The sequence below is a fragment of the Aptenodytes patagonicus genome, chromosome Z (genome assembly GCF_965638725.1).
Source record: "Aptenodytes patagonicus chromosome Z, bAptPat1.pri.cur, whole genome shotgun sequence".
In the NCBI taxonomy this organism is placed as follows: Eukaryota; Metazoa; Chordata; class Aves; order Sphenisciformes; family Spheniscidae; genus Aptenodytes; species Aptenodytes patagonicus.
This window is the reverse complement of record NC_134982.1, coordinates 56,133,287-56,265,304: the sequence shown is the minus strand read 5'-3', so window position 1 is coordinate 56,265,304 and position 132,018 is coordinate 56,133,287. Positions and strand designations below refer to the sequence as shown.

Below are 132,018 nucleotides of genomic sequence, written 5' to 3'. Positions count from 1 at the left end.
CCTTCAGTGCGGCTCGCAGTTGCTGCAAAAAAAAACCACCCCAAAAGCCTTTTCCAGCCCCGGGGCTTTCCTCTGCAGCTCGACTTCAAAAAGCGAAAGAGCACAGATGTCTTTGGAGTAACCCCATCTGACCGTTCAAAACTGATTTTTCATTTTTATTTTTTTCACAGTTCACTGGAAGTTCTCTTGCATCGTCAGACTTCTGAGCACGCAGTCACATTGTTAGGATTTCTCTAACCAGGAACTCTGCAAGTTGTCCTTTTTAATAAAAACGGGGTTTCCCCATCAGAAGCCGCACTTTAGAAAATACCCCCAAACCTCATGGGCCCAGTTACAGGAGTTAGCTACACAAGTAGCTGACAGACTGAAGAAAGAAGGATGTTAGTTTCTGTAGTTTCAGCCTATTTGCGTTTTGGTCAGTAGCAGTTGAAAGCTTTATTTTTTTTTAACCCACCAAAATTGAGGATAGGTTTTCTGTAGCAATCTGGAGCAAGGACCAGGACTCGCTAAACACTTTATGTTTGCTCCTTCCCCTGCACTGGAAAACAAAGCTGCGTGTTAGGTGGAAGGCAAGTTGTTCCAGATGCTTTGCTGTTATGAAAGGCTGTGGACAGTCCTGGTGGTAGAAGTGCATCACCGTGAAGTCACTGACATAAGTGCACCACACCTGGGCATGGCAGCATCTCTGCAGCTGAGGATAAAGCGTAGTCCTGCCTTGTTCCCCATCGCTCTCCCGTCTCACGACCAGAGCCACGCTCCCTGCCAGCACAGGGCAACCTCAGCCTTTCAGTTCTCCAGCACCAACAAAAAAAACCAAAAAACATTTCTGGCAGGATCAAGGTAAGTCCAGGCATAAAGCATGAGGCACCCTGGCCTGGAGCTTTCCCTGTTTGGCAGTAAGACAAGGGTGGCAGCACCATCCCTGGGCTCTTCCAGCTCGTCTGGAGGCTCCATCCAGCAGCATCTCCCCATGCTCCTCCCAATAGGGCTGCATCACGCAGAGCTCCTCCTAACCCAAACCCCCTCTTTCTCACCACCTCCAGCTCTGTACTTACCCGAGCAGTGCCTCCTGCTTTCCACCCATGCCACCCTGCAGGAGACTGCACTGCCTCTGTCGTCTGGGTGCCTCAGGCCTGGTGTACCCTGTATCTGAGAAGGCATCCCGCTCTTTCCCTACAACTTCCCCTCTCCCCATCCCAAGCCTCCTGCCGGCTCCCCAGCACCACAAGCTGTGCTTACCCGCGTATCCCAGGAGCAGCACAGGACCTGTCTCCTGCCCTGCTCAGCAGCCCTCCAATCCAGTCATTTTTGTCCTCTGTGAACAGTCGGATGAAAACCTGGCTTTCCATCCCCTGAAATGGCTGGCACAGGTCCCAAAGAGGTCCCTGTGTGGGCCCACAGGCACCGTGTGGGTACAGGTCCGTGTGCCTCTGCCCCATGTGCCAGCGCTAAGCCCAGCACCCACAGGAGCAGCACGTCCCTGTGATGCAGCCCCGTGCCCATCCATCCATGGTCAACACACACCATGGACCACAGTGCCCCAGCAGGGCAGGGCGATGTGCTGGAGGGCTTCACCCCTCTCCCCCCGCCAGGGCTGCGATGCCAAGCACGTTTTGGCCCTGGCAGGGTTTTGTCCCATCTGTTTCAGGCACCTCTGAGGCCCCAGGAGCCGGTGCAGGGCACAGGCTGCAGACTCCCCATCTGTGCCACATCTGAGCTGGCTAATGCAGTGGAAAACCAGCGCCTGGGTCTCTGAAGAAGTGATGTGCTCTGCCTCCCTCCTCCCCGGCAGGGCTGAGGTAATGCCGCTGCGGGCCAGGAGGCAGCTGGGAGCAAAAGCCATGTTTGAGGGGAGGGCTGCTGCTGCCCCTTGCAAGGCAGCTGCCCATCGCCCCAGCCCCAGGCACCTAGGTGGCAGCTGCAACCGTTGCACTCCAATTTGGTTTTTTTCCCCTATTTGTGTTCAGTTGAGAAGAATTTGACTTTTTCTCTCTGATCCAGGCATCTGGCCTGTCACCCAGACATTTAGGCTGCCGGGAATGTGCTCTGTGCCATAGGACTGAGAGAGGAGAGCATTTGCTAGCCTGGGGGAGGATGATCCTGCAAGCCTCTGCCACGCTGGCATCTAGCTGTTGGTTTGCTTCACTGCAAAGGAGGGTGATGGGGTTTGGCACCACCCGTCCTGAGATTTGCGCAAGGGAAGGCAGCATTTCTTGCACCATCGATCATCACTTTCTGCATGAGGGACATACTAAATCCCAAAACTACCGTGAACAGGCAATCAGCAGAGAAATGGGGTGGTTTTAGTGCATTTATGAAGGAAATCTGTATTTTTTGTCCAAAGGCTTGATTAAGTTTCCAGTTAGTTATATCAAAAAAATGACTGCAGCAAAAGCTGACACAAAAACTGGCGGCTTGCTAAGTAGTTATGAGGGCTTGTCACATCTACAGAGCACTCTGAATTGCTTAAGAATTTAAGTTCGAGCATACGGCATGTATTTTGGCACAGCCCAACCTAGAATAAAAAAAAAAAAAAGACAGAGGCAGGCACCCACCAGTCAACCTCTGTGAAGATGGCAGTCAACTCCGCAGGAACGTCCAGCCTGGTTCAGTGGCTAAACTGCTGCAAACCCTCTGGCCAAGGGCAGTGATGGGGAGCAGGGAGCCAACACCAGGCAGGCGACCCAGCTGTGGCCTGGGCGCTGGGCTGAGGTTCAGCAAGGGCGAACAGGGCACAGGAAACCGGAGGCGACATCAGAAGTTGCTGGCCACAGCAGATATCAGTGTGAAAGCACCACGAGGGACGGCTGGATCTCACAGCTTGCTTAAGGGGGAGTTGTGGGAGAAGTGGCCAAACTGCACAGGCAGTTGCTGGGGGTATTTTGGGGAGCAGAGCCTTGCAAGGCCAGTGGTGCTCCGGTAATCCTATCAATCAGCTGAGGTTGCCTTGGTAACAGCATTGAAAATACGAAGTTTGGCTATGCCATGTAGCAAAACTGGGACCCGAGGCAAAAAAGTAACTATGGTGGATTGCTTGTTTGCAAGGAGTCTTGGGTGGAAAACGGGAGGTCAAGGAAGAGGAAAATGGGTGAGTTATACAGTGCAAAGGGGATGCCGAGGTGTGCCCATCAAGCAGCCCCACACTTGATCACCAGAGTGGGAGCAGGGCAGCAAACCAAACCCATTTTTCTGACCATACCACATGGATCAAACCTGCCTCTGGTCACAACATGGGACCACAGGGTAGCGGTCATGCTGCCAGCAGTGCAGCACCTGGGTGGATGCATGGATTGAGAATCACGACATTGCTGTGTCAGTGCCTGTTCCAGGCAGCTGGCACCAGCCTCTTCCCACCACGTCCTAAGACAAACATTAATCGTCTGGGTCAAAAATTCACAGCTGAAAACACCTTCTCTCACTACCCCACCCTCTCAGAAAAAAAAAAAAGAGGAGTGTATCGCAATCAGTGGTCCGTAAAGAATAACCAATGCATAAACTCTGTAATCTTTTGCCTATAAAGGTGCTCTCTTGCTCATTATCCTTCTCTTGCAGGGAGATGAGAGGAGTACAGGAAACTCAATTCCAATTTATTCCTCCTCATTCAAAAGGCAGAAAACCATGTGTAAGCCATCATCCAGGTACTCGCCAGAAAACAGCTCAGGACATTGCATTTCAAATCAAATAGAGATCTCTCTTTCCATGAGGGAGAAGGCGGCTAGCAATAAAAAAAAATAGATTATAATAATAAAAAAACCAACCAGCAATACCATTATCTGCAGATGCAAAGACTGAGTTAATCATTTATTGGATTTTCCTCTGTGTGTCTGGATTTTTCTGGACACAGCTAGCAAAACTTTTTTTTTTCTTGTTTTACTCAGAAAACAGACAGTCACCATCACAACCCTTTCTTTCTGAATTAAGGGTGGAAAAGTAGCTGCAAGAGCACAAGGGGAACAGAACTCCAAATCCAAGCAGATTTGGAGATAAGGTGCAGCCTAGAAACAACTGGGTGTGTGTAAAGACGGTAATCTTTCTATTATTTCTTAAGAAGAGTCAGAAGAGCACTAATAAATCATTATAGTAATGCCCAGGGTAACAGCCACGGCAGGGAATGGGTTAATGCACGCACGGGCTAGTTAGCTGGCATTGCTGTGAGGAGGGGTATGCTGCCAGCTGTGCCAGCATCATCGTTCTTCACATGGCTCTTTCCTTGCAGGTTGTCAGGCTGGGTTGGCCTCCCACCCAAAGCTCCTGCAAACTTCCCTCTTAGGAGTTAACTGACTTTTGTCTTGCTCCTTCCCCCATTGACAATTCTCGAGAGTCTTGCCATGCCCAGGACTCCAGGAAACATAATTTTTCCAGACCCTCCATCTCTTGTCTCCAGACATTTCACTTCACGCCCTCCTCCATCTGACATGTTCCTTGGGAGGAAAGGAAATGACCAACATTCCCTGCCTGGGGACCCCTGTAACTGGCCAAAATTAGAGCATTTGATGGGAAATCTCAGAGGCTTGTTATTCTACCTATCAGACTTTGGGGATCTCCAATTTGACATTTCTCTCTAAAAAACAGGGACTTCACAGCACAGGTACCTCCCCTGCTGGGCGAGTCTTTAGAAATCCCCTTATTAGCCCAAGCCAAACTGAAGGACACAGAAAACCCTGCTTTGGCACATTCAGGGTTACCTCCTAGTCTCTGCTGTCACCTCCTCTCTTAATCTTAACCTTTGCCCTTCCCTATCTCTAGCAAATCTCTCTTTTTGGCCTTCTCTTTAGCAAAGGGCTGCAGGGTCCTGAAATCAGCCTATCTGCAGTGGGTCTGTACCTTCTGAGCAGGCCACCAGTGACAGCCAAGAGCACCATCCCCTGCCCAGCAAACAGCCACAGCTCCTGGGAGTTTGTGCAGGACTGATGAGCCCACAGCAGGGACAGGTCATTAAATCTTTTCCTTGCCAACTCCCTCCAAAAGTGGCAGTCCCTTGTAGCATTCATGGTGTCACCTAGGGGCCCTACTAAAAGCTCTCCAGAGTGAAGAACCCAAGGAAGAGTCTCAGCCAGGTTGAGGTTGGCCATGTTCCTCCCAAGCACCTCCAAAAGTGATGGAGAAATAGTTAGTTACCCCTGGGCTGCCAAGTCCTACTGAGTTCTGCTCCTGCTGCTCCCCAGCACTAAGGATGCAACCCAGCCATCCTTCCGGGGGGGAAAGCCATCCATCCTGCTTCTGACAGGGAAGCAAGAGGCCAGGCCTAGGAGTCCAGGATGCTCCAGCAATGGGAACGCCAGCAGTGGAGGCAGGGAAGAGCAAATTTCAGCCACTTCCCAGGAGCTCAGTGTTGTTTCTGTGGCTCAGTCTGTGCTACTGAGAGATGTTTCTAGGGATCAAATCACCAAGACTGCTTCCCTTCCCCCAACTTGCCATATAAAGGGTAAAGGAGAGAATTACAGTTTGGTTTATTTGCAGTTTCATCCATATGGCAAGGGGGTATTTGGCCTTTGGGAGGATATGAGGGAAGGGGCTTCTTCACTGCCTTCTAGCACAGAGCATGTGTCGCACCAGCATCATCAGCCCCACAAGTCAAGCCCCACAAGTCAATCTGACATGCACAGCTCCTCAGCTCTGTCCCAGAGGATACAGTGCCTAGCAGAAAAGCAAAGGAAGAACATAAGGAAAGAGAGACTTTCCTCTCTCAGACTGAAGCACACAGCCATATGTTCATGAAGTCAACAGTGCTTTGTTGAATCAGATTAATCAATCAAATGTCATCTCAAAATAAGTCTGTAAAACCTCTGCCTAAGCGTGGTTACTCTTAGGGGTCCTTCTCTCAGAACCACATCTGCCCTAGACTCAGTGATTCCTCTGCTGTCCCTGCCTTGCGCCTGGGTATGGTAACTAGATGGATTCACTAGAAAAGTAGCCCATCTAGACTAACACCCACAAGAAGAAAGAGTGTTTTGCATGAACATCAGCAGAGGTGTTCAAAAGTGCACTCAAACACACAGGTGAGGGGAGCACACTGTGTTTGAGCAGAACAGAAATGCTCCAGGTGGTCCTTTCCCCTCCTGAATAACATATGTGATTCTACAGAATGGTATCCGTTCTAGGGAAACCTTAGCCAGTCTCACATAAATCATTCTGGTCTTGACCTCCAAAAGGAGATGCCAAATACTGCAACTGTACAGTATGCTATGATCAAGGGAAGCATACATTTCAAGCCAAGATACTGTGGCGTTGTGGTTTTGGCTTCCTTAGACACTGGCATCCTCCTGTAAAGTCCCACTGTACAGTTTTCCCCTTTTCACGTGTGTCTTCTTTCTCCTGCTACAGATGGTTCAGACTGGACTGAGACTGCACACCAGATACCAAGCGCGTGAGAGGTGAGGGGAAGGGAACATTTATTCAATGGCCTTTTTTTTTTTGGTAGGGTAAATAGCAGCTTTTTACAGCACTACCAGTGTCTGGAAAACCTGAGTCAGAGGAGGACTGCTGCAGCTACAACTATGACTGCACTGACATGCGACAAGCAGCCTTCAGAGTCAAGCAAATGTAAGGCACATCACCCCACTGTCCTCCCCAAAATGAGATCATTATGGCCTGCAACTCTGACATTCGTACAGCAGCCACTGCCCGAAATGCTGCAGCCAAAGAGGGAATCAACACCGCCGAGAAGAAAAGTAGCAACAAGATCTGCTTCCTCTGCTTAAACAAAGCTGCAACGGGTGTGGACAACAAACAGCTGGAAATGGCCGGGCACATCCATATCCCTCCCCAGCTCTCCCCAGGCAGTGAGCACGCATCAGTCACAAATGATGGGTGGAAGGTTAAATGGTGACAATTAAGCACATTTCACTGGGACAGAGAAAGCCCAGCCAACGTGAACAGATTGATACTGACTTTGGTCAGAAGTGGAAGGTCTTTGCAGGCAGGTCTCTTGGCAGATTTTCTAATCAAAGGAAGACACCGTTCATTCCCACAGCAGAAAACAGGAGGCAAAGCCGAAAAAGACTTGAGCCGGAAGTCTTGTGTGTCTGGCTGGAGCATGACAGCAGAGACAGCCACTCTCCTGGTGCAGCAGCATGGTAAGAGCTGCGTTTTGTAGTGCGGAGGGCTGTATTGCCAGGCATGGTGGGGTATGGCATTTTCTCCTTCTGTAGCTGGTTTCCTGGGGCAGCCTGCCACACAAGGTGGCTGCACAGCCTCCTGGGCTAACACCATCCTTGAAGGGTCATCTGAAGAGATGGAAAGCCCTAGGAGAGCAAGAGCCCCAAGGTGCCTGGGAGGACGGAGCGAGAAGGGAGGCATAGCTTTGCATCAGGTTTCAGGGAGTGTATGCCTGGCGTTACCCACTGAAGCTGTGGGTAGAAAACAGGCTACCAGGGGAAGACTCCTGTCCTCTCTTCTCATGTAAAGCTCCTACAGTTTCCTGCTCCTCTCCAAAGCAGGACCCCAGGCCTCCTTTCAAGCTCTCCCTCTCTCTCTCTCTCTCTCTTCCCTCTCTGAATGTCAACCTCAGCATGCATCCCCTAAATTTCTCCCCCACTTCCTCACAACCAGCCCCACCTCGTGCTCCTCAGAGCCCTGGCTTCCTACTGCACTCAAACCCAGATCCCAACACAGGAGCTCTCAATTCCCTTACCCTCCTGCTATATGCCGCTGCTGCCCCCTCAGGGAAGGGTCCCAGCACCACTGCTGTACATCCCAAGTCTCATGCTCCCTACCTCCCCAGCAATCATTTATCTTCTTATTATTGCTCTTTCCCCAGCTAATTGTTCATTCCCACCCTGTCCCTGGCCAGAGACCAACCCTCCATCGGTGAGATGGGCACACAGACTTGACATTCAACATTACTTGAAGCAGCAGGAAAGCTGTAGGAAGTTCCCACCCATCCCACTCTCAATCCTGCCCACCATCGGGAAGTTGTGCCAAATGCCACATCTAGCCAGGCCCACCCTGTGCAGACAGAATGCTCTAGCCAAGAAACATCATTTTCCATTTGAGCTTTTCTTTTACATTTTTTCCCCAAATGAATTGCTGCTATTGCCTTTGCTTCCCCAACCCTTTACCTCAGCCTTACTTTTCCATCAGCAACTGGATAAAACAGCTCCTGCCTGCTCCTGTGCTATAGCCCTCAGCATTAGTTTTCACCATTTCCATACATCTTCCTCTGCACCCCAGATAATTGTACTAAAAGCCAGGCTAGCCGGCTATACAGCATCTATCTTTTCTTCCCCTTACTTCCAGGAAATCCTCACCAGGAATGCAGAAGGCATGAAATAGACAATACAATACTCTAGCATGGAGATCCAATCTCCCACAAAGCAGGTTTTATCTGAACAGCTGAGGGCATTGGTGGGTATTGCCTGTCATTTTCCACTCCCTATCACTCACCATCTCCATGTGGATCCAGTGTCTACAGGTGAAACAGATGTGCTGCTCCTGACTCCCTCAAATCCAAAAATCCTTCTTTATTCTATTTCCAAAAGCTTGATTTTTTTTCCTTCAGCATCATACTGACTTTTTACAACTCCATCAAACCAGCTTTACAACTCCACAGCTATCTCAAGATCAAATCCAAGTCCAAATTCAGCCCAAGGGAAAAAGCCGCTCACTCTCACAAGTATGTGTTCCAATCCTCCACAATTCTTTTCCATTTATATTTTTAAATTAGGATGCTAGATTTTTGATAGCTAGTGCAGAAGCAACATGCTATTTTCTTCCCTTTCCTTGATGTCAGAAAGACTCGTCTTCTGGCTTGAAGAGCTTGCTGGATTCCTGTTTTCTGAGAGAAGCAGAAGATGAAGAGGTATGTATGGTGATGAAGTGATAACTATCTGAGACAGTTGTGGGAGATGGGAACTTGGTTCAAAGCCTGCTGGAGTCAGTGGAAAATTACCACTGACTCCTTTGGCCTTTGGAGTCTTCCTTGGTTCTAAAAGCTTTAGGTTCTTCCCAAACTTTGGATTTCCAATGGCTGTCTTAAAAGTAAGTTTTTAGTCTGGTTCTGATCCTGCTGAGCACATGCAACCTTAACTGCTTTGAGCAGTAGTGGCAGTCAGTCAGCTGTGCTCAGGATAAGGCTGTTGTGCAAGTGTTTTCAAGTGCAGGACAAACAATTCTTAATTATAGTTTTTCATACTGACAGACTTCTCTGAAGTCCAGGGTGCACACTCATGAATTAATCCTCCTACATCACCTGTCAAAAAGGCAAACCCTAGCAATCTGACTTCTCAGATGAAACAACCGAGGTAGAGAAGTTAAATGACACGATCAAACCACAGATGCAAGTGAGTATTACAGTCAATATGAAAAGGCTGCTCTTTGCATGGCAATAAACCAGATGTCTTTCAGCTTGGCGCCTCTCAGTCCCTACTAAACACATGGTTCAGTCCCACTGAAGGTAGTCACATACATGAAATTAGACAGGCATACAACTGCTTTATAAAACTGGGACCCAAATATCTCAGATTCACATTCACATTTTTAGACACTGGTCAAGCGCAGTGCTGAAGCATGAGTTCAAGTGCATTTACCATATCCGAAGTGGCCACAAAATAGCCAGCCAGCCCAGCTGTCTCAGGAGTGAGCTTTGCTGAACTGAGCCCTCAAGGAGGGCCTGAATTTCCCTGGGTTGCCTGAGCTTGAGATGTTGGAACTGGGTGGGAAAAGAAGGGAATGATATTCTGAGGTACTCAGGTTTGTCCCTCCTTCCTCCTGCTTGAATGGGGAACACCTTTCAATCAGTGACCTCAGATTAATAAATATGACTCACATCTTGGATTTGAGTTTGAGGGGATTATCTGAGTTCGATGGGAGATTTTTACCTCTTTTTGCAAGTCAGTATTTGTCAGTGTGTTAGCAGGTCCCTTGATACCAACAGAAGATCACTGTTTTCTGTAGGTAAGATATAAAGGGCCAGCTTTTCCAAAGAATTCCTCATACAGCAGTTCTTTAGGCACACCTATGGGAGGCAGACGGATTTGCACTGGAGGTTAGCAAGAGAACAATGGAAAACCCTTCTACTTCCCATAATGGGAATGTGATTATTGCTAAAATAACTTGTTTAAATAATGGACTTGCTTAAATAATGGCTTTGATCTCCAAAGAAAACAAATACTGCAGGCTTATGATGACACAAACCCACCATATCATCTGGTGGCATGACAGGAATCCTTTTTGCATTTCCTGCATCCTCCCTGCATTTCCCGCAGGGAATGCATTTTTGGAATGCAACGTGAACATTGCAAAGGCAATCTTCGTGTCAAGGCTATGGGCCTCAAGCCATACAGCTGCACTTGATGCAGCCTGAGGGTTTGAAAATTCCTCACCAAGGGTCTCTTCTGTATATAAAACATTCAAACACATGAAAAGAAGCATTGTGCTATGTGCACTGAGGTAACCTGGCAAAAAGAGATTACCAAAGATCCTTTCTTTTTTCTCTTTAGAAAGCCATGTTTTAATTTAATAAGGCCAGATCTCTGAGATCTAAGGGATACTTCACAAGAATTGGCAGGGGTTGGGCATAGAATCCAGCCATTTACTTTGGCCAACGTGTGTGGCTGGAGATCTGGTAGAGGAAGGTAGCAGAAGTGAACAGGTCAACATCATCTGTCTTAAAGGCCACCACAAGCATGGGTTTTCCTATAGATCAGAGCCCATAGAAGGTGTGGGAGATGGTAGTATGCACACCACATAGCCTGTTGTCTATGACTAATGAATCTTAAGCCACCAAGATCTTCTCTAAAAATGGCAAGACAAGCCACCAGTCAAAAACTCCCTGCATGGACAGGAATCATCCTTAGGGGATGCACTATGTAATTCAAATGATACTGCAGTGACAGACTGGACAACTATGGGGAAAACTCATATCCTTGGAGTGGACTGGAGAATGAAAGTCATCCTGAAGATGAACACAGTGGAATGCTTTCAAAGACCAGAGCATATTGCAGTAAATAAGGTACAGTACAGACCACCCAAAACTATTAATATAACTACTGTTTACCCTGTGGGAGAGACCAAAATGTGCAGAATGCTTTCTAAGCATTGCTCCTTACCCACAAAGTTCCCAGTTCAATCCAAGTGATTTTTTTTAAAAGCCGATATTTTGCTATGAATCACATGACAAGGAGGCTAACAAAGGTGTCCCGGAAGGCAATACTTTCTACTGAGATTCTGCTGTTCCCCCCTTGCCATATCCTTCAACCCATCACCTTAGCTTCTCCCTCTATTCCCAAAAGAAGGCACCATCACAGATGGGGACCAACCCCAGTCCTGCTGAACTCAGTCCCGTCCTTCAGCCACAAAGGTGTCTTCATCTCCTGTGCCCACAGTCTGCTGAAGCAGTACTGAGAGCAGTGCTGAACATTGGATCAATGAGGATTCAATTGGACCAGCCTGGGCAGGAATTTTATATTCAGTGTGTCTCCCCAGAGAGTCTGCTGGATTTGGCCCCCTGGTTTTTGAGGTGCATGCTCTCTCTTGAGTGCCTGACTTGACCAACTCACAGGCAGCAACAATTTGATTAAACAGTGCTTGTTTTAGCCTGGTTTTCTAAGAAAACAAGAGCTTACGGGGTTATGCTGTTATCTGTTTGTTCATCTGTCTGCTTCCCGTAATATCTTTTGAACCAGTTAGCTAATTTCAAACAAAAGTAGGACAGAGGTCTCAGGGAAAATTAGGTTAATGGAAATCAGCACTTTATTAATGCTTGTTCTGAGGGAAAGATGGGGAGAAGCACATCCCTTCGGGCAGCAGTCAGCATTGGCAAGTGGTCCACTTGTCTAGGCACTTTTTTTGCCTGCCAGAGGTATCCACCAGGACACAAGTGGGAGATGGGAAATACTGATAGGAGTGTATGAGGTAGGGCCAAAAGAGTGAATCCATAGGAACAGAGACTTAACAAAACACTGCACTTTTTGTTACCATTGGTAGAAGTTCCTTGTGATTCATATGCCCTGCTAGCAGGCAAACAAGGCCATAGTTTTCTTGGTCATTCAACACCAACAACACAGCTGGTCCCTTTGAAATTCTGCCAGCTCTAACTAGAGGACTCCTTCATTTTCTTTGCTGGCAGAGGGAAGAGCTCCTGGTTACCAAAGGGCAACTCTTTAGGTAAATACCCAGGTTGCTGCCTCAACATCACAGACAGAGAAGGAATTATGAAAAAAACAGCTGAACCAAGTTATGGCATGGCGTTCACTGTTGTCCACCCTTTCCTGAGTCTGTGTCAATCCCAGCAAGAACTTTTTCGTGGCATATAGGGGGCAGAGCTGCATTGCAGTGTTTAATCCTGAGGCATCCCTGGTTGTTTCGGTAGTCACTCAAAATGTAGAAGGCTCTTGTGGGCTTTCAGTGACAAAGGACTGGCTCTTGGCAGTTGCTTGTTATCGACATCCTGCAAAAGTCTCCAGGTATAAATACGAGTTACTTTCTCTCAGAAATTGACATTATCTTACACAAGATGTCTGGGGGGAACCCAGAAAGTCAGGTAGGCAAAAATGTCTCAACCTTCTTCAACCAGGAAACAAAAGGCTACAAGCCATCTAGCATTTTAGAACTTGATGGCTATTAGGCGGGATGGTGATGCATGAGTACCTTGCTCAGCATTTGGTCAAAGTGTTACCATTTTACAAAATGGTATTTTTACTGGTTTTGCCCCCAACATGTCAAATAATCCCTCAGAGCAGAGGGCAGAGATCTGCCACATCCCTGCTGGCTGCGGACTGAGGGGTTTCTTTAAATTGTTTTCCCATTGCCCTTTCACACTGCATGGACCCTGCATGTCTCATGGACCGTTACTTTGTGGTTCATATTCCACAGGCTAAAAATGCTAATCTAGCCCATACCAGCTGTGTGAATGCAAGAACACCATTTTAACCATCCCTATTATTTCCAGGCCTGGATATCCTACTTTCTCCCAGGCAATCCTTTCAAGTGTGTCGCTATCTTAACAAGTGGAAAACATCTAATCTGAATTTCCTTTCCTGTAATTTCAGCCTGCTGCTTTTATCTTATCCACCGTGGACAGAGAGAACAGATTACTCCTTTCTCTCCTGAAGCACTCTTGTAATTACATGAGAAAGGATCACATGACCCCCGAGTCACCTCTTCTCTAAATTAAAACAACCCTGGCTTTTGTTCAGCCTTCCTTGTAAGTCCTGCTGCCTGTGTAACTTTTTTGTACTGAGATAGGCCTACCTGCCAGATAAAGCAAAAAATGCAACAGTCTATCTTCTCATTAGAGCTGAGCAGTAATTACTGCAGCTACCTGTCACCAAGTGTGAAGAAAATGTTCCGGGCTTATAGACCATACATTTTTGGGACCCGGAGCTAGGAATACCTAGATTCAAACCCAAGTTCTGCTGCTGCCAGTCTGTCTGGTCCTAGGCAAATTGAATCCCAGTTCACAGCACCTTCACTTGACAGACAGGTCTAGAAATATCAATTTACTTAACTCAGCATAGCATGACCAAGGTAATATAAAGTTGGAGATTGGTGCAGATGTTGTAAAGTCTGGTGGAAGAGCTCACTGTTATGACAGACTTCCATGTGGATAAGTGTTGCCTCTTAGAAGTTATTTTAAAAATTGTGTTCTGAAATACTACAGGTGTCTTTAAAAACCAAAGTTCTTCGAGAGTGACTACATCAAACTGCTGGGATATCAGTAGCTTCCAAGTAAATGTGGGGAAGTGCAGGACTTCAGAATACCAGGAATCCCATGGGTAAGTATTGATATTTGAAGCCCTCCAAGTGAATGATTAAACCGATCTGCCTAACATTGCTGTGACTCACAGGTTTCCTAGAATCAAACTGTCTGAGCCTGCTGGGAGGATTCTCTCTATAGCAGGTGTATTCCTCCTCCCTAGAAGATGATTATGAGTATCAGAATGCTTTCTGGTTCATGCTGGTCTTTTTATTTTTGTATCACTGCAGGAGAGATCCACAGAGAATCACTCAAACGCTTACTGATCAGACTTCCTTCAGACTGGAACTTTCTACACAATCACCTTCCTTTAGTTGTACTGGCCAAGAGGCTCTGTATCAAAGCTTCATAAGAGTTTTATAGGCTTCCTAACTTAAAAAGAGAAGGATTTGGTTTGTTCTGGTTTTAATACATTAAATTGTAAGAGAGAGCTCTCTGCAATAACAATCAGAGAGAGCACCGTTTCAGAGCATTTTCTGAAATAGTGCAGGCATAATAAAAGACACCAACATTACTTGTTTTTACTCTTTATTGAAAGAATAAGTCCCACATGGGTAGATGTAAGCAAGCAAAAAGAAGCCTGTATTTTTTTTTAGAAGGGAGTGGACACTGATGTAAGTTACAATCTCCAGGTGAGCCAATCCCACTTGCAAACATTCTTCACATTGCACGTCCACTCAATTCATATCTGTCTACCTGCAGTTTATTCAGGCACTACAGTTGCTCTTGTGTGGTAGCAGGAGTGCTGAGGTGTACCTCATAGCTCTTTCTGCCTAGTACCACTCTTGGCATTGCTTTGAGGAGCACAGTGGCAGAACTTGTCTGTTCTGCTCCCAGCCTCCATCTTCTTAGCCTATCGGTTTATTTAACTGAGTTATACCCTGCTCAGCACGTTCAACCTGTGTTAACCATAGCTCATTCACAGGTAGATGAAGTAGTCCAGCCTTCAGCTGTGTTCATTGCACCAGGATTCAGATTGGAAGGACAGAGATGGTGATGACAACATGCCGGACAGATGCGGAGGTAGCTGACAAGTACTGCTGCAAATTTCCCTTGTGTGATTAGCACAGACCTGCAGCTCATTACCCTAAAGAGCAGCAGTGCCTCCTGAATTTTGGCAAGAGACTTTGTATAACAGGGGAACTTCTCATCTTGCAGTACCAAGAAAAGCAAGTTTTCTAGGGCTTGAGGGAAGAGCAACTAGGGCAGAAACAGAGGCCTATTATCAGTACTCATTTCAATGCAACTCCAGGCAAAGGAAGCCTTGAAAGAAGTTATTTACAGAGACTGGAAGAGGGAACAATTTTTCCAGGCAAGTGGGACAAGACTGTTTTTCTACAGGAAAAAGATGTTTATCTAAGCAATGCATCAATAATTAGGAGAGGTAAGTTACTGGAGTTGATAACTCAGCCTTGCTTAGAAATCTCACTCATTATTTTGGGCTTTTCATTGATGAAATATCCTCCAGGACTTAATCCCAAACTCAAGAGTTGAATTAGGGCAGAGGAGCTTGCTCACAATAAAAGAGCAACAAGACTTGCTGCCTCTAACCCCAAGGATGCCAAGCACAGCCATCACGGAGTTTCTTTCATTTACACAGCCATTGGGACTTTTGCTGCAGGCTGTGTGGGTCAATGTCATAAGTAGTATTACTGGTATTACAGTGGGTCACAGATAAAGAGATAAAGAACAAAATACCTAGAAATCACATGCTTACTATGTGCCAGCATTGATGGTTGTCCACCCAGGTTAACCAGGCCCACAGTAAATCAGCAACACTCTCCTTCCACATCGAGCATTGCAGGGGTCGGGCTCGGCAGGGCAGCACAGGGAAAAGGGGATAGCTGGTCAGTCAAGGCTTCTCACTGGCACAAGCACAGCAACAAGACAACGTGAGGGGATGCACTCGTCTGAGAGTGGCCTGCTTGCATTCATCTTGGATCCAAGATGGGAGAGGGTAAAAGAAATCACCCAAGAAAGAAAGTGGTCCCTATCAGCCTCCCCCCCTCTCTTATGCCTGCCCAGGACCATGTCTTTTCTCTACCTCTGGGCTGGGCCTGGCATGGGACTGCAAGGTAAGAAGGTGCTTTCCCCAGGTAGCTGTCTTGTGTTGGACTCCATCTTCATCCATAAAAATCTGATGCAATGGGTACTTTTCCTTGTCTCCTCCACCACGTAAGGCCTCAGACAGGTTAGGAGGCACAGTATTGTTCCATCCTCAGCTGAAATCATCCTGGATTTCTCCAAGTTAAACATGTCCAGGTCTGTGTGTAGAAGACCAAGTAGAAGACCCAGAAAATACCCGCCCAAGGAATGGTGGGGTGGCCCTGAATGATCTCTGCCACCTGGCTTTACCTGCTTTCATACTAGAGAAGTTAGAGCCTGCCTTAAAGCAATACTTAGCTCCCATCTTTTACTCACTTCTCTGCAAGCAAACCTGGGTTCAGAACATAAGTGTAACCTTGGCTAAATCCTGGCGAAAATCTCACTCTGCACCTCCAAAAAAGAGCTTATTGTATACAGAAAAAAGAAGCAAGTAAGAGAAGGCTGTAGAGAATTTTAACTTAGGCAAGAGGATCTGGGTATTTTATCAGCATCCTTTCAGGTACTAATTTTATTGGGGAAAATGTTAATTGAGCTAGTTAGTACCTGTGAAGTGAAAAGTCAACCCAGCTAGGTCGTCCTTGTGTAAACCTTCATCTGCATACTCATGTTGTCTTCTTTCCATGCTCTTTGTTGCACAGACCTCCCAGTTCTCAGCTGCATCATGCTTAAAATACCCACAGTGGCAGAAGCTACCTTATGTCACCCCGTCTGTGAAAACATGCAAGCAGAGTATTCATTTTTTGCCTAATTAACTAAAAAGGGATTAACTAAAAGGAACATTTCACTCTCAAATTTAAAAAATATCATTCACAAAGCCCACATAGATATTCTGAGAGGAACAACTGCAATTACAGTGGCCAAGTAATAAGCACAAGCAATTAACACAGTCTTTTAATACTTTAAATATAATATTTATGGCCTGTTGATAGGAAAGATTTATTTTTTTTAAATCAGAGGTTTGGAATAAAACCGTTTTACTGTACAAAAATGATTGGATGATTTCAGTGTGTGTGTTACCTTTAACATGTCCCTTCTTCTGGAATCATTAAACCATTACAGATTTCCCGGGGGGGGGGGGGGGGGGAGGAAAAATCCATTCACCAAACTTCTAAGAAACATGTCTTCTAAAAAAGAACAGGGAACACATCCGAATGTTTTCTTTTGAACTTAATTCAGACAGACGTAGTGGCCTGTTACCCAGTTTGTGCTACTTGCAAGATGACTGGAGAATGTTTGATAGAGTAAAATTTATCTCCTCCTAGTGTTGATATAAACAATGACACAAGGCATCACGACATCAAACATCAGGCCCAAATGTTTTTAAAAATCAAGCAGTACGAAGCAGCTCTCTAATTCCCTTCCAGATAGCCATAAGCGCCTGCTCTGCCCTTTATCTTCTTGCTGTGCAGCTCTGAAAGGCTACGGTCTCTCAGCGAGGCCGAGACAGCTGATGGACTGCACCCTGGTGCGGTCAGGGGCTGTGTCAAATGTCAGCGCATATTCGGGTGCGGAGTGGATAAATCTGGAGTGGATATCACAGACCTGCTTCCCAGAGAAATAAAGCACTATGTTGCTCTCCCACTGCCTTCTCCAGCAAAGCAAAAACATGAAACCGACTTTCTTGATGCTCATTCACTGCCTGGTAGGGCATCTGAACATGCCTCTGGTTCAAGCATGTCCTCAGGCCCTGGGTAAAAAGAGCACTAACGTGACTCTTACCACTGGTAAGCACAGAGGTGGCACTGGTTCTTGTAGGTATTCTCATCAGTGCCACACAATAACTATTTATATACAATACAGATTGTTTTCATGAGATGAGGAATGCATGCTAGCTGGGAAAAACAGGGAAGAAAATACCACGTTTGATAAGCTGTTATTCAGATTTTCATATGGAACAGCTGAGAGAATGGAAACCAGAGGATATTTACATGTTCTGGCCTACTGGGAACATACCAAGAGGCTGCATTACATTCAGGAATGTTGCCTTGTGTGCAAACCAGGAAACCACTTGTTGCTTGCTCACACAGCAGCAGAACTAGAGAGAGGAAGGGCAGCACTCAGCATGAGAGATTTGTGAAAATGTAACAGTGGAAACCCCGTGTATTACACTTACTTACACTAAACAAGCTCGTTGCACACCTTTCTCAAGCCTACCAATGGCACTGCACTATGTAAGGGAAACCCTACTGACATTGAAAATTACAATTACAAAGAGTTACACCCTCCTGTGCTTTTGAAAATTGCCTTTCTGAGGAAGGAATTTAAGCTGAAGGATTTACGGAGAAATAGAAGGAAATTTCCTTGTTTTATCCTTCATGCAAAAGGAAACTGAAAGCTGTGATTCACAAATGGGAACATTCCCCCTAGCAAAGGAGCAGGTACTGTGCTTTCTCATTTTCCAAAACTCTGAGTCACTTTCTCTGTGTTTAAGCGAACATCACAAATGAAGTTTAAGCTGCTCTTGAAAGCATTAAGTCTTTTGATACAGATGGCTACCTTTCTTTCATTATCACCATCTCTACTTAGAGTACAAAGGAAATTAAAAAATCCCATCCAGTGCTTGCCCACATTCACAAGTCACATACAGATCAGATTAAAAGTGTTTCCTGTTCCATGGGAAAATGAAAATGGATGAAAAAGTTGCATGCAGGGAGTACAACACAAATGCACTAATGCACACAAATCGCCTTCTTGCATTTTGCCTCCATGGAGCTTTGGTTTCCACCAGTAACAAAAGTTTTTAATATACCATTTCAACTCAGGCAGCTCTGGCAGTCACAGCTACATAAACTGAAAATTTCATTTGATTCATCAATTCAGTACCAAAATTTAAACTTCCCATCAAAAAGCATTTGTAACAGATACTATCCACTATTATTTCTTCTACAAGATCAACACTGTCATTCCCAGATGTCCAACACCATCTGTGAGCTGTGAAATTTATGTCCATGAAGCACAGCTCCTGTTTACCATTCTGTGTATTGGTAGACAGACCTGCGAGTGGCAGGCAAGAGTTGGAGATACAATCCTCTCACTTCACCACTGGCTCTGCCACATCCATGTGGAAAGAAGAATATACCCCAGGACTTCTAGAAGAACGTGAATGAGAAAATACCAGGGGGTATGGTGAATTAAAGTTCCAGGCAAAAATGCAGAGCTGAAAGAACAGCCTTCTCAACCAATTTTATCTTAGCCACTTCCTTAGCTGCGCTCATAAGCAGTTTTCTCAAATTTACTTGCTGTATAAAATCGTTTGCTGAATTGTTTCAGGGAATCATTTCAGGCCTTCACTGAGTTCCAGTGCAGTTTGTTGTACATTTTAACTCAGCACTCTGTTGAACTGTTTTGCTCAAATATGAAAATCATGTTCACCTTTGTATTCCCTGACTACACAAAAGAAATAAAAAAATCAAAGCTTCTTGACTATTCAGGTTAGCAAGAACAAAACCTGGTTTTTATGACTACTCAGTTTGAATCAGGGCTTTTGTGATCATTCCTGATGAGAAAGCAAACACATGAAAAGTTCAAACAATAAAAGCTTTTTAAAATGTGAAGGAATATTCCAGCACAACATGGCTATGAACAACATTTCTTCATCCATATAATAAGATAAACAAAGGAGATCCTTAAATATTTCGGAGTTTGCCATCTCATTCCCTGCCTTCAGGTGAAATACAATTTGTTCCTAAGTGAAAAAAAAAACGCGTTAAACCAATCTTAAACCGGCAATAACTGCATCGGTAATCACACTTCATGTGTGCTTCTGCTGTAGAAACTAAGAGAATTTTTCATGACATATTGCAAAAACACTTTACCATGTACCATGCTTGGTTCTTCTGATATTAAAAATGTAACCAAGAATACCACTTGCAAATGAACGTGTAACATATATGCAGTGCAGATGCTTCATTCTTTCCACACCACTCTTTTAATGTGTTTGTTGGAACTACTTATTCTATCTCATTTTAATTTAAACAATCTTTCTTCCTGGGCTTGTCTTTAACAAGGAGAAAAATTGTACATAATTGTGAGAAAAATCATGAAAGCTCCACATGCACGAATCCATCATTTCTTTCTTCACCTTAATTCCATGTGGAGCCCCCCAAAATGAATTACTTGGGGTGGAGGAAGGGATGCGCTGCCCCTATTAAGAGGAATCATGAAAGAGATTGCCTTGTTAATTTAGGTAGTCTTCCATAAACCACCCTTTGCTAGGAGCTGATTTGTCTCCCACAGGTAAAACACTGGATGCACTGACACCAGTAGGAATTTTACATTTGTTTTGGCCAGTATTTAATTCCACAAAGGTATACAGTCTCAGCCACCACAACATCCCACCCCTAGGTAACCGTGTGGTAGTATGAACTATGCAGTTGGGCATACAGCTGTGATGGGGTGACAGTGCTTGGCACTGGCACAAAGCTTGGATTTACCCAGAAGAATGCTACAGAAAAAAGCCACAGGTCTTTCTCCCGGAGGAGGACTGCGACTGGAGGACTTGTATCCATACAATTCGAAGTTTGATCCTGCAAATGCTGGAGGGCGGGTGATTTACCGAATGATTTGCCCCAGGGCATCCTGTGGGGGACAAAGAGTCCCAGGCCCCCCCAAGCAATCGGGATACTTCTTTATTGTATTCAGGCACTCCGGCAGAGACAGCGATATCATATTTCAGGCACTGAAGCCTGGTAACTTGAACGATCATTTCTTCTCAGCCGTGTGCTCATCCTCCATCCGTCCGTCCGTCCGTCCATCCATCCCACTCCAGCGGAATAAAAAACACGAATTAAACACCCTTCGCCGCGGTTCAGTTTGCTCCTGACCCACGCAGCGGGGCGGGCTGCAGAGGCCGCCCCCACGGCCGCCCCAGCGGCGTTCCGCCCGCCCAACGGCTACTCAACCGCCCAACGGCCGCCCCGACGAGGGAGGGTCCGCCGCCCCGCCCCGCCCAAGGGCTGTCCGTTCGCCCGCCCTCCCACGGAACCGACGGCGGACGGCTGCGCTTGCCTTCCGCCCGGCCGGTCGCTCGCCATGCTGCCCCTGCGGGCGCTCCGCCGGCCCCTCGCCGACGCCGCCCGCCTGGCCCGGGCCCCGGCCCGCCCTCAGGTAACGGCCGGGACGCTGCCGGGGGAGCCGAGCGCGGCGGCGGCAGGGAGGGGGCTGCTGGTGCGAGCCGCGGGGTCGGGGGCGGTGAGAGGGCGGGGTTTGGGTGAGCGGGGGCGTGGTTTGGGTGAGCGGGTTTTGGTGCCTGGGTGGGCGTAGGGGCGAGGTTTAGGTCGACGGGGGGCGTGGTTTGGGCCAGCGGGGGGCGGGGTTTGGGCCCGGCGGTCCCGCCCGTGGCTCTTGCCCCCGGAGCTGGGCGGGCGCTGCCCGCCAGGGCGGGGGCTGTCGTTGTCGCGACATCCTCTTTAAGGGGCCTGTGTGCAAGCATGGGCGCGCCTCGTGCTGAGTGTCGGCCCCGGGTCTTCTCCAGAATCGTGTGACATGTTCTTTGGATGGGAGAGGTGGTCCAGCAGCGCTGCGGTACTTGCTTGAGTGGCAGGAAACATCTAGGCTCGTCTTTTCCTGCAGAAATTCGGCATTGGATGGGTCACTGACAGCCGACTGCTGTCATGATTGCTCACCATAAGTGTAGGATTACCGTTCGTTCAGGATCCTGTGGGGATTTAGAGACTAAATGCTAAAAGAAGCTGTGACACATGACAACCAAAACTAGGTGTGTGATACTCCAACGAGTCATTAGGAAACAAGACCTTTGGCCTTGGCCATCTGTATTTTGTGGCTAGAGCCACAAAATAAAAAAATGAAAAAAGTGGTGCGCTTGCCTGCTGATGCTCGTGACGTAAGTCATGTCCAAAATCCATCCTGCAGCCACCACCTCTGTGCAAATACGGGCTACGGCCAAAGATTTGGTTTGGCCTTAGTTTTTCTAGTTTTATTTGAGAGGTCAATAGCATGTTCCAGGTTCTAGTTGCAAAAGTAAGCGTATTCTGGGACTTCCAAAGGGTTTTATGTTATATGAATAGAAAACCTGTTCTTGACCAGCCTTTGGGAAGCAGCCAGTGAAGGGCAAGGATACAGACTTCAGCAGTCTTGTGCTGGACGGAATCAGTCTTTTCCCAAGCGTTGGTATCTTTTTATTTCTTTTGCCAACAGTATGTAATTTGCTAATACTGATGTAAGATTGTAATTAGAAAACAGACTGCAGTAGCGTGAGTTGGTCGGGTAAAGGCAATGCAGGCAGATGTTGATGTTGCCTCTGCTTTAGTGGCATCAGCAGCCTCACCTTTGAATAATGTGTTTAGCCAACTCTCTTTTTATTGCTTTGACTTTTTGCATCCTGCTGCTGGCTTCCTGAGGAAGGGGTATGAGAAAAGGAAAACCCTGCTTTGTTATGGGCTAATAATTAAACAATTGAGTGCGACAAATAAAAGACACATCACGGTCTGTTGCACTGCCAAAAGGAGTTGCAAGGAGAAAAAAAAGTCATAAGATACTTTTGTAGTGGAGCTCACAAAGTACTCCCTCTCCAAGCCCCCGGTGAAAAAAATCGCATCTATAGCGTCTCACTTAAAAAAAGTCTAGAAATTAGAAGATAATTTTCTGGCTTGCAAATTAGTTTTAGTTATTTTTCTTAACATTTTCTCTCAGGTACTCGCATCCCTTGCTACGGGGCCCAGACAAAATAATGGCATTTTCTACGAAATTCGCACATATGATATTAAGCCATCGAAGATGAAGGAGTTTATAGAAGTGGTCAACAAGTACTTTCACCTTCGCACAGGCCACTCGGAGTTGGTGGGATTCTGGTCTGCGGAGCTGGGAGCGATGAATAAAGTTGTCCACGTTTGGAAGTATGGTACGCTCAGCATCCCTTTGCGCTGCTCTGCTCTCTCTGTGCTCCCTGTCTCCTAGGCAAGAAGGCGAGGAGAATGCTTACCCGGCTTTTATTTTTTGCTCTTACTGTAACAAAGTGTCCGAAAAAAATTTGTTCCTGTGCTGATTACTGAAAAGAACACTGCAGAGCCTGTCAGGACAATTTTGACATGTTTGCATGAGAGAATTACAACTGTTCTTAAACAGCAATCTCTGCTAAGAACAGGTATAATAGAGGAGTTGCGGCAGAGTGCTTTGTTCATGGTAAATATTTTTAATTTAGGGCCAATTCCTGAACAACAAATGTCTTCAGAATTTCAAAATGGGTGGAAAAAAGGTTGAGACCTCCTTAATAACATAATACATTTAAGTGCAGACAATCTATATGCAGCCTGCGTATGTTTATATGCATGTATAATTGTTCTCAAATTTTAGTTCAGGGTAACAGTCGCTCCCCTAAGAAAAATGAGCACACAGTCTGCATGCTTAAACTCCTTCTGCAGCTGGACTGTGCTGAAGTGGGAAGCCACTCTACTAGCCCCAACTTCCCAAGTGCAAGAAGCGTTTCATTGCTGCTTCAGCCTTGGTACAACAGGCTTCTGTGCAGTATAATCAACTTCTTATGTTGTTGGAGTCGGTGCTGACCTGGAAGGTGCTGGTGAGCCAAGAAAAGCTACAATTATGCGAGAAACTAGGTGTGCTGGCTGTGCTCTTTGTGGAGCCCAAGGGAAGTTGATACTTGGGTTATGGAGAGGTGGGAATGCACAGAGGTATCATTTCTTTGTATACCTGCTGCAGTCCAGGGTATATTTGTATGCTGAGACAGAGAATTTTGTTTCTGAAGTCCTCAGTCTGCTCGTTGAAATCCAGCATGTTCACAGTACCTGTTTAGAACAGAGTCACCCCTTTTGTCCTGGCGAGGTGAAAGGACCAGCCATCTGTCGACGGGAATATTATGAGTTTATGTGCCTCTGTGGTTAATAAATTGTCCTGCTTCTCAGAACTCTTTAGCCTTGTTCTTTCTCTAAAAAAAAAACCAACCCATTTTTAATAACCTGTGAGAAATACTTAAAATGGAAAACTAAGGAAAAAAACTTACCATTTTTATTTGTTTCCTAATGGTGTTCACATGTGTAAGGTACAACATCCTTTCTCCTTGATTCATCAGACCCCTACTTATATCTTTTTAGTAGTTAAAGATAATTGGTATATTTTTCTCTTGGTCTGAAGATACTGATATTTCTCAAGGTTCTTCCCATTCTCAGATGCTGGATTTTTCTCTTGTATTATTGAAAGCGGTCTGCATAAACATACTGCTTAAGATGCCACTGCAGCCTAACCACTTGAAATTCAGACACTCTTAATTCAGTGGATTTGTTTTTAATTAAAAAAAAAGAAGAAAAGGTTTAGATTTTGGGCATTTAATAACTTTTTATGTAGCTGAATAAAAAGCCATTACTTCTACACTTGTAATTTTAATGTAATTTTATATAAGCCAAAACTCATGTTTTTCTTAATTTTCTCTTGGTAGGCTAATATTCCTTTGAATTTTCTTTTCCACTTCACTTCCTTATTCACTGTGCTTTCTCCGAATCTCCTTATCCTTGGTAACTGTTGCCACAACGAGTAGTCCCTGCAGATGCCGTATATGAATCTTTCTTAACAGTAACATCGCTTAATGTATTTTAACTTTTTAATAAACTTTCTTGGAAAATTTTGTTTGGCTTGAAACCATTTAAATCTGAGAGCTAAAGCAAAGATTTTTGCAGAATTTAAATTTATGCTTCAAGCTAATACACTGTTTAAAAATATCAATTTCAAACTTACATAAATGTAGCTTGCCTCCTTGTAATTATACATTTTGATTGAGTCTGATGTGACATTAAGAGCATTTTTTCATAGGGTTTTTTTTTTTCTTCCTTTCTTACAGATAATTTTGCTCACAGAACAGCAGTCCGGCATGCACTAGCCAATGACAAAGACTGGCAGGGAAAATTCATCTCCCCAGCTCTCCCCTTGATAGAAAAGCAGCACAATGAGGTTGCTTACCTGGTGCCCTGGTGTCAACTTGGGAAGCCTCCAAAAGAAGGGGGTGAGCTTATCATCTTCTCTTTTGCCGATTAAAGTTACTGATGCTGACGGACTAACAAAAAATGGCTTAAAGTTTAAACCAGGTATTACGTGGTTTTATAACCCTTTATGTAGCAAGTGCAAGTACATACACCCATGTGAAAAAGGTGACATAATGCAGATGAGGGACAAAGTTTTTAAGAAGGATTTTACACTAACATCAGTAACTGACTAGAGCCCTGATCGTTAAGGTTGTAAAGAGGTGTGTGAATTGCTTAAATGAACATGGCAAGCTGTAGCAGTGGTCGGAGCAGTCATCCCGGACTTGCTTTGTCCATCTGTCAGTGAGAGGGCATTTCCTGGAGGCACTAAAGGTAATGATTGTTCTCTTTCACAAGGTTTTTCTCTTTTATCAATTTGCTTTGATGTTACTGCTTCTTTTGCATAATAGTTTTAAGAAAAAACAAAAATAATTCCTACTTTTTAAAGTTACATGCAAGTCAAGCATACTTTGTAACAATCATAGATTAGGTGTAGACATCCTGTCCCCATGTATTCTAACTCTCTCTGTAGCAAATATGGTATTAATAGTATTGACTGTTCCCCAATTTATGAACATTTGCAGACTTTTTTGCATGGAGTGATGTCAAACAGGCCTTGCTTGAGCCTTCAGCAGTAATCTTTGTTTTTTATTTCCCTGTGATTCTGAATTTTATGCTGTTACAATTGAATTTGAAAGCAGTCCAGTTTTTCTCTTAAAACTGGAGAGCTGACTTTTCAAACACTTTGTTCCCATTGTAGTTTATCTCCAGCCCATTGCTGGAGAATGAGACCAGACATACATTGCCATATGGCAAGTGTCTAGCTTTCTTTTAAAGTGTCAGCGATTGTGATCTAGAGTAACTACCTGAATGGAAAGGAGATGGATAACGCGTCTTGTAGCAGGACTGGAGTTTTTCAGCAAATCATGCCATTTGTCTACAAACAAGGGAGATATCGTTTGGCAGAGCAGAGATGCTAAGCTAGTCCCGGTCTGTTGGTTATGCCTTCAGATCTTGCTGTGACCAATTGCCAGGAGTGAAAGGGGTTTATAAAGTCATAAACCGCTTTGATGCCAGAAAACATCACCAGTCTTAGAAAAGACCACCTTGCATTGTTCAATCAGCCATCCAAATCCTGCAAACATGTATGAGTTGTGATTTCTGCAAAGTAGTCTGAATCTCCCCAGATTTCCAGGCAACACTGAAAAATTGCTAAGTTGGGCTTTGCATGCAGCCTTCTGTTCCTCAGGGTCCCAGTACTTACATTTGCACTTGAACTAGCTCCAGTTAGTGAGCTGCTTGCGTGTGCTCTTGTGAGCCCCTGGCTGCTGTGAGATGTTGTGCACACTGGGATGAAGGGGCAGTTTCATGTCCTGCCGACCCCACATGGCAGGGAATTGCAGTACTGGTTTCACAATAAATACATCGTGGCCATGACTCACTGTTTGAGAACCGGCATATTAATCTGTATTTCCTTCCTTGAGGTCATCTTTGTCTTTTCTTCCAGGAGTATATGAATGGGTTACTTTCCAGATGAAGCCTGGTGGGCCAGTGTTGTGGGGCGAAGCGTTTCGTGCTGCAATCAATGCTCACATCAACACAGGCTACACCAAGCTGATTGGTGTTTTCCACACAGAGTATGGATTACTTAACACAGGTACTACTCTATTTCTGAGACAGACTTTGGCATGGGAAGGGGCGGAGGGAGAGGGGCAAGCCCTTGTCCTGGATCAGGATTGGACAGCTTGATGAAAGTGTTGGTGTGGATCACCAAAGTCCTGTAAACAGTCCTTGAGCCCAGCTTTGTTTATTGGGTTATAGGCTTAAGCCAGGTGCTGCTGTCTTAAAAGACACTCAGACCTGATGTTAAAGAGTCAAACCTTTTAAAGGCTCAGCAAAGGATCATCCCACCACTGACTTGCCTGGAGAATTGTTTCTGCTAACTGCAAGGCATCTAACAGGTGAAGACAGACTGCTAGAACTTACAGTACATGTTGTATTGCAGCATAACAGTACTCACCTGACTTTATTTGTACTTTCTCAGTCCACGTGATCTGGTGGAACGAGAGCCCAGATCATCGGGCAGCAGGAAGGCACAGTGCCCATGAAGATGCCAGAGTGGTAGCAGCTGGTAAGAGATGATGAATCCAGAGAACTCACTAGTGTTACCTGCATGCATGCTGAGAAAAGTATTATTTCTCATTGGATTACTGTCTTAATTAAATATGTATTTAATTTCAGTGCGGGACAGTGTCAGATTCTTGGAGTCCCAGCAAAATATGCTCCTGCTCCCTCTGCAATGCTCACCGCTGAAGTAACCTTCTTCTAAATGATGTAACTGATGGCAGAAAGGACAAGATGGAAGTGCTGTCAGCAAGTGCCATCATATGGATCGTCATACCCTGTTCTTCAGTGTACAATAAATAGATGCAAAAGGCTGATTGCTAGCAATGTAAATCAGTAAAATTTTGCACCCTGATAGCAATTGATAAACAGAAGTTTATGTTTTTACATCCCCAGGAAAAAGAACTCAAGCCGTATCACTTATGACATGAACCTGTTGTGGTTTAACCCAGCAGGCAGCTAAACACCACACAGCCGTTCGCTCACTCCCCCCTCCCCAGTGGGATGGGGGAGAGAATTGGAGCAGGGGGCAGGGGGTGATGGAAAGTAAAATTCATGGGTTGAGAGAAAGACAGTTTAATAGGACAGAAAAGGAAGGGAAAATAATCATCATGATAAAAGAATATACAAAGCAAGTGATGCACAGTGCAATTGCTCACCACCCGCCAACTGATGCCCAGCCAGTCCCCAAGCAGCAGTCACCGCCCCTCAGCCAACTCCCCCCAGTTTATGTACTGAACATGACATCACATGGTGTGGAATATCCCTTTGGCCAGTTTGGGTCAGCTGTCCCAGCTGTGCCCCCTCCCAGCTTCTTGTGCACCTCCAGCCTTCTCAGTCAGTAGAGCATGGGAAGCTGAAAAGTCCTTGACTAGTGTAAGCACTGCCTAGCAACAACTAAAACATCGGTGCGTTATCAACTTTGTTCTCATCTTAAATCCAAAACACAGCACTGTACCAGCTACTGGGAAGAAAATTAACTCTATCCCAGCTGAGACCAGGACAAACCACACTTCACCTATCTTTTATTTTAGCCACTCAGTTCTTAATGCTTTTATGCATAGCTAGATCACTTATCACACCTAGTAAGTGCTCTTTTCCAATGTTACAGCTGAGGGCTGGTATCACTTTCACAACGTACTTTGGTGACTCTTGTAATTATCACATCATGGCTATTGCATACTGGTTTAAGAATTGCCCCTAGGAGGTGCTGCAGTGAAGCTGGTCAGGTAGTGGGTGCCAATAAACTCTGCCACAAGAAGAGCATTTATTCACTATCTTGTTATAGTTCACTTCAGCCCTTTCCTTTTTTGTTCAGTAAACACTTCCTCAGACTTGTGGATTACACACATAATGCTTTGCCTTAGGTATTTTAGTATTTGTTTAGGGTGCCAAAATTGGATTAGCCCTTGTTCAACTGTGTAGTCAAACTCAGCTGATCTACACATGCTTACATTCTTTGAAATACTTTTTGCCAGACTGCTAAGAGCCAGATAAATTTGGGTAAAGCATTTATTTTTAGGGTTTACAGCTCAAGCTCTTACTCTTTTTAAACTTAAATGATAAGCCCCATTCTCTAAGTACCACATTAGGCAGGTCCTGCATTTTGATCAACAACAGTCTTGATAATAGTTGCTTTAGAGCCAGTAAGCTAGAGTGAATAGCAGCAGGGCAGAGAGCACATGGGCCGAGAAGTCAAACTTGGGTTTAGTGTACAGTGGTGCAGAGCACCCTCTTCTGCAATTTAAAGGTCACTAACTGGCAGAGCACCTGGGAGGCTTTTCCACACGTTAATCACTGACCTCCAATGAGCAACTGATTTCACATTTCTACTGCTTCTTTGTGCAGTCTGCCTAGTGATGACTATTGCTTCTGTAAAGTGCATTAAGATCTCATGGAAAGCACTAAGAAAACAGCTGTAGGCAATTATGCTTACATCCAAGGTGCTGGATCCAATGGGATCCAGATGCTGTAGTAAGGGAGTATAACAGGTCCCAGCTCCTATACCCAAATCTTCATACTCTTCTCCCTCCAAGAGAGCAGTCTTCAGCATTCTCAGGGTGGAACAAACACTACTTCAAAGACCACTGTCTTGTATTTTACAAATCAACTATTTAAGGTATAAATGGCTGATAAACCATCACTACCAAGTTGATTCAGAATGTTGCCTTATGGCAGTTAACGCAAAGGAGGACTTTTTTTTTAAATAACAAAAACATGGGCTGAAAAATGGGACAGGGAATTAATAGGACTTTTTTTTTCCACGAATGCAAAAATTAAGTTTTATTCCAGTAAACAATAAAACAAGAGAGGTATACTAAAAACAGTATAATTTTTTTTAGTAGAACTATTTCCCTTGTCACCAGCCTTGAGAATAAATACTACTCAGGATGTTAGAGGTGTGCTTTATTCCAAAGTTTGTTGTTTTCTGACAAGAGGTTGATAAATCAAGCACATTACCCAAAGCACCAGCTGGACACTAGATTAAAACAGAAAACCCAGGAAATTTTAACTGGCTTTTCATGTCAGGATGAATTTTCCTGATGAGTGTAACTTCAAGAGTTGGCTGGATTCTGGAACTTAACTGGTTGACAGTGGGACTACAGGCAGTAGAAGGCAAAATTTTAAAATCAGTTTTCCTTTGAGCATCAGACCATTATTCTGCTTTCATTTGTAGACTGCTGTTCAAAATCAACCTAGTATTAACTTGAGTGATCTTCCTTTAATTTGATATTAGCTAAGGATTAGCTAAGTTTAGGGTATTTCAGATTCTTTGTACTCAAACGTAACATTTTGCTTTGCCAGTGAAAACAGGTATAGGGTAGATTTAGCAAAGAGGAAGAACAATTGTCAGTAGTTGCAACTTACCACGTCTCTGTAATGGAAATATTCAGAGGCAGATACCTGGCTTGGGATTTAAACATCCAGGTAAGTTTGTTATGCTCTGCAGCTGGATTTGACAGTTACACCAATCACTTTTCTCAGGATTTGCTGGAGACCTTTTTATTTACTAAATTTAGAAGCTTAAAGTAGCACTTGCCTTTCAAATCTTGTGCCACCTCACTTAACCTGAAAATAGTATGTACCCACCGCTAATTTGTAGAGATACTGGAACTTGCTTGTACATTATGCATCAAAGTGCACAACAAAACAAAACTGGGCAAAAGAAGAGCTGCTAACAGCACTCCTCAAAAGAACATATGCAAAAATGACACTTTGAAGACCAATGGCGCCACAACAGCTTTATTTTTTACTTAATACAAGGCAATTAGAGTGCCTTTTAATACTTCACATAACAGTTATTAGCAAATACAAATATATATACTTTTTTTTTTTGCTTTTAATGAAAATGTCCATTTAAGGATTTAACTTAGAAATTTCAGTTGTGAAATCTCTCTAGATTTTTGCAAAGTTAACAGATATTCCAGTGCAAAAATAGATCCCATTACAGATAGCATAAAGTGCTTGGAATGAAGGACCAACTATAATTCAGGAGGGAAGGATAAGCACAAAGTGGTGGTTTAACCATGGGGAAAATACAACAACTCCTTACTGAAATACAAATATACTACAAAGAGGGATGCAACATGTCAATAGTAATAAAGTTTAAGTTAACACCTCAGTGCAGCTTCATTATCAAGAGTGGTTCATATACTGTACGTGACTCTAGAGTGATTTTTCCCCAACACACACTTAAGAGTAAATTAGTGGCTGTCTGAACTTACTCCATGACAAATCTTCACGTGAGAGTTGTATTATGCTGTCTGTTTAGTACAAACAAGACAGATCAGAGCTGTGAAACAGTTTCAGTTAACATCCACATTTACTGTAACATGTTGTCACAGGTAGCAGACTCTGTATGAGCATGACAGTCACAGGGCAATAGGAATCAAGAATCTCTTTTTGGCGGGCTAAGGAAAGAGGACTATGATGTGACTGTTGTTTCCTACTAAATTAATCATTTACGTGAGCAGTTACAAAGAGCAAACCACAGCCCTTTCAGGACCAAATCTGAATCCTCCTAGAACTCGTTCTAGCTCTACACGCACTAGTTTGGTGCAGTGCAAAACTTAAGCCCTTCACTTCGGTGACTTAATGCTGATTTGTAATAGTGATTTTTAGCAGTGGTAAGCCTTCAATACATGCTACTTGTTTCAATGATACCATAACATACCTGCAGCCTGTTAGAGAGAAGTCAATGGCTGTAGCTCACCTGTTTAGTAATTTTTCTGCAGCTGGAAGTCTGGTGTATTCATCACCCTGTAACTCATCCCCATAGGGTGACGATGCCATAAAGATAATAACAAAGCATGTTTTTAAGTGAGGTATACCAATCCCCATTACACTCCTTTCTTAATCCCCTTAGCAATGTATTATACAGATTAAAAAAAAAAAAAAGGTATGAAAAAGGCACTTTAGCAGAGCATGTAGTAAGCTCTTACTTTATCCCAAGGCAGGACACAGCAGGGACTGGGAACTTGTGCTAAATATTTAACTGTTTTTGTATTAAAAATGCTGAATTGGTCATTGTTACCAAGTATACCTGGAAATATGTAATCAACCTTCTTGAGGCTCATGCCAGTCTCTTCACTGTTTGTTGGGCTGCTATGGGCATTCACAGAAGAAAATGGTCCGTGATTGATTCATGGCGGAGTAGCATCAAGAACTAGTGCAGAACCCGTACCAGTATTTAAGGCGGAGGCATGACATACAGGAACAGCCCAGGAACTGCACTTGGGTTCAAACCACATTACTGAACCTATTTCTGAGTGTAAAAGCAAGACAGAGGGGCCCATAAGTGTATTAATGAGAGCATATTCTCCCATGACTGTTGTAGGATGTGAACAAGAATTGGTTGTTCTTGCCATGTAATATCCCCTCTAATATTATCCTGGCTTTGTAAAACTTTAAAAATTGACTGACGTAACTGTAACACTACTATTTTGAACTACCTTGTTCTTGAAGGGGATTTTTACTGAAGCAGTTTGTCACATGTATAATAAGGGTGTATTCTCCAGTTAGGGATCACCTAATGACTGAAACTACACTGCACAACAGAAGCAGAAACTTACACATTAATCTAATGTTATACCAGTTTCCAAACGGGAAAATTTTAGGTGAACAACTTGCACTAATTGCAGATAGCAGCTGATTGCTAGAGTCTGGAACTTGGTCAGATCATGAATGTAGCTATTGCTGAATGGACAGAATAAGAGCATAGCATTGCAAGCATAATGTAAAGAAATACTGTGGCTACAAAGATCAACTGAAAGCACTTTCAATCCCTAATTATGCTACCTACCTATTTAAAGTCATAAATAATACTGTTAAAAAAAAATCTACATCTCATTTCTAGTTTTATCTGGCAAAGCCAGAAATGGCAACATGCTTGTGCTAAGCAATAACTTCAGATGATGGGTACCTTTCTGGTGCAAAGCAGGGGTTAAAGAGCAGATATTACATATCTGAGTGACATCTCATGATTTAGAATTTGCTCTTGGCATTAGCAGCTTGTACAACTACTGAGTTTGCTGCTGTGGTCCAAACCCTAGGTTTGCTTCTCACCCACTTCCCCCTACTAGGTGTTCATGCAGCTGCTGCAGTACCTCAAAGGAGCAGGAGAGTACTTAGCTACACAAAAACCTAGTCAGAATAGGTTATTGGTTTTGATGCTGGTGGGACAATCCTGTGCATTTGCAGGGTTCACAGTTCTGCATATCACCACTTACTGATGGAGATGTATGGATATGACTGCCTGTCTCTTGCCATCCCATCTGCACAGTACTGCTTTGTAGCCCCAGATTTGTCACCAACTGACCTACACCAGTCTAGGAAAAGTAGCTGGTCAGGTAAGTTTTCACAACCTATGGCTACAACACTGGTGGTGACTTTTCTTGCCACTGTCTTGGTGCATTCATTGCCAGCAATGGATGTAGCACCAGGAAATTCCCACTCCTGACATGATTGTTTTAAAGACTAAAACACGCATGTCTAAAATATCTATAAATAACCACTGGCCATGATTCCTCAATGAACTATTTTTGCAGCCCTAGTAAAAACATACTGTACAGGACAAGTTACAGTATGGTTGAAAACCCACAGCATCTGGTGGGTGCTTTACCACAGCTTCAGAGTTATACTGTAATGAGCTAAGTTCAAGTCTTTCACTTGAGAACAGTACAAGACGACTCCACGAGGCACTGCCCCTGTAAAGGAATTTTGTTTTCATTGCATTGAATTGCATTGCATTGAATGGTTATCAGTACAGTGTCCAGTTTCTCTTCCTCTAGCTTCTTCTTTGGGAGTATCCTATCCCAGGAAAAGGAAGTTCGCATTCTGCTCATCATTTCTTTGCTGAAATGGGCTCACACACAACTTTCTTTTACCTTCTCATCTTGCAGGAAGGAATTAAGGATTGCAATGTCTACCACAGTCTGGTTTTTGTGCAATGACAGGTCCTTAGTGTGGTCGTCGTCGCTTTGGTCCTTAGCAAAATTTACAAATACCTGCAAGAAAAAAGGCCACGTCACACATCACCCTGGATTTTCATTAATTCAGGGCATTTCATACACTGGGCTTCCCGAACTAGTCCTGGGATTCAGTACTCTACTTTGCTGAAATGCCCTTAAAAGATAGGTCCAGTAAATTGGTGGACTTATTCCTACCTCTGCATGAAGCAGCTTTTGGCAGACAGGCTACTAAAAACTTACTTGGTCAAGTGTGGTCTGAGAAACGGAGTAGTCTTCTATGTGGAGTCTCTTTTTGTTCTGGGAGAGAATACTGAATATTCTGGCCAGGGAGGATGGTGAAGAGGGAAGCTGGTACTGCAGCATATTCCGATGCTTTTCCTTCAGGACACTTCCAGGGAAGGCATGCCCAAAGAACTCCTCAACAGGCTTCAGGTCTGGGTTTGCCCCTGCAATTCTCACCACTATGGTGTAACCATCTCCAAACCTATAAACAAGAGGGCCAGCACAGGAGTTGAGTGCCTTTGAAACAGAAGTGCAGCTTAAAATCCAGCAGCATTTCCCATAGCCAGAATAGCAATGGGAATGCTGCATGAGGAATTAAGTCTGACTGTATCTCCCTAAAAATGCAGACAACTCTGTGGTGTAAGTGAAAAGAAAATAGCTACCTGTTCTTTAGATGCTGGACGCTGCCCAGACACCTGAATCGCCCATTGACCATTATTGCCATTCGCGTGCACAGGGCTTCACACTCTTCCATGCTGCAGGCAGAAGTAACTTCATTAGCACTGCAAGGAGCAGCGAAGGGCAAAGCAGCCAAGCAAAGTTTAACATCCAGCCCTGGTAGATGCAAAAGCCAGGGTATGATACAACTGGGCTGCTACTTGCCTGTGAGATGTGAGCACCACTGATCTCCCCTCTTTGATGACACTCAGAGCGCAGTTCCACAAGAAACGACGTGCTTTGGGATCCATCCCTGTTGTTGGCTCATCCTGCAAAACATACAAAAAACAGGTTATGCTGTTACGTTCTACTCACAAATACCTCATCTCTGAAGTGACCTGTCCATTCTGATTACGCATACTGGAAAAGCTGAAAATAAACAAGTTTGACTCATTTTCCAAAATGAGAAAATAATTTATGCTCCAAATTTTAAATTAGCAAACATCTTTTTCAGCACTGGGAAGTACTGCTTATTTTGCAATTATAACATGTTGAAATATCCAGTTCTAAAACAAGCTAAAGTCACTTAGCTTGTTTAAATAGAGCACTAGACTACTTTCTCCTGCACTATGAACTTTAGTAATCCTAAGGTTTGGCCTCAATTTTAATGTAAAGAATCCTAAAATATTTATTTCCGATTTTCATTGAATTATTAAAAACACAGGACTGATTCTCCTGCACAGTAGGATTTGCTTGTATCCAGCAGGAAGGCTGTTATTTTTTTTTGTAGGTATAGAAATCTTTGCAGCAGTACTAAGGTGGTGAAGATGCTACAGAGCTGGCAGTTTGGCATCATGTTCGAGACCCCCCACTTTCCCAGGGATTTTTCAGAAACAGAAGTCTGAAGGCACATTATAGCTTGCACCTACATTTAAATAGGGAATCTTTATTTCTGTGTGCTCTTTGCTCATGTTTAAGTGACTAATGATGTATTTAAACATTAGTTGGCCATGAAATATCTAGTCTTCATTTGAACCTGATTTTTCTGTTTTCCAAGGAAAATGTTAATGAGCAAAGGTTGCAGACTCACCAGGAACACCACAGGTGGCCCTCCAATGAGGGCAATGGCTGTAGAGAGCTTGCGCCTGTTCCCTCCGCTGTAATTCCCAGCATATTTTTCACCATATTTCACAAGGCCCAGTTTCCGAATTGCCCACTCGCCAACCTACAAGAGACAGCAAACCACCATCTTGAATCAAGCACAGCAACATCTACACAATGAGATTTTCCTTATGAGCTTTGGCTTTAAAAACATTTTTGAGAAGGGCCACTCATCTGAGATCTAATGGGGCACGGATATGGGTTTTGAAACACCCTGTTCACCTCTAGATCAGGATATATGCAATCCTGCCCCTGGGAGGCCAGAAAAATAAATGGCTGCAGCTTACTGGCCAGTGAGCATGAGTTCAAGATCAGTTGAGCCATGATAACCATCAGTGTAGCGCTCTTCGCAGCACCGGCTTTAGCTAGCTTTCCAATTGCTGTGGGCTTGCAGCAGGGACATGGTCGCTACTGACACACAGCAATCCCACTGTGGTGCACCTTAGCCCTTCAGACAGATGGGGAGGATCTGGTTTGTTTTTCAGGAGTGTTACTACTGGTGCCACTAGACAGGCGTTGTTGCCCTGGGGACTAAAAAGCATTACGGGGAAAAGATTCAGCTACTACTTGGATGATACCCAAAACTGGGTCCCTTTTTATACAGGGCTGGTAGGAACATCACACAGAGGAACTCGCCAGCAACCTTCGAAGGAGCTTGCCATTCTCACCCATCATCACTACTCTCAAAGAGAGATTCAAGCTGCCTGGACATACCCTAGGCACCAGATCTGGCCCTATCCAAAGCACTGGGTACAGGTGTCATCTTCCTACCTACAGCAGTTCCTGTTCTGCAGCACTCAGGACGCATATAGTGAAAACTGCTCTTAACTCAAGGAAACAGCACTAAGAAGGCACTGTATGGTACTGGTCACTGCCATTAATTTCCTAAAGACTGTTAGCATAACCCCATGTCTGAATGCTGAAATAGCAGCACTTTAATGATGCAGTGTGATCAACTGGGAAGATGTAACAGCTAGCGTGAGGCTTCTTGTTAAGCTGTAGAGTGCTTGCTCCCTGGGACTCTGAAGAATTAACTCTTGCCAGGAGGTGAGGTTCTGCATGACCTGCAGCTCCACAGCCCTTAAACTCTTAAAGGAAAAAAGTCATTCAGTGGAGAAGTGCATCCACTATGAGAATGCAGGGCCCAAAGTGTACCCATTTAGTACACTTTTCTAGGCAGCACTGAAAAACCACAGCAACTCTGGTTTGCCCTGGAAGAAAACAGGGGCAGATTTCACTATACAGTATCTTCACATCATGGCATCGCTTGTGTTGCGGGGAGGGTGCATGCAAGCAGGAACCGTTGGTCACTGGGGTGGGTCCTATGGTGTTTCGTTTACCTTGCAGACTTCTTTCTCTGGAACACCTCTCAGGAGTGCAAAGAACTCCAAGTGCTCTCGGCCTGTCAGCAGTTCATTAACAGCATCAAACTGTGGGCAGTAGCCCATGTTCTGATGAACTTCTTGGATGTTGGACAAGATACTGTAAAAGAAAAAACCCTTTGTTAGGATTTCACAAGTACATGCTGCTATTTTAGGTGTTAAAAGGAGGGAAGTGAAACAGTGGGTTTGGAATCACTGAACTAACAAAAATACAGGATCCTAGAAGTCCATCTTGGCCAAATTCTTTTTTCTCTCTCCCCCATCCCCCCCTTCTTTTTTTAAATATGACATTTCAACATGAGAGGGCAGGTATTCAGAAGTGACTACCAGTCTAAATCCATCTTCCTAAGCTGCTGAAGTACTTTACCAGACTTGGCAAAGGGCTGCAACAGATGCCAGGAGTTGAAAAAGGAAAAAGTGGGGCAGAGTTTAGATTTGCTGGAAGTGGAACAAAGGCTGTGAAAGCTGGAGGAGAAAGCAGCAAAGGACCTGCTTTGACACAAAGCAGAGGAAAGATGCATGGTCTTTCACCTGTTTCCTTTGAGGAAAGCTTCTCCTCCTGTCACATCTGTATCACCAGTTAGCATCTTAAAAGTGGATGACTTGCCAGCACCATTTACTCCCAGGAGTCCAAAGCACTGGGGACACAAAAGAGCAGATGAGTACAGTGTGTTTGAGAACAGGATTCAGCTGCATCATTTTCAGCACTGACAAGATGGGAGGGAGCAAATTGACCCTCAGGACAGCTGGAGGGAGTCTTCAGTGCATCTTCAGAAAAAAACTTCTGAACTTTCATTTTAAGTATAAATCTTTAGGCTGGGAAAATGAATGAACTGTGGTGTCACCTTGGTGCAGTGCCACCACAGTGTATCTGTGCCAAACTTTGGAGGGTACCAGAGTTTGGCTTCTGGTCCCAGACACTGAGAGTTCAGTATCTTTTTCAAAGGCAAAGAGAGACATAATCAGAAACTGCTTCAACTTCCAAGCAATTTCCTTCGATGTAATTTGAACATCATCTGTTTCTGATCTTACCCTACTCTTTGCTGTCTATTGTTCTTAAATACTACAGTAATAGCAAAGCAATGAATTTGACAGATAAGCTTACCTCTCCAGGGGGGATTCCAACACAGATCCTATCAACCGCTGGCTTTCGCTTCATTCTGTAAATCTGAAACCAGAAGAAAAAGAATGAGAAGGACAATGTCAAAGAGAACTATAGTTAGAACTATAATTACACATATTCAACATCCCAAACACGCTCTGGTTTTGATCCTACTAAGCTCCTCTGAATGAGGCTTCTGGTGAACTGCATGGTGTTGTGCCAACAAGTCTTAGGAATGCAGAACTTTTCTGTCACCTTGGTTAGCTCCTTGATTTCCAAGATATCACTTTGTCCTCCTCCACTAATTATCCTTTGTCTTTCTCTGGTTACATCCTCATCTTCATCATTCACAGGAGGCAGCTTGGCGTAGACAGGCCTGGAGAGAGCAACATGATAAAGCCTTAGCAGAAGATGACAGGGCCTCCATAATTAATATTCTCCCCAATTCACGGCGGACACCAATGAAAACTTTACCTGCCTGCAGTGGTGAAGTGGAGCAGACAACCTACCTGGGTTTGATGAAGAACCTGTACTGGATGAGCACTGTGATGAGGAAGAAGACAACGCCCTCTACTGCCATGGCAAAGAGGTTCCTTCCCACCAGGTCCCATGACAGAGGGGACACAAAACGATTTTCTCCTGCCAAAATGAGATGAAGAGCACAGTCACCTTTCCAGAGCGATGGGAGCAGGCTAGCATTTCTTCCTGCAGAGCTCACCAAGTTGAGCACCGGGGCAACTGGAGAGCAGCCAGCAGGAGGAGGGAAGGGAGAGACCACACAAGGGGCCAGCTGTAGCTGTACGCACATTTCTTAGTGTGGTAAAGCTGGGACCCGGGCCCAGAAAATTCAGTCTGCCAAAGAAGAGCTAGCCCACCTTCCTGAAAGGTTAGTGAAGCACAGAGAGACTGTGACTCAGGTCTGGCATCTGCATCCCAGAAAAAAAAAAAACAAACAAAAAAAACCAGCTTTCCAGAATCTCAGCCACTACTTACACTTGGCCTAATGATCCTCTCCATACAGCTGGCTTTATACATTTTTATTTAATGCCCCTGATAACTCAAAACTCTGGGGATCTATCTGCCAGGCCTCCTTCAGTCCTTGTAACAACCTAAAGAGGGCAGCTGGGGAGTCTTGCCAGCTTTGATCAAATCTGTGCTGCAAATCACATGCTTTCAGTTCCTGAAAGGTCACGGGAGCAAAGGGTGCTCATCCAGAGCAGACTTGAGCTTTCCCGGTTCAGTTCAGGCCACTGTCCCTGTGATACGCAATTTCACTTACCAAACCTCTCCAGAGCATCAGCCATGGCCTGGTTTTTCACCATGTCAATGAGTCCCCGCCCCAGGCAGAAGTGGGGGAAGATGAGGAAGACAGACTTCAGGATGTCATTGATGTTGTTCAGCTTCTGTTAAGACAAAATCAAGTGCCAGTGAGCCATCTGAGCGGAAAACAGCCACATGTGCCAAGTGTGGCCCATGTTGCGATTGACCCCTCCCTCTCCCAACACTGCAACCCCACAAAAATTCAAGGATTAGAAATGCTCTCCCAAGAGCAAGTGCCATGGCTTCTCTGGACAGTCAGTGTTGTTGCATTGCTCAAGATGCTATTAATACAAACGAACTGCACCAAAGGAGAGATTCCTCCAAATGCTCACAGTCTAAAAGGCAGTGTCTGCAAATGATAACATGCCAAAAGGCTACAGGTTGAGGAGACAGTAAAGTTGTGCTTGCACAGACTGGTTATCTCAGAGGCTGTGGGTAGCCCCTCCCTATCCCACATTGGAGGCTCTAATCCTTTTCCTTTGTTGTCTTCCATTTGGCTTAGCCCACGGGTTGGACTGACAGCAGCCTGAGGAGAGGTTCTTGTTCTGTCAGGCACTTATCTTCAAGCATGTACATGGTTTTACTGGGCTAGAACAGACCTTGTACAAAAGGGACCATCATCAAGGACTGCCTCCTTATGCCCACAAGTAGTGGTACAATCAACAGGTAATTCCCACAGGGTCTCCTCAACCTCCTCCCACAAGGAACACTTCACACCAGTGTGGGTCAAACGGGGCCTGCCAAGACATCTTGTGTTGCATACAGGCATGAGAGGAACTTGCACCTTCCCCAGTAGGTATCTGGCTTTGGAAAAACTGAAGTGAGGTGTATAAATTTCCAATACAGTTAGGGAGGTACCTACCACAGAAGGCAAGACTGAGGACAACTAAATGCTTGAGTGCTTGAAATGGCCCATAGTAGACAGAAACTGCCCCACATGAAGAACATACAGGAAATTCCATTTGAACATAAGAAAATATTTTTTTTTTACCCTAAGGGTGATGCAGAACTGGAAGAGGTTGCCCAGAGAGACTGTGGAATCTCCATCCCTGGAAATGTTCAAAACCTGATGGCTCTGAGCAACCTGCTCTAGCTGACGCTGCTCAGAGGTTGGACTAGACAATCTCAGGAGGTCCCTTCCCACCTGAACTATTCAGTGAACATTGCTGAAGTGGGCTTTAACCCATTTCCATCAGAACCTGTGTTTAAACCGCTGCAGTAGCTAATGGGACCAGGCTGGAGGCTAGCCTTTCTGGAAAACTGGTTGCTAAAGCCAACATGGCACCAGCATGGAACTAGATCGTAGCAGCACAAGACAGTGAGGAGCTTCTGGGGAAACATACGTTGTTGGTGAAGAGCTCCAGGACAAAGGTGGCCACACTACCATTGATGCCAATGAAGAGGTTCACGCTGGTCAGCACAACATATGCTGTGCTGGGGATTTTGAACACGAAGGAGGCTGGATACATGAGAGGGGTGATGGACCACCTGGCAAGAGGAAAGGCAGCAACATCAGGTAAGCACCTTCTGAGTCTAAGAGCTTTCCCAGTCATCCTTCTGATGAGAAATCCCTTACCCATAGAGAAACAGAAGGAGAGCCAGCACAGGCAAGTTGGAGGAGGATACATAGGACTTCTGCTGGAAGCAGATGAAGATGATGATGACTAGTGTGGCTGGAACAATGTAGTTGCACTAGAAGATGAAAAATATGGGTTTAGATTTGTTTCCATTTTGACAAAAAAAAAAAAAGAAAGGTGTCTTTCTGCTCTGAACCAATGGTTTTCAACATTCTTCAGTGTTCCCAAAGCTGTTTCCAATGGGAGACACTTAGGAGTGTCACATGTGTGAACTACAATGTAGTACACATGAATTTATATTTCTTGGTCCCTCTAGAAGTAGTCAATAGGCTCTCAGAGGTTCTGGACACCACAGGTTGAAAAAACCTGCTTTGAACAGAGCAGAACAAGGGGCTACACAAGCAAACATTTTGGGGCAGGTATTTTAAAGTGACATAATAAATGCTAGTGATTGAGCTTATGGTTGCCTTCCCATCCTCTGTTCAGCGTTCCTTGTCCCACTGAGGTGAACCACCGCCCCAAGAGAGTGAACACAGAAGTCATAGGCACAGTTGTTATTCACTGAATTAATGTGGTGCCCACTGGCCCCAACTGCACTTTGCACTTCAGTGCAACGGACACCCTGCAAACACAGAATGGAGGACAGTTTAGCACAGTCACAAGCTCTTACCATATCCCAGACAAAGTTGGCCAGCCAGTAGATCACAGGCTTCACACCACTGATGAACTGCAAGTGTTTAGACTTGCTGACACGTTCCTGGATAAGGAAGACCACAAAGCTGGCAGGAACAAAGGACATGGCAAAGATCACACAGATGGAGACTAGGACATCCACAGAGGTGGTCATCCTGGACAAAAAGAAAAAAGAAGAAAGCAAAGTGTTTGTATGCTGGTGCTGGCTCCTTCGAGATGAAATGAGGCAGGTCATGCAGGACAGTGCAGAAACCTTTTCTCCTTCTGCTGTCCTTGTTTTGCAGGGTAAAGGATGACCACATCAGGCTGTCTTATATGCACAGTTTTTCTCCAGCCATATAACAAAGGGTACATACACAGCCTGTTGGCATCTCAAGGACAGCACCACAACCTGGAGATTGGTTGGTAACTTCAGCACAATAGACTGTTTTCTGCCTTCCTTATCACCACCACTTTGTTTCCCACTTAATGCATTTCATGTGGTTGTTGGGGGTTTGCCTTTTTTTTGCATTGTTTTAAAGTTCAGAGATATCTGACTGTCATCTGCCACTGCTCTAAGATCTGAAGGATGTATCTGCAGACAGCCTATGAGTCCCGACTCTGGTTGTGGTAGTAGTGGACTAGTCAGTGCCTCAGTGAAGTAAGCCCTGTGCATTACTGTGTGGCCCCCAGGTTAAGACAGTGGGCAAAACTGAAGAGAATCTATTAATGGTTCCTAGTCAAATGGTGGCACCTTGAGACAAAAGAATGACCATATTCATGGCGAGCTGCCTTTCTGGATATGGCCGAGAGGAATTTCCCAAGCGGCAGAAGGTCTGAAGATTACACTGGTTCTTAGAAACTGCAGCTTCCACAGACTCAGAGACATAGAAAGCTTGCACAGCAGTGCTGTTCAACAGCAAGTGCTCAACAGCACGTGTTGCCCAGACCACAGAAAATAAGGCCAGCATGTTAGAGCCTAAATGCCACAGGCCACCAAGTGTCCACCAATGAGGCTAACACCTCCCACGTTGCACATTTCCAGTCATCAGCAGCTGATGAGCCCAAACCCATCCGCGTTCACGTCAGGACTTACAGGGCCACTTCAGAGAGCTGCTGCTTGGTGAGGTTGAGTGGGTGATTGAAGGCAGTGATCCCATAAGCACTAGGGTTTTTACCCTGCTGCAGGTTGGCCCGAAGGATGGCATTGTTGACCACATTCAGGAAGGAGGCGATGGCATGCCAGCCCTTGTTGTTGAACCACACCTGCAAGAGATCACATCAGCATCAGAAAGGCACCAGGTACCTCAGCTACCCAATAGGCTCCTGAGCCCTGCAGAACATCTCTTCCTCTATTGAGGGCATATTATTTCTTTCCACATCCTTCCAGCTAGTTTGCTCAGGGACAGAACATACAGTTTGATCAATAACCACAAAAGGCTGCTGGAAGCTAGCACTGATCCAGCACTGAACTCCTTCTGGACCTTAGGCCTAGACTCCAAGGGAGAAACAGATTTTGGGGAAACCAACACAAGAATACAAGCTGCATTTGCTCCACTAGCAAATACCGAGAGCTCTGGTCTGCACAGCTGTCCAAGACAAACTGCTGGGACTTTGCTAACTAAAAATAACTCCAGCTTACCAGAACTTCAAATAGCAGGCACAGCAGTGAGGATTGGTTAATTTACCTTCACATTGTTCTTTGTATCCAGGCCTTTCATGAAACTTGACAAGCTGTTGAGAAATCGATCTCCAGAACTCCCCTGCAAACAGCAAAGATACAGTTACTTCCCCTCTGAGAATACCTTTATTCATGTCATGGGGTCTAGTGGGGGTCACAGTATGTTTTTCACAGCTCTGACAGTTTTCTTTCCATTCTGCAACCTGTATCCGCCAAGTCGGAGGTGGTAAGAAGGCTGAGAAACTCCAGCTTTCCTTCCCCCCTTCCTTTCTGCAGTCCCACCGGTAAGAGAGGTCAGCCTTAGGCCTACTTTTTTCCCAGCAGTCAGTATTGCCAGGGTTGCAGGCAACCTTCGGACACATTGCAGCCCACAGGCAGTCTAAGAAGAAAGCAGTGGCCCAAATTCTCTTCTGAGCCAAGGCAGACTCAGCACAGGAGGGCTCAACTGAGGTTTTGAAGGAGATAGCAACCGCTTGTTAATTCCCTGAGACAGCCTGCCGTCCTGCCACAAAATACTCAGAGGTGTCGGTAATCCCCACTGGCTTGCAACTGGTGTTGGGCAGAACCCACATCAGCAACGTGGGCTGCGTAAGCCTCAGCTGAGTGTGTCCCCAGGCCTTCTGCTGCTCCCAGACACCAGCCTGGGAGACCCCAGCTCAGAGGCAATGGGGAGAAGACACTGGACACCGCTAACATCACATGCTCCTCATTTTATGGCTTCCAAGTCATCTCCCAAGTAACAGGACTCTGACATTAGTGAATCCTGGGTTTATGGGGGACAGCTGCTCACCTGTGCTAGCTCCAAGATTTCCTTCACCTGTTTAATGGCATCAGTGACTTCATGGCTTGGAGGAAGCATGAGGGAACTGCTGGCTCCCAAGGAAAAGCCACCATACCTGAAAGTTCAGACAGAAAGTGATGCTAAGACCTGACTACTCACTGGCCTCCAGAAAATACCACTCCTCCTCCCTCCCCAGATGTCCCCTCTTCCTGCACTATATCCAAAGCAAGTGTCTCCCCTCTTATATGAAGGGATGACTTTGATCTTCCTACACTGCTGCTTAGCCATGATGTCTCCAACTCCTTGTTTCTGGGGTTAAATACCCATCTTATGACTGCTCAGTGTGCTGTTCCATTTAACAAATGCAGCTATCCTCTGCTGCCAGTGCAGACAAAGCAGGACATCTCCCTGCTTCCCTTGCTTGGAAGAACAGCACCTCCCAGGATGGAGTATCAGTAGGCTGGTCCTGCAAATATTTGCAAGCCAATACTGCTCTCTGCGTAAGGCAGGCATGCTTTCTAGTGATGTGCTCTGAGGTTGTCCCAGTTTATCCTTAAACATGCTCCCTCAACATCTGGCAGTTAAGAGTCATATAAAAAAACCTGCAAAGCGGGGTGGGTCTGTCCTGCTTAATACAGTGCTCAAGGGTTAGTGGACACATAGAAGCTAGAGAAAAGGCAGTAACTCACCTGAACTCATTCACCCAGATCTTATTCTTTAAGCTGTAGAAACAGAAAAGAAAGCTGATGTATAAAACGTGGAACAAGAGGAGAGATAGACCTATCAGTGCTGCAGGCACAGGGCCAGGGAAAAGAGCGCAACAGCCTCTCACATCTGGCATACATCCCACCACTCCTCTTCAGTGTAATCCCTAGGGTTGGTGCCCAGACTTACCCCGTTACTCTGCCTACAAGGCTCAGGACACCCCCCTCAGAGCTGCCACAGCATCACTAATAAAGCAGAAACACCACTTGAGCTGCGGATCAGGACAGCTGAGTGGGCCTGCCCCACTGCTGAAGAGTTTGGATTGCCCAGGTCTATTTGCCTGATCTGTGCAGCATCCCCCATAGAGCAAGCAGCATTTGGTGGGGAGGGAAGGGAGAGGGTGTGTTCAACAGCTACCTTTTCCCAATGATCTGTGCGTAGGTCTTCACTAGGTAGTCCGATACATTGCGGCCTGTCAGATTCTGGAGGATGTCAGCAGTGTCTTGCTCACGCTGGCGTCACCAGGGAAAACACAAACGCCCATCAGAAAACAGAGATGCAGAGTCAAACAAACTGTGTGCAGTGCTGTATGCAAGAATCACACCCAGCCACTTTGCTCTCCAGGAGCATCCCTCATTGCAGCACCACTGAGCTCCATCGTACCTGTGGGGGTGGCAGCCCGCCTGCACCAGGGGGGCACACAGGCAGCATCTTCTTGATCTTCTCGTTGCTGCACTCGCAAGATGGAGAAGGGTTCTCCATGCTCCAGTTGCCTTTCAAGAAGATGTCCAGGACTGAGTCTGGGACTGAAGTGGTGGTCCATTCCCTCTGCCCCATGGTGCAAGGAGTGTCTCTGTGTCAGGAAAGAGGCAAGGCGAATGCAGTTTTGAAAACAACTATGATGGCCTTTGCTTACAAGCCATTTAAATAACAGACACCACAGTCCCCAGAAGAGGCAGGCTGTTTTTCAAAGGAGCCTGACCTCACTGAGACAAACAGCTCAGTGCAACTGACCAGGCTCTGCAGCTTCTAACAGATCCCAGCGCCAAAGAGACTGAGGCTGACCAACACCGAGTAGTGCCGGACACTCCCCTCTTCTCATTCACTTTGCAGCACGTGAGTGCTTTATTTCAGTCAGTCCCAGCACGCACAGTGCCCAGAGTTTAAGGAGTGTCTGGACAATGCTCTTAGTCATATGGTTTAGTTTTAAGCAGTCCTGCAAGGAGCAGGGAGTTGGACTCAATGATCCTTATGGGTCTCTTCCAACTTGAGATACTCTATAATTCTAAGATCACGGCAGACAGTCATTTCTTGGATGACATTTCTGCTTTTGGGGCACCAGAATACTGCTCTTGCCCAAGGCAGCATCAGTGGGCAGCCTCCTCGCTGTACCCCATAGGTGGAGTAACCCAGCTCCTGTGTCTGTTTCGCAGGATACAGCTTACTTTCCACCACCAGCCAGCACATAGGGCCCCTTCCCCTGCTCCCCATCATACTGTGAACATGAGCTGCAGTTCTTCCAGGCTAGAGACATGCCATCCCAGACTCTGTATACCCCTTCTGCACTCACGGTCTGGACCTTCAGTGGTTTGCCCAAGGTCATGCAGCAAGTCAGTGGCAGAGCTAGAAAACACCACCAGTGCTGTCTGGCTCTCCACTTCCTGCTGGTGTTTGTGCGGGTGCTAACCTAGGTTTCTAGTGCAGCTAGAAACAGACGATTGTGGAATGGGAATAGCTACAGTCAACAACATACAGCAACATGACTATGTCCTTTTCCATATTCAGGACCAAACAGTAAATTGAGGGAGAGACTACTGTCTCCTTTCCATCTCTGTCAGTAAGGACTTGCACTCAAACCTCACTCCCTCACCACACTGAGGGCCAGTAACTTTCTAAAAGGTCCTGAGCAGAAAAACTGAATCTAATTGCAACTCTTCTGCCTTAAATCCTGCTCTGGCCATGCATGATTATCGTTCCCTAAAGCCGGCTAAATCTACTGGGTGACCAGAAGCCGGGGCTGGGCTTCCTCTTCCCAGCATTCCCCCCCCATCTACTTACGGGATGGAGTGTCCCTGCATACAGCGTGTCCCAAAACCAGGCTTATTGAGAAGGGCGTCCAAAAGCCTCTGAGTGCCTGCATCTTCTGGCGCATCATTGCTATGGGTACAGCAGAGAAACACTATCAGATCAGAGGGATAACAGGCACACAGTAAAAGCTGCAGCAGAACAAGGCTGAGAGCACAGTGAAGGAGCTCAGGAAAAGGATATGGGTGGAGATTTCCCTTTGAAGAATGCTTGGCCTAGGAGCACACACACTCCTGGTCTTTGTGCATAGTATTACTAGAGTCATAGCACCATTCAGAAATGGATATGGCCTTGCCAGTAGTTAAGAGTTGGCATTTAAAGGTCTAAAAAGAAAATACCAGAACTCTATCAAAATGTGCTTCTGAGCTAAACAAATTTAAACAACCTGGTAAGGAACTCAGTAACTCCCATTTGCAGAGAACACCACAAATGTAGGATTTAGCACCATTTCTAGGCCACAAGAAACGTACCTAATAAAAGTGTACTGCTCATCATACATCCAGGGCTGTAATTCCAGGCTGGGATACTTCCCAAAGGGAGGAACGATCAGGCTGAACATGAGAGCAATGCACACAAAGACAGCTGGCAGCACAACCTGAAATTGCAAGGAAAGAGCACGCCCTTTTTAAACCAAATGTTCCCAGAGGCATCAGAAGCTACATGTGAGTCACTTAATGGATCAAAACTTTTTCAAAGTTTCCCAGGAAGGTCTCTGCTATTTACACCAAGGCATTGCTAGACACCAATACAAGACCTATCCTGGCATTCAATCAGGGCACCCACTTGGGATGCAGAGGATTCAGCCTCCAAATGCTGCTCTCAAGGCCAAATTTGGATTTGAATCTCAGCTGCATCCTTGCTGTGCAAGAATACTGTAACCATGTAGTTATCATGTAACTCCTTTCACTTGCACAGGCTCCCTTTTCCTCAGATGTGCAGTGAAGACCAGTTTTGGTTATCTGTATTCCCTTGAGGTTTTCTGCCCACCTTCAGCTCCGAATACTGCATGGTCCAGAGCTGTCCCTGCTGAGGGACCCTGCACATGTTGGGTGCTCTCACCTGAGCAAAGAAGCCCTTCCGGCTTCTCTTGGCAATAAGCAGCCTCTTCCACAACAGAGCCATGAACTGCTGCTGGGTGAGCTTCCAGCCCTTCATCTGGTAGGATCCTTTCCCATCCATGCCACTGAGAAGGTCTGTCTCTCTGGATTCTGTTAGCAAGAAGAAATGACCCTCATTCAAAAGCTCACAGAGATGTTCTCTGGGCCCTTCTGTGCTGAAGTTCACCCTGAGACACAGGGTGACAGCTGCAGCAGCTACTCTCACTCATCCAAAAAAAAAAAAAAGAGAGCGGTGAGCAGAGATAGCAATAGAAATTCATATGAATGCATTTTCACCCTTATCTCTGAGCCTTGATGGGAGGACTGAGCAGGCTGTGGATAGTGCACTGCCCACTATTCCTAAAGGCAAATAAACCACCGCTCTTTTGGCGGTCTCAGCCTTACGATCTGCAGTATTTATAATACGAAAGAGTGTCCACAAGAAGAAAACAGGTTTGAGCCCCAGCAATACCTGGATCCATGTCTGAATCATTAGGATCAAATGCATCATCTTCTGTAAATGGACGAAGGCAGCTCTGTCTGTCTCCAAATACGCGCCTGTTCCTTCTGGCTGGCAATGTCCCATCTGAAAATAATGCAGTTATGATTATCTGAACTGCTTCAGTTAATCTCCAATTATCCCAAGAAAAACCAAAGCAATATCATCTTCATTTTACATGTCTTCTACTTGCAAACTGAGGAGCTGATCTGGAGTGACTCCAGTGCAGGTAAAAGTAAAACCAAGACAGTCACGTTGCAAGGGTCACATGTCTTATGCACCATTTTTTGTGTACTGTCCTAGAAGCTTCTTCCAGTGCACTGGACACTTTTTTTCATTTAGCCATGGAAACTGCAGGCTGCTCTCACTGTAAGAAAGTTCTCACTTAATATGCACATGATTCCAAGTGCAATTTACTAGCACTAGTTTATCAGGAAATGCTGGCACACAAAAAAGCACTTAGTGCAGTGAGCTGCTCTCAGAAAGTCATTTGGTCCCTACTGTGGTCTGACCCTGTCAAGAGTTTTTCCTGTTCCTGGGAGTAGACAATAGTGTCAGTCAAGTAATTCACAATACACTCAAGCACTAGAAACTCTCCACTATTACAAAACAAACATGCTACCACAGAGTCAATAGAAGTTAACAGTATATAAAAGCATGCATTAAGTATACTAAGAACAGCTATTTTAGGTCATTAAAAATCTTATCATAGCAGAGTTCCAGTTCAGTCAGAAACAGGGCCTGTCACACCTTGGCACGTGTCACTGTATAGCTGGACATGCTGCCATACACAAAGGTCATCCACCTGCCCAAGACTGGTGAGACCAGGAATGCTCCTCATTTGAGATAGCTCCCCAGGGAATAAAGGGTCTAGTGGGTAAGTCCTGCATCGAGATTTTACTCCTGAAATATCTAGGCTTGGTCAGCCTTGTGCTTAAACAGCACAAGTACCATAAGAAAGGCTACCACCCCCTGAAGCCCACTTCAACACTGTAGGAGACAACTACACCCACCTGAGGTTTCTGCATCCACACCGCTATCATCAGCCACTTTCAGGAAGATCTGAAAAGCAATGATAAGTGTCAGTGAAAATTAGAAGGGGAGCGATAACACAGGGACTGCTTCAGGAGATGCCATGAGAAAGCACAAGACTGATAGATGCAGCATGAAAACAGAGGATACAGGGTTTATCCCCTGTGCGATGGAGACATGGACTTTGTGGCTTCTCACCAGCTTCCAGGAGCCAGCCTGTAACCACATACCAACTGTTCTCCCCTTCCAATGTCAGTTCTCAGTGCATCTCAAACACAAGCTCTTTCCTATGTCTCAGATAAAGACCTAGTTACTAAATTTCGGGAATCCCATCTTCCTCCTAGTCTGACAGTGCTCACACTCCTGTTCATATTTGAATTGGCACCTTTGTGGAGCTTGTCCCATGGACTCTCCTAAACCAGAAAAAAAACATTTTCGAATTGCAGATAGCAGCCAAGTCCTTCAGAGCTATGCCTAGATGGCAACTTCAATAAGTAACAACACCACAGTTTCAGTTTCTCTTGTCATTATTAAAAAAAAAAAAAAAAGACATTTCACATAAACGGGATAAAATGCATGATGCTTCTGTGATAAAAAGAAAGGGAGATTTGTTAGTTGGAAAACAGCCACAAGGAAACATCCCTAAAAACATCCCTGACAAGGGCATACATCCAAGTGGCTTCTGTAAAGTACGGTCTCCAGTACTGAAATGTATGTTTTCAGTTAAATGCAGCACAAAGCATCCCTAAAAATACCTCAAAGATGTTTACACGTCATTAGAAGCCAAATTGGGGGCCAACCTTCACATGACATCTCAGCGAAGTGTAACTGAGTACAAAGGACCTGTCTATGCTTGCCTGTACTACATTTCAGTTTTTAATGCACGCTTCTATGAGCACACACTTAAACAGGGCAGAAGACAATCAGTTTTCGAGAGGAATGCAAAGCTGCCAGTTCCACAATAAATGTTTACAGGAAGAGACAAGACTCCATCTTGTTCTTATTTCAGCCATGATTTATTTTGCCTAGTTTAAGTCAAAAGAGAATCTTCAGCTCACTCACCTCCTCCAGGGTGGTTTCAGAGATCCCGTAGCTGGAAATGCCAAGATCAGAGAGACGGTCATCAATTTCATGGAACAGCTCCACGAAAGCTCCCTCTTTAGCAGCCTTGTACGGCAAGACATAGGTTAATTCATGGCCGATGTCCTCCACCAGCCTGGCCTCAGGAACATGTTTTGTAATGAGATTTGAAATTGCAGAGACATCTAGAAGAACCAAAAGGTAAAGATGGTGTTCATCTTGTTAGTGCTCATTATGTGGAAAGAAGAGCTCAGTCTGAAAAACCTTGCCGAAGGAAAGGAGGGAAAATGGGACATCTCTGGAAAGCAGCTCATTTCCATGGAAAATCTGGTTTCCTTTTACATTTAATACAAGCTTGGATGAAAGCCTGGACCCAAGCCTAGCTATTCTTTTTATTTGCAGTATTTGGTACAGTTTCTACATGCTACTGGCAGCCCTGCAAGTCATTGATGTGCAGTTCACCAGCAAATGTTACATATTGCTAACAGGCCTAGCAACTATATAATCTTTGGTTATTAAACCTCAGGACAGCTTGAACCCAAAATGGCTCAATAAAGAAAAATGTTCCAATATTTACGGATTTAAAAATACCATCTCTGAATTTAATAATTGTCCCAAGACTGTAGCTACACAGGGGCACAAGGTTAAGGCAGTTATCCAAGGTCAAAGATAGAGCAATGTCAGCACTGGGACCGAATCTTACATTCTTTTCCAAGCCTCACCTATTGTCAGTGTGTCACTTTCATGGTCACTGCCAAGGCCAGCGTCAGAGCTGCTCTGGGAGACACTGTCATCCTGGCCACAGAAGAGAAGACAACCATTATTTCCTGCTGTTTAATCAAAAAGGGGCCCACCAGTCCCCTTACACTCTAGGTAACTCCAACCAGATGCTGCAACATGCTGGATACTCCACAGAGGAGTCAGAAAGTAACGGTGATATACCACTGCAAAAGGCTGAAATACAACTAAGAGGTGACAGTTACAGAAGTGAGTGCTACAAAAGTGTGCACTTCATCTATTCTGTATCTCTCCAATCAGCTTTGGAGCACTGGCATTGAAAGAAACTATAATGGAGATGTACGTCCCATGCAACATTTAACCAGACATGATCTGGCATAGTACCTATAAAAAGCAAGTAACGCTTCTTTTAAAGAGTAAGGGATTTCTCTTTCAGACATTCTACCATGTAGAATCTTAGCTGCTGCTTCCCATAAGCCTAAGATTTCATGAAGGAAGAATGAATATAAGCAGGAAGGGTCAGCTGTACCTTTTTCAGATAGGACACTGTGCTGCTGCTGTTTCGGCAGGAGCTCAGAGAGGAATCCACATCCTTCTTGACCAGGGTCAAATAATAGCCTGTTCCCAGCTGGTTCTTCAGGAAGAGAGAAGAACCAACACAGCAGAGCTTGCCATGAGAAATTATGGCAATCCGGTCCCCCAGAATGTCTGCCTCATCCATGTGATGCGTGGAGAGAATGATAGTGCGGCCTGGAAAAAAGCAAGGGAAGACACTGCTGGTAAGTCAACCATACCCATGTTCCCAAGCCAAAGCCACAATCATCTGGGTCTTGCCATGAAGTTGTATGCCACAAGTCCAGGCTCCTTTGAATGAGGCTAGCAGTATGGAAGAGGTTCACAACTGCTGTCATGGGTTTATTCTCCCCACTCTCTGTAGGCTGTTGTCATGCTCAAAGGCAGGTTAATTTCATGTCAGCAAGGTTGGTTGCACAGAGCAGAACAGGACAATGCTGCACACCAAGGGTGAACTTCCGACTTTTAACTGCCCTCACAACCCAGTGAGGAACTTTGTTCATGAGCTCTGACATGAACAGGATGAGAAAGGAGGACAGATGAGAGATCACAACATCCTTGTCCTGCATGCTCTTTGTTCTTTCCTCAGTGCAGGCAACAATAGATTTGGAAAGACACATTGCTATTTTGGGAACAGTCATGAATCAGATTAATTTTCTTTTGCTTTCTACGACACATTCATTAGGAGTAGAGAAAAAGACCACATACCTTGCCGATACTTCAGGAGCAATTCCCATATCCCTCTGCGAGAATAAGGATCCACCCCAGCTGTAGGCTCATCCAGAATGACAACCTTGGAGCCACCAACAAAGGCTAAGGCAACCGAGAGCTTCCTCTGCATGCCACCTGACAGGCACAAGAATAAAGAGGTGTTCAGGCTGAGGCAGAGATGAGGGGAACAGCAATAGGTGCAGCACAGTGGATAACAAGATCTCCAAGAGAAAGCAGAATTGCATACTGCAAAGACCAAGCACTGCTACTGTTTCAGGCCTTCAGTGTCCCATCACCTTCAGAACAGGGGATAATTCATCTGGATGGTCTTCCTTCAGTGGAGTCCAACTCTCCTCCTACTGCAAGGAAACCACACCTTGCAAGCCCCTCCATAAGTGAATCATACTATCGCAGCATCGGCAGTAGCAAGTCGCCAGCTTAGAGGCCTAACCATATTTGAGGATCTGGAGCACCGGTCTCCAGAGCTTGAGCTGCAGAAATATGTCCCCAAGAGACACCCCTCCTGTGGAAGTGTGCCAGAGGCAGCAGAAAGGAATTATGTTACACTCTTCCATACTAAAGCCAACCTGTGGCCATCTGCTCTCCCTTCCCAAGGTCAAATGTGCAGTCTGTGCTGATAGTTGAATCAGAAACAAACGAGTCTCGGTCCCTCAACTACCTTGTACAGACTGGTACAGGAATCCTGTTGTTCCTGAACAAAGCGGAAGGACACTCCAGGATGCCAACTGAAGGAGCAGAAGTCAGCATAAGAAATGCGCGTACAGTTCACAAACAGCAAGGGACTTGGAGATTATGGTCTGAGCCACTCCCACCTAAACCCATAAAACCCAAACATCTTAGCAAGCATTTGGAGAACACATATCACACATAGCTGGACTATGTTGTGACGGAAACAAGTACAAAATACTCAGAGAAAGTGAGTGACTTGTTATGGCCATTAGATAGTATAAGATAGTGTAAGATTGTTAAGTTTACTAAGATACACTGATTAGGTACTTAATAACTAACTGATTTCCTTAAGCGCTTAATTGTGTGGTAGTCTATATTTAATTGGAGGATCCAACCAAGGTCCATGATGCAGCCTCTGTGAAACTCAAGAGAGTTTTTCTGGGGCTGAGGAAGCAGCTGAGAAATGTAAAAGCAGCTGAACCTACCAGAGAGTTTGCTTGTCCTAGATTTCAGTTTGTGAGGCAAACCAACATCCATTGCCATCTGCTCCATCTCTTCTTTCACCTTCTTTTCCGGCAGCCCTTTGAGCCGAGCATAGAACCAGATGTGCTCCTCCACAGTCAGCCTAGGGAACAGGAACAGGCTCAGGGCACAGCTGAGAGCACCATGCTGGGATTCATCACCTGCATTAGCATTACAGCAAGCATGTCTGTTTGCTTGGGAAAACATTTTTTAAGGCTGAGGTTTCAGGAAGGAGCTACAGACTGAGTGTGCTCAGCTTGGGCCTGATTTCAGGGTGTGGCTATTCAGCACCAATGTAAATAATCCTCCTTTAAGGTTGCTTGACAGAGTACCCCAAACATTCCCAATCACTAGGCACTGGGGAAACATTTGGCCTAGTTAAGTTTAACGGAGTAGATTTCTTTAAAGAGAGGTGAAAGATGAAAGCGTAGGCTATTGCTGATAATTCACAGGCACGTACAAACACGCTAATAAACAGAAAGTCCTTGTACCAATCTCGCACCACCCCGCTGTCTCACACCATGCACACAGATAAAGATAGGACTGTCTGAGCTGAAAGCACACTACTGTCTCCTAAAGAACACAAACGTGTTTTGGATAACACCAGCTCTGCATCTCACAGATGCTACTCACAAGTCAAACAGCACATTGTGTTGCGGACAGACACCCAGGTTCTGCCTGATGGTGCTGAGCTCAGAGCGGATATCTTTGCCCAGGATGAAGGCTGTACCCGAGGTTGGGGGGAACAACCCAGTCAAGATGGACCTGAAGGACAAACACAACACATAAGCAAGTTCCACCACTAGGAAATAGCTGCTGCACATGCCAGAATGGATGAATGAAGAGTGGGTGGAAGCCCTGGGGAACTCCCACATGAGGAAAGTAGTCTGAGAAACATCTCACTAATGGATTAAAAAAAAAAAATAAAAAATCAGCTCCAACGGTTTTAACAGTGATCAAAGCACACCCACACGACTCTGCTTGAAGGAAATATTTTTTCCTCTAAAAGCTTCTTGTCCTTTCAGTCCCAACTCGTTTCCTTACGTTGGTAAGTCAGAATCACAAATGGCGTTACTAAAAAATGCTGCCAGCAGATTGTTTCGGCACAGCCTCAACCTGATCTACCTTCAGTTTCAGTCCCCTGTATCTGTACATCTTCTGAGGCAGCTGCACAACTAGGGTAAATCAGCTCCACTGATTTCAGTGGAGCACCCTAGTCTGCACCCGCTTGCACACTGCAGTTGTACAGCTACCTCTACCATATTGATAGGAACCACAGTATTCAGAGTCACTTCTCCCACTGTCTTAAAGCATTGTTTTGTTCTTACATGGTAGTGGTTTTCCCTGCTCCATTATGTCCCAGAAAGGAGGTGATTTGTCCTTCATAAAAGTTCAGCGTGAGACCATCTACAGCAACTTTCTTGCCATCACGATAAACCTTGACCAGGTTCTGGATGGAAACACCAAGGCTCAGATGCATAGGCTCTTCCTCCTTGCAGACTGGAAGAAAACAGAGCAAAGTAGAGAGAGATATGACAGGTTTTAACAGCAACTGTGTGGGAGTTCTAACAAACATCACATTCCCCCAAGTCTGTGGAGATCCAAGGAGAAATGAGCTATATGAAGAACAGACCACATTTCTTCCTCAGGGACAGAAACCTTCCACAGAAGTTGTCCTTCAGCTCTTATCTCTCTATTGGGCTCATCTGGGAGTTGGAGATCTCCAGTGTCACCAGGGTCGGCAAAAATGGGAGAAATTCTCAACTCCATGAGACTGGAGCACGACCTGTACTCAAGCGGGCAAAGTGCCTTGGGTTTATCTGGATACACCCACTTGATCAGCATACCCAAACTGTGATAACAAAGGGATGACCAATTTCACCTTAGCCATGCCAATCCTGCTGTTCTTGGACTCTCCTTTCAAATAGGCAGACCATAACACTTCACTGCAGAAAGGCTCTGCGTCCAATACTTACCTTCTGAAGGCCCCTTCTGGTCAGGATGAGGGTGCTGCCTGTCCTGTGGTTCCTCACCAAACCAATAGGACTTTGTGAAAGGAAAGTACCAGGGCCTGGGAATCCCGTACTGGCCTAAAGAGAAAAAGCACTACATGAGCCTGACTGCATCTGTCCCTTTTCTTGTATCAGCTTTCAGGACAAGAAGGGAAGTACTCCACCCCCAGTAAGCCTCTACGTTAGGCAGGACTAAGAAGAGATCTTTCGTGATGAAGACACTGCCAGACTTTGGGAGTAAGAGATATCTCTTTCCCCAAACTTCACTTTAGGGTTAAAAGCCCTGTGCTGGAAGGTGCTAAGCAGCCACATGTGGTGCTGATACTCTCAACTTCTCCCCTGCAGCAGGGTCTGTGGACTTAGCAGTTCAGAGAAGGGAACAGCTGAAGTGCAGCAAAGCTTCTGGGACTAGCTCAGCCATCACCACAATGGGGCACAGCCTCTGTGCTGGGCAACAGTCACTGCTATCAGCAGCAACCACCTTACTGTCATGCTGGTCTGTGGTTTTCCTCCATGACCTTTCTGCAGCTCTGCTTAAAAATGGGCCCAGTTTGCACCTTGGCAAACATGAAAGGATCCATTTAGAAGTGTGAAGACATGATCCTCCCTCAGAAGCAGACCTCACCTGGGAAGACGGACTCAATGTACCAGGTCATGACTCCATATAGGAAGGTGTCGAACAACATCATGACGGCAGATGTGGTGATGCTAAAGCCATCTTCTTCCAATGGGCTCTCAAAGAAGTTGTCCCACTGAACACCAACTCCCTGCTCCTCAAACAGTGCAAAGTACTCACAACCAAAGCCAAAGGCTACTGGAGACAGCAGGCTCTGCAAATGGGAGGCATGAACACGCATTCAGTTTTTCACAACTACTCTCCAACTGGGCAGCTCAGCTCTAGCGCAAGGCTAAGGGACACGGTCCAGAAACCTTATAGGAAAAGTCAAAGGTCCAAGGAGCATGACCTATTTGCAGAGAGGGAGTGGCAGACTCAGTCTTAGTTCCAACAAGCAAGCAAGGCCTGAAGTCTCTGCTGGACCACCACCCAAAATGGTTTGGTTCCCTATTTTCTTTCCCTTGCCCTTTGGACTTTATGTGAGGGAAGAGATCACTAACAGCCACCCTCTCCAGACAGGTATGAAATGCTGTGCAGAGGAGAAGCAGCTGGTTCCTTCAGTCTGCATATCTGGTGGTACAGCATCACAGTGTACAGAGATCAAGGCAGCTTAGCCTGGCTGAATTACTTCTACTACCAAAGCCAACAAAACCCTCCCAGCAGCTCCTAGCAGGTTCAGTCAACCTCTCCACCGAGCCCAGCCCTGATAGCCTCTTACATTGGAAAATTATCCTCCCATTGCCACCTCCCCCCCTTGTTATCAGTGTCCAGCTAGAGAGCTGCTGAGTGCCAGCAGCTGGCACTGGTGGAGGCCCAGTACCCAGGACAGTTTCCTCAAGACTCACCGCAAAGATCTTGAGTGAGAAGCTGACATAGTCCTGCCAGGCAACACACAGCACATAAGGCAGGTACAACGTGAAATAGACAATGCCCCCACAGGCAGCTGCCAGGTTGGCCCTGGAGAACACGGTGCTGATGAGGAAGCACTGGAGGATGGTCACAACACCGAAGATTGAGAGGAAAACAAACACCACACTAGGGTCGCTGTAAGGCAGCAGATTCCCCATCTGGCAGGAAAACAACAGATGCATCAGTATTTGAAAGGGTTATCCAAGGTGGCTCTAGTACAAGTAGGTCTGCAGAGCTGCTGCTCAGGGGAGGCTGGGCTTGCTGCAATTTGCACAACAGCCTTCCCAGAAGTGGTGCAGTATCAGAGGCACCTTTTCAAGAGCACTGAACCTACTACAGCCCCTCCCGCTGTTTTCAGCCGCTCAGCCCTGTTTTGTTCCAAAACCCTGTTCCCAAAGAGTTGCTGGTCAACCCACACTCACTAATTCCTCCCCAGTGTGCCAGTGCAGAGCACTGTTTAGCAGGCTCTCAAGGCTCTAGATTCTGCTGCCACAGACCAAAGCAGTCAACTCACCTTAAGGATCAGCACCAGCAGGCCTGCACTCATCAGGAGAGGGATGAGGCTGCTAATGAACCAGCTTAGCCAAAGGATGCCGTTGTCAAGTCCCATAATCCTCATCGTCTCCTTCAGCCGGGCTTCCTTCTCATACACAATGCCCTTAATTATCACAGCCACTGAGTAGATCCAGGCTAGAGTCATGAAGAGAGGCATGGAGCGGCTCATGACACGCAGAAATCTGAGAGAAGGAAGGAAAGGAGCCAGGAGAACAGAGTGAGAAACATCAGTGCAACTTCAGGTACCACCCAAGGGCTAGCAGAGCATGGTGATGGCTAAGGCTTCACTGCACAAAGCAGTCCATGTGCAAAGCATGACACAAGATCAGTGTCTCACCATGAGGTGAGGCTGATGGGTCTAGAGCACATCACCAGACCAGAGTGGGAGCTGGAGTTGCAACTGTCGCCCAGTGGAAGAGCAGGTGCAAAGACCTGCCTTTCCTGGGGACTGCTCTCAACTGTCCTCTTTCCACTCTCCTGTGCCTACGTCTCTGTTTTTTCCCAGTGCTATTTTTGCCTGTATTGGGTTTGGGGATATGGGCACACCTCAAGAATACACTCAAGAATACAGGACATACGAAAGTCCTGTACAGACAGTCCTCCTCCTGGGAAGGACTCTGCAAGTCATTACATATTCTAAATTCTCCATGCAGGTGTCCTAATTCCAGGGATTAGGAACACTAAGGAGATTGCTCCCACACTGATAGCGGGGACATAAACCATGCCTGAGGAGTGTTAAAAGCCCATGCCTCCCGAGCCACAAGCCTCCTGGGAGCTTTCGGAACAGGCTGCATACATACATGTCATCCACGTAACACGGATAGGGCATCTGCTGCACATAAACTCCTGTCTTCTTCTCTGTGCCTGTCTGCACCCTGATGATGGCCTGCTCCACCACATCCTGCAGGTAGGCAAAGCCTCCCCAAACATAGCGCATGTCCTCAAAGGGATCAGCACGGGGACCAGGATCCCAGTACCTGTACCGAGTGTACAAAACCTTTCCGTTAGAAATCCTCATCACTGCATCCCGCATAAGAAATTGTTCATAAGGCAGCACGTCAGGACTCACCCATCCTTGATCTTGTTGGTCCTTTCCACATTATCAATGTCCATGCGTATCTTGTATTTCACATGTTGAGGGAGCTCTATGCTGTTAGGAGCTATTTCAGTGAAGACTATGCCAGCCCAGAACCTCCTTTCATCCAGAAGCTCCAACGACTTGTTTATAAGTCGGACTTCTGTGGCCACAGGCTCCAGTTTGTCCAAGTTGACACACTAGACAGGGACAGATTTGGAAGCATTTATAGGTTAAGTTACCAAACCAGAATGTACTTTGTTTACGTTTGGGAGGGAGAAAAAACGAGAACTCTGCAATGGTAATGCCATGCCCAAGAAAAGGCTGCAGCACTGGACTACTTTGCAATGTCTCAGGGTAGCCTAGCGAGCTGCTAGAGATGTCATTTTTTCCTGCTTGATGGTCACCTGCTAGTCAAACATATCACTGAGAAATACCCCAGCAAAAGTATTTTCTGGACAAGAGGTTAGGTAGCATTGTGATACTAGCTATAAGATCCCATCCAAGCATCAATTTCCGTAGATAGTGTTATTTGCTCTGTTACCAAAAAACTAGGTCTGATTCAAAGCCTCTAAAAATCAGCAGAGAGACCTGAAGGCTTTGGACCAGGTCTCCGACAGACCAAGATCTGTTTCTGTTTGCACCCATCTGCCAAGATGACCAAGTAGAACAAATTTCATTATTCTCTATGTCTTCCTCAGCTTAAAGCAGCTGCTAGCTTCACTGCAGTCTCCATCTAAAACCCCAGATCAAAATATGAGCTGTTACACTGCTGAAGCAAGCAGCAGCTCCCAGTCACGCAGTAACAACAGGGTGGGAAACCACATGCAATGGCCAAAGCGAGAGCTTCAAGAACAAGGCCTACGGTTAGGTTCGTACATCTATATTTAGGCACCTGAAGAAATGATATTTTCTAACATGCTGTGCACTCAGGCCTACTAAAGCTTGGCTGTTTACAGAAAATGGACTGAGGAACTTCAGGTTCCTCATTGCAAATGAACTGAGGTCTTCCCCTTCCAGGAACACCCCACCGTGTGAGTGGAGACCAAGCTGCTGCCCTCCCCCAGCTCCTTGCCCACACTAGCAGGATCTCACCTCCATGAAGCGGGATATGGTCTGGATAGCCCGGTCTGTCTCATTGAAGGCGTCCACCCAGGTATATACCGAACCATTTGCTGTCTCAAAGTCCTCTGGACGATTTGACAGGAAACGGGCAACGTCCTCCACTGTCCAGTTGGAAGCTGGCAAGTGCAGGTCCCAGAGAGCTTTGCCTTTCAGCAGCGTCTGCAGATATTGTTTTCAAAGGAGAAATAGTTGTTGAGAATTAACGTTAGATCTCCTCTCTCATCACGAAAACTAGTACTACCAGGGAAAACACCTTTTAAAAAGGTGCAGGGAGAGGTCTTCTGCCATACTTACCCTGCCATTGCAAAGGCTGTGCCTCCCCCCATACAGCTACACCATGGGGTGTGCTTTGCAGGCTGGCTGGCTGCCTCCATGTCCTGCCACCCGTTTCCCAAGGAGAGGGCAGCAGAGAGCCACGCACAGCTCTGCACCCCACACATGCAAACCAGGTCTTGCACCAGCAAAACAGGGAAGAGGGAGATGTGTGTTCAGGAGAATAGCGTTCGGCTGATGGTGGTTGCCAAGCTCTGCTCACTTCTCCCGAACAAACCTCTGCTCCTGTCTGGGATGGAGAGGGGCTGTGGCATGGCTGGAGGCTGAACTGTCACAGTGCTGCAGAAATACCAGCACCAGAGGCTAGGTGGCTTTTCTTACTATTTTGCTATTGCGCCATCAGGGCTGGCTGAAGCAACCCTGTACAGCCAGGACGTCCTACCTCTCTGTTCTCCTATCTGGGACAGTGCTTTTTTCACCTCATGTAACTATTAGCTTTCTGAGGACTGGCTATTGCCCCACTATGTGTATGCACAACATCCCACACAAGCACAGTCCAGGCAGAAGCACCTGGCATTGAAGCAGAACCCAGACCTTTGGGCAGACAATGTAAGGGCAGGCAGGAGGGGAACATTAATTGTAAAGGACAGATGTGAACTGAAGTAGGGGAGAGAAAAAAACAACTCTGGACAAGAGAGAAAACTGTAAAAATCCTAACCAATAAAAACAGGAAATGGATTTTCTCCCAGAACAAAGAACGAAGGAGAGGTGAGGTGAGGAGCTTCCCCATGCTCTGCTCTTAGCAGCAAACCAGAAAGTAATGGGTCACACAGTTACAAAAACAGCATCACAAACTGGGAAGACAGAACAGGCTAAGCTGGCAAAGGGAAATCCGAGCAAATAGGGATCGACTGCGCTGAGCTCTCTTCACATTTGGTCTCCCAAGGTTGGCTCGTGTCACCCTCCCCAGCAGGAAGGGCACCATGCCTGCAGGCAAGGGGCTCAGCCTCATCACATTCAGTGGCAACATTAAAGCTCCTTAACTGCAGGGGCACATGTTGTCCTCCCTGAAGTCAGCAGCCGCATTAGCATCAAGACGGAAGTGCCAGGGATGTGCAAGCAAAGCACTTTCCTCTCCTTCTGCGGGAAACAATATGCCAAGCAGATTGCACAACCCAGAAAGTTGGGAGGTGATAACCAGTCACCCATCAGCATGGCAGCCTCAGTGGCTAACAAACAGCAAAGGACTGACCTCCCCCTTGAAAGCAGCCACGAACAGGCAACTCTATGTTTCAGCCTATTCAGTTACAAGTGATCCATGCTGCACTCTAACCTGAATGGGATGCTGCCCAAGAACTGCCCAGGCATTGACCGTGAAGTACTCCTGCTTGTGTGAACTGCAACAGGTGACAATAAGTGAGACCCTGCTACTGCACCAATACAGAGGAGACCAGACTGCTGGGAATATCAAGAATTAACTACCAGAACCAGCAGGATTAACAGGAAGCATAAAATACAAAACCAGAAAAGCCTGGGGCTCATTTAAAAAAAAAAAAAAAAAAAAAAGAAAAGCAGCAACATTCACTTTTCAAAGGACACAACTGCAAACCAATATCCAAACCTTGACTTTCTGTCTGTACTCTCTGCAGCAAACGGTTCAATTTACAGTTGGTGGCCCCCAATTCTCACCTCCCTGATGCCAACATCTACAGAATTAACTTTCATAAAGCCAACAGAGGCACAGAAGTGATGAAAATGATGTCTCTGACCCTAGTACCCCCTCATACTTTAGTATGTCATGTTGATGGGGAAGCGCAACACAGCATGTCAGACTATTCAGCACAGCATTACATTGGGGTAAACAAGGAATGAACTTCAAGGCTTAAAAGACCTGGGGAAGTCTCTGTGTAACAGCTGCACTATGACATCCAACCAGCTGCCTTGCAGCGGCAGCAGGAAAAGCTACTCTACAACTGTTTCTCTGTTGCGCGATCCCAGTTTTACATCACTGTGCTTCCAAAGACATCAGCATGGGGTGCAAAGATCCACCCCTCAGAGTTGCACCTGAGGGAAGCCATTTAGACAACGCTTCAGGGAGCCAACAGGCTAGGAGAAAGCGTGTCAAATCTGAACAAAACTCCCAGCCCCTTCTTGATGGTCTGGTATGCATGGCACGTTATGAAGCGATCAGCCGTAGGGTGATGTTTGCTATTCTCCCATGAGCACCCAAGTATTACTAAATTAAGCGTACCATGCATCTCCAAATTAAGTTTTTATAAGATTTGTGCCAGATTACTGCCAGGCATCTTAGGTTCCGCCCTAGCATGATAACCATTCAATTTCTACTGTACCCAATGGGGCCCGAGGCCACCTGGCACCTTCCAGGATCTGGTCTAGGTGTATGACAGCTCGCTTTGCTGCTATCATGAGAGCACTGCTGTGGAGAAGTGCACAGCACAGGGAGTGGAACGTGTCCCCACAGGTTCCCAGTTTACAAAAATACCCCAAGCCAGATATTCATACCACATTAGGGTAACACTGAGGAAGAAACGGCCCATTTCCCCACAGAGGCAGATTAGAAACGGGTGTTAAAACACACACTGCTCCTGTTTGCAGCAGGTTGTTATATGAAGGACAGAGTGTCAAGCATAATGCAAGATTGGTACATGTTTCAAGAAGGGGTCCCATCCATACTAATTATCTGCCCAGCTCAGCACTGAAGCACCATCTAAAATAATTATTTCATCACTTATTGCAGAAGATGACAGTGGTGGTTCTGGCAAGGACAGCATACTGACCCGAATGAGATCCATTTCCTGACTGCTTTCCATAAACATCCAAATCTTCGGGCTTATCTCCTCCCACATCCCCCCGAGGTCACGAAACACACCCAGGTCCTGGAACGTCCTGTTCACCTGTTGGCAAAGGGGAGAGGAAGGTTATTTCCAAAAGCTGGCAGAGATCCACGGCATGCTGAGAGGGTGCATTGACCTGTCAAGCGAAGTACCAAGCATTGCTTATATTCAAACAGCAGCTCAGCTTCTGCAAGGACCGAGTAGGGAAAATGAAGTGCACTTGGAAGGAAAACAACAGGGAGTGTGGATGCCTGTGGCCGAGCACTGCCTTTCAAGGCTCGGTGAAGAATGACTGCCTTGGAGATGAAGGGCACACAGAGGCAGCCCCTCCCCATGTGCTAGAAGAGTCTTGCTGAGGGAGCTTGGGGAATTAGAGAGCACATTAGGTAAAACACAATTGGAAGTAATTAAGGATCCGCTGCCCAGCCTGCAATGGAGGAGAGGAAGGGCCCTGAAGGCTTATCAAGGTCTTCCCCACTCCCATATCCCACATCAGAGATGTAAAACCCATGCATAATCAAAAAGAAAAGCTTCCAGCCAAGTCTAGAAAGAGAGTTCAGCCTGGCCTTTTCTCCTTGAGCCTTCAACAACTACTGCATGGGAGGTGAGAGACTAGGGAGGCTGTGCTTTGCAGGCAATCCTTTCTAGGCTTGTGCTTGGGCCCAATTTAACACAGAGCAGCTAAGCTGCACAGCCAGAGGACATAACTCATTCTACATATCAGAGGACAGGGCTAGAGTTACCTCAGTCATGACCTTCCTTATGGCTGGTGTGTCTGGAGTGTACAAGATCTTCCCAATCAGCAAGGGTTTCAAAGCCCTCCAGATAATCCTGGAAAGCGGGCTGGATTCCAGGTTCTTCATCAGCTCATTGCAGTAGGGTGCTGAGGAGGAGAGGTCAAGGGTGAGAGGCTGAACAGCACGGTAACAACTGCAGAAGGTATATGCCCCACTTGTGTGGGCTTTAAGGACAGTCACAGCTGAAAGCACAGCATTTGTCAGACAACAAAAACCCTCCTCTACTGCAAAGCTCCACAAAAAGCCCCTTTTAGTCCAAGCCTCCATGGTCTGTCCAGCAAACATGGAGCACCCAGGTAGCCTCCAGCATTAAGAGCAACACTGCTAGTTCTGCACCGCTCCCACAACCCCGCTGCATGGCACGAGCAAAATTTGTCCAGAAAAGGCCAGGTTTCCAAAGGCTGCACGTGACTGTGCTCTCTCTCCCCCGAAGGAGGTCCACTGCACAGCCTTCTGTGGACTCTACACAAGGCCCTTGGGAATCCCTTGCACATTGATATCCTCACTGGCTTTAAGGGCATGTGCAAGAGACAGCATGCGCATGCCTTTCTGAAACAGCAGAAGGTATGCTGTCCCTCAGGACCACCTGCTTTCATCTGTGGAAGTTTGGGAAACACTAGCAATGACAACTATGAAGTAGGTGGGACCTTAGGCCATGCCAGGGTTACACTTACTTGTGGAGTTATCATAGAAGTTAGTTACATCGTCTTCAGTGCTGTTGCCTCCAAACAACGCTTTGTAATTGTTATCCTCATACCAGTTGAGGGATTTAATTTTGAGCCCTCCACCTTCGGGATGGCCGCACACAATGCGTGACACAGCCTGGTAGATCTGCGTAGAGGAGTTTGAGGCATTCACGTTGGTCAGGAACATCACCTCTTGCCTCATGTCACTCCAGCTCTTCATGCTTAGCAACTGGAGGGGGAGGTGGGAGAAGAGAGTGGAAGCAGGGATAGTAACAGGATTAGCGAAAGGAAAAGATCTTGCCACTCTCCTTCAAATCACACATCTGTGTTTGAACAGATGAGAATCCCCTTGAACGCAACATCAACAGTAAAGACCAGGGAAAACACATTTCCCACCACCACAGTGGGAGAATGTAGAGGGAAGTCTCTTCTGTGCATGCACAAGGAATATGCCCTTCCCAAGCTCTTTACTCTTAAGTTTTCTCCTCCAGTGCTGTGGGTGGTTCCTGCCCTCCCTACCCTCTCACATGGAAGCCACTTCTCCTCCCAGTTGCACAACAGTGCACATTCCAGTGGAGGCCCCTCACACCAGATGGGGGTGGTGGTGGTGCATCGAGTCAGAAGAGTGAGTAAGGAGTAACACAAAGTGAGTGCAGCTCATGGGACACAGGCTGGATGAGCTGCAGGCCCCAGCAGTGTCACCTGGCACAATTCCACCAAGGTCTGCAAGCCTCCACTAATTTACACCAGGCAGCCAGTTTGACCTCCTAGATCAGTATCACTTGTCCCTGCCCCAGCACCTCCCAGCCCCACTGTCAATAGCATTCCCAGAAAACCCTTGAAAACAAGTCCAGCTGCAGCCTGGAGCCTGATCACAGCATGAGCTATGCACACAGCCAGCCTTCTCCTGCCCAGCCGGACTGACACCAGGCTCGAGGTGACAACACACAACTGGCCGGGACGATCGGTACCTCCAGACTCATTCGTCTGGCATAAGCATCTACCTGCAGTATGTCATGAACAAAAGCACCAGGCACTCAGCCTGAGACACTCACTGCATTAATGTCACCATACTCAGAGGCATGGCCAAGCTCACCACAACGGAGAAAGCAATGCACCTCCATGAGCACCGGTTTCACGCTGTGCTCGAGTATTGCTCTCAGACTGCCTGTCTGGAGATGTAAGAACATCAGCAGAGGTGTGTCCATAGAGACTAGAAGTCTGTTTATCTCAGTAACCTCTGTGATGGTGACAATAACTGGATGTTGGGAAAAAATAAGGCAAGGGCAAGAATGTAGGATACTTCCCCCAGGTAACCTTCCAGCTTCCATTTATTTTCAGCTCAGGGAACTTCTATTTCCTAACCCTCAATTAATTTCTTCCATGGTAAACTCCTAGCGTTTTGCACATCCACAAGTATTTAACATCCAACATATCACTGGAAAGAACCTCCCCTCCTTAACTTAGCTACGGTTAGCTCCATTTGGTGCCATGTTTTTTGCACTGGAAGAGACAGTGAACATTCAATCCCTCTCTCTTTTTTCTGGGCCACTCAACTCTACAGACCACTGTCATATCCCCAAGTCATCTCTCTTCCAAGCTGACAAGTCCCAGCCTACTCCCTTGTTTCTTGTGTGAATGTCATTCCACTTCTACATGTCCTAATTGCCCTTCTCTAAACTTTTTCCAGTTCTGCTATTCCTTTTTGGAGAGGAAGGGCCTAGATCTGTATTGTGATACGTATATCAGAATATATATCTGATATATAATCTGATATATATCCTGATAGGAGAGCAATCCATGGTTTTATATAGTGTCATGGTATCATCTCACAGCTGGTTCCCTACCCCTTTTTAGGTCTTTTCTAGCATTTGATCTGATTTCTTGACTGCTACTGAAATATCAGGTGACATTAAGTTGCATGTTCTTGCTATGCTGCCCAGAACAGCAACATGCACTAATAAGGGCAAGCAGAACTGCTGAGACACCTATTTGTAACTGCTCATCAGCTGCATCTCAAACAACTTTAGATGCTGTAGCCCAACTGCCCTGTTTTCAGAGACAATAACAGAGTCAAAGACCATCTGCCAGTTTTGCTCACTGCGTATTGGTTTTGTCACCTTTGTTTAAATAAAATGCAGACAATCAAAGTCTAGGGCAGCTGGCACAGCCAGCCAGCATCAATGCAGAAAGCGACGGTGTGCTGCAACAATTCAGTCCAAATTCACCCAAGGAAAGCACACCCAGAGTCTCTGGCCTTACACTTGGAGGCAAACCTGACCCTTTGTGTTCATCATGTGTGCATGCTTTAGATGTGCCAACATCTGGACAAAAATTCTTCATGCTAAACAGCTACTATGTGTCACATACACAAGGAGCCTCTATTTTTAGCTGCCCTGAAAACACATGACACATTGATATGATGGAAGACAGCTGTGAGAACAGCTAAAGCCTGGGGATTCAGTACATGCGTCCAGAGTGACTGCTTCAAGTGTACTTTCATTTCCTCACTATTCACTGCTGCCTTTGTCTGCACCCTGGTGCCACTCAATCTGGCTCCACAGGTTCAGGGTGACTGACAGGACACTAGGGACATGAATGAAAAAATGTCACACAACAGCTTTTGTTGGTTACATATGCTCATGTGGATTTTTTTTATTTGATGATTCCTCACTCAAAAGGCCAAGGCTGCATTTCAGCTGTGACAGTTTTGAGTGTCCAATTCAAAGGGACACACACACACACACCCCCCCCCCGGCAGTTTTTGGTACCTTAGGTAAAACAGCTGATTTTTCCTCAGCAAAAAGCCAACTACTTTAGCTGAAGTACCATAAACTCCCTAACATGAGCAAAGGTACACAAATAGGAAGAGCAGCTAATTCCCGTAAACATATGAGGTGTTAACCATCTTGCAGAGGGATTGCATTAACAAATACATTTTTACACATAATTTTAAAACAGTTCGAGCAAGCAGCTTTGTTTCATCTTTGGCACCAGCAACTGTACAATTGACATGCAGAGCTGCTCTGTTCACACCACTGGAAGCAAGGAGCTCATGTGTGAAGGGTTACTGAGCTATTTCTTCTCCCAGACACGGCTCTCTAAGTGTTTCTTAATAGTTGCCCTTGCTTTCAGTGTTTAATCTGCCCTCCTAGGTTGATTTAAAGAGCCCAGGGACACAGATCCAATCAATCCCCATACTCAAACAAATATTTTGTTCAGACCATTCTCTAATTAAAATTCCTTGCTAGAAAGGCTCCTAGACATGGCACAAACAATAGTTCTCTCCACCCCCTCAAGCTGCTGCCCTTCGAAACAAGGGAGCAAGTCCCTCCTTTTCACACAGAAATCAGCATGCCAGACAATAAGAAGTAACTTTCGGTCAAGCCATCTGGAGCAGCTCATGCTGTACGCAGAGGAAAAAGCTGCCTTTGTTTGCACAGCTATAGGGCAGAATAAAAGGTAGTCCTACCCAAAACAGCTGCCAAGCAAAAGGCACATTACCCTGGGACATTTTCGGCCACATCAGCAAACTGAATATCACATGGTTTCAATTATTTTTATCCCAGACAAGAAAAAAAGGCAAGCTTAAAGTGACATAACGGGAAACAGCTGTAATCAAACTCTGAAGGGCAACCTCCCCACTAGCAGCAAGAGCTCTGCTACAGTCTTAACTGAAGCTGATCCTGGAATCATCTTAATTTCACTGTAAATGGGGCCCAGCGGCAGGTTGTGGGACTTGGGGAGGGATGCGTGCCAGGAATTGTTGGCTGGCATGGCGCTGGCTCCCGGCAGCCGCCCCTCCGTGGGAGTGGAGCGCACGCTAACCTGAAGTGACCTGCTCTTGTGCATGCTCTCAGAGGTTACTGCCGTTCACAGCTCTGAGCTGTCTTGCTCTGATGCAAAGACAGAAGCCTAGGGAAGGGGAGGAGGAGGCAGCAGCATTGTTTAGTTTAGATGATTGTGATTTCTGCTTCAGGGAGAGAATGTTTTTGCCTAGTAGCAGCGCTTCAAAGTCAGTGCCAGCCAAAAAGCAACTAAGATAACTTTCTGGTTCAGAAAAAAAAAAAGTTTTGGACTTCTGACTCATGCGAGGCATGCAGGGCTTTTTTCTTAATCCATCATTTCACCTGCAAAAACAAATACTTGCAGTCTCTATAATGTCACTTTGCCTCTGCAAATCCCTATTTATGTTTTGCCAGAGCCTTTCTCAGCCAGTGTTGTGATGCCATTGCACTGAGCACCCCACAAAGACTGGAAAACAATCTGCCCCAAAAAGCTAGTTAGACAAAGAGCAAACAGTAGCCTATAGCTACTAATTTAGATCAGAACAGCCACAACATCTCTTCCACATGCCATACCCTCACCGCACCCAGAGACCAGTAGATACAACCAAGTAACAACCCTGACATGGTTGGCAACTCAGTGAAAAAACTAGAGAGGAGGCAAACCTCCACATGCAGTTTGCAAGGCACTGCTAGGCAGCAAGATGTATTGCAAGCCCAACAGTTGTGCCACTGCTGAGAAGGCAAACCCCACAGAAAACATCTTAATTCCTGCTCCTCCCATGAGGACCTAATCTTTAGCCTCACATCTGAAACTCCTATGGTGTTCATAACTTGAAGTGCCAAGGGGTTGCAAAGTGCATGCCGCCTCTACCGACACAGGGAGAACGGCTGTAGGACGGGGGAAGTTTCAAAACAAGCCAGGGATTTGACTTTGAGTTGCACCAAGGAGACTCGTGCTTCTTGTACTCGATTGCAAGCTAAGACAGCAACCATGGTGATGTGTTCTTACCTCTTTAACGAGCTTCCCAAGGCTCTCTCTCAAAGCTTCCACAGTTTCTGACAGATCATACAAGGAGGAATTGAAAGAAATTCGTCTCTGCAGGAAGAGAGAAAAGGAAACTAGAAGTCACTGCAAGGCACAAAGAAAGAAATTAAACTCTTGTGAACATTATTGTAAAGAAGAGTAGTAAGGACTGTTTACATGGCAAAATACTTGATTGAGAAGACAGAGCTGGCTTTCTGTGCAACCTTGAGCATAAAATACCCTGGGCTTCAGTGTCCCACAATGCAATGGGGACACCCCTTTCCTTCCTCACAGGTTAGGTATGCAGATGCCATAACCAGAACCATCACAATAAAATGCTAAATGCATGCACATACACTTACAGTGCAAAGGATGGCTTGCATTCCAGGTCACAAAACAAGCACAGCCTACAGGACAGCATGTGGACAGACCTGAAATCCTACCAAGCCAGTGGCAAGAGAGGGATGCAAAGTCTACACAAGGGAGGAAAAAACCAGTGGGTAGACACAAGCTTTCAGTGGGACTCCACAGATACCAGCTCAGATACATAGAACTCCTGCCGCAGTGTACATCATCTTCACCACTTAATTCCTCCATCAGGCCTTTAGGTTTTTTATCCAAATCAAGGGTATATTTTAAAACAACCAGCTTCCATGAAACAGCTGGCATTCACCATCATCACAAGAGATAGACTGACAGGCTTCCAGAAGCGGAAGGCACAGCTTTCAGGAAACTATCTGCTCTAGGCAGGGAGTCACACTGAAGACAACTCCTTGTTTCCAGTTGCTCTACATGCAACTAGTGGGCCTGGGTTTTGGTTTGTGCAGTTCTTTTTCCCTTCTGTTCACATATGTGGATTATCTTGCATGGGTAACATTTGGACACAATCCTTCTTTCAAGGGAATGAAGATTAAAATAATTGTGACACACAGAGGAACAGCCAAGGCCCTTGATTTTAGCACACATCTTTTGGGCTGAAGCTTTCCATTTTCACATCTTTCCTGGGGCAATTTCTGGAAGCAAAGTCTGGAGGCTTTCACATGTTCCTAGTTGATTTGCTGGAGGGTGATAAGACCTGGTCAGTGCCAGCTGGCATAAATGGGCACTGTTCCACTGATCTGCCGGTGCATTTAAGACCCAACCAACTTTTCTGAGTGCACAGTTAGTGCCTGCTCCAAAGCCAGTTGCAAATTCAGGGAAGGTCTCTATAACCTCCATGGATTTCTACTAAACACAGTCCTTAAGGTTGGATAAATCAAAACACATCATTAGGGCTAAAAGAAAAGCAATACAAACTCCTCACAGCCTAAGACCTTCAAGACATATTTATAGAAATGCAGTCAGGAAGTGTCAAAGCTACATAGCTTGCACTACCATTTCAGCAACAAGATGAGGTAGAAAGTCCTAGGTTCATGTGTAACAGTAGACATGCTTGTTCAGCCCCATATACCTCATCAAGCTCTACACAGATTTGTGTTGTTCACTGTATTCAGAGGTGATTCAGGGACAGGGTGGATGAGGAAGAGTCTTCTGATAATACTAATTGGTTCAGAGCAGTGAAAAGTCAAAAGCCAATTGCAAAGGATTAGTAAAAGGCCTCATGCTGACACACTGTTATAAAGTGCCAGATGAAATTCAGTGCTGCACAGTAAAGTATATAGGGAGAAGACAGTTCTACCTTAAGATACCCTTTGATGGCTCTGAACTAGCTATTGCCACTCAGAAAAGGAGATCTTAGAATTACAGTGGTAAGACAGATCAACATCAATATAAATCCATGATGCAATCTCGGTTCTCAAGTACTATATGCAATTTTGCATCCTCCATCTCTGAAGAAACACAAGTACAGAAAAAGGCCACGAGTACGATTCAGGATAAGAATGGCTTCTGAAGGAAGAACAATAGACCACAGTTCTTCCAGTGGGACCTGTAGTGACAAATAGAGGTTATGACAGAGGTCTGTAGAATTACAAGTGGGATGGAGAATGGGAACAGGGGATGATTGCTCACTGCACCTCATCATACAGGACTAGAGGGCTTCCGGTGAAAATATCAGTTTAAAACAAACCAAAGGAGCTACTGCACACACAGCTTAGTCAAAATGGAGAAATACTGTAGATACTATGCAATGCTGAAGGTACCGACAGTTAATGTGGGTTTGAGAAATGCTTAGAAGAATTCATTAAAGAAAAAAAGCTTACCAAAGTGCTATTAAACACCAAGATCCTAGCAGTAGCTGAGAAAGTCTGAGTTGCAAGAACTGAACGGGACATTACATTGAGGAAATGTTACTATATACTTGCCCCATGCCTGCATTCTTTCACATACGTCCATTATGGGCCACTGCTGGACTAGCACTCAGGGGACACTGAGCTGAACAGGACTTTGGTCTGACCCAGTATACACATCTTCAGTGATTCAAGGAGCTTGCAAACCTTACTGTGAAATATGAGGAGAACCCACCTATCCTTTCACACCCCACCACCCTGACCTTTCTTCCCTAACAAATTCACAGCACTCAAAGTTCATTTCTCGCCAGAACTTGCAGTGATGACACTGCTATGGAGGGAATTTTGCTTTCTTTACCACCACCCTTTGCACCCTAATGCCCGCTCAGGGAGCCTCTCACAAGTCATATCTCCAGAGACAATGACACAAATCAGTCACAAATGACCAGTCTTCTTTGTACAGATAAGCATGTCATGAATTTCCCTAGAAAATAACTCTTTGCAGTGGCTCATTAAAGTAGTTCATTACATTCATAACAGCCCTCTAGATTCAGGGCAGCTCCAGTAAGATTGGTCCCACTATGAGAGTGTCTTTAGTGGGTGTCTGCACTACATCTTCGGGCAGGCCACTGAAATGCAGCAAAAACATCACCTGTCTTTTCTAGGGACACTGTGGAAAGACAAAGTTCTAGCAGGTTTTGAACAGAAGTGCCCTGTACAATTACTGTGTTAGTAGCTGGCAAGTCATGCTTTCATCTAGACTTGTCTTTTAGGGCAGCCAACATCATCATACTCTTGAGGTACAGACTGCACTGAGTAGACTCTGTGTGCTTGTACGTGCATGCTACAAGACTTGAAAGAGAGACAAATACTTGAGGTTACTAGAGTTGACTGCACAGTCAAGACAAGCCTTGAATAAGTCCACCTGTCAGCTCCTGCTAGAAGGGATGGACAACTCTGTTTCTTTAACATGCAGGAGAATGCATGTGTTTGAGGTGTTGGGAGGTCGTAACAAAATTCAGCCACTGTCTGCATCATACAGTGAACTGTTTCTGCTTAATGAGACCACTCTGCCATGTTTGCTTTGAAATAGTTATTACAACTTTATACTGATCTTAGCAGAAACTTTACACTGAACTTTGCAGAAAAATCACGTGCTTTCAGTTTCTGCTTTTGTTTCCTGGGAGTGGAAGTCCTAAAGTACAGCTGCTTAAAAGCATAGTATCATTGTGCTTGACTGAAAACACTCTCAAGAGAGCAGGGAAAGCCACAAGTTCAGTTGCAGCATGTATTTACATTAAGAGACCTTTTCGAAAGCCATTTTTCAACTGGAATGCATTTATTACTCAATGCTTAGTTCATGCTAACCATATGACAAAATACCACCCGTATTACGAAGGGAGAAAAAACAATTGGGTTTTCCTGTGCTCACCCACACTCCTTCAAGCACCACTATAGTACACAAGCCACAACATATTTATGGCTTACTACAGACCCACACCACTGGAAGTGAGTGTGGCAAAGCCCTTCTTAAGCAGTGCTGCAGAGACAAAATCCCACAGGACCAATTTGAATTGTCTTTGTCATTTAACCTTTCCCCCAAATCATTTTCAAAACTGGGGAGATTTGCAGAGGGAAAGCTGTCCCACAGACAGGTATTTTTATGATTTAAGACAGTCCCCACCCATCACAACACCACTCCAGTGGGACACCTCTGACTTACTGCCATTGCTCTTGCTAACCAGGGGTGTCTGTAACCTTTCCCAACCTGTGTAGCTCTTCCATGGCACAACTACTGGCCTAGCACAGGGAAAATACTGAAAAGGAAATTTGTGTGCATGCAATTAGAGGTGCGGTTTCACTGTTGTTCTCAAACCAGCTTCTCCTGCCTCACAGTCTCACTGCCTACAGCCAGTGAAAGGCAAACCTCAAGAAGAGAAGATGTGTCCACAAGGGGCTTGTACAAGATGTCCTATGCCCCGTAGTATTTATTGTTGGCCAAAAGGCTTTGGAGAATGGATGAAGATGTGGGTCCTGGAAAAGGGAATTTGACTTTTTGAAACACTTGTTGCTTGTAGTGGAGTGAATACTCAGTCAAGAAGGAAAGCTGATCCTCCGCCTTGGCACCTTGTGATCACTCCCAGATATTCTGATGGTTTTGATCTAAACAGGCTGCCCCAAATAGGTTCTTACATAAGAAAGAATAAGACGACACACTTTAACCTCCCTACCATGCCTCTATGTGCTTGGCTCTGGTTTTTTCATCCTACAGAGCAGGCTAAATTGAAGTCATACAAAGGATCAGTGGCAGAGCTAAAAATCCTAGTGGAAAATTTTAATTAGAAGTACTTCTTTGTCTTAACTGTACTATTGCACTTTGGGCAACACTCAAGCTCAACCAATGAGCAGGTATGTAAAGAAAAGTGTTTATTTTTTGCCTTTCTTTTCAAAAAAACTCCTTAACAGTGCTGTGACATTTAGAGCTCATGCATTTCACCATGCACACATTTTAATTTCCTTTTCAAAACTGTGCTTTGTCCGTAATTTTCTAATAATTACTGTTTTGCTGTGAGTTACCTAGAAAACTTCTAGTTTTCCTCAGGCTGCAAATGCACACACACTTTAAGCTGGCAGAAGCAGGTGTTGACATCAGGGTCTTAGCCCACACACACACGCCCTGACCACTAGGTTCTCAATCTTGCACCCTCCCCTTCATGTTTCAGCACAAATGTTTTTGTAAGCACACAATCAGGTCAGTCACTTTTAATCTGGATCAATTCCATGATGTAATTTACTTCATCCTCTTGCAGAGGGAACAACAAACAGGAATGCACAGGGGCAGGAACAAGCAGGTGGATGCTGGCCTGAGTCTTCTGGATTAAGATACTTCAGGAAACTATAGCCACTCTACTGCCCAGATACTTGAGTGGCAAAAATTCCCATTTTACTATTCAAGCCCTTGGGGTTGAATTTACACAATTCTTGCACACAGTTGCAAGTCCTTTTCACCCCAATTGTATTGACCTAATCATATTAAGACACTGCCTCTCCATAAATCACAGAAAGCTGCAACCAGTGGAGCCCAGGTCCCATTACATGAGCCAAAAACCTGCCTCTGAATTGCTGTTGTACCTGCATTTGATTTGGCCCTTACTTTTACTTACTGAAATGCCATGCTGTGAAGTACATCAAGGGGGTTTAAGCAAAAAAAAAATCTCTGGGCAAATTGTTGGCATTGGTTTACAGGCTCTGTAGTAGAAAAGGTGCATGCTAGCTTCAGTGTGCATGTCCAAGATTTGATCCACAGTGCCCTCAATGACAAGCTATGCCAAAAGCCTCCTTTGTTCATGAACAGAAAGTTCCCTCTTTGTTCAAAGATGTTACTGCAGGTCACGGCACTTTTTAGCCTTTAAAGACACTAAGTTTCAAACGTGTTGGTCGTGATCCTAGAGTTAATTTATTCATTTTGCCTGGCCTCATTGAAGCCAATTGTTTTTTATTTCACTCACTGACGTATTACAGCAGCTTAACTAGAGGATAGCCTGTGACATTTTTCTGAGGAAAACTGCAGACCTTTACAAGACAGTGTACAATAAGCAGCAGGTTTAGAACTGCTGGCTTCTGGACTCGAGCTTTTTTTCCTCTGAAGCCAAGTTCATGAGCTAGCTTCTCAGAAGTCCCCCAAAATTGCACATAATGTCTTCATCTACTTTGCTGTTGCCAAGTGGCACAGAGTAGCTTATGACTGCTTTCTTTCACCAACAAACAATATAGATGTAACAACACAGATACACTCAGTACCCACTTCTGTCAGCTAAGTTGTAGAGACTTCCATAAATGAGAAAAGCAAGACTGAAGGGCAGCAGAGGGGCCCAGAAGACCAATACTGAGTTGCACTACAGCTAGCTATTTTCATGCGCTTTGGTCCCCAAAATTCTAGCATCTCTGAATGGTTTAAAGTAAATGCATGCATATACATCTAACTGAACACAAGAAACTGCTTACAGCCATTCCTTTTCAAACAGCCCATCTTTGTTATGGGGACAATTTTAGTGCTGTTACCTCATCTCTTTAACGCTTATGATTATCTTGCTTTTCCAGCAGGAAAGAAAAATGCAGATGGAGGACATGTGGAAAACAGAAGATGAGCTGTGGAGAGAAGTAACTAACCAGTATGTACTGTGCAGAAGAGTAATATGATTCCAGTACTTGATAATGACCCTCTTTGACTGGGGACAAAGCCAAGCAAGTGGTACATGACTTTCAGTCCTGAAAGGCTTGTCAAATCTGGAAACTCACACAGCCGAAGTGTTTCTTTCTTCCACAACAGACAATAGAGTGTTTGTTTTAGTAACAAGAGTGGGTTCTGTGGTCCATTCTTCTCTCTACTAATATTTCCAGCACTAACTTCCTCAAACTTTTGTATTTCACCAGATATTGCGGACCTATAACAACGCATCAGTGGGGTTTGCTAGATAAACAGCTATGTCTGCTCTAGTCTCCAATCACCCCCTAAACAGTCTATTTTCCTGAAATTCATTGAATTCTTGCTCCAAAACCCATTCAGTTTGTCAATCTTTGAAACAGGGCTCTAAAACTTGACTCTTCTTTGTATGAATTAAACCTGCTCAAAGGTTGTGGCTTGCCACTGGCTAGAAACTTCTGCACTCAGGGGCCCCATGGTAAGGGCAGAGGTTCATGGTTTTAGCACTCAGCACAGGCTGGTCCAACATCTGGGCTAATTCCAGCCAAGACACATCTGACCAAAACACAGGGACAACCAAGAGCCTCTTTGTTACTATGCAGCATAAATATTTTCCTCTTGACAAACTGAACTGCAGACCACACACGTTTAGGCTCTGCAAGTACCACACTGCAACAGGAAGGGTAAGAATGACAGGAAGGAGCAATGTTGTTCATGCTCCAGTGATAAAGACCATCTTTCTTCTTTCTTACTGCCAACGAACAGTTCAGTCCAGAAATGCAGGGACAAGTTCCTAGACTGAAAGCCCTAGAAAATGTCACTTTTTCAATGATAGCCTCTCACAGGTGGGACCAGTGAACTCACCTGAAGGGGCTTCAAAGGATCCAGGTTAACACGAAAGGCTTGTTCGGCTGCATGGAGTTTTTCCTTTGGCAACGTGCAAATGAAGGCTTCAGAATCCATGGCCACTGTCTGATTTTGGATTGTAAGAAATTCAGACAGTGTTGAGCTATTACAGAGATCTCGCAGTCGCATTCGGTAACCAGACACAATGACCTGGAAAAGTGGGGAAAGCATGTAAGTCTCCCCTCGTGTAAGAGTCATAGCACAAAATTGGTTATCACCTAGACAAAACTAACCATTCATAACACTCCCAGATAGAGGTAAGGAAGCATTTTTATCTACAAGTTGCACAGCCCTGACACATGCGCAACTCAATTCCAAGAAAAACAGGTTTCCCTGCTGAGTACGTGGGGGAAAAGTCCTGGAGGAAGCAGGTCTCTCTCCACTTCTCCACACACATGCACAGAGCAACAGTGATCCTGTGCTCCACAGCAGCCGTTTCCTCCAACCAATGGTACACACATTGCCCAATCTTCAGTCATCTGGGAACTGAGCCACAGAGACAAAACAAGGCTTGTGACCAGACACAAGTCTGGCAAATGTATGTGAAGGGCAAAAGACCTATGTCCCAAACTCCTCAGATATATCTGCCAGACATTTTCTGTGCTGTTCTGGATCAGGATCACCTTCTCCCTTAGCTCTGAAGTATCTCTTTACTAACTGCTGAGAGAAAGATTTTACAGTGTTTTGGGGCAGATAATGTATCAGTGGAAAAAAACTTAAAACTTATCTTACTGGCTGCAACAAACAACAGATAAGATCCTAGAGTCTTCTTTCACAGGCATATTTTACTTAAGGTGATGGTTTGCTTGTTGATAATGTTTCCTAATCCACTAGCAAGCACCTTATTCATGAAAGAAGTGCATAAAGTCCCTCTGAATTATCACCAGTCCCTGTCAGACCTGATGGCCTAGTTTCTTTTAGTAAGGTCAGTTACAGGATTTAGGTTTGCCAAACAACAAACAGGTACATATCAAACAGGTGCAAACTTCATAAAGGTGATAAACAGAAGGAAAATCCAGAGTCTTCCATTGGAAAGAATTTTGTTTGCCTTGGGGCTAGATGGAGAGAATAATTTTATTGTCAATGCACAGTGAACAACAGCTTTACACTTCATTTCTTCTTTCTGTTCTTTTGTAATACCCAGCATGCATTGCCCAACTTCCAGCAACAACTAAAGAGGATTGATCTACATCCCAGAAGACTTAACAGATCCTGAATCACGCTGGTAAGCCTGAAAATTTTCTTGTCTTTCAAAACCAAAAGGGCATCAACAATCCAGGGGGAAAAAGCGCACTATGTTCAGAAAACAGGCAGATGGAATTGACAGGAGAGGGAAAAGATTTATAATGCAACACTTGTGCAAACTTTAACTTTAGTCTGCATCCATATGCCAAATATAGGATGTTTCCATGCTGCACACTCAGCTGAATGGGATAGCTCTCGCATCAAAAAACCTGGCCTTTTGAAAAAGTTTGGGTGGGTTTTTTTGCCAGCAGAGGTACTACCACCATCGTAGCCATGCTGAAAAGGGGATATTCCTGTGGCACTGGAACGGAACTCAGGAGACCTAGGATTAGACTAGAGCAGCTTCCCTGGCTGGACATACAGAAAACCAGTGTCTCCCAGTGCCTTCGTGCTCACTCAAAAAAAAGTGAAGGTGAACGATCCTTCCACCATCCCCTGTGTCTGTCCACCTCTTTCACTCGCATTTTAAGCTCTTCATGTCTGAAAGCAGTCACAGGTGACTGTTTTGTGCTCACAGGTCACATCGTTCTCTCCTGGGACTGTCCCTGCTGTATGAAACAGAGATTTGTTCCAGGCAGCATATGCCCTGGCCATTACTATTTACTCCTCACTGCCATTCAGTGCATCACGCTGCAGCCCTGGCCCAGGACCTCCCTGTGCCCCCGCAGCTTTTCACAGGGATAGGACCTACTCCTGCCATCCAAGCCACATTACAGCTGTCTGGCCATGCCTGAACAACGGCAGCATACTAAGCTTGATTAGACAGCTGCCTGCCCACTGCTGATCCAGGCTCCTTCCAAACCCCACACCCTTCTGAGCACACCTGCCACTATCGGAGAAACACAAGGCTGAGCCACTCTGCCCCAGGAAGCAACATGCCCATCAAGACGAGGCTTTGGCCATTTTTATGTATTTGCACTGTATTCAGTATGCTGGATACATGACCCCGCTTGGCATGCTGGAGTACTGTCACCACAGTAACATCAGTGAACAACAGTCCCATCTCCTTGGTGATCGCAGTTCCTTACTTGCTTGCAAATCATAACTTCTGGGCTTTCTGAACAACCACAAGACACTAAGACTGCAGGAGAAGGCTGTATGTGCTGCGAGAGGTTTAGCATACTCTGAATAGGCCCTTCTGTATGACCTTGTGAATGAAGCTGTGACCCACTCATACAGTCAGAGACCAAACAACTATTGCATGTGGGTTTCGGAGTCCTTTTACAGCTTACAACCAAATAAGACAGTAAATTGAGAGCAAGAGCGAAGAGAGAAGCAGGCATTACATTTTTCTCTGTGTTTGTACAACACCTAGCACAGATGGGTCCTGCACTGTGGATCTTGGCATTATGGTTAAACAAACAATAGACAAGCATTATGTTAGTGGTTGAAAGTGCTCCTTACCTGCTGGAGGTTGACCTCTGCATCCAGTAGCTCCTCTACTGCAGATGATGGCATGGACACATTATGATGGAGGAAGTCTGAGAATGTCTCGTTGTCAACCAGGAAATCCCGCAGTTTCAAGTCTGGAAAATGACAAAACAAGCAACATTCTGGTCTGGGCAAAGTCAAAAGGAAACTCATGCGAGAGCTCTGAACAGGAAAAGCAAAGCTGACAAATGGGGGAGAGGGAATTACACAAACCATAGCACAAAAGGAAAAAGAGGAGCTGCTGGCAAAGTGCTCTGAAACTCAGCAGCTTTCAGAGATACCAATCCATGATGTCTTGATCTCAAAACAAAATACAAAACCTTTAAAAACAACTCCCTTTAACATCGTTACTTCAGCTCAATTTGCACATACATATACATAGAAGAAGCAAGGCGCACCAAGCTGCTCCCCTGATCTGGGGTGAAACCTATTCCAGCATCAGCCTTGCACAAAGATTCAGCTTCACTTAATCCCTGTGTTGTTACTGAACACGGGACTGAGCTGGTGCATGGACCACTGAGGGATTTACTAGCCTGTATTTAATTATGTTAATAGTAGACTACCATAAATTTCAAAGTCTGACATATGCAGACACACAGATATGATACAAAATCACACGCAGATCTAGGAAGCAATCTTAACCACTCAGCAAAATTTCTGCAAATGCTTTTTAATTCCATTTTCTTTCCCAAAAGCTTCACCTTCTAAAGCCATTGGTGTTTCAGCTCTTGGCTTTAAAATAGATTTGTATCTCTGTCACAGCAGAGGGGAACCATCTGGCAAATTATAATCCATGTACACTATTAAAGTTCACAAACCTGGAGCTTAAGCAACTGACCCTCACACTATTTTGGGTTGTTTTGGGTTTGTTTGTGGTGGTTTGTTTTTGAGAGAGAGAGAGAGAGAGAGAGAGAGAGAGAGAGAGAGAGAGAGAGAGAGAGAGAGAGAGAGAGAGAGAGAGAGAGAGGACAATTTTGTCTTTACTACGCTTAAATAAGCAGCGATGAGGAAAGCAGCTATGCCAGGAGGAGCTGAGAGCACAAGTCTCGTGGGATTTACTGGGGTGAAGATTTCCAGGCTAAGCCAAGTCAACCAGCTAGGTGTCACACTGCTGCTTCTACTCTAGGAAGAGAGGATGCTGCAGCCCACAGCAAACAATGGAAAACAACGAGCTCTAAAGGGAAAATAATGCAAGGGAGACCCAAGAGTTTGTACCTTCCCCCTACTACAGGGAACAGCTGTAACAGAACATTTTTTTTTCCTCTCTTTCGTGTTTTTTGCTTAGCTCAGCGAGTGATACCCTCAAGAAAGCCCAGCCCTCAGCAAAAAGCATGCTGGGCACTCGGGGTGCCACCGGCGGTAACAGGGAGGCTGGCAGTCCGGGTGTCACTTCTGCTTCCCAGGGCCCAAGCTTGGCAGAGCAGCCGGCGAGGGGAGGAAGCCACGCGCCCTGCTCTTGCGGCACGAAGCACGCAGGGGTTACTGACGGTCATTGCTCCCTCCTCTACATATCCAGTTACAAATTCCCTGTTGCCTTTTTGTTCCACACGATAAAGTAAATCACCCTCCTCTGCTGAGGCGACGCGGAGGTTACTTTGGGACGAAAGTTTCTCGCTCGCCCTCCTCTCTCCGCCCCAGCAAGACCACTGAGCAATGCACTGGTTTTGACCACGCTATGCAAACGCCCCACTGCACCCCGTCACCAAAATCAACCATCATCCCCTCTCTCCCAGCCCAGGGAAAGGCTGAGAAAAGAGCAGGCTCCTGCAATAACATAAAAATGTCCTTTTCTTTCCAGCAGAGGCTAAAGCACCCTGCTTCACCACAACTGGAGCAAAAATTCCCCCCACCCTGACTCCTTGGTTACTTCCTAAATGCGCTGAACTCCCTAAACACTTCTGCAGCTTGTTTATTTTTTGGTGAGATCATCAACAGTTCGGAAACTCAGATAGACAAAGGGGTAGCTGGCTGAAGGCACACTGGCATGCAGAGATTAGATGTTTCCAAGTTTTTTTGTTTTAATCTGTCCCCATTTAAAATATTTTTCAAGCTCCTCTTAAAGGGCCACACACCTTTTAAAAAAGTGTAACCAAGCAATAATTCTCCTACTTTTCTCATTGTTGTTTTGTTTTTGGGTTTGCCTAAGCTTTTTTGTTTGTGGGTTTGGTTTGGGGGTTTTTTCCCATATGGAAACAGCGTTAACAGGGCATTTCTCCCTTGCCTTTTTGTCATGCCGAGCATTTTCAGACTTGCTCAGCACTAGAAATTTGCTGAAAATTGAAACTGCCTTCCAAGGCAACTCCTACAAACGTCTGAAGGAGTTTTCATCATCATTTGGAGGAAAACACAAAGGGAACAGAACGTAAAAGTTACCAAAACTGCTTGTGGGACAATGCTTGGCTTCCAGCCAGCTGGTCATGAACCCGTGCTCACTGGTCATAACGCTTGTCTGCCCAAGACCAAACATGGAAGCTCTGTGAGACCCAGGGACTGAATCCCAACACCATGGTCCTGCTGCAGTGCCCTAAGCAAAGAGCCAGCCTTTCTTACCATGCATTTTCTCCCCCATGCCATCTGGTCCTACTTCCAGCACTTGTGGCTCAGTGTCTTATGCAATCCCCCTCAATCATGGACGCATGCATAATGACTTGCACGTGAAACCACAGAAAAGCACCGAACACTGCAATCAGTCTAAATTCCTGCCCGGGATACTTCAAAAAGACAAGAGTTAATAGAGATTTCCTCTTGAAAACGGCCATTCTCCTCCAAGACTGCTTGCCCACTAGGGCCTAAGGAAATACAAGAGCATTAGTTAAAAGAACTCCTCCAAAAATAGAAAACAAAAGAAACAGGCAAGTCTTTTGAAGGCTAATACCAAGCTTACCTAATAATGCAAACATTTGGAGTGGAAGAACTCATTTTACATCCAGAGGCCTACTACTGCAATATTTTCCTGCAATAAAAGCTCAGACACGCTATCAAGTTACTCAAAAAACGTGAGGCAAAATGTCAGCTCAAACGTGATTTAACTCACGCTTGAGACTGACAAACAGCATTGGTACGGTCAGCTATTGCAAGCCGGCTGGCACAGAACAATGCAGCTGCAGCATCCGGACAGCACATCAGAGAGAAGTCTCTCCACATACTTTTGCTGATGTGGACATGCAGCCTCTTTCCCTCTCCCCTTCATCTTCAACAGAAAACCAGGGGAGTCGCAGTCCCACTGGCTCCCCTCAACACCACCACAGGGTATGGCCTCCTGGTCGAAACATCAGGTCCCACCAACCGAGACAAGCCCTAGGCACAAATGTGGAGATGAACTTGAGGTCAGACTGAGCAACCACGCTCAAAGACAGTCAAGATCTGATGCGAACCATCTCGCTGATTCAGTGCTGGGATGCATGTCTGCAGAGTACTGAGGTAGCTTACCCTCATGGCAGACTGCTCTTACAGTTTCAGTCCTGACCCCAAGGGAGCAAGAGCAGAACAGCAGAGAACATAAGCAAAGCCTCTGTTTATAAACCATGCAAATAACCCCCAATGCCAGCAGGCCCAGTGGGGCTGAAATGCTTTTGTTCTGCCTAGCTCCAGCTTGGGCACTGTACGGCAACAAAGCAAGAGACCGCCCCCATCCACATGAAACAAGCAGGAGAAGAGAAGTCCATTTCCCACATGGGGCATGGAGGAAGGTCCTCCCTATGGTCACGTAAGGAAGCCTCCAGCAGAACACAGAGCTCCCAGAGCTGGAGGTCTTGTGTCTTAACCACAAAACCACCCTTCCTCTCTGAAGTCACAGGTCAGGATTAGACAATCGCACATGGCAGTATTTCAGGGATACTGACTTCATGAAAGGCACAGCTGTCCTTCATTTCCACACAGTTCAAACAGACCTTGGGCACTGAATTCTGCGCATGGAAACCAGAAACTCATGATTTTCAGATTGCAGAGCATCTCCTACAGGACTGACACACTGTTTTAAGTCTTTTTAAGATTTACATTTTCCTGACAGCTCAACCTTTTCCAGCACCTTCATGCCTGAGCACAGAGCTAGGCTGGTCATTCCTTGCTTGAGAATCAAATCATTGTGACAATAGAAAAAACCCAAAACCTCAAGGAGCTCAAGACATCCACATGAATTAGCAAAGAAAAACAGAACCTCCACGCTTCCTACATTATTGGTTAAATTGAACAGCAAACCAAAAAGTGTTAATTATAAAACATAACAAGTCAGTGCTATGTGGGGTTTCTCCATTCCAGGCAGATCAGAACTGAAGCACTGATTGTACGGTAAAGAAAGTGTCCATGGTCCATATGTTCTCCACAGCCAGAGGTTTTTAGCATCCTCATTCTAGAAACACAACCCCAGTTACTTTCACAAGCTCAAAAGGTGGCTCAATGGAGGAAAGATCAAGAGAAACTACAGCCAGGAACTAGTTTTAATTTGCTGATTTTACTACAAGTATGACCATGAGGGGTTCCACAGTAAGTGGTGACCATTTCCAGCAATACTGGAAAGATCCACAGACAAGTGGGACAAAAAAAGCCTGTGGAGACAGGTTACAGAGCAAGACTGTTCTCTTCAAACTTCTCTCCCATTCTTTCTTGCTTCACTTGGAAGCACAGAGGGCTCATACCTTCCTCCAGAAACTTAATGGTGCAGCATCTTTTAAAATTAAACAATAGGGTAGAAAAACAAAACCCCACGGAAATTGTGGCTACAGTTTTCATATCCTGAATGCGGCCTTCTAAAAATAAAAGGCATGCAAGTGGTATTTCGACATATCTCAATCCACCGTAGAGTACAAAGCTCACCAGGTCTGACCTCAATTTGCAGGGTTTCTGCCCAAAGTGTTTGTGCCCGTAATCTACAATAAACCAGATTTTCAACCAGTTTAAAACTAACAAGCTCAGTGGAAACAATGTGACAGTCAGCTCTACTGTTTACTTCCCACCTTCACATGCCGTAAGTCCCTACAAGGAACTGGGTGAAGGAAGGGGGAGAAGGGGATTCATGCCATAAGTTAACTCAGAAGCTAAGAGGAAAGCAGGGCAGTGTCCCATCTACAAACGTGACTATTTATCTTCAGGGGATTTCACTCCCTACATGCAAGGCAGAAAACAATTATGTTATTTTCTGTATATCCATTGCGGCTGAAGGATTTACTAGCCTTTGGCTAAGCCTGTATTCCTCACAGCCAAGCATCAAGGCAACAGAGAAGCTGGTGTTAAAATTATGACCCTTTATTTCTCATCATAGAGACTGCTCATAGGGCAACCCAATCATTTTCATAACAGCAGCATTAAGGCATCACAGCAAGATGAAACAGTGAGACAGGATGGGGCACGAGAAGCTTTAGCTTCGTTCTTCAGAGTCAGCAGGTTTCCACAAGTGCCCAAAGGCGACAAGAAAGACAAGCGGGTTCCCAGCACAATACAGTCAGAGGCACCCGTCTCCACCAGTTAACAGAAGGAGCAAAGCAAGGAAGAGTGGCAAGTGAGCAAATAAGGCACTTTCTTCTCCCTGCACAAAGAGTTCAGATTCACAGCTCCCACTTCCCCACTCAGGTAAAACCACACTTCTACAGTGAGGGAGGTGGGTGTGCGGCACTTCCATAGCGCTCTCATGCGAGGGCAGTAACTCAGACACCCATGACAGCCTGACTGCACAGCTGGCTGTCAAGCCTGTGGAACACCGCTCCACAGTGCCCAGGCAAAACCAGAGGACAAGGTCACGCGGCTCCCCCGTCACACAGGCCTGCTTCACCCAGGGCATCGCTTGTTCACCAGTCATACTCCCGGCAACAGGAGTTTTTGCAAGACACAAGCACATGAAGGGGCTGAAGCTGAGACCAAGAGCTGGAGCTCCAGCTCCAGCAGCTGAAAGCATTTACTGGTAGCACCTGTGACCACTATGAGGACTCTGGCTAGAAACCTGCCTTAGCATTCAGCAAACCCTCACACAGCGAGAGGACCAGGGCAGGCAAACCTTGGTTTGCTGCCACAGAATTACCTCGTACACTGGAATTTCATATTAATTTTTCAATGAAGTATCTGGGAAGTATTCCTCAGGAATATGTGACGGGTGCACTTGAACACCTCAACTGATTTTCACACTCATTACCCATCACTGTGATTTATAGACAAAAGGTGTCCGAAGCTACTCCCCATAAAAATAAAAGTGGGCTTGCAAACAAGTTCAGTGGTGGAAAGGAAGACTGAATGACTTGTGAATTGACGATCATCCAGAGGAAACAGCGATCTCCTAATGTTGAAGCCTGTTACGGCATTGTACCCTACTGAGCCAATGACCCCAATCTACAATGTGAAAAGCAATCCTTTCAGATGGGCCAGTGCTCAGCTTGGCAAGGCAGCAAATTTTCATCTGCCCTCGTTATATTCTTAACTTTGGACAACACGTCCAGAAAGCATGAAAAAACAACATTAATTTTTTTTTGAAAGCAATTACTATGTTTTAATTTTCCTTTTCCTATAAAGCAGTGTTCCCCCTGTGTGGTGGGAATAGCTCTCAGAGCTGCCTGTATCCCTGTTGATACTGGCAGGAGCTAAAACTGTCTTCTGAACAAGCTGGACAACCATACCCCGATTTGCTGACAAGAAATCAAGCAGCTCAGCAGGCCTGTTGAGCAGGATCAGCTGGTGTGAAAGTGCAAGCCTAATTTGCTCGCAGTTGAAGTGTTGTTCCTCCTGCAGCCATGGCTTGACCTGTTCTTATGGTAGGCTGCAGCTCTCTGCTCTGTGTCCAATCAGACATGTAACTGCTGCCTCTGCAGACATTAGATAATACTCAAGTGAGCACTGCCTTAACCAGAACCCATCATCTTCTTGTATTTGCCATTTCAAACGGTGATGTGAGTAGAGAGGAGGCAGCCTGCCGTCTACCTCCAGCAGCTAGGATCTCTCCTGGGAGAAAAGGAAACGTTGTGCGACAGGCCTTCCCTCTCATCTTGGGACTGCAGACGCTGGAATCATCTCCACTCCTCTAAAAAATCACCATTTTTACTTAGAAGAGCTTTAAAAATAGTGGCCAGCACAATCACTCTGGCAGAAAGCACAGCTGACACCGTGTACTGGTGCACACACAAGAGACCAGTCCTTGGTTAGCCTTCACTGGGGGTATGTTGTCTTCAAGGATGCAGAGCCCATTTAAGCCACCTGAGATCCCACCTCCAACCTGCATGGAAAGTCAGCAGGAAACACAAGGCAATACCTCTCTTTCGGTAGTACTTTAAGTCCCAAATGCCATCAGGCCCCCCTCCTGTATAACACACATGACAACAGAAAGACTGCATCAGAAAGCAACGACATAAGGCACAGAATCGAAAGCCACAGGCTAGTCACCAGCAGTCCTGCCTGCAAACACAGCCTGCAGAGCTTCTGTCTATGAAGAGACACACCCAACCACCTCCCTAGGCCCTGTGTAACACCACAGAAGAGAGATTCTCGCATCTTCCCCTGCTGCAAGCCAAATTCTGTTACCAGCAGAGACAACTGTGAAATACAGCTTGCCAATGAAAAAATGGAAAAAAGTTATTCAGGCTTCTAACAGTGCAAAGAATGAAGCAGGCTTAAAGGAAACATCCTAAGTATCTTCACTGTATTGCTTTAAGAAGCAAACCCCAAGCAGAACTCCAGATCGCATGGCAGGTGTAACTGATTGAAAATTCTCCTGCTAATTTGCACAAAATAAGGATAAACTGCAAATTTCTCAGCCTTTGAATTAGCTTGTCAGCCACAGAGATGATGGACCTCAGATCTGACCAGATACAATACTTCATTATTACAACAAAATTATTTTCAGGAGTGGTATACAGAACACATTTAGGGCTGGTACAAGCCATGGAGAAGGTCTCTAAAGGTCAAATCCAGCTCAGAAAGAGAAGTGCGAGGCAGAAAGTAAGGGTTTGCTGTTAAGATTGGATTTTGACTGCACTAGGAACATTATGCCCTAGATAATATACAGATTTTAGATGTTTCAAAACATCAACTCAGACACAGTAAAATTCCTTTAAAAAAAAAAAGATCAATAGACAGACTGGAAACCAAACAGCATGGTCACATCCAGCCACATACCACTATTCTAATGGCAAACACCGGTGTGAGCATACAAGGAATGACACTATGTTATTAAAAAGCATGGAGCTAGGCAGAAGTTGAAAGTATGAGCTGTGAGCAAGGAGGACCCCATCTAGAATGCCTTGTACTTGAGCAAGTGACCTTAAATACAGTGGAAATTCAAGTCAAAGGAAAAAGCAGGACTGGACATTTTAATCAAGTGACCATTACTAACAGCAGAAGAGTTTTCATGAGCTGGCTACATGAGCAAGCATCTGGGAGACTGCTGGTTCAAATGCAAACAGAAGGCACCTATATCGGAACCATTTCAAAGCCCCAAAACAAGCAGGCACAACCACCCCAGCAGTATCATGCTACTTGAAACTTAGCACAGCACCAGCTACCCAGTTTGAAAGGCTTCCCCCATGAAAATGGTATGGGTAATGATGAACCTTAAGCAAAATGGCAGGCAGAGCTGCCCAGGACCAAAGCACCCTGACTGTCCTGTACTTACAGTTATTTAGACTTGCATAGAAAGGCTGCTGAGAAGAGAAAAAGCCACCCCTCACCCTGCCATGGCTCCCTTCCTCTCACTCGTCACAGATTCGGGAAACCTGACTCACATCAGACTTCTTTTAAAGTTTAACACGATATCAAGTCTGCAGTCAGCAGATCATAGCGGCTCTTGCTTCCACTACGTTCAGAAAGACCTGTCACTTCTGGATTTGGTGCCAAGTCCTAATGCCTCTCACCTAGCACACAACAGCAGGAGCCACCTCCAAAACAAAGGGTCAAACCAATCCAAGAAGTAGCAAAAAACGCTAAAGATTAACAAGGGTAAGCCAATCATTATAGTCCAATTAGTTTAAGCAGAAACGCTGTCTGCTTATGCTGAAAACATACCTACATCTGAATTATTTCAACCTCCCACGATTGCTCCCTATGTTTCAATTTAGTTGGTCATTGGAAAGTTATCCTTATGGATAGACTCAAGTCCAAAGAAGGGAAAGAAAAAAAAAAATCAAGCTTCAGCACTAAAACAAGAGATTATGTTTTCTCTGCCTAGTTTAGGGCAACCTTTGCAACCATTCAGCCCCTTCACTAGTATAAATCAGACTGTTGAGCAATAGCACTTCCAAATAGTTAAAAGAATTTTCTCAGTCTTTGGGAAAGACTGAAAAACAGATGCTTAGTAGATACAGATTGCCCCAATTCCCATAAAGTCCTGGCTAGAGATCATGTCTCTTGTATGCTAAGTGCGACATTATACTGCTGTTCACATCGGGATGCCCTCAACAGATCCCGCCCTGGTAGTCTGAGGAGCTCATCCTTCAGGTTGGTGTTCTTCTGGACTGTCAATATACTAACCATTCCTTCCCTTCAGTACTGGCATAACTTGCTGGCTGAAAATACACCTTGGAGTACTTGTACCAATACAAGTGTCCACTGTTTCACATAGAGGACAGGAACATTACTAGTAGACACAGGGAAGAGCAGTGCCTCTTGTTGCTTTAGCAACCTGGTCCTGTGTGTATCACAGCCCCAAAGCAGTACAGTTAACCTGAAGAAAACTGAGTGTGTGCTGCTGTAGAGGTCTTGTGCGTTATTTATATGGATGCATTGGTAAAATTCTTTGCACTTTCTTCAGGTAGCAGCAAGAGATAACATGAAAAAGGAAGGAAAAAGACCAGGTAGGCGAAGACACTTGTGGTCTTAAAGGGCTACTCTATTGTCTTGATTTCTGTTCTCTGGTTTTACAGCACACTTCTCCCCAGCTGCTGGGCAGTGGGCAAGTATGTGAGCAGAGCAGGGTAGTAACACAGGTGTGCAGAGACATCTGATGGCTGCTGACCATGTCATCACACAGCTGTGCCTTCGCTATGAGGGAAGTTGTTGGGACAACGCGCTTTTGCATCCACATCTTGTCTCAAGTGGCAAAGCACTACTGTTCTGAAGTAGCATTTTGCTGGGTAGGCAACAGCTGCTGCTTTCTTAAGCAGCTGGCTGGCACAAGTCAGAACAAGCACTCAGACTTGAGATACTGCTATCTTTGCAGTAAGCTGTCTTTGCCCCATCAGCAAATCCCCTTCTGGCATATATGTATGCTCAGTCAGCCTCAGATATGGTCCAGTTATGTTTCAGCTGCACTTGCTAAAATAGATGGAGAACTACAAGGAAGGGACCTCCTGACATGCAATAGTTTATGCTTATTAAGTTCTGGCTGTCTGTAGTCATGCAAACCTCCTGCCAGTGTCAACCAAAAACATATCTAAGGACTAAGGTAGTATTTGTTTCTAAAAAGACATGTTTAGAAGAACAGAAAGGTTCGGGGGGGGGGGGGGGGGGGGGCAGGAACCACAGGAAGGGGTTTTTATTTAAAATCCCTTGAAAGGGTCTTTTATTGCATCATCCTTAAAATGAAAACTAAATTAGAAAGGAAAGGAAACCTTGGCTGTTTACAGAAGATGTGTGTCACAGATCAGCCTGAATCTCCTCCACATATAGCTTAGTGCTGCCAAGTCAGCATAAAAAAAAGCTAGGGCAAGTTCTTCAACTAATAGATGAGCTACACCAATTTTTTGATCAGCTGAGGATCTCATGCCCCAGAGGTATAAGCAATACATAGTTTTAACAAACTCAGTTAATTATTAACACTCAGTTAATACATAAATATGTATATTTTTTTATTCTGCAGCTTTTGCATTTAATTTCAAAGGATTTTTCCACAATTTTGGAAACAAAACATATGCAAAGTATGATACAAGCATAAAACCTGTAACCTGAACTAAAAACACCTCAAACAAGACACATCCACTACTTGATAAAACACAGCAACACTAAAAAAAAAACCCTAGGGTTGAAAGTTAAAAGTGTTGCAGTTTGTTCAAGCTGCAAAGAAATGTAGCAACAGGAGGCAGAGTATGTTGTTTGATTTTAGCCAGGATCCTGGCATTAACACTCACTTACTTTATGACCAAAAAATACTTAAATAGAACAGCATCTGTTTCCCATGAAAAAGGCTGTCCACGAAAATTGAACTCACGGATTTTCAAAAAATTCGGTCAAGCAGTGCTCTATCCTCTTGCCTGGGTAAAAATGAACTTTGATTCAACATCAACAATATTTCAAAGCCATCACCTTTTATTGCATCCTGACTACATTGGTAACTAACATCTTACTATGTTTCAGAATGAGGGCTCCAGTTCCTTGGCAGCTGTTTATTTATTTAGCTCACAGGAATGCTATAAAAATTAGGTAATAAGTGTTCATAATGCACACTGAAGATGAAACATATTATTACTGGAGAAGGCTCCAAAGCTGAATATTAACTTGAGAGATACGGGAGGTTAGATCCAAATTAGGCACTCTGGCCTCAGTACCCTAAGTCAGACACAGAAGCGGACAGGGCTTTTACCAACTGCGGCAATTTCATAATAGCCACTCTAATGAGAGTTCAGCCCCACAGAAATCCCCCGAGAAAGCTGAACTTTTCACCAGATGACAGTGGTACAAATTTCCTAGGGGACTACTAACACCAAACTCAATGTGGAAAGTCTGTCCTGCTCTCTCTCAACCAACCTCAGACTGTAGCTTAAATAAACCAAATGCAATCTTCCACAAATCAGGCAATTTACTGAGATCCTGAGATTACAAGTCACCAAGAACAAATCCAGAAATTGTGTCAGTGGAAAACATAGAAAATAAATGCAAATTGAAGTTAACACTGAGCATAAGTTTTCGGCAACATAATGCTGGTATTAGCAAGCTGTACTGATAAGGCCGCATACAAATAGAGGGAGATAATAGGAGATTGTGAAAGGTGTAATTGTTTACTTAACAGTCTCCATTTTATTCACTGATTCAAAATAAAAGTCAGTGTTGACAAACCAGGCTGAAGAGTGTTAGGAGACTAAAGCAAGCACCCAGAGCTTCTCAGTACTGTCCTGCTTCTACAGCACATGGCAATATTACTTACACTGTGACAAGCACAGTAAGCAATTCTTTTTTTTTTTTAATCATTGTGTCTTTATCTGGACAAGTTAACAGCAAGATAAAGACGGTGCCTTTAAGGTACAGTGATTTGGTATCTGTTGGAATAGCTGTGTTGCTAATTGTAGATATGGGCACTGTTGGCTTCCCTGCATGCAGTCAAACCATTAGCTGGCACCATCAGGTTAGCTGGTCTTAAAGTAACCAAATTGCCAGTGCAGCACTTGACCAGTGCACACGAATACTGACATTCTTGTGATTCTCCTCATATGTTTTTAACAGGGTTCATACAGTCTTCTGTGATAAGATTCTCAGAAATGTTTTTCTGAAGCTCCTGTCTGTCACCTAGTATAGTGCAAACACTATAGCAAGGCCAGATTTAACATAACACTGCATGGGTTTTTTCAATTCCCCTTTCAAAAGGATTTCCATCTTTCCCTCCCACATCCACACACACCTAGAATCCAAGCTGGCATAATTCTAAACCTCTCACTTCAAAAGCACGTCAGCAGAAGGGAAGTTCAGACCAAAACCAGGCACCAAAGCTCAGTTCTGCAGAATCAGAAGACAGCGATGCACATTATGCTGTATCTGTTTACCCATCTCAACCTCTAAGCAGAGTCATGTATTAACAATGCTGTTACAGACATATAAACCTCTGAAAGTTCATGAACAGGCCCATGGGAAACAAGTACGATTTTCCTGGTAACAGATTTAATGCTGCAGCAGACCTTTGTACCTAAACCTCTGTCAACATCATTTTATTACTTTAATCTCATCTTTGGCTTCAAAATATTAAGGAAAGCAGAAGTAGACTCTATTGAAAGTGGTACTGTGCAAATGTGTAATTCAGCAAGTATCATGCTACCTCACTAATAAAAGCTGCATACTTAACTGCTCAACACACAACTTGAGACCCACGCTTCCATAGGAAGTCTTCTCTACCTTTGCCTAATCTCTTGACTGTCAGCCTCCCAGTTTCAGTTTAGGACAGAAAACATAATGGACCCATTGGATTCACACAGAGACAGTGTCCACTACCTGTAGTAAGGGACTTAAAGTGCCCTTCCAAGAATGTTTTGGAAAGGTTTTTCCAGAAGATCTGCAGTTGCCTGCACAACTTCCATTCACTTACCAAAAAAAAAAAAAAAAAAATCTAAGGACACTCAGGTCTGTGCCTGCTCAGAGACCCACTGATTTGAAGAAAGAATTAATTAGGCAAATGTGGGAAAACTGCCACATGTACCTGAATCTCCTAACTGCCTGATCAACATGGCACACCACAAAACCCTTTGTGCAATCCAAGTACCCAGTATTGGCAGCTTGTTCCACTTGCTCCATCCCTACAGATTGCATCTGACCAAAGCAGAAATCACACCAGTTCCCATGCAGTCCCGGGCTCCCCTTCCTGGCTGGATGCTTTGAGGCTGGGAGGCAGCAGCAGCCAGGAATGCCCTGGGGAGTTCTGCTGAGGGCTAATGCAAAGTAACCCATACTGAAAACACAAAGGTAAAAGCAGCCTTCCTTCCCGCCCCTACGAGTCAAGATATCTCTACTGATACCACAGGGAAGCACGTTTGGCAACATTTTCCCCAGCCTAAAGGAAAGGCAAGGACCTGCACGTCACTAAGGAGCAAGGTATCAGAGAACCCAGTTGTGTATTTACATGCAACCGTGCAATGACAGGAATGCCACCCTGCTGCAGTTGGTGTCTGCAGGTGTTTCCGGGGGTGAAGGCCACCTGGACATATGGTTTGTTAGTCCTCATTCTGGCCTGGCTGGTTTTTGATAGGATCCTTCCCAAGGGAAGTCAGGGAGGAAACCAGCTTAATTAGGGAGAGGTAGGCAGGTATAAGAATCAATTTGAATATTTAGCTTGAGGGTGTGGGGTCATTTTTGTTAGGGAGAAGACACTAAGGAGGGAGTTTGCTATCACCTTAACGTCATCTAGCAGATAATGTACAATATCCTGTTTCCCTGAACACCCTGATAATGATACAGCAGGACACACGCCACCAGAAAGCCTCTCCCAAGGCTGCTCTTCAGCCCAAGCCCTCCATCATCCTTTATCTGTTAAAATAAAATTAGCACTACTGGCACTGACCAGACAGGCTGCAAACTCCTTCAGTCTCAACATCTGTCTGTACAGCAGGGTGCAACATCGGCAGAGGATGCCACCCAGCTGATGTTTCTCCTACACCACAAGCGATACTAATCCAGCAAACAACTGGGAAAGGCAGGGCACATGTTGAATAACAGCCTGAGATCTGATGCAATTTCTTAGGTGATGTTTGTTTCCCTCTGCCTATTTCATTGCTCCATTTGTGTTTAGTTGGGTTGGTTTCAAGAAAAATAGAAACATGCCCTTTGGGATCACTGAAAACTAAGAGCAATGAAGTAAATACCAGCTAGACTGGCTTATATGTGCAACTACTAGCAACAACCAAAGAAGGTGGCATTAGTTTTACCTGTTGATTTATTACCCCATGGCACTGCAGAACAAAGTATTTGGGAGCCCTGTAGAGAGAAGGAAGAAAAAGGAAGTGTGCCTCAAAGCCAACAGCAAGCTGTACCTCCACCTTTCAAAACAGGAGGAAAGCTTATTTGTTGCAAAGACTTTATTCTCTACTAAAATAGCATTGAGGCCAGTTGCAAATCCAGTGCCTGCAAGCAGTGAGCCAAACCTACTGAAGGTAGCAATCCCAGCAGCCATGTCATGCTCTTGGAAGTACCGTCACCAAGGTCTTTGACTCTCTGTTCTGATTTGCGCTCTGCCTTATCCTGAGTGTTGAAGACCTTGGTGACATTGCTGGACAGATATGTAACAAGTGCTGGGAAGAAGAGGGCACCTGGAACCTGCCTGCAAAATTGGTTAAGGTATGTGTGCCTGCACACAGATTTTGCTGCTCAGGACTTTCTGAAAGTGGCCATAGACCCTCAGCACCCATACAGCATGACAGCTGCCTATGCTGAACTCCCTCACACCACCAGTTAGTACTTCATCCTGGCCAGAAAAGGTCCTACATGAAGAAAGGGTGGGCTGTTCCCTACCGATAACACCTTCCCCTCTCCCTGCCAGAGAGCTCTTCTGGAGCTCAGAGCAGCAGAGGACAGGAGCCACTCCTCAAACCCCTGGACAAACAGCCCTGTTATGAGAGATTACCTCCCATCTCATCAAGAAGTGACTGAAATACAAAGCATGTTGGCATGAGCGCATAGCACTGCCTGAACAAAATCTTAGTGTCCTACCTTGTCTTTAACCAAGCCACTGACTTGCAGGCACCTGTGTAAGCATCCTGCCATCTTAAGCAAGTCGCCCTTCCCCAGGTTCAGCACATGCCTAATTTCAGATCAGACAACACTAACAGTCACACCTTGAACATTAGTTTGTGAGGTTTGTTTTAAAGAAGGTTGAAGTGAAAGGACTTGGGCAAATGCTCTCTAAACAGATTCAAACATCTGAAGCCAAACACAGACATGCATGCTCTGCAAAACTAGCGTTAGAACAAAATCTATACCACAGCTCCAATTTGTATGCTAGTAATGGAAGATCACCTCCTGAAGCCTGTTTCAAAGCCATCAGGCAGCAGTGGGAAGCATGTGTGGAAGCAGGACATCACACCCACGTAAGAGGGGATGAGGGAGCTGCAGGCTCCAGCAGAGCCCACATCACACAGTAGGGAGCACACAGTCCCTCCCACTGGACAAACATGAGCTGCAAAGCTGAATTTGTCTGCACCACTGATTCACATGGCTTCAGGTCCAGGCCAGAGCTGGAACAGAGGAGGTATTACAAATGTTTCCAATTAGCTCATCAGGTAATTAGCCCTCCTGCTAATTGGGGAAATACAAATCTAAAGGCAATGCTTTCAGATTTGGAGGTGTGCTTACATCTGACATCTGCTCCTACTGTCTTCTTAGGTTCCCAGAGTCACTAGAGGAAATGCCCCAGAGAGGAAAGGATTAAGCATCTCTCACACCTCACTGTCAACAGCAGCTGAAGGGTTGACCTGTAGTTGCCTTCCTTGCACAGGAATCTAAGCACTGCCAAGCATAAATATACAGGACTTGTAAGATTAGAGGATGCTGTTTTATGCATGCTGTCAGAGAATGAATCAGGCAGCCAAGGAGTGGGCAGCAGGGACCCCCAAGTTGGAGGCTTTGTAAATGAGCAGATCGTGAGAAGGACAAACAGGCTTTGTTCCCTAGAAGCCTTACCAACAATGGGCAGTCTGTCATTCTAATGACAAAGAGGCTTGATTTTTTTATTACACATTTGAAATATTTTATTATAGAATACGATCTTTGATGACTGGTCTGAGGGTTATTTTTACAGTCAGTCCACTAGCCTTTATAGTATAGAGAAACATGAGCCTTCTGACTTTCGACTTGTACAATACTCCCTATGCGAAATGCTTCTTGGAATCACTCCTCCCCCTCAAACCTTCCCAGCAATGAGAGCTTCAGCTTACGGCTTTCATAGTTTTCTTGTGAATGTCCATGTCTGATGTTCACTGCATGTTTCAACACAGAACACCAGTATCTACTCTCTTCGGAAGAGTTAACTTGCAGGTACTACTGCAGGCACGAAGTGTAAAATCCAGCAACAACATCCATCATTCTGACAGAGAGAGCTTGTTCCCACAAGATCACCAAGTCAAACCAAGGGTTTGAAGAGGTCCGTGAAAAACGGTATTAAGCCTCTCCTTGGTAAATAGTCATCTTAGCTGTGTTCATTATGTGTCCATCTCTGCACAAAGGGTTCACTCTGCATCCCTTCCCCCTTAAAACTGCTGCAGATTTAGGTAAAAGCATGACAATGCCACTTACCAGCTCTCAGAGTAAAAAGAGGGGAGCCTGGCAGTACGGATATTGAGGCCAGCAAGGAAGGGCATCCCTTATACATAAGTAAAAGTATCAACTAATGCTCAAAGAGTCAGTAGACCACGCTATCACCTGCAGATCTGATCACACCAGGATTCTGCACAGCCCTGAAGGGGAGAGAGGAGGGTTATATATCCAAGACAAATCCCTTGCACAGTTTGTCTGTACATACAGCCACCACATATCTGCCAACCTCTCACTAACAATACAGATTATTTCAAAGTGACCTGCAACGTACTGAGCAACACAGGAAAGGATGTAAAAACACCATCTCTGCTTTACAAGTGTGCTCAGGACACAGACATGAGACTATTCACATCACACCAGGTCAGTTATTTTTCTTCCTAGAGCTGGTCTGAGCTACGCTCAAATGAATAGAGCTAGGAAGAACCACAACTGTAAAACCAGGGACGACTTTCACAAAACACTAAAATACCACCTACATTCAAAGAGCTCCACATGCCTGGATAGAGGCTGTAGGTGAAGACACTCCATGGCTGGGTTCCCTGCTCTATTTCCCTGCTGTATTTCTTTCTAAACCATTACTTTCCATCACTTCCAATAGACACATGCAGCACTAACACAGCAGCCAAGAGAAATAATCTTTCAGGAGAGAGTACCCCAAAAAACTCTAACACATTACCATGTCAGAGAGACCTGCCAATAACAAGAGACCTGCCACATTTCCCAAGACTGGGCAGAGCTGTTTCATGTCCCAGCTCTGCTGCAAGCTTCCCGTGTGATCTCACACTAGTCTTATTCATCTGCATGGGACAGGAAGGCACACCAGACATTCTCGTGCAAGCTAAAAGTGGAAGGATTCTCATTTTTCACTGCAAATGGGGCAGTGTGAATGTGTGAACCCCCAAGATGAAACATTTTCTTTTGGACCCTGCCATTCAAAATCCTGCCAGACACTAGCAGAGAATGAAGTACCCTACACCAAACAGTCATACAGAAACAAAAAAACAAGGGAAACGGAGACTTCATTGTCAGATAAGAATCAGGTTTGAGTTTGTAAACTAGAGGCCAACATCAGATTTTCCTGATCTGTGTTCTTCCAGCACACTTCCCCTCTGGAGGTCAGGGGGTAGAGCACTAAGTTGTAGCTATATTGCATTCACTGCTTCACTGACAGAATAGCAAAATAATTAGTGTTTTCCAAAAAGATACACTACTTGGACTCCTCTGAGAAAGTCAGCATTTTAACTGACTTCAGTGGGCTGAGGATTGTAATTTCACATCCAAAACAGCTGCTATTCTTGGCACTACAGACCATCCCTTTTCCCTTCCACTGAAGAAGCTAAAGAGCACAAAAAGCTCTGAACAGGAGAGGCTTAAGGTACTTCTGCAGGATTGGAAAGGGTTTGATGAGCTGTAAATTATAACCACACACATTCCCATTATGGTACATTTCAGAAATTTACACACATGCAGGATTAACCACACTGGAAATGCCAGATGTAGGCAGCTCTTTCTACTATGCCGTTACCTGAGCCAGAGGAGTTTCCCAGCTTGCGCAGTTTTCCCAGGACCTTCTGGACATCCTTTATGCTCGTGTCCTGTTGGCTGTACAAGAGTAACCTCTTGGCATCGGAGAACAGGCGGGAAACACTGGTGACAGGAAAACACAAAAACAACCAGCAGTCATCAGCTCTGAGCCAGCATCCACAGATACAGTTTTACATCCCAATTCCAAACTTCAGTCCCTTTCAGTTATGCCAGCACCCTCTCCAGTACAATAAGCCCTTTCTTCAGTGACCACACTGGGACAATCCAAGGAGCTAATAAAAGATGGCTGCTAACACAAGGTCAACCAAAGTTACATCAGGAACCTCTATGCATTTGAAAGCATTTACTTAAGACTGGGATGGAGAGGACCTCCTGCTGCCTGTAAACTGCTTCCTCTTAGAAGCACAGTAATTTAAGTATGTCCTTGCTCCTTTCAAATGCTTCTCCAGACTGCAGACATGTTTTGCTCTCCATTAAGCCTAACTGGCCTGACAGTATGAATGCAGCAAGCAGGGCAGGGTATAAGGAAGCTGGCCATAATTGAGCTTTCTGCCACACGTTAGCCAGTAATAAATGACTATGTCAGGAAGTATCCCCCAGACCTGCTCTTCAACTGCCTCTCACTCTACACTGTCCATCCCAGAGGTTCATTAACCAGGGAAAGAGGCTCTCAAAAAGAGGTCACGCCTTGCCTTTTTATGGGCCAAATTCTGAGCAACCAGTAAGAGAATGGACTAAGTCCTCACCCAGGCAGAGCTTTTCATTCACCAAGAGCTTCAACTGCTTGGACTCAGGGATACTGCTCTCTGCTAGCCCCTCTGAACTTGGTAGCTGGAGAGCTTGGTACTTCAGCGGTAGCAGAGACAGCAAAACCCTCAACAGTGTACGGTTACACAACTAGCTGGAGACTTCTAAATATCCCTTTTCCACATGTTCCCCCAAGAACAGAGATGAGGAAGAAGCAGGCAGACTCACATGGAGGCATTGAAGTTTCCAACAATCCCAGGGGATTCCCCAGGAGTTGGGTAGCGGAAACAAGGGTTGTTGGCATTGCAGATGATCCCCTGTATCCATGGCAAGGTTCCTGCTGAAGGCATAGCTTTGTTTGGGAAGTGACCTAGAACAGAAACACAGGAGTTGGGAGACAGAAACACAGGATACAAGCCACTACTACACACCATTGCGTTTGAAAGGCAATGCTAATCCTGTGCTGGTTACTGCCCCAAATTGCTTATGATAGAGCAGAACAGCCAACACTAAGAAGGGTTCAGCTCATGTTAAGTTCCCCACACAGCTCTGGCCTCCTCCACTTAAAAACTACACCTTGTTAAGCCTGTAGAAGCTCTTTGCTACTCTCATCTTCGCAGCATTCTTTTTGGCCATGCTGACAGGGATATAGTACTTCTTGCTGAGGAATACCCAACAGCAGGCCACTCCAAAGCCTGGCAGAGCACACACATGCTTTCTAACCAGCCATGCTTCTCTGGATTTGCATGCCTAACTAACACAAGGATTCGGCTTGAGGCCACACGGACAGGCCCAGTCAGGGTCTGGGTTCTGAAGACCCATAATATTTCTATTCAGTCCTTTTGGTTTTCAGAATCCGCTCCCCTCAATTACACACACTGTAAACACCAAGCAAAGGGTCAGCAACTGTGGGGCAGGTGCCCACATTGGTCTCCCCGAGATAAGTATGTCATTGCTGCCTCATACTGGCTTGATTTCCAGACAGTCTTAAAACTTCAGAGTTCCTAAGACATTTAGGCACCTGCCTGCCATATTTCAGTTCTTTTTGCTGAAGTCTAATTCTTGCTAATAAAGACCTAGTTAAGTCATAGCCCAGAGTTTACATCCTGTTTACATTCTGCATTCTGAAGAGTTAAAGCAGTAACAAACTACTCGTGGCAGATCTCCACCAGTATATGCCAGTCAGGCACTTGTGAACCCCTTACCCTCCAATGACAGGGGAAGAAAGGCTTCCCTTGTATAATCCTGCACCTTAGACGAGCCATCAGCCTGCTTTTTGCAAACCAACTCGCTTCCTCACCCCCACACTAGAGAGGGAAGTGCAGAGAAAGGTTATGCCCCTTCCTCAGTATCTCTCACAGCTACTCAAGGCTTTGACCATGAGATGCACATTCTCCCCTGTGGTGCCCACCTTGTCCTCACAGCGTGCCTGCAATCACATGGCGGGGGGCTGGCTCCCTACCTCCACATCCACAATGGAGGCACCAAAGCCCCAGGAGGAAGAGAGGTCAAAGCTGCTGAATTATAGCAAGGCTGGTTAATGCAGGTGGCTGAAGGAAGACAGGGAGCTTATTAGCCCTCCCTGGAGAAAGCCAAGGACTCTGTCCAGGAGAAATCTGAAGGAACCAAAGGTTCATTGTTTGCAGTACCGTGGGGACTGTTTGTTCCCAGTTCTTTATTTAAAATAGAAAAGCTATTTACCTGAGCTCTCTGGCTTTTGTTTCATTTTGCTTTTTTTCATTTTGCTTGGCTGAGGGGCTTGGGGGGTGGGAGGAAGAGGAAAAATGCTAAGACTTTCAGATTCTTTTTGTAAAATTTCCCGGAGAGTCACTTTCTCTCTCCTCCATGCCTTTTATTTTACATGGCTAAGAACTCAAAGAAACTATTAAAAGCAGTATGAGAAGAGGAAGGGCACACAAGAATTCACAGTAACTTTTTACATAGTGATGCATATAACGGCAGTTTCTCAAAGACTAAAGCAGGAATCTGCCAGTTTTAAGTCAGATGAGTCACAGAGAAAACACAGGGTAACAGTATACCTGTGTATATACTGTTTTCAATGACATTGCTGCAAACATCTAGCTTTTTAGTAGAGATTAAAGTCATTTTTTGTCAGACTTTTTTTCTCCCAAATGAAGTACATTTTGAATACCTTAAAGGGTCACAGGAACAGAAAAGAAAAGTCAGGCTCTACAAGACACAAGTCAGCAATCTTGGTCAATAGCAATCTAAGATGTCTTCTCTGGCTGGTCTGGTGAAAGCCATGTAACTACCACTTAAGCGCTAGCAAAATTTTCCCCCGTGTTTTCAGAAAAAGGTTCCTCACACTGGGCCAAGCTGCTAGAAATAAAAAATTCTGACTGGAAAGTCTGACCACAGAAACAGCGCAATCCTTGGTTGTTCTTCTCCTCGAGCAGGAAGAGAGAGCTGAAAATCTTTATCTGTTTGTTGAAAGAGACTATACCATTAAAATACTGAGGCTATCTGGAGGCTACAAAGCACTTGCATGCAGCTCTGTTACTGCCATCATCAGGCATTACCTGCAAGTGATTTCATAACAGCATACAGCATTGCTACTACAGATAACAATCCTGTTTCCCTTAAGGCATCCACAAGGTTGCCACAAAGTTCACCATCAACTCAAGGTTTCTTTCTTTCTATCTCTGCTCACAGTTCGGCAAAAAAATGTTCCACTATACAACACATTCGCATCTGTCAGCATATGAGTGAGTGTTCAATGAAACCAATCCAGACTTAAATGAAATAATTTAGCTACCTGTTCTCAGAAGCTTTTAGAAAAATGGAGATGATTTAACCATAAAAAGTGAATTAAAAAGTTATCAGATGCCCTACACTCTACAATTCCTGATGACAACATAGGGAGAAGGCAGACAAAACAACATCAGTCAACATAAATGGGAAGGAAAAAGGGCTGCAGGTGAAAGACTCAAAACTCTGCTTGTGACACCAGGGTGCCAGAGCAAAGGATTTACAAGGAGGCTAATAACTAACAAGCCCAATCTAAACAGCTCTATGAAATGGCAGCTCTTGCTAGGTTTGAGTTTATATACAATACTGCCACAGCTGAGATGAATTACCATTGAGGCTGCTAGTTAGTTATACCAGCTGAGTAGACTGCTTATTGCTTCTCTTCAGCTTCATGTCCATATTACAGGTATCTCTCCTAATGTCACTGTAACATTCAGTCAGAAGAGGCAATTCAAACGCCATGCAGTAAAGTATGAGATTTAATTTAGGGAAGCTTCAATTACCCTGCCAAGCACTGTAGAAAATGAGTTAGGTAGTACATCGGACCAGCAGTGTCCAAAGTGTAATGGGAAACTGCAAACATTAACGCTTCAGCTTTGAAAGGATCCTTGCTAGCTTGAAAGCCTAGCAAGCAGCATAAAATGCCCCTGCCACTGCAAAGAACCACAGGGTAAGTGCTGTAAGAGCTAGTTCTTTACCCATTTTAAGAATGAAACACTTTAGAGGGCCCTCCAGAATCATGTTGTGCTGACCCTTAAACCTTACCTTGCAGTAATCAGGCAAAGGAAAGATAAACAAAGAGCTCTTCCACAGTCAGCTAATTGTAGAATGAGGCTGTCACCAATCACAGTAAGACAAAGCATGTTGCTAACAAGTCATGCTTCTAAATCAAATGGCAACCAACACAGAGGCCTAGAGATTGTCATTTGCAGAGCAAGAATAAGCTTCCATTTGAAAGAAAAGCAGAAGTGTGCCCATTTAGGATGTAAAGAGAAAAGTAGAATAGTTTTTCCCAACAAATGTATGACTGCTGAATCTACTGAATACAGAGCTGACAGTCTAATGGTTAGAAGAAATGGAATTGCTCTTGTGCTCTTTAATGTGATACGTTAACCCACATCACTACCTGAAAATGAGATTGCTTTCTTACCGAGCTGAACACTGCTTTCTTTTTATGCTAAGTCACATACAGATCAACGATGAGAAATAAGACTTGGGTTGTTTGTGGGTTTTGCAGACTTGTCACAGTTCTACGGCAAATTCTCAGCTAATACATTATAAATGCAAAAAATGAGAAACAGCAAGAAAACCAGCAGCAACGTACAGTCCTGGAGCAACATTAAAATGACAGAACACACCACAGTCCCCAGGGTGGAAGGAAAGGAACCATTAAAACTTCCCTGAAGATTTCTGCCTGAAGGAGGCAACCACTGCCCCTGCTCTTTGCATCTTGCCAGCTGCATTATTACCTTCTAACCATGAAACAACAACCATTCTGGGTGCAGCTGCTGTGTTTGGTACTTACATTCATGCTGCTCGTAGGGCGGATATGAAAGTCTTACAGAGATCAGAATGAAGAAGATAAACAGAGGCCAGGCGACTTCGATCAGCAGCTGGAACTAGAAACAATAAAGACAAAGTATTAAGACATCATATTCAAAATACAGGACAGAACAGTTCCAGGACCATCCACTTGTAAGCCAGGACAGTTTTGCAAGCACTGCCTCACTTCACTTTGCCTATGCATTCCAGGACCAAGAGGTTTGTTCCTCCAGCTTCAGAGGATAATCTGCAAAGAATTACAGGCCTTTCTCATTGATATGTGCCAGTTATGGGACTAAACTGGATGTGCTTAAGGGCTATTTTTGGCTTCTTTTTGTCCCCTGACTGAAAGAAACCTCCCAATGAATCTTCCCAGCCATGAGTTGAATTTTTGGCCTCCTGTTTTAGAGGTAGTGGGAAGTACTTGCATCCCTTTCTCACAGTAAACCATCGAGCTTCTACCCTAACACATCAGGCATGGAAATTGTGCTGGTGCACAGCTATGCCAAATCTTTCCATTTCAGTGCTGCAGAAGTATATTGGTATCAGGAAAGCAGAGCTACTAAAATTAAGCTCATACTAGTTACTGTTTTGTTCTAACATATGTTTGTTCCCAAAGGCAGGCACGCACTGGTCCGGGGTACCTACAGATATCTTTACCTGACACTCACTGCCTATAAAGAACTCAGTTATTTAGAGGGACTACACAGGAATATAAGAAAAGGCCTGCTATTAAATGCAGAGCATTTTTTAGACAGGGAATTGAAGCACAGAAAAATTCAGAGATGTGCCACGTCCCACAGAAGCATGTGGGCAAAGCACCACTTCAGCCTAGAGCTTCTGAGACACAAGCTGAGGTTTCCCAGGCTTGAGTTTCACCAGCCATGCCCCTCCTTTCCCACTCCAGAAAGGCTGCCTAAACATGCATTTTAGGTAAGCCATGAGACAAGGAAAAACTGAAAGCTTTTTATGCAGCCACTTCTTACGTTTTTCCTCCTTTGGGAGAGGGAAACCAGAGTGTTTTCTCAGTCAAATAAAGAGAAATCTTCTCCTCTTCTTTCCTGGAAAACCCTGTCTTTGCTAATAAGATGTCTACATCATTCTTATTACAAGCCAGATAGGATAAGACCTGCACCCCAGTGGGAGAGAAACCCCACACAAAAATGTGTTTTCCCATGTTATACCATTAACAGCGAAAATTAGGCTCTTGACACTCAGCACAAGGCACTCCATGCAAACTTTGAGGTGAGACTTCTAGGTGGTTACTGCACCTCAAAATAATCTCACACTGTAAACACAGTGCATTAAAAGAAATGCCACTTGATCCAGCAGAGGAAACCATCTAGGATGCCTCTTCACAGATACCCTAACAGCTGACATCCAACCAAACGGCAACCCTATCCGAAAGACATAAAAATTGAGCATCAGAGTCTCCCAGGCACTCCTGGTAACAGTGCCAGGCTCTGCACAATGAGTTTGGGATATTGTTTCCCACCCGTTATTTTCATAGACATACTGTATGACTACTGGATAAGAAACTCCATTAAGACCACGCTAACAAAGATGCCAGGAAGATGCCTCAGCACCTTTGGTCTCTGTTTTTACAGTAAACAATGTAGTGGCAGAGCACACACAGCTATTAACAGCAACAGCCTGCTTTCTTCTGCATTAAACGGTGGTCTGGCTCCCAGAGGTCAGAGATGCTCAGAGCTAGGACACTGACAACTTGTCTACTCCTTACCTTTTCAGGATCCCCTCACAGCTGTTGCCAGGATGACGTAACAGGACTTTTCCTCCTCTTGACAGAAAGGTGGCTGTGAAATTAGGACAAGCCATTCCCTCCGCCAGCATCAACGGCCATGCTCTGGGACACATCACGGCACTCTGCTACCCTGGCTGTAGGCAAGGAGCATGCACCCCGAGCAACTGCCACTACACTGTTTGGGGAAGAGCAGTGTCAGCTGGGCTTGTGGAGGCTTCTCAGGGTGACCAAGGTGGCCAGATAACCTCTCGCAGCCCTGTGACTGCTACAGAACCAGCAAGAAAATGCTGCCCTTGAGATCAAGCCCTGACTTGCTTGGAGAAGTATCAGCCCCAGCCACACCACACTGGGGTGGACAGTAGTGCCCAAATGGCCTTGTTGTTGAAGGGGGAGGCTGGACACCTGCATACATAGCTCCTCTTCTGCATGCCTGATTATGGCTAATTACACAATCACAAAGGTAACCATGTGTGGGCTGCATGCACAGCATTGTATGCCTCTGCACACACAACATGTCTAACTTCGCAGATTGACAGGCTCGGGGAGGACAGAGAAAGGAGGGATGCAGCTTGGACTGAGTGAGTTGCACCTTTACAGCTGAAGACTGCTGCATCATGGCAGCCACTGAAGTGCTACTTAGTGAGAGACAGCTGGCAACTGCTGCACCAGAGGCTTGCACAGGGTCAATGTGTCAACAGCATTTCAATAGAGAGTTTGGACTCCCCGGCCAGCCTCCTGTGCTGTTCAACAAAAACTGAACTGTCTTCCTTTTGCTCTTAAAGGTCAGTAGGTTCCTTCCCTTACTGCTTCCTGACCTTCCTGTGACAGTGCATTTCATCTACTGTGGCCTTTGCAGAGGAGGACACAGAGATACTAACGGGGACATGTCTCACTCAAGTTCATACTAAGTAGATACTGAAAAATCAAGCCTCCTCACCCACTTCTGTGCCGCCAACTAGTAGACCAGCCTGGTAAATAGTGAAATGTATCTTCAAACCTCCAACCCCACTGCCACTCCTGCTCCATCTGGAGTTGAAGGAGGAACATCCCATTTGCACACAGCAGGTGAATTCAGAGGCAGCACTTGGTGAAGAACAAACTGCTCCTAATTTTACTTAGGCTAGTCCCTGAAGCATGCCCAATTTATACCAGTTGGCTGATGATGCAGGATGCCATTACATACAGAGATCTACACTGTGTCAACAGGGAATCTGTTGAGCAAGAACTAACCAAACTATCACCCCATCTCACTGCCAACCACCCTCTCCACCTTTATGGTCCAGTTTCAATGCAGGGAGCTACCATACTGACAGCTGACCAGCCTCTCCACACAAGTTTGAGGTGTTTCCTCATTTGCAAGACAGCATGGAGAGAGAAATGTTTTTACACAGTGACCCCCGAACACGATTTTTCTTTCCTCCTCTCCTCCTGTAAACTCCTTCACCCCACTCCAGTGCTGTTGGAAGTTATCCAGTACAAAGTTAACGCTTGAATTGCACGTCAGGCTGAGCTTTGAACCCAGCTTTTGCAATGCAGCCCGAACTCACAGCAGCCAAGGAGAGGGTTTGGTGGGAAGCAAAGGCCAGCCCACACTTCTTGTGGGAAGAAGGGTAAGGATCAAACTATTTCTGGGCTACATCTTCAGTAAGTACAAACGGGAGAGAGCCATCACCAGCACACCCAGCTCAAGGACACTGGTCTCCTAACAGTAAAGCAAACAAATGAATGACTGTGCAGCCATGATAACAGCATGGTGAGAAGAGATGTTCTGCTACTTTTCTGCCATTTTCTGTTAAGTGGCCTTCCCCTCCTGACATCTTCAGGTAAAGCCCAAATGGGAACCATTAATGAGAAACACCCCACAGATACAGGAACCCCACAAAAACAAGCAATGTCTCAGACCTTCATTGTGAATGGACCAATATCATCAGTGTGGAACAGAGATTATGAGCAGTTTCATGCCCTTTGAGCTACTTGATAGGAAACAGATACAAAAGCTGCCAGAAGGTACCAAGAAACAGCTGAGCAGATCCAAGATCATGACAAAACTACAAGCCAACACGCTTGTAGTTTCACTACAGTTTCACTGACACACGCTTAGCCTACTGTGTTTTTGTGGCATCACCAAATGATCCAAATGCACCTCTGCTGCCCAGTAAGCTAGCCTACAGCTAACTTGACAGGACATGCATGCTAGACTCAGACCTCTTCAAGTAACCTTCAAACCTGACACATTATTTTCAGAAGACACTGACAAAAAAAGCCGATGTTCTCAGTGTAAAACTCAACTCCTGCGAAACCTCCTCCTGGTTTAACCAGTTTAAGCATTACTCCAGAGGATCCATCAATGTCCTAGAGTTCCCCTAGTTGCTAAAGACAATTTGGGAGAGGTCAAGAGGAAGATCTCTAGTGGCAAGGGAAGAAAAGATTGTTTTCAGCTCTAAAAGCCTAGGTTACATGGACAATAGCTGAGAACAGCTTATTTTTTTTAGGAGCTGTAGCCAGCTTTGAGACTACCTTCCCCAGCTCCATTGCAACATTATTCTAAATTATGAGGCTGTTCGCAAGGTCAGGATGCTGGCCCATATGTCCAGAGAGCAGCCAGCCTCACTCCTTGCAGCTGACAAAGCCCACAGCCTGTCAGCTGGGCATTCCTGTCCTGGGAGATCAAGAGTCCCGGGGTAAGGACAAAAACATGCAAATCACAAATTCCTGCCACCACTGGCAGCTCTGTAACTACAGAGGTATACAGGAAAAGTCAAAGATGCCACAAGCCCCCTTGGTCTATTTTTATTTAAGAATGGACTAATTCCAGCTCTGAATTCACTGGACACAAGTCCTATGAAAACAAGCCTCAGACACCTGAGCAAAGACTTCAGAGACTGTCTCCATCTCCAGTGGTGAATATGATAGCCTCCCCTCCCCTTGTGACTCTGAGTTTCTAAAACAACCCAGCCCCAACCAGCTGGCAAGCACCCTGACATTTACAGGGTTCAGAAAGCTTATCAGAGAGACCACTTTCCACTCACCACCTCAGTAACTCATGTTCCCTTCACATTCCCTACTCATACTTCCTGAAGGTCAGATCTAACAGGACAGATCCTCTGCGCAGGCCTGCTGTACAGGACTTGTCCTTGTCCAACACAGTTATCCCCTAAATCCCTGGAGGGGAAATAGCACGTTTTCTCTGGCTTTTAGCTGTCTGCAGGAGTTACAGCATCCTGTGAGGTCTCATTAACGTAAAAGCAGAAGAATTTTAAGAACACCATACTGGATTCATGCTCCTGTGCCTTTGTCACCAAGAGGAGAAACTCTTGTTGCATATTGTCTGTCTGAACAGGTACATTCCCACACTGCTAACAGATGGTGAGGCTAGCACTTAAACTAATCAGAACACACCTTGGTAGAAAAACATCAGTTGCCTGGATTTGTCTCCATGCCAATGTAAGAACATGTCTCATGCCAGTCACTTAAACTATACCTCCTGTTGTAAAGTTACGCAACAGGCTTGGGTTTCTGACCCTGATCAAAGAGACTGAAGATGCCTGCTATCGCCTCCACCACTTCTGCCATTAGGAAATGGCAGAATTTTGTTGCTGTTGCTGCAGCTTGCAGCATTCAAAAGCTTTTAGACTCAAGCACACATCCCTGCAGTCTGGCAATGCCCCACCTGCAGAGCTGAGCAGGTCATAGCACAGGTTTTCATTTTACATCTTCCTTGCTGCACACGGCAGTCGTGCACCCTCTCTGCCCGGTCTGACATGAGTGTTTCAGTACTCTGACACGCTCTCATGCTGGGATTCAGGACAGAAGTCTTGAGCACCTTCAAGCCCTCTGGTTTCTGTCCACCCACCACTCTCCAATTTGAATCGGGTCTTTCCAAAGGCTCCAGTTGCTCTGCCAGGGACCACTAGAGGTAAAACACTAAGACACAAGGGTATTACCCTGTTTAGCTTGAAGAGTAAGCTACAAGGCTACAATTTAGACCTCAAAAAAACATTTGGCTAATACTTACAGTCTGTCTTCTTCTGTAGGTGAAGTTCTTCCATAGCAGCAATCCCAGCTGTGTCCAGAAAGCCATCTTCCTTCAGCAAAGCCTAGGAGCTCCCTTTGTGCAGCAGCAGTGGCAGTACACAGCAGAGATGTTGTGGCTGGGCATTAACTAGGGAGGGGAAAAGTTGATAGGGAAAAGCTGTGTCAGTCAGAACAGAAAAGGCAACAACACAGGGAAAGGCAGAAGCTGCGCTCTGTGACCCCATGTAACCCTGCAGCCCCCCATGGCACTCCCCACCACCGCCTTCTTATAACATGCACTCCGGCCAAGTCTCATGGGTCTCAGTAAACTCAGATTTAGACTCGCTGTCTCTTACCTCAGAGCTCCGAAGCACAAAAGAATGCAATACCCACAGGACAACAATTTTCCTCCTTCCTGCCCAAAAATTCCAAGAGCAAGAACAGCCCAGAACAAGGATAAAATCATAGGCTTTGAAAGCTGATTTAGAGACCCCTCTGAATAAGACCGAAACATGTAATTCAACCTTTTTTTTTTTTTTTAAAAAAAAAGTTTATTTTCATATTTACTTTTATAATGGGTAAAAAGCCTGCTGCCAAATTAGGAAAGCCTTTGTTTTGAAGTCCAGTCAACACCACCACTTGTAAAAGAAAATGCTATGCACTTAACAGGCAAGGGAGAAACATCCATTTCCTTGAAGGTAAGTGACTAAGAATGACCCTGCAGCCATTCATATTTGGATAAAGTGAATGGAAAATTGCTGTTGAGTCAGTGTTCAGGTCTTGCAACCACCTGGCCTCCAACACTACTGTGAATTGGATGCATTCAGTATGCACCTTGTGCAAGTATGAGAAAGTATAAAGGGTTAAAAAATACATTCATCTCTTTGGTGGCTATTAATAATAGCATGATATAGGCTTGGCTACACACAGACTTCCAGGAAGACTCAATCATATGGAAAGGTGAGCTTACAGTATATTAGTTAAACTTCATTAAACCTTTTTTCCAGAATTAATTTGGCATAGCTTAATTTGAGTCTAAGGCCACTTCAGATTAAGAGTAGTTTCATTCTGAGTAAGCATCCACACAGGAATTTAGTTAATCCACATCAGATTAATTCTGATTTATGTACTTGAACACACTCTGTTGACAGGCTCAGTGTTAAGAGGACAGCTAGCAGCCAATTCAAACACAGTGAGAGAACCATTCCCTCCAACATCTGTTAAACACACATGCTTTTGATTCTAGCGTCCCACATACCAGTACCCTAGCCCTATGATTCAGAGTTGCATGCCTGATTGCAAACTGCATTGAAAACGTTCCCAAAAATCCATAAATGTGTTCAGAACATAAGACTTCCTCAGGAAATGCTCTGACCAGTCCTACACAGGAGTAAGACTAGATGATAATTGGCAATTCTGGCTGTGAGCTTTGAGTTAATGAACACTTGTGGCCTTTAAGTCTCATCCAAAAGTAAATTCCATTATTACAATGACTTGCAGATTAAAAACTTGTCTCTAATAATATAGGTCTGTGTTACAAAAAAAATGTCCCTAAGATGACTAACAAAAACAATTAAACCCATTACACTGAGTTCTACAGATAATTACACTGTAGTATCACAACAGGACAACAGTGCTTCTTAATGCCAGTACAGGGGAGCAAAGAACAATAAAAAACGCCTACAGTACCCTACAAATTGAACCTCGTGTCAGCATGCAGGCAGCTGAGTGTACAGTCAGCATGGGCTCATTAACTTCTGCTAGGTACTGCTGTAATTCACTGACATGGCCTCTACAGATGCTCTTTCAGAGGGATGCCCAACTGATCTAACAGGAGAGCCTTCCTCCCCTGCCCAGTGCTTCCTGCTGGTTGGAACACCCTGACACTAACACATTCCAGCTGCACGCAAATCTGACTGGTAGATAGTGAATTCCCAGACACACTCAGAGTGAGGCACTTGGCAGGCTAATAGCGCATCCACAACAGGGAAGAAAACTGCCCTTCATGGACAATCTCAGAGGACAAACCCTGACTGCTGAGGACTATGCATGCATGCTCATGGACCCAAAGCACACCTTTGCCTACAGGCTTGGATACGGGGGGGCTTTGCAGCACCTCCTTTGCATGTCAGTATTACATATTTAAAGCTGCAATTAACATGTAATCCAGAGACAAAACTAAGTAGGGAATATTATCACCCCTCCTTTGTACCCCCTCCACTAACTCATTTCTGCTCAGGATTCAGGGGATTTGGCAACAATGCTTTTACTCGCCCTACTGAGCAACCTGGATTGCTACTCACGTAGTGCACAGGCGCTCCGTGACCACTAACTTGGTGCAAAAATCTTTCACAGAACACTAGGGGAATTGCTCTTTCCAAGCTTTTTTCCACAAGGATACTGGTCTGTGGGTCATAGACCTCAATTTGCTTTGCTGTGCTCTCCAGCATGCCACAAAACACAAGCCTTTCTGGCCTGAGTCCAATCCTGCAGCCACTGGCCAAAGTTCGGCGTACAGAAGTAGAGGACAGGAAGGGACTGCACAACCTTCTACAATCACTGGTAGTTATGCAACGTATTTTATCTTCAGAAGGGTATTCAGAGTACCCACTCCATACTCTCCCCTCTACAATACTGTCAACTCTCTGCAATGAACTTCCTTCCAATGCTTTCCAGCAATTACAGCTGAACGCCAGAATCCATGAGTATAAAGTGCCACAGGAGGAGTGCAAGAAGGATCCCAGGGAGAGCCAAAGAGACCTTTGGCATTCTCAGTGGAAATATACCCAACTCCTGTCCTGTGCCTTAATACCCTGCACGGAGGCAGAACAAAGCTTGAAGCAGTCTGTGGGATGTTTGAGCTAATCACGGAGTAGCTGGTTTAACCCATGTCAATGAAAATCCAGACACTGGTCCCTCGCAACTGCAGTCAGTCTGCAGGATCCGGAACACAGAAATACTGCTTTATAGAGGTTGTAGGGTTCCCATTGCAGTAGCAAACTGTAGTGAGATAAGGGCACGTATTTGCTCATTTAACACATTTCAGCTGATCAGCAGAAGCCTGTGCAGCCAGGAAGACTCAGCTGTGGCCATCTGCTTGGACTCCAGCTCTCTGGAGTTCAGCTAAACTTTACTGGAAGCAAAGCAAACGTTCTGGCCTTCAAATAAGGCCAGTTTGCCTGGATACAAGTTTCAAATGAAGCAAAAATATTGATTTCTAAGGACTGTACCTGAAGACTGGAAAACCTGGCCCAGATGTAGGCACTACCAGCTAAGTCCCTACATTAAACTAGAGGACAGGGTCTAACACTGGACTAATCACCAAGAGCACGAAACCTGAACGTGAAGTGTGCCCAGTTCTTCCAGTCATGCTGGGGCGACAGCTTCAAAGACATACTCTGCCCCAGTATCTGTTACAGACTGGGTAATACAGGTTTGTTGATGCCTACAGCTGTCTGATTTTGATCCACAGAGGCTGACATATTTGGTTCACTGCTGATACAAGTTAACTAGGTCCACTTGAATTACTAATGCATCAGAAAATGCTCTGCAAACTAAGAATCTCAGAGGAAAATGGGTTAGCACCCTTTCAGATGTTCTTCCAGCTGACAATAGGCAAGAATTGTAAGCCAGAGATGCAGAAAACTGATAGACCAAACACTCCCAGCTCAGTTGGAGTTGAAGTCCATCTCTATCTCCACTTCAGACTAGTCTGGTAAGTTCAACATGGCTGGGAAATCCAACTTGCCATTGAGCACTGCAGTGCCAAAACACACAAATACCAGCTAGTTTCCAATGCAGGTTTTTGTGTCTCACCTAAGTAAAATTTTGAGGCAACAGTAGGTATCACTCCTGACACTTACCCAGAACTGTCTAAAGCAACAGTACTGTTTCTGTCTAGAATAAGAAAAGCTGTGTGAATTATCACCATCGCGTAAGTTTTCTGTGATGCAAAGTACCACAGCTCTGCTGAAGAGAATGGGGATTTATACCTGCCAATACTGCACTTTAAAAGGACAGGTCCAATCTCCCGCTTTTATAAAGCACTTCATGAAAGTAGGAAGAATTCCCTCAACTGCAACAAATATTGCAACTTAGTTGTGGAGAGGTCTTTGTGTAAGACATCCAATTTTTTCATTGTGTTAACACTGCAAGTTTTCCAGCAAAGGTAGATACCAATATACAGCAATTTTAAGCCTAGAGACATCAGGCTTACTTCTCTTCATCACCCAGAAATCTATTTTTGTCTACCTCTGCTTCAGCATTTCTCCACCTCTTCACCAACATTTACAACACAACTGCAAAACTTAGACTACGTGGAACACACCAGGGGAGATTCAAATTGCCTACAACTTCATGGTATACCTGGCAGCTGTCTAGTAACTCAGGTGCAAACTCGAACTGCCACCTTACCACAAGTAAACAGGTATCATCAGAAGGGGCTGTCTGATAATTGAAACAGTAATGCACATTTGGAATAACATCCTGAATCCAGGCATATGCTCTATGCAACATGTAGATACAGCAACAAGCATCCAGTTAACCAGCCAGCGAAGGAAAAGTAAGGATTAAGAAGCCATTTTGTATTTAGCCAGCAAATAAATGGTGGGGATCCAGTATACAGAGGTCCCTGCATGCTCTACCAACATGCCACTCAGACTTGTGCACACTTAACAGGCTATTTGTCAGGTTTCTCAAGTTTTCCCAATTCCCGACAAAAAACACACAGGAGGGATCAAGTAAAAGACATCCGAATACTTCCCCAGATCTTCTGATAGAGTTTCCCCCAAGTCTCTTCCTAGGGAAAAGCTTACCCTTACAATTACAAAAGAGCTTGTTTAGCCTGCAGAATCAGTGGACATCAGAGGATGGGCAGGAGGTGCAAAGCAATCTGCACCTACCTTCTGATCCGGCCTGGGGCTCCCACTTTGCTCTTAGCAAAGTTCTAACACCAGGTCAGGACCTTCTCTGCTCACCCAGACCAGCCGCCACAACACCCACCAGCACAATTAAAGCATAGGGTCCACACGCTTGTCCCATGGCCTGCCTTAGCAGAAGACTCCCTGCACGTGACATTTCTCCCCCCGCTGCAGAAACCCTGCACGGCCTCAATTGCAGGGCTGCAATTCCATCTCAGTGTGCAATTCAGAAAATTACTCTTAAGAGAAAGTTAGGCTACAGAGCAACCTCTGAAAACGCTGACAGTGAAACACATACTTCGACCAACCCATTCCTTCTAGATCAGTGCTACCCACTACTTGGAAGTAGAATGGCTGTTGAAAAGTCCATTAGCTGGTATGCCAACCATAGAGTCTCCAGACCTAATCCATCTTAAATACAAAGCAATGTATTTTTACAGCTGTAGATTTAAAGAGGAAAAAAGCTCAAGTGGCAGAGAATCAATTCCCCACCCCCATGCCTGGTGTCTGTACTAAGTAAACATAAAACAGCCTTCAAAAGCAGCTTTCTGCAAACAATGCAGCTGTTTGCTTTCTTTTGGGGGCGAAAGACCTTTCCCCTAGAGAAGAAATCACTATTTAGTCAGGGAACAAAGCGAACTTATCAAACCTTATGAGACTGGAACATTTCAGGATTCTGGCAAGAGGCTATAGACCCTTTATGTCTCCAGCAATGACTTAAACCCAGTCCTGGTCAGCAGAGCTAAAAGCTTTTACTAGTTGATGAAGGTTCAGTGGCTTCCATTAAATCAGTTAGCAGCCTCTGTGCCGTTATCTCAGGCAGATTTTCCACATCACAAAAGCTACCACCACTAGCAGCTCTCCACAGACCAAGCAGCTATGGAGAGTACCAATCTAATATCTAGAGATGATGCCCTTATGAGGGGAAAAAAGGCATTATTTGCTGGACACAGCACAGGCTTGAACTACTAGAGCCAGTGCTGTTCCTCTCCCACGAGCAGACATGGTTTAGCACTTTATGCTTTCTACCTCAGACAAAAAGTTGTACACCTGCTTAACTCCAATAGCTTTTGCCTATATATGTATCCAGTCAAACGAGACCCACTTTGGAAGAAAAGAGGCAACTAAAGCACAAACACCAGATTTCAGCAGAAACACAGTCCTCTTTGGGAACACTGAGAAATGTCTTAACATTTCATTTCCTTTAGGCAGTGTCAGGCTGCATTTTGTGGAGCAAGGAATATCATGAGCAATGTCAACTCTGCAAAGCCTAGATCCAAGGCCAAAGTCCCCCAGTGATCCATATGCCATCAGTTGAGAGCAGTCCCAGTTCACGAGGGCTGCGAACACCAAGGCAGGACAGAAGTGCCTGCCTCATGAACTGACATTTTGACTCAAACAAGACAAAGCATCAGAGAACTAGTGGTCTGGATGGGCATTTGGGTAGCAGAGGTGCAGATTAAGCCACGAGTCCAGAATTAAATCCATATCTCCCAAATCAAGGTCTAGCATCTTGGTCACTTCTCTGCAGAGCACCAGGATTTCACTTCTTCCAGCATAGTAGCTACAACCAAGAGACTTAAACAACTGCATCCATTTTGTACAACTTATGACTGTGCAAGGCCATAAGAAGCTCTCAAGGCACAAGTATTTGGAAGACACATTCACCATAACTTCCACAATTCCCAGAAAGCAAAGAGCACCTTGCATCTATGCAACTTCAAATGAGACTAAAGGAGGAAGAAAAACAGCATTAATCTCAATTCTGTTGAATTAGGCTAGACAAAGAGCAGCTGTGGACAAACACAAGCAGTTTTTTTATCCTGCTGCTAGAAGTCTAATTGGAGACAATATCCTCAAGCAGAAACAGCCAGTGCATAAAGAATCAGAAGTAATGTCCATTCTGTGATCAAAACAACTCATACAAAGCTTGCAAAACCCACAGAGATGGGAATGCCAGATTTGCTTCTAAAACTTTCAAGAAGTCAAAAAACTTATGACATCTACTGGAGCTCTAGGAAAGAGGGGAAACTGCCACCCAAACAATAATAATTCTATAGGAATAACAGTATTGCTCTTTTAAAGTAATCTTTTAACCCGAAGAGCCTGAACTAAGTTACAAAAAGGTGCCACAAAAGGTGTTAGCAGCACAGAGAGTTCAAGCAACTCACCTGAGGCCACAAGCAAAGCAAAAGCAGAGAGGAGAATATAACTACCAGATCCCACACGTCTGTCTCCTGGTTTAAGCCCTGCTGGACTCTGTAGCAATCACAAGCAATGCATGATCAGCAGTGGAGGTGTGAGCTTTGAACCTACAGCCTGCTGCCTGGGACACAGGATCGTTATCAGTGGAGACACACAGACACTAAAAGCAAGTCTTTCATAACCTCCCCACAGAGGACATTTCTCTCCCATTTGCCAAATGAGTATCGGACACCAAGTTTCCTATTCCATCCAAAAAGTCATTCAGTGAGAAGTGCTTTCCTCTTCAGAATCACCCAGGTCACATCACAGGGTTTACGCCGACTCTTGTTAACAGTGTGATTGGAGAGCTTCTGGATCAGCAGGCAAGAATTTAATTAGGACCACAAGCAACAATATTTGGGTGGCAATTCTTGGCAAGATCCTCTACTAGTTTACATCACTTTACGCACATTGACTACCTGGCCTTAGGTTAGGTAGTAAACAGGTTCTGGCCTTGTTCTTCAGTGCTTACTAATAGTGAAAGCAACTAGTACATTGCTTTCAACATGGCCATCCATCTGCCCTCTAAATAACAATGATTTGTATGACAGGCACACTTTAAGATCCACCTTCATGTTAATCCACAACCACTTTAACTCATTTTCCCTCCTTGAGGAGCATGCTGAATTTTGCAAAACTAGTATTAAAGGATAGTGCCAAAACATCAGGAAGCTGATGAAACAGTCTCATGGAATCCCTCTAGCAACATGCCACCTCTGGTCCAGACAAAACTGAGACACCGAACATCTCACTTGTCCACAGGATCCTTAAGGCAGCATGCGCACAGCTACAAAACACTGAATAAATGACTTCCCTTTGTGATCTAAGGGGAGCCAACCTCACTGAAGATTGGAGACAAACAGTGGAAAAGAACCCCTCCTTTTAGCACAGGCTGACAATAAAATACCTATTCACTACCTGCTTTAACTGCTGCTATTAAAACAACTAATGACATAACCCGAGCCAAATACTACGTTTTGCTTACTGCACTAGGTACTACACAGAGAAGGGAGCCTGGATCTTGCTCCGGCAAGAGTTGGAACTAATACAATGTCACGTTAGGGGCAGAAATCTGGCTTCCCAACTATTCAGGCAAAATGGCAAAGGGTTTCTAAAGGTATTTAGCCTTGGCACTAGGACTGAGCAAATGGATTTTTCAAAAGTCAGTACATTATGTGCTGAGCCTTTCTGAATGCTCCACTATTAACAGCTGAGCAGAAGATCATTTTGAAAGACCTGGCCCAGAATTAACATAATGAGCACTGAAATCCCTAGCCCTGAACTCCTCAGAGTATCTGTCTTCCCCTCTTCTGTCAAAGCCAAACTCCTAAGATGTATTTCTGGGCCACAGGTGGGCCCACCCCTACCAATCAGAAATAAACCACAGGGGACAGTTTTCCAAAGAGTCAAGTGCTAGCTTACAAAGTACTCCGTAATACAAATTGGACTGCATTTTCCAAAGTCCTCAGTGCCTCCTTAGACATTTACACAAAACCACGTTTTCAGAAATGGCTGGTGTTTTATAAACTTCCCTTGTGACACAATATGCCAAGCTGTTTTGAAAACCTGTCCCAGGTCACAGGGGAGCAATGTCTGCCTACCAGAATGACCACAACAACTGGTTCTCATTACTTCTAGCATGCTCGAAAGGCTCATTGCTGAAAACAAGCACAGCTCCAATGGAATGGAAGATGTCAAGCTTGCATGCACCACAGCTGGACTGACCCAAAGAAAAGCACATGCAAGAGACTCTTGCATGCACTTAGGCAAGAGGAATTGCTTAAAGTATAACACTCAAGATGAAATGTAGTCATCTATTTTACAAAAAAAAAAAAAAAAAAACCAGCTTCCACTGGAAGGTTGTGAAATACGTGAACCATTTCAACTTTCAAGATTACACTGAACGTCCCCTACTTTCCCCATACAGAAAAAAAAGCCAGAATCTAGTCCATTCTCTGGCAAAAACAAACACAAAAGCTGATTTGCTTTATCACGGCCAATGTCCAAAAATCCATAGTCCATATTAGCAGATTTTTTTTTTTTTGTCTCTCAGAGAATGAGGTCTTCTCTAGTGGAATCTAGAAATAATAGAACATCCTGCTAAAATAGTAATTGCGACATTTGAGCTCAATTCATGCCATTAAGCTTTGATCTCTGAGCAACTATAGTATCACCAGTACAGTCTGCAAAAAGCTGTGTTACACAGCCTCAGTCACTTTTTCTAGCTGATGAAGCATCCTGTTTAAGGACGTTATCTTTGCAACTAGGAAAAAGGGTGAAGCATTTCACATTGCAAAAGGTACTTTTCTGCTTGGCAGCAACCTCAAGGAGGAGAAGGAAGATAGGGCTCCCGCAAGAAAGCCATCAGCCTCATCAACTTTTAGGAAAAGAAGTCCACAAGCCCAGAGGGCGTTAAGACAGAAACACTTTTGACCACCACCCCTTCCACAGCACATCCTGGTCATTGAATCACTTTAGACAAAGCAGGCATAGATGTGGTTTAACGAAGTGTAACGCTGACAGGTGCTCCACAATCCTACTGCATAGTGGCTGGAGCATCACTGGCATGCTTGTATCTTCTATTGAGCGAAGTTACCAAGCCTTGCAGCTTTGCCATCACATTCATAAGGATTTTTTTGGGAAAGGAAAGTCTTCTCCTACCTCTTGTTTTTGTAACTTGCTCATCATCTTGGGAGAAGACAAGGACACAAACTGTGCCCAGTACAAGATCAAACTGCACTTTGAGGTGTATACCTGCCCTGTAACATCAAAAGAAACTTTACTGTTATTTTCCTCTTCATCTTTGCCATTTGGGACCATCATACCATAAACCAGCACGTGTGTTCAGTAACAGAGCAGAACACAACATGGCTTATACTGTACAAAACATCCCAGTGGTGCCTTTGAGATTCACTGGCATAAAGAATAAGCTGCCTGTTAAGCTTGATATCTACACAACTGTACTGGTATCTGTGGCATAGGTATAAGTAACAGCAGAGGAAACAGAAATATCCCTGAACTACGCAGAAAAAAAACAGCCGAGAAAAAGCCTCTAGCACAATGAAAGGAAATGACATTGTCGAAAAAAGCAATAAACTGGCAAAGGCAGTATTTATCAGCCATTGTCAGCTTGAGCAGAGTTTGATCCTTAAAAGCCTACAACAGACAGGGCCACAACAAGACCTCAGCTCCCACATGGCTACCATCTAACTGTACAGATTTGGAAGCTAGTCATTCACTAAAGTGATAAACAGATGTCCGAGTACTTTTGAAAGCAATGAGTGTCAGCTATGAAGAGGAATCAATTTCTGATAAATCTTGGCAACCAATACAGAGTTCAATAACCACTTATCTCTAAAGTTATTCATAGAAGAATATGAAAATAATTGGCACACATGGTAAGAAGGAAGGTGCCTGCTGTGGCAGGTGTGGTACAGGGCAGCTAGCTGGGAGCACTGCCAGAAAGCATGTGCCAATCCTCTCCGTTTTGCCTGATCCACAGAGGAAATGGTTGTTCCACACACTTTATATTCTCTCGCTCCAGCTGTACAACCCATACACCCGCTGCTGAAGCTTCAATCCTTAGGGTCAGCATGACAGTTCACAGATTTTAACACCATGCACAGACAGATCTAAGAGAAGGACGACAGAATTTGTTCATGTCCTAAGATATACCTCATGATGCAGAAGGATTCAGGACAGAGCCCCGTTAGTCTGCTCCAATAGTTTCAAGGGACCAAGCATGGAGGTGAAGAGCTGTGGTCTGCTCAATTTCAACCAAATGACTCGGAACAGAAAACACTTCAGGTAAGCACAGAAGTGGCATGAAATGCCGAAAGGAAAAGCAGTAAGCTTGCAAGAGATAAAAGTAAACAAAAGTTTTGCAAGTTTTTAATGGATATAGGATCCAAAACATAATTTTTTGTTGAGCTTAGGATATCCTTAATGGTGATGAGAAAGTCCCACTGGAGTCAAAGCAGACTCCCACAGACAATCCAGTTGACTGCAATTATGTCTGGTTTTATATATGAACACAGTTGAGAAGAAAGATGTAGTGGTGTGGAATAATAAATGTATGTCACAAGAACTGGGAATGAAGCTCTGGAAGACATGGCAATCAGGAGAACAAAAAAATAACCTGGAAAAATAAGATCTGAAGAAATCTGAAAACAGATGGTATACAGGTGATGGTATCAGTTTGCTAGAAGAAGGAAGCAAGTCCAGATCTCTCCAAAGACAGTAGAAAAACTCCTACTACTTACTTTAGGATGAATATTTAAATATAGGTTTGAGAGAGCTGGGAAACAAAGCAGTAAGAATTGCTACTCTGATTTAAGAGGGTAAAGAATAATTAAAATATCTAAAATACTTTAAAACAAAGAAATTAGATAAAAAAACACAAATAGACCAAAATACAAATGCAGGGTCAATTTAGTTTATTAAATACGAACATTTAGGGGAGGACTAGATTTTGAACTTTGACTCCTATACTGCTACCAGAATGAAATGTCCGTGCGTCTCTGCACTTGGAAAAAGTTGGTGCTGCTTTATTGTTCAGATGAGGAGAGTTTTGGGTTTGTAATCCATTCAAATTTAGTCCTAACTCTGCTTTTATCAGCAGCCACAGCCAAACTCTTGCTAAGGGAGCATAATTACAATATGGGGAAGAGGAAAACAGCCATCAATAGATCCCTAGAATATCAATATATTCCCCATGAATACAGCTCTCAGACAAAAGAACATGTATAATAATTTGCTTGTTTCTTTTAAAGGCACAAAAATTCACCTGGAAAAGCAGACGCTACATCTGAAAACCTGGGACTTAAACCCAGGTTGCTGACACTAGCAACACAGCCTACAGTCTTTAAAAAGATGCATTACCTGCTGCAGGTGGGAAAACATACACTTTCACTTCTACCATGAAGAGTATAAATTTTTGTCATGTCATTGTTACAACAATGGTGAAAGCAGATATGAGGAAACGGGGGCAAGTCATCACAAGGAGATGGGCACAGGTGCTGGGAACCAGGTTCTCCTGGTCCCTAGTCCTGCTCTTGTCACCTACACCACCACTGCTGCTGCTCTGAGACCTTCCACATGGCTTAATTTTGGGTTTTACTAAGCTAACAACCAAGAATGAATATTGCCTGCACGGTTTGCTTGCCTGCTCCCAGTAACAACCATTCACTTGGAAATGGGCTAGTAAAACTGCAGATTGTTTCAGGGAACCAAGCAAGTAGGGTGGTAACAGGTTTTGGCCACCTCTGTCTTCCACACAGCCCTGCCTGCTATTTGCTAAAAAGGAAACCAGACCGCCAGAACGATCTCTGAACTGTGTGGTCAGAGGCTCTAACTTTGTTTGTTCTTTCCCAGAGAATGACCTTGCTATCTAGCCCAAACCAGAACAGTCTTGGAAAGGCTCTTTTGCTCTCCTTTTTCTGTCTAATACCAATTGTTCCTTAAAAGTTAGCATAACACAAACCGATCTCGTTGCATTAGCTAGAGCTCTGCTAAGCAACACTCCTCCAGAAAATATCAGAAGAGGAAAAAGGTCAGCTTGTATGTACATATTTACGCCATTCAAACTGATGTGCATTTTTATAATCTATGATTGAGTTTTTTCACTAATAACCCAACGAATAAAGATCTGAATGCTCCCATTTTTCCTACAGTGTTAGCCTGTTGTGTCAGGAAAGCTGCATCAACAGTTTTCCATCCTACTCTGTCTCGCTCTGTCCTTGAGGCAAGCTCACATGCTTTTTCCCCCCCCAACGACAAATGCTAAAAAAGACAGGGCTAGCTTTGCTGCCACCTATTTTAAAGAAACAGATGAAAGAAAGAGACGAAAACAATGGAGAACAGGGTACTCCAGTCAGTAGTTCAAATCATGGTAATTCTTCTGAGTTGCTCTATGTGACTTTTACACGACCAATAGAAATACAAAACATGTAGCTACAGAATATGAAATATTTTAACTTTTTTGTGGTGATCATCTTTTGAACACTACAAATAGAGTCTTACCATGGTGTTTTTAGTCTATACTCAATAGATATACTATATATATACACTTAATATCAGTAACTACAGATGTGCATGCTTGGTAACTACACAGAAAACTTTCAAGCATTCAGGATTAAAATCCTCAGCCAGCGTAAGTATCAGACAATCTCAGAGAGTGCTGATTTCTACCATGTCAGACCTGGAGAAAGTGGGTAGAATCCCTAGCTGCCTCAGATGAACATGGAAAATGTCATACATATAAAATATGTTTTACTAAACAGTAGGTCCTGACTCTAGCCCCTCTCACAAGCAGGAGTCGTCAAGAATAACCAGCCTAATAGAAACACGCTGGTGTTTGGTCAGCCATGGCCTCTGGACTTATTTCAGGATTTGGTGTGTTGCCCAGCCTAGGAAACCTATATAAACACCAAGGGTGCTTGCTCTGAGGTTACTTAAACAAAGTGCTAGTCTGGTTCCCTTTCTGCTCCGCTCCTGTCATCATCTTTGTGCTGGCACCAGTGCTCACAAAGCCATGAGAAGACTCTGAACACAGGATGCTGAAAAAAAAAAAAACCACAACCAAAAAATCACCAAGCAGAAAGTAGAGAGTTTGTTCTCAATTACTCACCCCGGGTTGGTGAAGTCCAGTGCCAGCATGGAGGATGAAACAGACAGGGAGAGAAAAGAGAACAGGTGCTCGGGGGAAAATGAAGAAGGTCCATTACTAGCTCACTAGCAGCCTTCAATTATTCTGGATTAAAGTTCTGAAGAAACCACACCCCAAGAAATATTGTGCCTGCATGGTGCAACGCATGTGATAAACACTAGCACAGCTGATCACGTCTGGCCACAGATGGACGAGTTCAGTACCCATCCTCCTCCTGCTCTGTCTTTGTGGGTCTAACTCTGCCAGGCGAACTCACTGGTGAGACAACAGGCTTGCAGAGATAAAGGCAAGGGAAGACTTGCTTTCTGAATTGTGTATACTACACTTGATTAACACATGAGAATGCTCCAGCCCAGAATCTGCATAGAAGGTCCCCAGCCGCTTTCCTCAAGTCACTGAGGCTTATTCCTGAATCACAGCATACTGTTTTACCTTTGCACAGTCAGGGGGAAGTTCAGCCTAAGGAATGCTAGAGAAAAGGCTACTCCTGGAAGAAAGGCCAAAATAATTTTACTGACCTTTTTTTAAGCTCATGGCATTTCATCTTCTGTATTTCAGCATTTCACTGGGAGCCGCTCTTATCTACACTGGGATGCTAGATGTCGAATCTGGTGCCAGACCAAGTCTGCTCACACCAATAGCACTGAGCTACACTTGTTTTTGAGAACAAATTTAGCATTACAAAAAAGGTTTGCCAGCAGCTGCCTGTGGCAAACTGATTTATAAATGTGCCTCAATCTCACTGGGTGAAGAGACCATTAAGAAACTTTCAACATACCTGCTTGCACTGCTGTGCAGCTGTATTCAGCGGAAATTTGGAATTGATATCCAAAAGATTACCATGACTCCTGCAAATGCCAAAATCTTACATATAGCTGCACCCGAGGTGTTTGTTTCACACTAATATCATATGGCTAAGTGTACTGCAGCAGCAACTTATCAGGGGAAAGTTATTGTGAATGGTGGGGGCTAGCTGCTTGATTACTACACTCTGACCCCAGATGACAGCAATTATGATCTCTTGCAACCCCGAGGCCAGCAGGTATCTCCTCAGAACACCTATAGTGAGCATAAAAAAGCATCAATTTTTTAAAGCGACGCATTCTCAACTGAAAAAGTTCAACGAATTCTACCATACAGCTCGTGTTCCACGCTACCAAACTTTTATCCACACTTTGTTCAGTTGATTTCTAATTCTTACCATAATCAGCCCTACCAAATTATGATTACATGAGAAACAAGGTGCTCCATGTCACGAGTAAAGGCATCAGACTCATGCCCTTACTCGTCCAGGCCATACCAGATACAGACTGTATCATACCACTCCTACATAAATTAAAATTCAAATTTGCACAATGAATTATGAAGACCCACCAACAGCATTTGTATCTGTTACATCAGTAACACGCTGCCGAGTCCCAGGTAGTGCACATTCAGCTTAATAGCCTACAGGAGCATCACAGAATCACACACCGATGTGTGTTACGGGAAAGTCTCAGCACACGTTGCCACTCCCACTTGTTAGGGAGGCAAGCTGTGCCACAAGGGCCAAGCACAAAAAGCATCTGCACTGAACGTTTACTACTATGACCCCCTTTCAAAACTGAGCAAGACTGCTCCATTACAAAAGCCTTTCGACGGCAAGCTTGGCCATCTGTTGTTAATGGAACATCCCCAAGACATAACTGTTCTCTGCAGTACGAGCACCAACTCATTTTCAAAGGCACCTCCAAACCGAATTTTAATGCGTTAATCCAGATCAATAATTTTCAACAAGGTCCAACTGCTCTTTAGGCTTCAGTTTAGCACACATTTACATCCCTCTGGCTTCAATAAGGTCTATTCCAACACACTAGAGATGAACTTTGATCCTCCAAGTAAGTTATTTGTACAACCTTAAAATCTCCAAGGCCAACAGCTGGGGGAAAGGGGGCACTACCGGTTTATGTTTAAAACAGGCAAAAATACTGTTTAATATGAACTTTTAATTTAGAATTGGAGCACCTTTCCTAATACATTTTAAGCATTTGGGCAGTTGTGCACCTCCAGAACTAAGCAGCAGTATTTTCTAACAGGCTGATGATAGGTCGTAATGTAGCAGTCCAGACTTAACAACAGTCGGGCACGCAGAAGCAAGATTTGTTGCATGCAACTGAACCTCCTGCCCATCACAAAAGCGGCCGGACCGATCTTTTGTTTTTACACTCCCCCTCATCCCAAGGCCCTTCCCTCTCCCCCCACGACTTCGTCGTGTTCACGTAGGAGGGAGGGGGATGAAAGCCCTCCCGTTATCTTCTAGCACCCACCAGGGCTGGAAGAGGCGGCGGTAAGGTGAGCCACCCTACGCGAGCGCTGCCAAGTCAGAGTCGCCTCGCTCAGGATAAGCTAAAATAAAGTAATTATAAAAAAAATAAGCACACACCAAAAAAGCCCCACTATTAGACCCTTCCCGATCCCCCGCTACCCAGCAAGCCGTCCTCCGGGCAGCGCTCCTGACACGCTGGGCACAGCGAGCGGCACCACGCCGGAAAACAAAGCCAAAGCAAAACAAAAAAAACCCACTTATTTGCTTTTTTCCTCTCGCTTTATGCCGCCTGCTCCGGGCGGACCGGGGACAAGCGGGGAAGCCTCCCCCGACAGCTGTCCGCGGCGCGTCCTCCCCGCCGCCGCCTACCTCCCCGGCCGGCAGCCGCCGTCGGTCCCGCGGGGAGTCAAGCCCAGCCGCGCCAAGCCGAACCGAACCGAACCGAGCCGAGCCGAGCCGAGCCGAGCCACCGCCTCCGCTCCGCGCGCCCGGCTCCCGCTTCCCGCTCCCCTCTCCGCTCCCAGCGCCGGCCCCGCTCCCGCTGCCGGCCGCCCGCGCCCCGCAGTGCCTCTTATAGGGCGGCGCGGAGCTGCCTGCGGCGGGGGCGCCCGCCCCTTCCACGGCCGGGGCCGCCCAGGAGCCTGCTTTTCCCCTTCCCTCTGGTGTCCTCTCTCCTCTTTCTCTTTTCTTTTTCCTCTTTCCCTTCTTCTTTTTCCCCTCTCCTTTTCTCTTTTCCCCCCTTTTTTTTTCCTTCCCCCCCGCAGCGGCTGCTAAAGGGGGGGGGGGGGGGGGGGGGGCGGGGACGCGGTGATTTGCATGTGGGCGTGCACATTGCAGCCAAAAACAAACTGCGTGGCTGGGTACGTCCGCCGCGGCCCCGCCACGGCGGGATCCGGGTGGGGTGGGCTTGCTGCCTTGCTTTTTGCGAAACTCCGCGCTCCCAGGTGCGTGAGGAGCATCCCAGCCCCTCGCGTCTGGCTCCCACGCCTGCCCCCCCGGCCGGCCCTTCCTGAGGACCGTGGGCAGAAAGAGGAGAGACGCGGGCAGTGGGTACCTGCGAGGTCACCCTGCTCCCACCGCCGTCAGCTCCGCGCCTGCTCGGCTCCCCGCGTCTTCGGAGTTGAGCCGGTGCAAGCTGGGCACAGGTACATCCTCAGCTGTCCGGCTACAGAGCGTACCAAGAGCGCTGGCCTGCCAGGAATCAATTAATAATAACCAACGTCAACAGGACCAGAATTTGTCCTCCATGTCACTTACGGTAAGGAAAAGGCAAGGAACTGTGAAAGCTAACACTCTGATACTTGCCCATAGATAAGGATGAATTCAGTTGCGTCAGTTCTTGGAAAAATTGACAACCATTCACAAACTTAAGAAAAAAATAAATCTCAATTTATTTTTAAAGGTTCACAGTGCCCAACTTGACTTGCTCCAAACACAAAATCCATAAATGATGGCGTGTTTCAGCTGCCTGAGAAATTGCCCGTGTTATTGATCTTAGCAATTACTAAATTCTCAGATGGCTGAGGGTGTCACAGTTCCTTGTCCTCCCAGATGGGCTCCTCCCCTAGAAACATCGCACATCACGCAACCCCTTCCAAATTTTTTGCATGGTACATGGCAGCAGCACTTAAAAACACTGCAGTGCAATCTGTGAAAGTGCAGCAGTGCATTTTCAAAGCATAAAACGGTCTGTGAATGAAAACAAGTAATGCACAAAAGGCAGGCAACTCTAAATTACGGTTCCCTCTACAGACATAATACACTGCCATTGCTCTTCTGCAGTGAAGTGGTTGATGTTACCGTTCATGCTGTTAATGCTTTGCCTCATTATGAGCAATCTGGATGATACATGGTTACTGAAGGAACTGTATCTTCGAGTTTCCTGACTTGTATTTCGATGCTCAGCTTACCACCATTGTATTTCTCCAAGTGGCATAGGAATACAAATACCTGACAGCAAACTCCAGAGAGCTCAGTCTGATTGTAATCTGAAATAATACTATGCACTGGAGTCTCACAGATAGCAGTAAATATTCAAATTAATAATGCAGACCCTTCTAAACTGAATAAAAGCTGACACATTCATTTCGGCAGTGACCCAAGCTCCCTCCCTCAGTCACCATCTCACAGAGGGCTCAGGGCTCCACAAAATGAAAGAGCTCCTGGTTCTGATCTTGGTTTCCCCATTGTACCCACTACATAACTTCACTGACTTAAACGGATTTGCGCTGTTTGTACCTTCATCTGGTTGTAAAACTGAAATAAAAATTGGGTCTTTAATGTATAAATGCAGCTGTGTTTTTCACCATATACTAGAGCTTTCCATCTTTACACATTTCCAAACATTTACTGGATCATAATTTTAATTTGTAAAATAAATAATTTCAGCATGTTTACTCAGAACACAGGGAGAAAGAGTACATTTAATTTACTATCAGTAGAGTGTTAGGGCTCATCCCACACAGTAAAGAGTCTGAAAGAGAGTGAGGTATTCTGGATAGGGTTTTCAAAAGAATTAGTGACCTGACATCACTGGAAACAGCGCTACGTCAATATCAAAGATCTGAAAATTGCCCTCCTACTGGTGTCTCCTTAAACCAGGTTCCTCTAAGGAAAGTGTGGGTTTTTTCAGTATCATCGGAAGGCTGGATTTTTTAAATTCTGGAAATCGGTATCTGTGCCAACTGTTAAAGGGTTTGGACAACATTTTCCAATAAAGCAGTGAATATACAGCTGTCCATGAGAAGCAAATGGAGCATTTAATTAATTTGCTCTGTTAAAATACCTGTAGGATGGTGGAAGAGCATCTTGTGCACCACAGGATAGCATTTCTCTGCTTTTGCATTTTCCTGGTTGCATGACAGTGGCATCAGGTCACTGAGAGCCAAGTGCTGACAAATGGTAGAAGAAGGATGACAAGAGAAGGGGGCATGGTTAGATCCGATGGCTAGGCTGTACAAACACAAAATCAATAGCCATGCTGAGAATAGTTTCTAAGAATAACACTGACAGTACTTATATTTGGGTGGCTTGTGTTTTCAGAATGGATGAGCACATGCGGCTCCTATAGATTTCTCAGAGACATTTGTACCTCCCAAGTCTTACAACCACAGCAAACATTATGTTGGCTTTTATGTCCTGCAGAAGGTGTGAGAGGCCTTTACAGGCAAAGCAGTCTCAGTCAGGGAATTCTGCTTAATTTAATTTATTGACAACACAAAATTTCAACTACTGATTCAGATATTGAGGGGAAAAAAAGAAGACATAAACAATTAAACACATAGGGAAAGACCTTTTCTCCTCCCTTCCCAAGCTCAGCTCCAGTTAAGCACCTCTCCTACACCCTTCCTAGTCTCAACATCCCTTGCTTTCAATAGGTGTTATATTCAGTCCCTCTCAATTCCTTCTGTGAGGCACTGGGCAATGTGGAAAGTTGCAGTCAGTGTGTAATCGTTCCTTTCTGCTGTTCCTTGCTTCTTACTCATTTTCCTCCACTGCTCCTTGCCTCTTACTGTTCGTCTGCTTCGCAGTGGGTCCTCCATGGGCCACAGTCCCTCCAGGGATGCCCCTGCTCTGGCATGAGTCCTCCATGGGCCACAGTTCCCCTCAGGGTGTCCCTGCTCTGGCATGGAGTGCCTCCTTCCGAGACTGTGTCTCTCCCTTCCATGTGTCTCCTCCACTTGTTCCTCCTACATCTCCTCACAGATCTCCTCACGTCTCCTCCAGTGTCTCCTGTCCTAGAGGCTGCTGCTCTTTCTTAAGTATGTTTGAGCAGAGGTGCCATGTGCTGCTCTCAAAGCTGGCTGAAAGCAGCTGTGACTGGCACAGAGCAGTTCATGGTCTCCTCCCTTGCAGCCCCCCGCTACTAAAAGCCTGCCAGTTATGCCCCATACACAGTTCCCATGGCACACACTTTCAGATTAGACCTGATCCTTTCTTTTTTTCCAAAGGCTGGTCTTCTCCTTCAACCTATTCCCTCACTACAATGTCCTTTTCCAGATGTGAACAAGCAGCCCACACTAGGGTCCAAGGGAAGAGCTACAGAGCTGCAAAGGCACTGCAGCTACTCCAGATACTGAGAGGTCACAGAACGTGTAAATTGCTGTTCATGGAAAAGACATTATGTAGTGGAATGAAAGGGTGGAACTGAAAATAGGAAAACACGCTGTGTTCTTGCTGAGGAGGAAGTTGTTTCTTTGTACTTGTAACTCCTACAAGGCAAAACACACCATTGTTGAGGCTGCAAGATTGATGGCTCCTAAAGTCAGGATACTAGAGAAGACTGTGGGCTTTGTCAAGCACATCAAGAAATGCCTCGCTATAAACTGAAGAGGTCTAAGACAGATTTCAGCAATAAAGCAAGCCACAGTTTAATACACCTTTTGCAGTCAGCTGTTGAGATATTTCCATCTGGAAATCCAAGCTCTTTTTAGCCCTAGATGACCTAGTTTGGACTAAGTTCAGCCAGCAGGAAAGATAGCAGATTAGTAATACTTCTATTCAGAAAATTACTTTTCAAAGAGCTTTGCTCATCTCTTTTCTATTGACAGTTTTGTAGCACAGCCATAGCTTCAAGATTCCTCACTATTGTATCTTGGGGTACACACTGAAGGTTAATCTGCATTTCAAGCATCTGCTCTGTCTTGTTTTACTCTCTCCCTTGACTTGCCAGATCTGAGTCAGAGGATGGTGACAGCTTTCATAAGGTCTTCCTGGAAGGAGCTTCCTAACTTCTAGTAAAAAATAATTGCATTGTTATTATTTTATAGCAACATAAGCTCTCACTGAGCATCCTAGCTCCAATTTATATCTCCTAACATGGGAGTTAGTCACTTCAGCCTGGTTTACAGCCCAGTGAGTACAAGTGACTGCATCATGCTGTTTACTGCCAACTGCCACGCTCACTTTTCTTCCCATCCTTCTATTTACAGAAAAACAGGTAACAGGTAGTTGCTATTTAGTTGTTCCACCTGGTGAGAAACAGAAGCACTGGCTCAGGCTTAACGACCCCTATGTCCTCCACTGTGCCCTGCAATGGTGAAGCTTTGAAGTGCTTATCTGTGCCATGTGAAGCAGTGAACCTGAAAAGTTACTGCCTTCTGGACAAAGAACATTGCAGGCATGTCCCAGTGCCTGCTGAGGCAAGAGAGCTCGCTCTCATCCTCTCCATCTTTCAGTATAAACATAGGCTTCAAACTGGCTGCGATCATTAATAAGATGCTTCTAAGTCCTTTAAATAAAATATATTGAACCTTAGATATGAGCAAGCCACGATTTAAGCAGTTATGGGTAACGTTTCTTAATGTAACATATCTCATGTTTAAGAAGGGTGACTTAAAAGCCATGTCTCGTGAGGGTTAGTTGCGAAATGATTGCTGTTATTTTAAGAAGAGAGCCCATTGCCACAAGCATAGCCTTGTCATTTCTCACAAACACTCAAGAGTAAATATAAGCAAAATTACATCTGCAGTTATCTATATACAACAAGGTGCTGTGAAGCTCACTGTTAACAAAATTACTACATTTCAGATGTAAAATATACATGCAGCCAAATACTTAGGTAGTAAAAATTCTTTGACTTTGCCAGAAATAAGCTGATTTTCCCAACCATAGATCTAACCTATAGTTTGAAGAGCAAAGAAAATATGTAGAGTCACCAACTAAAATATTGGAAGCTTATGTAAAGTAGCAATTTTAATTTTCTATTAAGTTTCTTCCTTTCTCAGATTCCCCAGAGGTATACTTTATAACAGCATGCAGCATGAATGTATTTTTGTGTTAACATCTCAACCTTCCTCTGTCCAATTGTCTCTTTTAAAAATTAGCCCAAACTAGGACTCCTGCAGAAATATTTCAGTGTGCATTACATGTGCATTGCCAGACAACTTTTATAGGGATAGACTGGCCTGCACGAGTCAGCGTTTCTGTGCAAGCAACGTGATTGGATGGATAGCTATGCAGAATGTAAAAGTTCAATGTGAACAAAGCCCATGCTTTAAAAATTCTGCACTTCATCTCCCATGATAAACATTCATGCTAGTAACATCCCCAGTGCATGGAACAAGGAAGCAAAAATTCATCACAAAACAGAAGTGAAGCCTAGTAGATATAGAACCTGATCAAATGCAAAGAAAGCCAAATAAAAGGATGCAATGTGGTTTTATCTAACCTCAGTTTAGGTACTAATGGACGAATCTTCACTGGTTTAAAATGGACCAACCAGGATGTAAACTTCACCAACTCAGCCCTTGAGATGTAAGTTAAAATGGTCAATTCCCAAAATTTCCTTGTCGCCAGCCAAATGCCATTTCACATCAGTTGCAGTACTCTAGTTTCTTAAACAATTATTTAAGACAGATCAAAATTTGACTGTAAGATCCTTACTCAGTCAGTCCTCATGAAACTCAATGCAACTTTTGCCTGAATAAGGACTCCTACACCGGGCTCGTTACTACAAAGGCAGAGCATGTATTTGAGTAGCTCCATTAAGTCAGTGGAAAATTCGACTGCATAGGCTGGCAGTGCCCCCTCTAAATTTTAACTGTAGATAAAGTCAGTCCCTGATGAACAAATCTTCTTTCACCCACAGTTCTAGAGCTGTAAACAACAACATTCAGTGCAAATCTTAGTGGCAAGGGGATCAGTTTTAGGAAGTGATGTTTTTCCTTCACTAGATAATGACACTCAAGAAGGGAAGGAAGTGCACCGTCAAGTGTTCAAAACCAGCCTGTGAACCAGAAGGAGAGAGAAGGGGACTACTCTGTAACTGTACAGCCTGCTTCAGCGCCAGTATGACCAGAAGCCACGGAGGAAAGTATGCCGTCCCTTGCCTCCGATCTTAACAAAAGAGTTACACTCAGAGCAAGCCACTCTCAGGCCCTGGAAGGTTTTATTTACCTAGCCTCACTGCAATATACAGGCCAGTGAGCCCCTTGGCCTCCACCTAAGCAAAGGTGTGCTTTTAGGCTCTTCAGCCTCACAGCAGCTTCCTCCAGCTCACTCTGTACCCATCAAACCTCTAGTGTGGAGCTGGAAGACTGCCTCAATCCTTCTTCTGACAGCATCTCCACATCTACAAGAAGGGAAGATACAGGCATCTTGTCTGCAATGAACTACAGTGCCCTTAAAGAAAGAGTCACACTTTTTCGTTATCAGAACCATTTCCTCCTCTTCCCCCCCCTCCCCCCCCCCGGCCTCTACTGAGCTCATGAGTACTCCACATTACTGAGCTTTTGCATGTCCATGTCATCCTACAAGGACTTGCTTTCCAGGAGGCAAGAAACACCTCTTTTACACCTCCTTTTCCAGGAGTGACTTTTTCCAGCAATAGGACTAAGACCAGGTTTTGCTTTTGTTCTCTTTATGCAGCTGGAGAACCACCCTCTGCAATTGTGCTTTAAAGGTGTCTCT

General features: G+C 45.1%; 2 protein-coding genes across 2 annotated transcripts; one reads left to right on the top strand and one right to left on the bottom strand.

Moving 5' to 3' along the window:
- The first annotated feature begins 20,793 nt into the window (after window positions 1–20,793).
- Window positions 20,794–27,230, top strand: NIPSNAP3A (nipsnap homolog 3A). The gene is made up of 6 exons (XM_076362461.1): window positions 20,794–20,908; window positions 22,454–22,661; window positions 24,609–24,770; window positions 26,297–26,446; window positions 26,834–26,920; window positions 27,031–27,230. The coding sequence occupies exons 1-6, from the start codon at window positions 20,834–20,836 to the stop codon at window positions 27,105–27,107; spliced, it is 759 nt and encodes a 252-aa protein (XP_076218576.1). The 5' UTR covers window positions 20,794–20,833; the 3' UTR covers window positions 27,108–27,230.
- Window positions 27,231–30,140: 2,910 nt separating this feature from the next.
- ABCA1 (ATP binding cassette subfamily A member 1) lies at window positions 30,141–125,115 on the bottom strand. The gene is made up of 50 exons (XM_076362460.1): window positions 124,978–125,115; window positions 108,475–108,621; window positions 102,681–102,774; window positions 98,615–98,756; window positions 97,620–97,741; window positions 79,154–79,275; window positions 76,463–76,654; window positions 69,152–69,238; window positions 64,343–64,583; window positions 63,615–63,754; window positions 62,815–62,931; window positions 59,714–59,902; window positions 58,613–58,818; window positions 58,344–58,520; window positions 57,503–57,725; window positions 56,925–57,146; window positions 56,089–56,293; window positions 55,428–55,541; window positions 54,780–54,951; window positions 54,085–54,216; window positions 53,415–53,554; window positions 52,237–52,374; window positions 51,485–51,705; window positions 50,940–51,012; window positions 50,200–50,402; window positions 49,119–49,167; window positions 48,079–48,192; window positions 47,569–47,717; window positions 46,980–47,104; window positions 46,483–46,581; window positions 45,088–45,277; window positions 44,842–44,936; window positions 44,409–44,441; window positions 43,729–43,834; window positions 42,946–43,020; window positions 42,354–42,523; window positions 41,256–41,433; window positions 40,585–40,700; window positions 40,352–40,496; window positions 38,968–39,091; window positions 38,198–38,327; window positions 37,944–38,064; window positions 37,692–37,754; window positions 37,118–37,224; window positions 36,545–36,686; window positions 35,134–35,268; window positions 34,269–34,372; window positions 34,049–34,141; window positions 33,624–33,867; window positions 30,141–33,419 (listed from the first exon to the last, which is right to left on the bottom strand). The coding sequence occupies exons 2-50, from the start codon at window positions 108,538–108,540 to the stop codon at window positions 33,279–33,281; spliced, it is 6,786 nt and encodes a 2,261-aa protein (XP_076218575.1). The 5' UTR covers window positions 108,541–108,621; window positions 124,978–125,115; the 3' UTR covers window positions 30,141–33,278.
- Between the last annotated feature and the right edge of the window lie 6,903 nt (window positions 125,116–132,018).

Coding starts and splice junctions, on each gene's coding strand:
- NIPSNAP3A (XM_076362461.1), top strand. CDS start 20,834: ATGCTGCCCCTGCGGGCGCTCCGCCGGCCCCTCGCCGACGCCGCCCGC. Junction 24,771..26,296: donor GAAGCCTCCAAAAGAAGGGG/GTGAGCTTATCA, acceptor CTTTTCTTCCAG/GAGTATATGAATGGGTTACT. Junction 26,447..26,833: donor GTATGGATTACTTAACACAG/GTACTACTCTAT, acceptor GTACTTTCTCAG/TCCACGTGATCTGGTGGAAC.
- ABCA1 (XM_076362460.1), bottom strand. CDS start 108,540: ATGGCTTTCTGGACACAGCTGGGATTGCTGCTATGGAAGAACTTCACC. Junction 51,013..51,484: donor CAGTGTCCTATCTGAAAAAG/GTACAGCTGACC, acceptor TTCTGTGGCCAG/GATGACAGTGTCTCCCAGAG. Junction 33,868..34,048: donor GTCCAGCATCTAAAGAACAG/GTAGCTATTTTC, acceptor TCTTGTTTATAG/GTTTGGAGATGGTTACACCA.